Here is a 112,261-nt window from a genome sequence, read left to right on the forward strand (position 1 = left end):
TTCATTTTAGTCACTATCTAGAACAAACAGTACATTGTACATCTTTACTGAGTAACAATTCCTCTTATCTTTATAACTGTAGTGTTCGAACAGAAATCATCATATCCTTTATATACAGTGGCCAACTTAATCATAGACTGCATAAAATTTCAGAGCCACCTGACATGTACATGTATATACATTTCTACATGCATGTTCTATTGCAGATCCTGTATATTTCTAGCAAGGACATCAAATACAACTTTGTATAAAATACATGCTATGTGTTTAATTATTTCATGAAATTATTTGATTTTTTCGCTTGTTTGGTCAAGATTTTAAAAGAATATTTCATTCAGACTTAAACCAGTCAAATAAAAGACAAAAATCATCTTGTATAAATTATTAAAATGCATTTAGCTTTGAGCTATATTGAAAAACATTCAAGACTTCAAAAGAATATTTAGATTGAACCAGTCAAATAAAAGACAAAATCATCTTGTATAAATTATTAAAATGCATTTAGCTTTGAGCTATATTGAAAAACATTCAAGACTTCAAAAGAATATTTAGATTGAACCAGTCAAATAAAAGACAAAATCATCTTGTATAAATTATTAAACTGTATTTAGCTTTGAGTTATATTGAATACTATTGCAGGTTTACCATGTTGTGCACAGTTTGGTTACGATCAGTGCTGGTATAGAGCTGTGTATTTAGCCTATATTGAATACTATTGCAGGTTTACCATGTTGTGCACAGTTTGGTTACGATCAGTGCTGGTATAGAGCTGTGATAGTCAGTGTTTATCAGGAAACACAACAGATACTTGTACTATTTGTTGATTATGGGAACTCAGAGGTCACAACCTATAACAAGTAAGCTCTCATGTATTTCTCAGTTCAGAGTTATCAATCTGCTTAGCTCAATTCAGCACTATAGGTAGAGAGTTAGGTTAGAGAAACTCAGATTTGCTTATTTCCTTTGTGTGATGCATATTTTTATGCCCCCAAAGGGAGGATTAATATAATCACACCGTCTGTGTGTCCGGACTGTAACTTTGTCATACATTGAGGGATTTTGAAATAACTTGGCACAAATGTCTACCACATCAAGAAGATGTGTCTTGTCCTAGAAGCGTGTCCCTACCTCAAAGGTTAAGGTCACACTATCATTTTGAAAGTTTCACATTATCGCAATTAGAGTAAATAGGTACACGCAATTTTGTGTCCAGACTGTAACTTTGTCATGCATCAAATGATTATAAAATAACTAAGCATAATTGTCTACCACATCAAGACGATGTGTCGCGTCCGAGAATAACGTCTCTACCTCAAAGGTCAAGGTTACACTGGCATTTTGAAGTTTCACATTATCTTAATTAGAATTAATAGGTACACACAATTGTGTCCGGGCTGTAACTTTGTCATGCATGGAAGGATTTTAAAATAACTAGGCATAAATGTCTACAACATCAAGACATTGTGTTGCGTCCAATAATCACATCCCTACCTCAAAGGTCAAGGTCACAATACCATTTTGAAGTCTACTTTATCACAATTATAGTTTCTAGGTACACACATTGATGTTCGGGCTGTAACTTTGTCATGCATTGAAGGATTTTACAAAAACTAGGCATAAATGTCTACCACATCAAGACAACATGTCGCAACAAAGACCCATATCCCTACCTTCAAAGTCAAGGTCACATTTATAGTTTGAAGGTACTTATTATCTGGAGAAGAGTTTGAAGATACACATTCATGTCCGGACTGTAACTTTGTCATGCATTTAGGGATTTTGAAATAATTTGGCACAAATGTCTTATCTCATAACAACATTTTGTCGCGTCCAGGAACCACGTCCCTTCTTCAAAGGTGAAGGTCACACTTATATTATGAAGATTCATGCTATCACAATTAAAGATTACTGGTACAATAATACAAGGAACAATATTCAGCAATTAGTTACTTTCATTCTCTTTTCTTTACATAATACCTGCATGCTTAAGAAACCTTTTTGGGGGCATTCGTCACTAGGGTGACAGCTCTTGTTTATTGCAAAAATGTGGTTCATTACAAAATATTTACATTTGTATATTGATTTGTTTTTTAAAATCCGTTTTAAGTGATACATGTGAAGAAGTTGGCAGTTGCTTTGTGGTAAAAACCCGAAAAGATATTCAGAATCTAGTATCACTACTTGGGTAACTTTTTCCTGAGAGAAAAACTAGCTTAATTAATGGTGCACAAAAATGAAAAGCATTTCAATTTGTGGATTGGAAACATATATTAATGTAGTATTTTCAAATCAGGTATTGTACATTGTAAATTCTTGTGATTTTTCTTTAATTTTCAGATTACGTGCTATACCACCAAGCTACCTTACTCTTCCTTGCCAGTCTTTAAGATGTGTTGTATCAAGATTAATGCCCCCAGCAAACACCGTCTCTTGGACCAAAAATGCCCTAGTGGAAATGATGTCTGCAGTAGCGAATAAATTAATCTTGGCTAAGGTTGTGGTATGTATGGTTTTGAACCTGCTAAATCAATAATGAAATCCCAGACTGTCTCAAACTTTTTATACTTTGATAATGAAATCCCCTAAACTTTGAATAGACTGTTTCAAACTTTTTATACTTTGATAATGAAATCCTCTAAACTTTGAATAGACTGTTTCAAACTTTTTATACTTTGATAATGAAATTCCCTAAACTTTGAATAGACTGTGTCAAACTTTTTATACTTTGATAATGAAATCCCCTAAACTTTGAATTGACTGTTTCAAACTTTTTATACTTTGATAATGAAATCCCCTAAACTTTGAATTGACTGTGTCAAACTTTTTATACTTTGATAATGAAATCCCCTAAACTTTGAATAGACTGTGTCAAACTTTTTATACTTTGATAATGAAATCCCCTAAACTTTGAATTGACTGTGTCAAACTTTTTATACTTTGATAATGAAATTCCCTAAACTTTGAATGGACTGTGTCAAACTTTTTATACTTTGATAATGAAATCCCCTAAACTTTGAATTGACTGTGTCAAACTTTTTATACTTTGATAATGAAATCCCCTATACTTTGAATTGACTGTGTCAAACTTTTTATACTTTGATAATGAAATCCCCTAAACTTTGAATTGACTGTGTCAAACTTTTTATACTTTGATAATGAAATCCCCTAAACTTTGAATTGACTGTGTCAAACTTTTTATACTTTGATAATGAAATCCCCTAAACTTTGAAATGACTGTGTCAAACTTTTTATACTTTGATAATGAAATCCCCTAAACTTTGAATTGACTGTGTCAAACTTTTTATACTTTGATAATGAAATCCCCTAAACTTTGAATTGACTGTGTCAAACTTTTTATACTTTGATAATGAAATCCCCTAAACTTTGAATAGACTGTGTCAAACTTTTTATACTTTGATAATGAAATCCCCTAAACTTTGAATTGACTGTGTCAAACTTTTTATACTTTGATAATGAAATCCCCTAAACTTTGAATTGACTGTGTCAAACTTTTTATACTTTGATAATGAAATCCCCTAAACTTTGAATTGACTGTGTCAAACTTTTTATACTTTGATAATGAAATCCCCTAAACTTTGAATTGACTGTGTCAAACTTTTTATACTTTGATAATGAAATCCCCTAAACTTTGAATAGACTGTGTCAAACTTTTTATACTTTGATAATGAAATCCCCTAAACTTTGAATTGACTGTTTCAAACTTTTTATACTTTGATAATGAAATCCCCTAAACTTTGAATTGACTGTTTCAAACTTTTTATACTTTGATAATGAAATCCCCTAAACTTTGAATTGACTGTTTCAAACTTTTTATACTTTGATAATGAAATCCCCTAAACTTTGAATTGACTGTGTCAAACTTTTTATACTTTGATAATGAAATCCCCTAAACTTTGAATAGACTGTGTCAAACTTTTTATACTTTGATAATGAAATTCCCTAAACTTTGAATAGACTGTTTCAAACTTTTTATACTTTGATAATGAAATCCCCTAAACTTTGAATTGACTGTGTCAAACTTTTTATACTTTGATAATGAAATTCCCTAAACTTTGAATTGACTGTGTCAAACTTTTTATACTTTGATAATGAAATCCCCTAAACTTTGAATTGACTGTTTCAAACTTTTTATACTTTGATAATGAAATCCCCTAAACTTTGAATTGACTGTGTCAAACTTTTTATACTTTGATAATGAAATCCCCTAAACTTTGAATAGACTGTGTCAAACTTTTTATACTTTGATAATGAAATCCCCTAAACTTTGAATAGACTGTTTCAAACTTTTTATACTTTGATAATGAAATCCCCTAAACTTTGAATTGACTGTGTCAAACTTTTTATACTTTGATAATGAAATCCCCTAAACTTTGAATTGACTGTGTCAAACTTTTTATACTTTGATAATGAAATCCCCTAAACTTTGAATAGACTGTGTCAAACTTTTTATACTTTGATAATGAAATCCCCTAAACTTTGAATTGACTGTGTCAAACTTTTTATACTTTGATAATGAAATTCCTTAAACTTTGAATAGACTGTTTCAAACTTTTTGTACTTTGATAATGAAATCCCCTAAACTTTGAATAGACTGTGTCAAACTTAAGGGTTTGGCAAATCTATAAACAAATTCAACAAGCATCGGTCAGTCCAAACAATTTTTAAAACAACATCTACTAAATGTCTGGGTGAATGCCATCAAAACTGTACAGTTCTTTGTGAGACCTCTTTCAAAAAACCTTCATTCCCTGCAGAAATGGTTGCCAAGAGTACCACAAAAGAAAGACTTAAATCTTTTTTAAGATTTTGATATACTTGTTGTTGTTTTTTTCCACAGAAAAGATCATTGAAAATCCTTTTTCAAGCTTGTTTTGTTTAAATAACATTGAATGTTAAAAAAACAAACAAACAAAACCAAAAAACATAAACCTATATGTATGATTTTAATAGAGATTTTAGATTGTGAATTCCTTCGTTTAACAGTAAACTTTATTATTATTTAAAAAAAAACGTATTATTTTTAGAAAATTGATCCAGTGACAGTTGAGTTATATGAGGGCAGTGAAGATGAGGGTTTTGTATACCAGTCTGTGATTGATGGAGGATATATACAATTAGATACTTCATCAGGGTCAGTAAAAGATTGATTTATCAGATATAGCCAATGATTGGATTAAAGTGTATAATGCTATATATATATGATGCAAAAATTATTGTTAATTATAAAAAGTATACTTCCAAAATGCTTGTATGAAATAAATATGGTAATTTATTTCCTTAAAAGTGAATGGCGCATGCAAAAATTATTGCTAAACGGATAAAACCGTACTAAAAATAGCAAATAATATTTTGTTCCGTAACTTTTTTATTCTGTTTACATACATTTCATGTGTCTTATGTGAGTAAGCTATCCAACTAGCTGATGGAAGATCTGTGACTGTAGCCATGTGCCACCCAATAAACCTGGAAGGTCTCCATATGACCTTGACTTAAAACCCAACAAAACAAATTGTCATATTTTATAGTAAAAGTTTGTTCTTCTAATAACATCTGAAAATTGGGATCTAGAGATAAATGAAAAGATGCTTTAAAAGTTAAAAAGGAATAGTAGATGATGGATTTTCTGTTAATCATTTACAGAATTAAAAGAGTGTTTAAAAATGATTTTTATCCTCTTGTATTTCATTATGTTATTTTGTATTGCTGTAGTGATACACCAGATACTAGTCCAACAATAAAGGAAGTATTTACAGCAACAAATGCAACAGAGGAGAAAAAAGTTCCTGATGTGGTTGTTAAAAAATCTGCTAATGTCAGCAATAAATCAGAGACAGTATGTGAACCTGCAGAACAAGATAACAGTGTAACAAAAGCTACAAGTGGTGTTGTTGACAAGGTAACAGAGGTTGCTATGGCAACTGGGAATGATAAACATGTGGTTAATGAAGCAAGTGCTAGAATTTCAGAAATTACAATAGATAGTACAACAGACGATGACCGAAGTGAAACTAGTTCTGTCTCCGCGCCATCCGTTTCTACGACAACTGCAGAAAGAGTGAGTAAGTCAAGCAAGTCATGGGCTGAAATGGCAGAGGACGGATCGTCTGTTGACATCGATGAAATCCTAGAATTTGAAGACTCTGAACATGATAAACAAAGCAGTGCTTCAGAGGTAGATCAGGTAGTCAAGGAGTGTACAGTGAAGCAAGACGGTAAAAAAACACGAAAGGACAGGAAGAAATTAAGTGTAGAAGAGAGAAAGAAACTTCGAGAATCTAGAAAAGTGGAAGTTGTTCAGCACGGTGACGAGTGTTTTGACTGAAAAAAATTAAATGATGAAGAGAAATTCTGCTGTGTTATTAAAGAGAGTTAAGTGCTACATAACACTGTTTCATCTTTGAAAATATGAAAATAAACTTCATATTTGATTGTAACAAGTGGGCTCAAACAACTCATATAATGTTTATAGGGTCTGTCAGGGCAGAAAAATGCATAAAATGTTGTACAGATTATGCTTATTTTAAGACAAGCTCTGTTATGACGATCATATTGTTACTTAATGTTACGCAATCATTGAACATTGTCACAATATCATGTGTGCTACACAAGTTAATTTGTTACATGTAATTTGTTTGTTTTCTGTACTGAAAGTACATTTTCTTTTTCTATTCTTTTTTAAGTTTTTCAGCTATTGTGTCTAAAAAAGACATTTTTTTTCTTAATTTAACAATTACTTTTCCCTTGTTCATATTGTTAATTATTTGATTTGTTGAAAATACAACACTGTTTCCTTGTATACATGTAGTTATTGATATAAATCGAAAATGTACAAATTCTATGTTATATGATTCATATTAGGTAGAAGGAAGTACAATGCTATTTCCCAGTTAAACTATAGTTAAAATTTGGTTTATAAAGCACTATTTCCTTGTTTACATGTTGTTCCTTATTGGGTTACACTATTTACCTGTTTAGCTATTAATCAAAAGTACAACACTATTTGTTTACCTTTTGATAAAAATTGGGTTTGTAGAAAAAACCAATGATACTTTTTTGTTTACCTATTGATAAAAATAGAATTTGTTAAATACAACCCTGTTTCATTGATTGTTAGCTAATACATATTTGGTTCTTTATTTAGCTATTTTAACACTTAAAACTTAGGTTTGTTGAAAATCTGCTGCTATTTCCATATCTGATCAGGTTTATAGAAAATACAACACTATTTCCCTGTAAAGCTATTTACAAATTGGGTTTATATATAGAAAATACAACACTATTTCCCTGTAAAGCTATTTACAAATTGGGTTTATATATAGAAAATACAACACTATTTACCTGTAAAGCTATTTACAAATTGGGTTTATATATAGAAAATACAACACTATTTACCTGTAAAGCTATTTACAAATTGGGTTTATATATAGAAAATACAACACTATTTACCTGTAAAGCTATTTACAAATTGGGTTTATATATAGAAAATACAACACTATTTCCCTGTAAAGCTATTTACAAATTGGGTTTATATATAGAAAATACAACACTATTTCCCTGTAAAGCTACATTGTATTTACAAATTGGGTTTATATATAGAAAATACGACACTGTTTCCCTGTTCAATCAGGTTTATAGAAAATACCACACCATTTCTCTGTTAAGCTATTGATACAAACTGGGTTTAAAGCAAATACAATGCTATTTCTATTGACAAAATTTTGGTTTGTTATTAAATACAACACTGTCTCCCTGTTTAACTATTGATACAGTCATATTTGTAGAAAATACAATGCTATGTCTTGCTGAACAATTGTTACAAATTAGGTTTGTACTAAATATAATGCTTATTTCATTCCCTAGCTATTGTTACAAATAGGGTTTCACTACTTCTCTGTTTAGTTATTGACAGTATTGATACAAATTTTGTAGAAAATACAAAGGTTGTAATAATTTCTTTATAAAATGCTCAATAATCAAGGGAACTTTTATTTAATAGCATATTCCTTATCTTCAACATTTTTTATGTTTGATCTGTTAAAATCCAGACATATACATGTATATGCACAAACTTATGTTATACAGTTTAATCAAATATGCATGTTACCCAACTTCATTTCAAAAATAATGTCGTTCAAACTTCTAATTCTTACTCTCTACTTAGTCAGCATCAAGATGCACCAATTTTCTGTGTCATCTGATCCATTTTTCACCAATCAATGAATAGGGATACCATACCCTAAGTTTAAATTGTTCAGTTCAGAAACAGAGTCAACTTAATATACCCTCAAAGCCACTTTAAGATAAAACGAGAAAACTCAAAATTCAATGTGGGTGTATAGTGGTTGATAAAAAAAAACTGTCACTTGTAACCCTAGCTGTTTTCAATTGGCCCTGTATCCAAATATTTGTCATCTTTAAAGTTTCTGTTAGTGTTTTAAAAGAAAATTTAACTAAATTTCGCAACCAACTGATGTTATTTGGACAGAAAGATAATGAAATAGTGTCATTTCTGTTTAAATGATGCTGAAGTAACATCATAACGTCACTTTACAAGCTAACTTATCTGGGTGCAAACAATGGATTTCAGTTTCATTTCAAACTATATACTTGCTGCAAATGCAGGTACTCGCCACAGTGAACTACTCAAAATTATACAAACTTTCAGAATAATCCTCATAAAATGCTATTTCTTTGTTCATCTAAAGTTACAAATTTAATAGGTTTTTAGGTTTCCTGTTTAATTATTAATTTGGTTTGTAGAACATTCAGTGCTATTTATTTGATTAGCTATTGTTACAAATAATAATTATTGGGTTATACCACTTTCCTGTTTAATTACTGATACAAATTAGGTTTTGTAGAAAAAACAATGCTTAGATTTCTTGTATTAGCTATTCCAACAATTTTAGTTTGTAGAAAATTAAATGCTATTTTTTTTCTTAGCTATTGTTACAAATAGGTTTTACATGACTTCCTTGTTTATTTATTGATACAAAGTTGGTTTGCTCAAACAAAGTGCTCTTATATAATTATTAACATAAATTAAACAACTTACATTTGTATTTCATTGTGCACCTCACAAGTGTATGCAGATCTAATATACCTTCATTTGAGGAAGTAATCTAGTCATTTTTGTTTGAGAAGATGACAAATTCAATTGATACATTATAAGATTGTACAAGAAAAATTCTACAACATCTATGTGTTGTTTGTTGGATCTTACTTATAGCAATTGAAAAAAGTTTTTGATCAGTTACCTGTTTTTATTTTGATGAGGAAATAGTTTATTAGTGAAGAATGTCATTATGAAAATCTTATTATTTATTTCTTTTTACAAATGTTTGGTAAACATTAGAAATGACTTTATTTACACTGGGACATAATATATACTGGAAAAGAAGTCTAATGTTGGCGCCCAAGTGACAACCAATGATTGAAAAGCATAGTGTTTATATCGTATTTTAATGACCGTTACTGTAGAAATTACATAGATGAATTTCCATAACATCATGTTAAGACCATTTAAATACAAAGAATTGTTAATATCTTACGCCCTTTTTGTTTATATTTATTATATATACACCAGTCAACAATTAATAGACAAAAATACCATTTAACAACATGACAAAAGGGCGGTGCATGCAGCTAAATGGAAAAAAAGATACCACAGGACGTATCTCCAGTTCTTTGTCACATAATATTATGTCCCTGGTTCATCTTTAATTAAAGTCTTTACATTTATTTTTGAGATTTTTTTATACTCCCAAGTTTGAATAAACTGCTCTTCAAAAAAACTTGCGTAATTATATAAATTGTTCAAGATTTTGTTAATAATGTTGTTTTGTTGTTGTTGTTTTACATTATTTTTTTTTTTAAATTTTGTGTTAAATATGTTTTTTTATCTTTCTGTATTGAAAAGTCATCATTTTCTTTCTTAATTTTCTCTCAATTTTGTACCGGAAATTTTTTTTTAAATAATATAAAATTATATTTTAAATCTGAACAACCTTTGCAACTTTAACTTTGTTTTGTGAAAAAAATTAACTTTTGTATATTCATTTTCTCTCATTGGAACATTTTGATAAAAAAAACACTGACAATTGTTTGTTACATTTAGTTGAAAATGTTTGTTGAATAAACTGTTTTCTGAAAAACTTTGTTGGTTTTTTTTTTGGTATTTTTTTGGCCAGTATAATAAAATTTACAACATTGTAGTTCATTCAGTTTTTAGTGCAAGTATAAGACGTAAAGTGACATTATCCAAATTTACCTTTGACACAGTATCTGGTTTTGTGTGCAACTTTATGACAATATGTTGCCTTAAACACCTGAGGTATAAACTTGAAATATTGCACATGCCTATGGAATTATAATAATTAAATGGAATCTGGAACATTTGCCCATTTTCTTAAAATGCATAATCGGACATTTGCCCCAAGGTAGAAAGGACAGATTCTCCAAGTTTTGAAACTTGCTAAATGTATGACATATGCAGTCCTAAGCTTATGTTTTAATATGATTGCATTATTATTGAAATAAATACATTATAATTTGAAAGTAAACAAGAGTGCATTTGATATACTTTAACCATTAAAGGTACTCCCTTGGATCTAGACTGATGACTGACCAAGACCCTATAACTGTAGCATTGGTTTTCACTGAAAATTTCTTTATTGTGGACTTAGGAAAAAAAACCTACATTGCCCTTGTGATAAGAAAACTCTCCATCCAACAGCTTCAAGTAATATTTTGTGCCAATATTTTTGAATTTACTGTTATACAAAATAATAAATTGAAATGGACTAATTATAGCAAAATTCTTAAAACCTGTATGTGTTTCAGTCTGAAATTAAATCATTTGATATTGTAAATTAGAATCTTATCCAGTAGGCCAATGCTTTGCTCAACTTTCCCCCTGTCATATCCTAATATTGCTACCTTTGATATTGTAAATTAGCATCTTATCCAGCAGGCCAATGCTTTTCTTAACTTTCTTCCCGTCATATCTCCGTGGTGACATTGTCATGATCAGTCAGCAAATAGCTAACAGAATTGTTACGGTGTTACCCCTGAACTAATACTTGTATGCCACCAGGGAAATCAGTATGTCACTATGATAACATCTGTGTCACTAGTAGATTTGAAACAAAACAGAACATGACTAGTTTTTGCTATACAAGTTTATTTTCAAATGATACATGCACTGTACAACAATGCATACAAAAAGAACATAATTCCATTCAATAACCATGGCAACAGATAGGATGGAAGAAATGTCATGTAATAAGGTTTCCACATTTTGTTTCTAGATTGTCCATGTTGGCCTCAACATATAGAAACTTTAACTATAATGATGTAATGAAAACACAGAATTAGCTACTTTGTTGAGGGATCACATAAGTTGGTGTTAAAGCAGCATGCCTCCAGATTCATGTTAATTTTGATGAAAATGTTGGAAATGTATTTAATAGTAAAATATTGTGAGGTGAACAAATGAAGTAATTAATATGTGCAAAGGGCACTTATAATCCAAGAAAATTACCAAAAAGTGGTCAACATACGCAAAAACAGCCCTTACTGTGTTAGTAACGCAGTGGAAATATGGTTATAAATTACTGCAAAATCAGTCTTGAACCGCACATAACATGTAAAAATAACCTTGTATCTTGAATGTTTTTACCTTTCTTAACATTTTAGTACATTTTTTTCAAAACTGACTTTCAAATATTTTGGCTCATCTGGAGGCATGCAGCTTTAATTTGTTCTATATCTAATGTCAAAAGAAAGGGGGGTCACTGTGTTGAGATTTTCTACCATACAAAGAAATAATGATAAAATACATATTATAATAAACTTTCAACATTTCTTTTGAACTAAAATAATGAAGATGAAAACAAAGGGAAAGAGTGGAATTAAACATTTTATGGTAGCGTCTGTCTACGAAAGCTTTTTTTAAATTTAAAACACATAGAAGGTGACTAAATCAATTTTTGTGTTTTTTTTTATGTATTTCTGGATGAATATTTTTAATATTTTATGAATTATATGAAAAGTAAAATCTGTCATAATTAGTAATGGATTATATAAATGGTGAGATAATGGTCAGTAAATCAGCAATTATTAATAGGAAAGAGTTCTCATAGCAAGAATTGGAACAACATGGATCATGATTTATATTTTAATGAAATAATCTATGGATTATTAGAAATAAATCTACATACAAAAAAAAATTGGATAAATATTCATTTCTTTGAAAGAATACTGGTTTCTTAAGCTCTATTTTATTCCATTTTATAAAATTTTTAATTTGCCTTACACAAACTCAACTTTTATTTTTTATTATATATTCTTTAAGCCAAGCTTTCCAAAATCCATCAAAACTGGCACACAAAAAAGACCCTGCTTATTTACAAAATATCGTTTATCAAATCATTTAAAAAAAGAAGAAATGCTGGTAATTATTTGTGTATATCACCAGGCAAAGAAAAACCTAAGTACAAATATAATTATACAAAAGGACTAAATTCTACAGTTCTAATAAGTTGCGCCTATATTTTGAACCTATACCAGTTAAAAATCAGGCTAGCCTGAATGTCCATGCCATCTGACACAAATATAAATTGATAATTACTGAATTTTAGGATTTTTTATATGAAATACCTGTAAACTACAAATAGGCTGTTCCAAAGTCCAAGCTTGAAAAGTCCATTTTATAAATTAAGAGTTATGGGGTTTATTTCTATAATCAGTAAACCAAGACCCAACAAATGTGTAGAATACGGGAAAGTACATCATACTGTTTCAGCACTATAAACTTTAATATAATTTCTATGTTGTAGGAATGTTAACGGAACACACTTGGGGGTGAAGGAAAATAGAGGACTAGGAATGTCATGGTTGTGATGTGCAAGATCTTTATACTCTAAAAACGTAACTTTATATTTTAAACAAGATCTTTATACTCTATATTTATTTATCCTAAAACGCAATCTTTATGCTCAAAACTTTTATAAAAATGCCATTGATTCATTATTAGACCCTTGAAAAAAATAATCCCAAATTGTAAATTTTTTACCAAAGATCACAAACAAAGAGTATACAAACTAATAAAATATTAATAAAAATATGTTTCACTCACTGATAGCTCTAAAATTAAGTGCCTTTAAAATTATGAAGCTTCTAATGAAACTTCCACCATGTCACTAAAAGATTAATTCTTGAGGATACATTTTTTGTAATATTAAATGTACTAGTATGGTGATAAATACTTGAATCATGTAATCCTGTCTTATTTTACAAATGTATACAGTCAATGTTTTTCATCCAGGTTTATATTCCAGGAAAATGGTCATTATATACATATATATTTATAAATGAATTTCTCTCCATTCAAACTAGTGGACATTTTAACTTTTATAAAATCCTACTCTACAACAGCACACTTTTTAACAACCATCTCTGGTAAAACAATCAATATATCTATGTTCAATATTCAACGAAATTTAAAAATTTGTAAACCATTAAACATGTGATTATAACAGCAACCTAGCACTTCTATAATGACAGGGGTATATGTATCTACAAACATACATATCTTTTATACACAAATTACAATTTAGTAAAAATAAAAAACAAGAGCACCTCATGCGGTGTTAATTCTCCTCTGTTAAGGGCAACAAGTATCATCAACCAATTTTAACAAAAATTTGAAGTTAAAAAGGGGCACAACTCCAAAAATATAGCTTTCAGAATTATGCCCCTTGTCTCAGAACTGCACCTTGTCATGATAAGCAAATCTCATGTTGATAACTAGTTCTTGAATAATGGGCTTCATTAAAATTTTTGCATGACAACGAAAACAACAATGCAGTAATCATAATACATGTAGCTCGATTTTTTCTTGGAAACAGACGAGCTAAAAAACATTAAAATTATAATAAAAAATGAACTAATAATGAATATACATAGCTTTCAATATAAATTCTTAATATAAGTAAGCTTTTCAAAGATTGTATGCATTTAAAATTGTTTAACAGGGATTGTCTTTAACATCTGTACCATTAGTTATAGAAGTGTCAACCAGATATCTGTTTATCCTGGCCGGACTGCTAGATTCCTATGTTTCAACATAAACATCCCATAAAGTAACAATACAATGTTCTAGATATAACACATCAAGTAAATCCAACATATTTAGCAGCATAAAAATCATGAATAGTCATTGCATTTCTGTGAAAAGCTTACTTCTCTGAGACAGAATTTGTATCCTGGAATTCCAAGTCTTAAGGATGACCAATTATTTACAAAAGAGCAAAAATATTCTGAGCATAGATGTATGAACACAAACTGTGGTTACTGCCGGTTACCATGGTGAAATTTACTGTGACATATCATAAAATTTACAACTCATGTAAAGTTACCTTATTATTAAGAGAACAATATGGGTCACTGATACCAGCCAATGTTCCCTTTTCCTCCCACAAAGGATTATGTATTTCACCATACTTTATATGATTTCAAACCATTAGATAATATGTCACAATAAATCACACTTCATCAACCTAGACTAAGCTAGCATGTACAATATCGTACCCTGAAAGAGTACCAATATTTTCTGGATACACTTGATTTCGCACAGCCATGTTGAAATAATCCACATGGGTTTTAGCTTCTTGTCTGTCTACAAGGTTCGCACAGTCTACACTTGTGTTTGCCCAGAATTTTTTCGGCTCTGTGTCCGGAGACAATTGTTCAACCGTAGTCTCAGAGATATTTGACATAGAGTAGTTTGATTTGGATGATGATGATGAGTAAAGTTTTCCTCGCTGGAAACTACTATATACAGGCTCTGTCTGTACAGAGTCAAATGACATAACTGAGTTTGTTGAATCCAGTCGACGCTTTTTGCCATTTGTCCTTGGTCCTCCATTTTGCATAACAAGAGCGTAAGCGGAATTTACATTTTGCGGATAAACAGAATCGGAGCACGAGACACTTGATGTACTAATCGTACCTCTAGAGCTACTCCGACAAGAATTTGGAATATTTTCAACAGTTTTCATAATAACTGAGTCGGCACTATTTTTTTGGTGAGAGAATATTTTCTTCACCTCTGAGTCATTTTCTTGGTCACTAATGGAACTACTTTTCTGGTTGACATATTTAATGTAGTCTTGACCTTGAGCATGGAAATTTTCTTTCACTGTCGTCTGCACATAATTTGGAACTTTTTTCGTAATATCAATAGATTCAGCTCCTTTCTCTCTTATTCTATTACCCTCTGAGTTATACATGTAATTAACAGTTCTCTCTTCAGGTAAAAATTCAATATAAGAAGGTACATAATTGGACTTCGGTTCCAGATAGTTAGCTGAATCCGTCTGCACCTGTTCAGTTGCATCTTTTGGTTCTGGAGAATCAAATGAAGTTGCTCGACGGATATTTCCATATGACTTGTGAGTTCCATATCCAGTCTGAAATATATCAATTTTCAGTTACAGGATAAAAAGGTAATGAATAGCAGAAAAACCAAAGCACAGGGTAATCTTGTTTCCGCTGATTTTGTAGAACAGAACATCATGTGATAAACTTGGAAGTCATCCTTGATAATAAGGATGGTAAGATTGATATAAAAATATGAGAATCCAATACATGTATCTATATATGTCAATATAATAAAACAGGAATGATAAACAGACCTGCCTGCAGATCATGCCTTTCATTAGAGCAAATTTAAAATAAGATGCTTTACAAATATGATTACTTTCATCACATAGCAGTAACTAAATACTAACAAATGTGTTAGTTAAAAGTTGTTGTTTTCGTTTTTCATCCGAAATTCTTCACACAAACTGAGTAATGAAGTGGAAATAGACTTAACTTATTAAGTAACTTATATAAGCTATGGATAAGTTAAAACTTTACTTATTAAGTTACTTATATAAGCTATGGATAAGTTACAACTTTACTTATTAAGTTACTTATATAGGCTATGGATCAGGTACATACATGATTTATATGAGAATATTCAGGTCCATCTGATGAGGTCGACGTCAGCCTCCTTGTCCTCCGGCTCAGGTACTTGTACCCAGCCACTGAAAATATATATACACATAGAGGATAATTATTGAATAAAATTGAGCCACGCCATGACAAAACCAACATTGCCCATCTGCGCAGTCTGATCAGGATCCATGCTGTTCACTATCAGTTTCTTTACTTGTAATGGGGTTTGTAAGCGAACAGCATGGATCCTGATCAGACTGCGTGGATGTGCAGGCTGGTCTGGATCCATGCTGGTGGCAAACGCATTATCTTGGTTTTGTCATGGCTTGGCTCAAATGTAGGTTTAATACTAAATTTATTGAATGAGTTTAATAAAATTATATTATGCGAGCCTATAAAAACAACAAGATAAATTGTATGATTCAAACTTGGAATTAATCTGTATCTGATATCAAATCTTTAAAATACAAACTTTTTTCTACCAAATCACAATGATGAGTATTTATATTGTTTGAATCTGGCAATGTAATTTCAATACAAGATTATTTCAATTCATATTGAAAGGCAATGTTCAAACGATTCATAACAATTAAAGCATGCTTATTAATTAATACACTTCAAAACATACAGATTGTCAAAACTTTAATAAATATGGATATCTTTATTTGTCTTTTAAGTGCCCTGTAGTTCCTAGAAAAATCCTGAATTTTTAATGTCTTTTTTTTTAATGCTGTGACAAATATTTAAAAAAATTAACATAAATTTAACAAATAAATTACAAATTTGATCCATTCAAATAATGATTACATACTTTAAATTTCAAAATTAACCCTGGGAAAAAGAAATGTTTACAGTAAGATTATTGCATTGAATTTTCAGTACACAATAGGTTTGAATTTTTTGTTTGTAGTAACTTATACACCATGTATTACATCAATAAAATCAATAAGTTTGTAGCACAAATAATTTAAAGTAAACACCATTTCATCTAAACTATGGAATAAATTACGACATTCTAGAAAAATAAACATATCAAAAACTGGGTAACAAACATGGATAATAACAAAATTAAAAAACTGCCAAAAAACATCAATGGAACTGTAGCAAAACAGATCAGGTGAACATGAAAAACTGGGTAATAAAACATTAATCAGAACAAAATCTAAAACACGAAAAACTGTAACATCTTCAAAAACAACAACAACAACAGTGCTCTCTACCTTTCACCCTCGGGCTTGGGTGTAGTGGGATGTACATCCCGTCCCCCTCGCCAATTCGGCCAACGAGGGTCACTTGCTGGTACAACATTTATACCACCTTAGATGTTTGCAATTTATAAAAAAAATGATGTAATGTATGCATTTATTTGTTATTAATCATTTAACTAATGGATCAAAAATATTTCCTCAAACATTTTTTTATGTTAAAAAACCTTACATGAGAGTCATATACCTGTAGTTTTTGAAGAGTTGTCTTAACTGACCAATGAAAATGCTAGATTTTGACTAGTTTAAAAATATAAATGAGATCTGCATCACTGTCTCAGTTAACAAGAAAAAAAATTGTACCCAAAAACTTGCTTTACTATACAGTAGTCTTAACCCTCAACATGTTAGAACCAGAAGTTATAACCCTGTGTCAGGGGTATAGAGCAAGGTCAGCCTGCACTTCTATGATGGTAGCTCAACTTTTTGTATTTTGATATTGAAATCCCTGAGACTCTGAAATGCTCTGACTTCACCACAGAGCAAATCCATTACACACATTCAGCATGTCAAGAGTTAATGTCAAAGCAGGCATAAGTGGAAAAACTAAGAGAAGAACAGATTTAAGTTATCAGTGTTGTGAAAATTACAGTAAATCCTGCATACTGGGATTAGTCTCAAGAGTACTGAACAAAGTTGGCAAATGACCCTTCAAAAACATGTTATTTTACCTAATATGAGCTTAATAAATTTGGGTCTTACTTAAAGTTTTTTTTCCCTTGATTTTGTATATTTGTATCAATGTGGTCTTAAGACTTGGGTTAGTCGGTATCATAAAATGATTCTTGTAAAACTATTCTTACCTGCAGCAAGGCTTCTGTTACTTGAGCATATTGGTACCAGGTACTCGGAAATACTTAAACAAGTTTCATGGAACTTTTCAAGCTTTTGAAGCAGGAAGGCAAAAGAAGGGCGGTCCTCTGGTTCAAAACTCCAGCACTTACACATCAACTGGTAACTGTAATAATATGTTTAAACATTTTGAAAATGTATAAAAGAATAATCAAAGAAAAATGACTTAGCTGGACAACTTGTATAGTGTAGATCTGCCAAAACTTCTACATGTGCAATCTGGCAAGACTCTATTTTGTAAGCTACTTAATGTAAGCATTTCCGCCATTGAAAACTCTTAAAGGCACATTATGCCTCAGAGACAAACAAGTTTTTTGTTCTTTAGATTGGGCAGACATAAGTTGTTTTATGATTAAATAATGGTCTTGGAGCATGGTACAGGCTTATCACCTAAACAAAGTGCTAAATATAAAATTATTTGTCATAAAATTAACAAAATGTAAACAAAGTAGTATTTTGACTTCAATTTAAACGAGTAAATCAATACAACTTTACTAATTGAAAGATGGTTCAGGCCATTGAGTTACTTTTTGAAAACTTTTAACACTAAAATAAAAGCATTTTTTTGACACAATGGACCTTTAAACCAACAATATTCTGTTCTAAATTGAAAGCAGAATAAGATCGTTATACAAATTATTGAGGTTAAAGGTTAAAAGTAAAACTAATTATAAAGCCGAGCTGAAATCTGTTACTGCACATGTTGTACTGAATTTATAAAAAACAAAACTGATATATTCTCAGTTAATGAAAAGGACACACTTTATTATAATAATTTGTCTAGATCATGTGACCATCACCTTTGCATGAATATATGTTATCAGAGGTAGCTTCCATTTATTTTAGTTTTTGAGGTACACAACCATTTCAAAAGTAGAAGAGGCAAAATTTTAGTATATATACTGGTATATTTTATAAGAAATTAAAACATACAAATCTTCAGGGCAGCTCTCAGGTCTATCAAGACGACCGGCACTACGTACAAAATGTAAGACGTCAATATTGGTACGAGCCGGGTAGGGCTGTTGTCCGAAGGTCACAACTTCCCACATCAATACTCCAAATGCCCTGTTCACAAAAAAAACATAAATACAGCAAATGTCTGATACAGGGAACCATTCTTCAGAAACAATTTATATAATCAATATTGATCAAATAATGAAATTGCCAGAAAATCTCACCAAAATTACATATATCTTTAAGAGTTCTGAATATGAAGTAAAGGCTTTTCATACTAATTTTTGCCATTTTATTTGCTTTTATCTGAAAAACTTCATTGGGAAAATATATGGAGAAATATTACATGTATCAAACAAAAGTGTATAAAATGAAAAATATCACAATATAAACATTGCTTATAACCCTCTGGAGCACAAGTATGTTAACTAATGCTGTATGAATACCCTGAAGCATAAGAAATACTAAATTTCAATTGTTGATATTCATTGAACAGTAAGTAAAAATCGTCAGCTTTATATATATATGCGGTGGGTGGGGTAATGCGGTAATTTCGCAATGAGCGTTCTAATGAGAGCCTCGTTAGAGCGCGGTGTTGAGACATTGGACCCCAACATGAGCGTTATAATGAGGCTGAAGTGTATTTCACTACTGAAATGATATCAGTAATAGGACTACACAAATCAGGACCTTTGAAATTACACATTTCATTACAAAACAAGAATTTATACAAAAAAACCTAACTTATTCATATATGAAAATCTTGTCTTACCAGATATCTGACTGTGTAGTAAACACGCCGTCCACAAGAGACTCCGGCGACATCCAGCGCACCGGAAGTAGACCTTCACCTTCTTTACGGTAATAGTCATTCTTGTATATATCCCGTGCCAGACCAAAATCTCCAATCTTTACTACCATTGTGTTTGGATCACACGAAGATACAAGACAATTTCTGGCTGCAAGGTCCCTGAATTGATGAAATATTCCTTACTTTATATAAATACAATATTGATACAAAGTCTGTACCACCTTTTATTTTTATTGAAAATCACATTTTCAAATCAAACTTTTTTAATTACAGAGCTGCCAAGCATAAGATATGCAAGGAAATAACAGCAAGAAAAGCATTGACTGAGTTTACATCTATAAAAAAAGAATATTTGCAATTCAAAGGGACTCCACTGATGCTTTTTTGACATGACAGGACTGGAAATAATTTTTCCATGATTTGTATACCATTTGAAGTTGGTCTAAACCAATACCTAGTGTGCAGATTTTTACATTATTCCATCGTCCTGTTCTTTTCAGAATTATCTTTTTTGTGTGTGTGTGCAATATGACATAAAATTAAGAATTACACAAATATCGATTTTCAATTCAGTTCTGAATATATTTCTTTTTTATCTTGAGCAGATATTTCTATTGTAAATGCTCCACTTGATCTATGTAAACAAATCAAAAGCTATGTTTTTAAGCTTTTTGAATGTCAGTGAAGCTCCTTTAAGTTGAAGTTTCAGGAGGTTTCTTTACTTGTGATCAAGGATTTTGAGAAGGTGTTAGCGTATATAACTAACCTATGAACAAAATGCATGTCTTCCAGATATTTACATCCACTTGCTACATGAACACATATTTTAACAAGATCTGTCATAGACAATTCTGCCCTACTCTGATTCTGTATCTGAAAAAAAAAATAAAAAATAAACTTTGCGAGAAATCAAATTTTGTTTAAGCTCTTGATGTCTTAATTTTTTAGCCTTTATCCTCCAAACCTTGCTTAGAGACTGTGATGTTGAAGTCAAGATACTTGAAATATTTAGTCTGTTCAGACACTATGGATGAGCAGAATAATTTGCTTCCGTTATTTTATAATTTTTTTATAGGATCTTTTTGTAAAATATAACTAACTTATACAACACTAGGTCAAGAAATTTGTTTATTAAGATTGATAAAGTCTAGTTCTTGTGTTATATCAGTTCATATTTGCTTTGTTTCAGATCTCTTATTCATGCCACACTTTTGATAATTATGATAAAGTAAAACAAAAATTCTTGGCGTACTTACTGAGGTAAGCCTACAAGCTCGCATAAAGGAGAGAAGATCGCCACCTTCCATTAATTCTAGAATGATGAATTGTGGGTCATTGTCAAGACAAACTCCTAGTAAACTAAGAATATGTTCATGATGAAAGTTACTCATCAATAAAGCCTCTTTCAGGAACTCCTCTTTCTCCTGGTCCGATGCACTCTTACGTAGTGTCTACAATACAATGATACAGGTAAATCAAAACAGAAATTATAAAACACAGGGATCTGCTTTATGTAAAACTTCATAGCAATGATAATATGAACATTTTGTATATAGCAATAATCATATTAACATTTTAGACTCAAAAAGTATTTTCAATTTTGTAAAAAAAATTCTGATTTATGTACTGACAGACTGACACAGTAACTGTGGAAATCTTAAGTCTCATAAAATATAAAAGTCCAAAGACTTTTGACATTAATTATATGCACTTTATTTACCATCACAAAAATATTACTTTTTTATTCAGTTCTTACAACCTAACAACAAAAGGAACAAATTTCAATAAATTGTAAATATCATACCTTCACAGCACATCTGGTATCCCCTGAACTTTCATTTATGATATTTTTAGCAATGCCTTCAAACACTTCACCGAATGCTCCACTACCGAGGAACTTACACAGTACCAGCTGGTCTCGGCGGAAGTGAGGCAAAGCCGCAATCTCATCATCAGTGGGAATGAGGCTGAAAAACAAAATTACATTTTCCAAATTTTTAGCCTAAAAAAATACAATTCAAACAAAGTACTCTTCAATTATATATAAATGATCTGAAATTTTGTATGGTAAAGACCTACATTAAATGGTTTAGAAATCTAAAAAAAAACCCAAAAAAACTTTCAATCCAATCATGCAAAAAATCCTCTGTGGAGTCCCTTTAATGACTTACCTATGTCCCACCATTTTACAGTCATACAAGCTTTCATATCCTTACTGTGTGACCACACTTTAATTCTGTTTTATTCCAGTTAATCCTTTTTTAACTTATAATGCACAGTACCTAAATCATCACAGGGAAAGTTTGTTAAATAAATTAGGCTAAGATTTAACAAAAACTTGATGGCTGTTGGCTTTCTCAAAATACTACTATGGTCTTTTTAAAATTTCTTAGCCTTAAAGGGAGACACAGCCAAAATTTTCATGTCCTCGTTTTGAATTTTCATTCATTATTCTGTAAATGTTCTCGAAATGAATACACTAGGCAGTCACAGGAACAAAACTTTTCTCCTTATAAAGAATAAAATTTGACCCGAGTGGGTCAGGTTCGAGCGTTAAGATTTCACAATAGTTGTCACTGTGAACTCTGGAAACATTAAAGAACATGTCAAATGAATGACTTAGACTTGTTTCAATCATACAATATCCATAATATCTGTAACTGTAACTTCCATGGTTTGTTCAAGTCACATGACTTGTTTTAAAACTGCTCGAGATTCTGTTGCCATATAAATTTTGTTCAACATATATGGATGTATTGACGCTTCCAATCCAAAATATTTAGAATTTATACAGACTTTAAAAATGTCATTTTAGCGTGATTTGAGTACTTACAATCATTTTAATATTTTTGTCATTAATTTGGCTGAGTATCCCTTTAAATGGGGACATTATGAGTTATGAATGTTGGATCAGCAAAAAAAAATGTTAGTGTAATCACAAAACATACTAATCTACTCACTTCATGGCATAAAGAGTATTATTTTGTTGTATATGAGTCATTGGTAACTCCCTCAATGTGGCAAGTTCAAGGTCAGGTCCACGTGCAACCGCTACAAATTCTTGATTCTTCTTTTTCTTCTTTTCTTCACGTCTTTTACGACACATAGCTGAAACACATTCAGTATCTTTAATTACACTTAATTCATTCAATACAAGTAATACATGTTCCATCAGTATGGAGTCTGGCCTGATTGTTTATACAGTACAACCTCGATCATTCAAATTGCTGGGTACTGAAAATTAACTTCGAATAATCAATGGGTTTGAATAATCGAACATGTATAATATACAAAGAATGGCTTTTCTTAGCACTAGTTTTATAATCTTTAGAGCATTATAATCTCCAAAATATTGGAAGCTCCAAATATAAAATAGAACATAACTATTAGAGGTAAATCATTACTAAAATGTCTTCTTGAGATAATTATTTTAAAATGAGCCTAAGACATGTATATTTAAACAATTTATATACTTTATTGAATTGTTAATTAACAGAAAGCAAAATTTTTCACTCTCCTTTAGTAAGTTTTCTTAATTTTCTATATTAATTGATTTTTTGTTTGTTTGATTTTTAGTCAATGTTAAAGTCATATGGCAACTTCCCAGGCAGTTTAACTGGTAAAAAAAAGACCTTAGGTGCCTTTCTGTGCACTTTTTCAGGCAGACATCAAACATATGCAACTGAGTAGAACTACCAACCTTTCTTTTATAAGCTAGCTGGTATATAAAATGGTATTTGATCGCAACAAATATTTTCTAAAGAAAAAAAGACTGTCGAATAAATATCACATCAATCTGATTTTTTTGTGATCTTAACTTACAATAGCATATAGCAACTGTTGCCATGGCAATAACAACAACAACAAAGGCAACCACTACTGCTACTACAATAATTGTCCTGTCCTCTGACTCCGCCTCCAAAACTGTTCAATAAAAAATGTGCATTCTCAATGTAAATTCTTAATTCATGTAAATTCATGTAAAAACATGTAAAACCTGAATCGATTATGCAAAATGACACAAGCATTAACATTGAAATTTAAGAAGTTGAAGTTGAATACCTTTTGACATATTTTTGTGCATAACATGTTTGCTCAAAATAAAACGTTACTCAACAATTTAAATAAAACAAAGATGAAATCAACTCAATATATTTATTTTGTCATTTTCTTGTTGAAGTTTAACCACATATCCCTGCCGCTTTTGCAACTCCTAAAAAATGATATTACACATTCATATATATATATTTACTTCACATCATGTGCATTATACCAACATAGTGTAAAGACACGCTAATTGTAAGCATTACACTCTAGGCACGCCAATAAAAAAAAAAATTCTTTTTCACTTTAAAGAGTCTTTTTTTTTTTTGGTATGTGATAAATAGAATATTATATTTGTGAAGGTTCATAACTGCCAGTAGCTCACATAATATACAAATGAAATTTTAATCAATTTGTTCAATAAATTCAGTATTAAACTTACACTCATTTAATCGTCCATTTATTTTACATTGCCACAAACTTACTTGGATAAGAGAACATGGTACTATTAAGACTGTATGGGCCCCAACCATTCTTGTTCTTTGCTTTCACACGGAACATGTATGTGTAGCCACGTTGTAGCACATTGTCATCAATAACCCATCGTAGTTCACTTGTGTTGCATGCAACACTCCAGTTGTCTTTGTCAATATACCTAAATCATTTTTAATACAAGTTTATCCCATCACAATGTATAACACAAGTTACCTTTCTCTCTTCTACTACATAATGTGTCGACACAAGTTTACCTTTCACTCTACTACTAAATAATGTGGTAACACAAGTTTACCTTTCTCTCTATTACTACATAATGTGGTAACACAAGTTTACCTTTCTCTCTACTGCTACATAATGTGGTAACACAAGTTTACTATTACTCTGCTACTACATAAAGTGGTAACACAAGTTTACCTTTCTCTCTACTACTACATAATGTGGTAACACAAGTTTACCTTTCACTCTACTACTACATAATGTGGTAACACAAGTTTACCTTTCTCTCTACTACTACAAAATGTGGTAACACAAGTTTATCTTTCTCTCTACTGCTACATAATGTGGTAACACAAGTTTACTATTACTCTGCTACTACATAAAGTGGTAACACAAGTTTACCTTTCTCTCTACTACTACATAATGTGGTAACACAAGTTTACCTTTCACTCTACTACTACAAAATGTGGTAACACAAGTTTATCTTTCTCTCTACTGCTACATAATGTGGTAACACAAGTTTACTATTACTCTGCTACTACATAAAGTGGTAACACAAGTTTACCTTTCTCTCTACTACATGTTCTACATAATGTGGTAACACAAGTTTATCTTTCTCTCTACTACTACATAATGTGGCTACACAAGTTTACCTTTCACTCTACTACTACATAATGTGGTAACACAAGTTTACCTTTCTCTCTACTACTAAATAATGTGGTAACACAAGTTTACTTTTCTCTCTACTACTACATAAAGTGGTAACACAAGTTTACCTTTCTCTCTACTACTACATAATGTCGTGGTAACACAAGTTCATCTTTAAATGATGTTTTACACAAATGTCTATACAACTAGACTATTCAAGTTGACGTCTGATCAATCACTTTATATAATATTGTTCTCTGTAAAACATACTATAAAGGTAAATAATTCTTACTTGTATTGAAGAAGATAGTGCATGATTGTCTCCCCATTATCTTCTGGATGAGGCCAGCTCACTTCAAATTCTCCTTTAAATTCCTGGACCTCAGGAGAAGCTGGGGAGTCTGGGATACCAGCTGAAATATCAGATAATATTGTCATGATAAATGTATAAAGGTTAAATTCATTTGACAGTTTTTTATGATTTTATGTATATAATAACATTGATTGATTGATTTTGATTTTCTTTGGACCGGGCGGTCAAGGATAACCTACGAAAGTGCAAGCACTTATTTCCAGTAGGGTCCTTACCTCAGCAGACTCTAGAGACAGCTATGAGATACAAGGGAATCCGGGAACCAGTCCCTAGCTCTTATTGAATAGATTCCTTGGTTCTTTTACATGCCCAGTGTATAGCACTGATACATGCGAGGATTACCTGGATTTCTTACCAGTACACCTCTAGTTAGGTGGGAAACACTGAAAGTGTTTCTGAAAAATCCCAAGGGTGTTACCCAGGATCGAACCCGGAACCTCAGGCCTGACAGTCAGTGGTCTAACCAACTGAGCTATTGCGCCACCTTCTCCAGAAACTGTACATTAACAAAACAATTACAGTGTTAATCATATGAGAAAAGTATAGTCAGTAGATAAATCCTATAACTAAACAATGTCAGTTGTTTATTGACCTCGGCGACCTGGATTTGATTTCTGGACAGTGCAGGTCACTTTCGTCATTCACACTATACCTCTGCTCTGGCATGCACAAAATTTATCAGTTCCTTGCTAAAGTGAAAGCACTGGTTAACTCCTTGACATCTTGCCAAGAACAATGCTATGTTCTGGTGAATTAAATTATCTTACTGCTGTGATCTGTAGTGAAAACTTAACCAACATCACCACAATGACACAGCTTTATTTATTGACCTTAAAACATTATTTTCTGATACATTTCACTTACTTAAAGTCCTGAACACATATTTAAGATCAGAATCTTCTTTTGGCCAATGGTAAACTTCGTAAACTGAGTAAGACTTATATATGATGCTGAGCCGGAATGAGTATTCTGTGTCCGGTTTGAGATCGGCGAAAGTCTCGTTATACATGGTGTTGTTAAAAGTTCGTATTGGAAGGTCAATCATCTCAAACTTCAAAAGTTTCTTGTCTTTTACCTAGAACAATCCAGAATATAGCTTGATTACAAAAAATAATTGTATGACACAAAAATAGACGCCAATGCGTTTTTTTGTACTTGGCCACCTTCTCCAGAAAATGTACATCTACATGAAAAACAAAAGATATGTCTGCAGAAGAGAATATAAAAATTACAAATAATGATGCATGTTCATAAATTGTACATAACCTCTTCAAAAATACTTATTTTAAGAAACTTTTTAAGAAAATTTAATACAGCTGATAAAAAAATTAATATTCAAATATAAATCAAACTTTCTAAAAAAAAGACATAACCTTACCTCTGCATAGTAAATAGAAACAACCCGAGTACTATCGTCACTAGGTGACGTCCAGGCCAACTGTATAGAAGTATTGGTGACCTCTAAACACTCAAGGTCATTAGGTGCTTGATAGGTTGAGCAAATGACTGGTACACTTTCTGTTATAAAGTTACCTTCTGTCTGGTTACTTATTACCTGCAATAAAAATTTACAGCATTTAATTCCTTTAAACACCTTAAAAAAACAAACTACTCACCTTCACCTCACATAATTTGTGTAATAGAACTTTCCCAGCAGCAACTTTCCATTTAACAACAAGAACTCCTAATGAATTAGTAAACGTAAGGTAAATACTGTAATTAACCAAAGCCATTTTTGACTTCTTTCTGCAGTTTTCATAATACATGTACATATTTCTTATTCATTTTTTTGTCATACAAGGGTATGTTTTCCACTTTGATGTCATTACTAGATGAAATAATAATATAGCAGCTTACATACATGCTCAATAGGGTCTGTAATTCATTTAAGAGATTTAAATACATTTCTTTAGTCACTAACAGTAGAGCCTGGTCAGACAGCAGAGGTGTGTAGGCTGACCTGGCTCTATCCTGGTGGTAAGGCTAATCACTTCTGGTTCCAGCAGTGTGAGGGGCTAAAAATTAATCCATCATATAAATTCAGTGGACAAGAGTTAAAAATAAATCACACAAACAAATAAATTAAAATCACTTTAAATTGATTAAGTATCTACCTGTATAGAATAAGTTTGCTCAGCTGAAAGCTTCTCTAAATCCACCTCAAACAGCCTATTATTGAATGGATTGATTGAGTCAAATGTAATAGCATCTGTCATTGTTGTGTGAAGTATACCATCTTCTAATTGTGTTGACCATTTCACAAAGTAAACAATTTTATCTACGGGACCATTAGGTTGTTCTGGAGGTGGCCACCAAACTTTTATACGATCTGGACTCTGTGCCTGTGCTGTTATGTTCTCAACTGGACTTGGTACTTAACAGAGAAAAATATGTAGCATTTTAAACATGTGTCACTTAAAACTATTAAAGATAAAAATTGCATAAAAATCAATGCAAAACTAGCATCCAGCAATTACATAAAAAAGAAGAATTAAGAGCTGAATCCTCACCTAGATCATTTCAAAATTTGTAAGTCTGATATCAGATGAAGCAACAAATCAAGTAATGCCTTTACATTGAACAATGCGTTTGTATTAAATAAAGTTTGACAACCAAATTTTTCTGGAATCTAAATTTTTTATATATCCTCAGACATAAACAGGTATTAGAGCATTGGTCTAGTGGTCACACAAAAAGACCATTATCAATATATTACTGTGACTAGTTAGACTGGCATCAGTTAAATAGAATGCATATGCAACATATTTTCAGTGAAGCAGCAATATTAAATTAGGCATTGTCATCACTCTGTCACCTACATGTCCTCACTTTCTCATCTACATGTACTCACTCTGTCACCTAAATGTCCTCACTCTCTCATCTACATGTCCTCACTATGTCACCTACATGTCCTCACTCTCTCATCTACATGTCCTCACTATGTCACCTACATGTCCTCACTTTCTCATCTATATGTACTCACTCTGTCACCTAAATGTCGTCACTCTGTCACCTACATGTCCTCACTCTCTCATCTACATGTCCTCACTATGTCACCTACATGTCCTCACTTTCTCATCTATATGTACTCACTCTGTCACCTACATGTCCTCACTCTGTCACCTACATGTCCTCACTCTCTCATCTACATGTCCTCACTCTGTCACCTAAATGTCCTCACTATGTCACCTACATGTCCTCACTCTCTCATCTACATGTCCTCACTATGTCACCTACATGTCCTCACTATGTCAGCTCCATGAACTCACTATGTCCCCTTCATTTACTCACTATGTCACCCACATGTCCTCACTACATTACCTACATGTCCTCACTCTATCACCTTCATGTCCTCACTATGTCACCTACATGTCCTCACTCTATCACTTTCATGTCCTAACTATGTCACCTACATGAACTCGCTCTGGCACCTACCTATACACATATTTCACCTACCATGTACTCACTCTGGCACCTACATGTGCTCACTCTGTCACCTACATGTCCTCACTCTGTCACCTACATGTCCTCACTCTCTCATCTACATGTCCTCACTATGTCACCTACATGTCCTCACTTTCTCATCTATATGTACTCACTCTGTCACCTAAATGTCCTCACTCTGTCACCTACATGTCCTCACTCTGTCACCTACATGTCCTCACTCTCTCATCTACATGTCCTCACTATGTCACCTACATGTCCTCACTTTCTCATCTATATGTACTCACTCTGTCACCTTCATGTCCTCACTATGTCACCTACATGTCCTCACTTTCTCATCTACATGTCCTCACTCTGTCACCTTCATGTCCTCACTATGTCACCTACATGTCCTCACTCTGTCACCTACATGTCCTCACTATGTCACCTACATGTCCTCACTTTCTCATCTATATGTACTCACTCTGTCACCTAAATGTCCTCACTCTGTCACCTAAATGTCCTCACTCTGTCACCTACATATCCTCACTTTCTCATCTACATGTACTCATTCTGTCACCTAAATGTCCTCACTCTGTCACCTACATATCCTCACTATGTCACCCACATGAACTCACTCTATCACCTACATGAACTGGCTCTGGCACCTACATGTTCTCACTATGTCACAAACATGTCCTCACTATGTCACCTACATGAACTTACACTGTCACCTAAATGTCCTCACTCTATCACCAACATGTCCTCACTCTGTCACCTACACACCTCATTATGTCACCTACATGTTTTTATCTTTAATATTGCTGACACAGATGCTTCAGTCTAACAAATAAATAATATCCATGAATCTGATAACAATTATTTATTTCAATTTTATCCATCATTGGTTATCTTTCTTTTATATATTCTCAACTATATAGGGGGATATGAAGAAGAATAATACCTCCAGGTTTGGTTCTGACTTCTGTTGCATTCCCTAATGAATTGATAGTATATTTTGAGTAATAATTACTAACTGCTCCCTGAATGATGTAGTACGTATATGGTTCTAGCTGATCTAATGACAGCTCCCTTGAGTATCCAGACTGAAAACATTTTATGAAATTCAATTAAAAGTTAGCAAAATAACTACCACAGTATTCTTAACAAAATTAAACAATATAGTCATCAACAGTAGAATCTGTAAGTTATTAAACCTTCTTATGTATGGGTCAACATTTTTATTCATCAGGCATTGATGACAAATTCTGCTTATAAAAAAGCACAGGTTTGTATACATGGTGTTTGCATCATCACCAACTGTTTTTTACCTTATCTGGCATCAACAAAGCTTAAAATGCCCCAAATTTAAACTATTCATATCACTGTGTGTAACTGTTAATACCTTTGACTGGCAGACACTTTTATCTTCTTGGCAATCATCGTTTGGTTTCATATCATCAAGTTGCCTGTAGTACACTGTGTATCTGACAGCTGGGTGACTGATGTTAGTACATTTGACCGGCCAGGTTGTTTCACTCAGATTGACCTTGATACTTGTATTTGTATACATCACAATACCCACTTCCCCTTTGTATGGGTTAGTATCCAAACACTCAGATCCTGGGAAAAATATGACATCAAACTAATTAATATACCTACTTCTATAAATAGTATAACAAAAATTGGTTAAGATTTCAACTTACTATGAAGCTATGAGACCATGTATGAGTTTGCTGCCTTAAGCCTAAAAGCCAACCAAATGAACACAAAGACTTGCAACAAAAGGTCCTATATGACTGGTCTTTGTATCAATTAAAGTAAAGCAACACTGTATCTGAGCTTTAATAAGCCTCTCTATAAACAGGATTTGTGATAAGTGTATCTTACAAAATTTAAAGTCTCAGTTGAGGTTAACAATAAATAATGTTTGAGGAACGGCGAATGGATGGATAGTCTCAATTCAGCAGTATTACAGGTCTGTTCTATCTAGTAGATTAAATTCATGCCTACCTGGTAAGGGATGCAGATGAGCACCGTATGCCTGGATATCTGTCACATGTGGTAGTGCCGTCTGCTGTAGGTTCCCAGTAGCTTTATCCATGACATACAATATTTGACTTGATGTGTGATACCAATAAATATACACATGGTCTACAGTCATTATATCAGCTGGTAATCCTAACAAACAAATATAAATATTCTTTGTTTATACAGAATTTATTTATAGTTTGATTGTGTAGGAAGATTTAAGCTTTTAGACACACTCTCCAATATGTTCCTGAAACCAACCTGTACTAAGCATGATTGTACAGTTTCTTGTTCAAGGAATCAATGGCTTACCCCTAACAGGGTCTGAACCCACGCGGAGAGCAATCTTTAGATTACTAATCTGGTGTGTTAACCACTCGGCCATGCCGCCAATCCCATAAATAAATATACTTGTAACAACTATTTGAAATTTCATACTTAAATAAATCAGCAAAGATTAGGCCAAAGTTTTTTCAATTTGCAAAATCTGACTATATTTAAATCATACTGCAGAACAGGTTAAGGCAAATGACAACCTTTGAAAAAAACATGTCAATACTAAACATCTATTAAATAGCTAAACTGAACAAAACCTATCATAATTATGTAACCAGTATAGAATGAGTCAAGCCTACACGTCAGTACAGTCTAACCAAACATTTACCAGTTCTGTTAAAGGTACATTGTACTTTGAAACTGAAACTTTTTATTTAACAAAAGTCAATTTCAAAGGTTTGTTGATGACATGTAGCAAGGTTAACATTTAAAGAAAAAAGTTGTGAACTGTAATAAACATTTGAATACCTTACCTTTTCTATCAGAAGGTGTAGTAGTGAGAAACGTCCTACAGGTACAAGCTTCCATATCTGATGCCATTAGACTCATACTTGTTATATCCACGTATAAAATCTCAGTATGACCGTCTGCTGAGAGATCCACAGTTACAGCAGACGCCAGCCTCTGCTTGGCTGGACAGTTGCAAGCATTATCAACATTACGTTTGTGACGCGGATGGTTAAAAAATTCATGCAAGTTGCTTGGATCATTTGTTGTTGTCCTTATAATTTTCCATGAACTTTCCCCTGCATTATATTCTGTCCATAGTAATGAGCTAGAAGTTTAAAAATAACAAGAGATTTAGTCATTTTAATTAATGTGGTTAAACAAACTTATGTGATTATCCAGTATATAAGCAGATAAAATGTGTGTGACCCTTAGCCACAACAATGCCAGTCCATTTCAAAAATTTATCAGTGCTAAGGATTTGAACAGTAAGAAGCATGTGATATGCATTCAATCATGAACAGAAATTAAAAAATTTAAAACATGTAGCCAAACTTATAGAGCATCAAAGCATGAGGCTATCTGATTTGTTAGAGGGGAGTGTAGCCTCCTTGTATAAATCAGATTGCCAAGTGTTTTGATGTTCTTTCTCTTTTGTATCATAGGCGAAAATAAGAACCTGTTCCCTGTCGTCATAATATGAAACCCCAGAATAGATGTACCAATGTAAGAGCATCTAAACATGATTTTTCTATCATTATCCTTTTCCTTGATGTCAAAATAAGTAAACCCCAGAAAAATGTAGCCAATCAACAAGCATGCTCTATGTTTATATGTTTATCCCCGACAGACAGTGCGGGTTACTAATAAATGCACTCCATTTAGCGCACTGTTCGGTTTAATTCAAACACATTTTCAATGAGTTTGATCTCTAAAATATGATACAAGTGTTAAAATTACTAGGAACTTTAATATCTCAGACAGGCACGTTTCTAACCTGGTGTAAGGATCCACTGCAATATCTCCTACTTTAGACTTTCTCTCAATAAGTCTGTACTGTTTTCCTTCATCAAGGTTGTAACTAATGACAGCAGCAGACGACATGTTACTGTCGACAGCATACACAGTCCGGCTCACCCAATCCAGACACATCTTATGATCACCACCATCTAGATGCAACAGCTAGGGCAAAAATAGAAATAAACTTTTCTTAAAAATATATACAATAAAGTTTTTATAAACATATCCAATATAATGAAAGTAATAAACGAAACACCCCACCTGTATGTAGTTTTCTATAATTAATATTTCTATAATATAATAATTTCTATAATTATCTCGTAAATATTTATCACCTTGACATTGCATTTTGGCCTCGTCATAAATTTGTAATCTTTCATTCTGACATCAAGAATTCTTGATATTCAAATGCTGGAATTAACCTGTTTGTTTGCTAGAGACAAATGACTCTACTCATGCAGTCAGTATTTATTTTAAAATCATCCCTAAAAATGATAATGGTTTCATCCAGATTGAAGCATGGAGAAGTCCATTTAAGATATTTAGTGGGATAGCGTTCAAACACCTACAGTTAAAAGTTAGATCAGACAGCACAGATAAGCACATCAATGTTGGCTCTATACTGGATATCATTTATTATTGTTACTAGCACTCAACCTAGAGATCATAGGTTTGAGTCTTACTATAGTGGCAACCATGTTTCCTTATAAGATACCAGTTCTGGTTAGTTCCAGAAAGCTCCAGAACACTGACTTAACAGTGGTTCAGTAAAGCTGAAAGCCTTCTTCACAGCTGAACTTAAGTAAATAATTTTTAGACTAAAACTTTAATCCTCCTGAATTAATACCTTTTTGCCGGTAACTGGCGGAAATTGTTCCAGATATTTATCTCTGGTTATCCAATAATATTTGTCATCTTGGGACAGGTAACTAAGGGCAACAACAGACTTTCTGGCCATGATAACAGATGTATTCTGTACATTATCCGCCTCTGCCATGCGTACATCATCTTTAGTAGCAATCAAAACTTTTGGTACAGGATTCACAGCTGCAATACATTAAATAAAAGTTTATGACAAAATTCACTAATGTTTGTACAACCATGCATACACGGTTATGAGACTCTAAGCAATTTTCTATACATGAAACAAAAATATATTTTTCAAAAACAACAACATTTTAAACAGGAAATAGAGAAAAGGTGTTGAAAATCATACTTAAATGTAATAGGTATTATGTGTTGTATTAAATCTCTGGACTTTCTAAGTCTTATGAGTTCTATAAATATTTATATTTTACAATTTTTACATGAATAGGTAATTTATTCTACCCCACAAAACTTTGTAGAAAATAAATTATGTGCAATAGAAAGATTGTATAAAACTTTACCGTCTGCTGTGGCACTGACAGTTTGAGATTTAGGTCCACATCCTGCCGGAGTACAGCATTCAACCTAATCAACGAAAAACAAAATGTATAATCTAACTCTCTATTACTGACGCATCTCTGATTACAACATTCACTTGTTATAAATATTTTCAAATGTGCTATCATTTTTTTACACTCAATGCAGACACAGGGAAAAAATCAAGTATATTGATAATACAGATTTCCAAGCCATAAAAAATGAACCAATCAAACGGTATTAACAGAATAGCCATCAATTCTGAAAAATTTGTTCCAATTCATACTATTAGAACTGGATTAAACCAAAGCCATGTCTTTGGAACTCAACAACTTTTACTGTTTGATACTATTTTCTTTTTAATATACAATTAAAGACACCTTAAATGAATGTGATAAAAACTACACTTAAAGAGATGTTGATAAAAAGCTTGGTATAAACTGTATCAATGAACAGTGACTGTCAAACTTCTATCAATTTTATCTGTCAAACTGTTGTACACAGAACAATTCTTTATTAAACTTACTTGAAAGAAGTATGTAACATTTCCCTTCAGATCGTCAAGAATAAAATGCCTCGCAGATTGTGGTAAAGGAGTCGTACTTTTCATTGACGGTTTATCACTCTGCCAGTACCAGACAATCTGTTTACTTAACACGCCATTTAACTGCGCAGGTTCTGACCATCGAAAATCAGCAGCTAAGGTGAGTTTCGACAGAGCTGCATTCTTCCTTTGTGTTACATATACCTTAGGTGATATTGGCTCACTTGGTGCTACAAAAATAAAGTTTAACATTTTGAGTAGGAATATACATACCAACTACAATATGAATAATAAATATCTGACGAGACAGTTTCTAGCAGCTGAAAAACTTAATCTTCCTAGTTTCTCAATGTATATTGTTCTAACTATACTAATGTAAATGTAAAATGTTTTAAATATATCATCTTAATCAAATGATAATATCAAATGTTTGGAATACGTTTTGTTCCATACAAAGATTTATATTTGGCAAAAAAATTATATTAAATTTTCAAAAATTGCTTCAATTCTTAATTCTCAACTACAATAAAAAAAATAAAAAAATTTTGACATTGATTTGATAATTACTAAATTTTTCCTCTAAATTGAATTAAATGCAACAATTCGCAATCAAAGTCCAAATAATTACTTTATCTAATGTCATTTAACAAAATACCTGGTTAAAAAAAAAATGTCATAAATAAATATTTTTAGCCAGTATTTTTTTTTTTTATTCAAAATGGGAAAACTTACCAGCCATAGGTGATTTAACAGTTGTGACAGTTTGTGGACCTGAGCCCCAGTATGTGTGAGCTTGTACTGATATAGATATTGGTGTGTAGGGAGCTAGACCTTGAACTGTGAACCATGGGTGAGATACAACCTGAAATTATAATATACTGTAAATTTACTTAATTTCGTGGGCAGGAAATTTTGTGGTTTTGTCACAATGAATATTTTCATGGGTTTTTAAATTCATGGATTGTTTCTTTCTCCAAAAGGTAAAATGTAAATAATGAGATGCAAAATAATCTTACAGCAGGCAAAATAAAATTATTTGTTGAATCTTAAAATGCGTGGATTGACCTATCCACGAAAACCACAAAAATAAGTTCCCCACAAATAATAATGATTTTGCAGTAAACAATCAATTGTGTGTATCTTATAAAAGTTTCATACCAATTACATCTAATTTACACTGGTACAGTACATGTGGTTTAACCCTTAGCCCGCTGGTGCGGACTGACCCTACACATGCAACCAGTGCAGACCATCATCAGCTGGCACTTCCATGCATTCTGATCATGGTCTGCACTGTTTGCTATTCAGTACGTTTTTATCTCGATATTTTCCCTCAATATTGATGAATGGTTTTGTCTAGGTTGAAAGATCCATTGAGATATTAAGTGTAGTAAAGATTTAAGACTGTCATAAATCAAAATCGTTTCTGATGAAGACGTATGAAAAGGGTATAAAGTTATATCTGATGAAATATTTTTATAGAATTTAAAAACAGGAAAATTATTATATTTCCATAATCTTATGGTTGGTTCTTGAAAGATTTGTAATAAAGAATAGTTCTTTTTTTAACACACATGAATATTGTATATAACGGCATAAAACATTCCAGAACAAAATATTTTCCTGCAGTTTTAAGCAGGGTTTTATCCATTTAGCAATGATTTTGTGCATGCTTCATTCGCTTATAAGGAAAACTACCAACATATTTCTTTCATATAAACATATTGGAGTTATTCTTTATGAAAACTAAAACAAAATTTTTGAACACTGCTGATAGCATAGATATAGCTTCATACTAGTTCAAGTTGAAACTAGTAGAATCTGTTTCCTTTTATTTTTTACATTAATAATATCTCTAACGTGAAAAATATATTTTCAAAGATAAAAATAACAGATCAGTAGTCTCCAGTTTAGTGACTGACGAGTTTTAACAGATAAATTATCAATAGGTAGGAAATAATTAAGTGAATTGTACTTACTTGATCATTGAATATATATATTTTACACATACCTGTGTCGCTTTTGCGACTCAAAAAAATGATATTGCATGGCCGTGCATATATTTTGATGTAATGTCATTTGCGTTATACAAACAAGGTGTAAAGACATGCTAAATCTGAGCCTTATACTGTAGGCCCGTCAACAAAAAATGACCCTTTTTCACTTTAAACGGTCTCTATTTTTGATATGTGATAAACAGAATATTAAATTTGTGTAAGTTCATTACTGAATTTATTGAACTCCTTGATTAAAGTAATATTATGCTTGCCAGAGGCTTGCATAATATAATTCTATTGATCTCGTTCAATAAATTTAGTGTAAGTTCACAATAAATTTAGTATTGAACTTACACTCATTCAATATTGTCTATATGATTATCAGAAATAATTACAAAAGATTAACTTGTGTACTTAAAGTTCACAATAAAATATCTACTGTACCTCTTTTATATCTGGTATGCCTTTAGCTTTCACTGAAAGTTTGTAAGTCACATGACCATGGTTGACCTCATTAGATGGTTGCCAGGTAACGTTGAACTTCGATGCTAGACCAATACAAGTAATAGAATCTGCTCTTATAGCAGACGGTATTACAATTATGGAAGACGAGTCAAGGCTTTCTAAAACACAAACAAACAAAAATGCGAATATATGAAAAATGTTTTGTTTTCACCTAAACACAACTGATATTTTTGTACATACAATCATCCCTAATAAAATATATATTTTCATCATATTTTGAGTACACTCTCAAGAAACTCAATGAGCTTGCTGTCACCGGTCGTCTACTTGTCACATATTTTTTTAATAAGTTTACTTTGACTAGATCTACCGTAGTTTGCCATGTAATGTACAGGTTTTTTTAAGATATTAAAAGAATTTTTCATTTTTTTCTTTTTGGGATTCGGTTATTATGTCACACCAACACTGTAAAGGTCATATGGAGACATTCCAGTTTTACTGGTGGGGGAAGATTTCAGATGCCTCTTTGGCATTATTTCAGGCATGAACAGGCATCTGACTAGAACCACTGATGTTCTGTAAGCTAGATGGATAACTTCCTTACATGAAAGAATCCAAAGTCCTTGGTGGTATTCAAACTCAAAGCTGTTAGGGGAAAGTATTTTTAAGTCAACAACCATAACCACTTGGCCACAGATGCCAAAACTATCAATTTCTTTGATATATAAATAAAAAACTGCAAAATAGGGCAGAAATGAGAAATTGTGATCAACAAACATATTAGACTACACATACCTGGGTATCTATGCAAAGACTTGTGTTTTAGAGTGAACACTGATACAGGGGCATTAATAGCTGAGATACTGGCTGTGAAGTTACCCTGGGAGTCACCTACTCTCAATGACAACTGCTCATCCACCCACATCAAATGATGAGAGTAATATTGTATGGCAGAAAACCTGAATTTTAAGATGTCAAATTTTTTGCAAATTGTGTTTATAAATTAAAAATCATTTATTATATAATATGACGTAATTTACAGTTGAAAGAAAAATGCAAAATTTCACAGTCACATCAAAAGCTTTCAACATAAGCAACTTAACAATAAGTTTTATATACTAGTATTCTGTTTCATTGTCGGTAAAAACTATATGAACATTTATATTATGTTTTGTTTCATTGTCTGTAAAATCTATGAGAACATTTATATTATCTCAAAATGTCAACCTCATTATTCCAATTTAAAACGCACAACAATTTATGAGAAAATATTTATCCTGCATTCACTAGAGATAAACTCTCACATTACTACATCTTCTCTCACACCCTTTTTACTCACCTTTCAATGTCCTGTAATTTCCCAACAATTGATACAGATTTGATGAGATCATCATAGTTACCATGGTTACTGTAAAGGTCAGCCATGTAAAGAGACTGGTCCTCAAACCCTTTCACATACCACATAAGCTTCTGGTGATCATGATCAATAGTTAGACTGATCACCTGTCTTCCTGAGAATGGTTGAAGTGAGAAGTATTCCAAATGATCATTGCCATTTAAAAATGTGGTTTCCACACTGACCTCAGTGACCCAGTAAAGACGACCTTTGACACTGTCCAAGGTCATATCTCTTGCTAATGCCTGGTAAACAAATTCTTCAGTATCACCATAAATGTCCGCCCTCCTGATTTGAGACTGTAAAATGATAATTAAACAAGTTACATAATGTTTTGTTCAAAGTTCACTTCCATTACATCCATAAATTAAGGGTTTAAAGTCAATTTTATTCTTACTTTAATGTTTTCTTTTATCAGATGATTACATCTTACTATTTTCAGGATATCAAAATAGATTTTATTATCTATAGTTGTGTGCATTCATGAGAAGGAGTGACTCTATCTATAAATGTTAGGTTTAATCAGCTGATTTACATTGTTTTTGTAATGAACATGCATTTATTTCACCAGGAAAGTATTTAGTTTATCTAACACAAAACTTAGTTTAAGACATTCTCTTAATAAGCTTTATAGAAAGGAAGATCAACTTATTTGAACCAATTTTAAGTCTGTTTCCTGGGAAACTAACTAGTACTGGACATATAATACGAGAAAATATAGCTAAGATTCCAGTAAGACTCAAACTCATTATTCATTAACAAGGCAGACACCTTAACCACTAAGCCCTCACTATCCTATCATAGTACTTACATCTCCATTCCTTAGTACAGACCAGTATAACCTTTGACCTAGCCAATCAAAGGCCACACATGTAGCATCTTGTATAAAGTCCAGTTGCTTCTGTTCATCCTCGTCACCAAGGTAAACAAACATATCCTTGTCATTGGTCGTCCAAAACAACTTGTCCTCATGCCATGCTAAATCTATAGAAGATAAATTATTCAATTACTATAAACAGCTGTCAGTAATACAGTGTGCTTTAATAACTATTCTCGGTGCTCGACGGTAAGAAAAGTGGCGTAAGTCTGTAGAAAGGTAACTTAGAGTTATATGTCCTGTGCCCATTATGTTAGATAATCACAGAGATCAAGTGTATAAAGTTTCAACCCATTCCTCTCTGTTGTTTTGAAAGTATTAATTTGAATGCAAAAACTTTACCAAAGTGTGACACTGACGCAGATGTCGTGAATGAGTACAATAGCTCTTTCTATTCTTCATACCGAGTGTTTGATGTGAAAGGGTGGTAACTCATATGAAATCAAGAAGGAGTTAAGACCCTTTCACACCAAGCTGTTGAAATAATCAAGCTAACAATTCAATCACTACAACTGATTTTTTTTTTCATTATTAAGCAAAACGTAAAATATGTAGCATGTTACAATCAAAATTTAATAAATTAATTAATATGATTACAAATTTATTATTAAATACATGTACTAGAGATATAGGGATTAAGACCTTGCAAACTTGCAGAATCTAATTATGAAGACTATACAGTATCACATCAGTTTTTCAGATGAAAGTTTCTAAGAGCCTTCTGGCAGTTGATGACAATATTTACAGGTCTAAGACACCAGTATACTGCCAGGCCAACCTTAATCTCGATATGCAACCTCGTCAAATTCTAAATTGTAGCCTTTTCAATCTTAGAATTTAATATGAAAATCACTTTTATTCACAAATACTGTAACACTTTTACTATGCAAAATTAACGTTTTGGAAAATCGAATCTGCCATAGCAAAAGTAGGACTCAAACCGTATTACTTAATAACACATCTGAGTACTAAAAATCATTAGAAATCTATCAACTGTTTCAGGAGTAATTATACAGAAACTATTGAATCAGATCCAACTCAAACCTCGCACCTATATACATGTGACCCCAAACCCAAACATTGTTGACATATTGTCATGGAGGAATATAATTGAGCCGCATCATGACAAAACCAACGTCTGCGCAGTCTGATCAGGATCCATGCTGTTCGCTATCAGTTTCTCTACTTGTAATAGGGTTTGTATGCTAACATCATGGATCCTGATCAGACTGCGTGGATGCGCAGGCTGGTCTGGATTCATGCTGGTCGCAAACCCATTACGTTGGTTTTGTCGTGACGCGGCTCAATTATTAATTTTACTAATCATTGTTACCTCACAGGAACTTGAAATTCTATCAAATAACCAATATTAATTATAATATCCAAATATACCCCCTATATACTTTTTATAGTATATAGGGGGTATATTTTGCATATTATCGTTAATAGTGATAGAATTTCAAGTGCCTGTGGTTACCTGTCACACCAGGGTATATCGGTGATGTTTGAAACAGTACATTGATCACCTCACCATCTAGTCCCACTTCTTTTATCTCCCATGTCTTAAAGTGGTGTTGATGCTGTACAGCAACCACAAGACTTGCTGTGTCAAACTCTAAAATCATGAAATAATCAAATGTACGAAATATAGAGAAAAATGGAAATCCTAAAGAATGCCCAGAACTTTTGTGACTTATGTTACAAACTTTTTATGTTAAATAATTTTTTTTTTTAATTTTTACATGATAAAAAACTATTTCACATTACCATTAGAAATTCATGGATATAATAACTCCCTGAGTGCGAGCTGCTATATAGCAGGCCTTAAATGCCATGCAGTCTGACTTGAATCTTTAATGATCAATTTTAGTGTTTTGATATTGGAATCCCTTAACGAAAACAATACAGATAAAAATGAAAAAGCAAGACAATTCCCAAACCACAAATCTAGCAGATTAAATAGAACACTATCCAGCCTATTTAGTGAACTAGGTTATAACTTGATTGTTATACAAAACTAATGATGAAAACTGAATAAATCTTGACTTGTATGATAACACTTGTATCAGATAACACTTGTATGATAACACATGTATGTTAACAATTGTATGGTAACACTTGTATGATAACACTTTTAAGGTAACACTTGCATGATAACACTTGTATGATAAAACTTTTATGGTAATACTTGTATGATAACACATGTATGATAACACATGTATGATTACACTTGTATGATATTCGCATCATTAACAAGACAATATATAATGTTATATACCAGCTTTTAGAGTTCTGCCATGGAATACAGTTGACCAAGGGCCAGCCCCTGAGCTAGATTTGGCCCGAACCTTGACCTGGAATATTGTATCAGGTTCAAGATTTGAAACAACAAATTTCTTTTTCTGTGAGGTTTCTTGTATCTCATTTTTGGAACCGTCATCTTGAAGGATACTGACATCATAAAGCCACTGACTGTATGCACCTTCCCCTATAAAATAACAATAACACATTTCCCATGCTCGATACCATAATTTTCAAATATGCTATTGACACATTATCAACAGTTATGTTGTGTTTATAAGCAATCCATCGAAATAAAAAATCGGCTTAAGCTGGTGTTCTGGGGTGTGAGAGATATTGCCCATTAACTATCTCTAAAGAACAGACTTAATAAAACCGAGTCTGCAGTTGTCAATGGCAACTATTTGCTTTGATTTCATTGCTCTCAAGGGATCTCCCTTTTTCTACCGTTCTTTTATTCTTTTCTGAATAATCATAAATATAGTCACCAGATACTAGTACTTACTTTATTATATATTTTGATCGTGAAATTTGTAAAAGTATAATAAGGGTTGTTCCTAATTCAAAGCAGACACACTATGCAAACAAAGTCAGCAGAAAAAGTCATTATAATGCACTATATAGTATAGACAGTTGAAAGAGTTATATTACCTTGGAAGATGAGTTTTTCAGGGGCTGTCCACTCAACAATAGCTTTGTAAGCTGTAAACAAAACCTGCACATCTCCTGGTGCGTTCAGGGGAACTAGAATATATAAATGTTAAAAATATTTGTTTAAAGTTAACTAATAAAATGAGATAAACATTTTCATTTTATTATGATTTTTACTTTATTTTATTTATTTTTCTGTTAAATTTTACATTAATTTAAATGTATAAATGTTTTATGTAATAATTAGATTGTTAAATAACATATCTGCTAATACACATCAGCCTTATTAGATATTTATTACGGTAGAATGGGAAAAAATATGTACTTTGTTATGACATAGGCAAATCTAAAGCAACAATTACTAAACATATGGAGCTCTGTGGCATAGAAAACTTTTTTTATTTGGGATGAATTATAAGACCTATAAAATTTATATAAATATTGTTCCTATATTTGAAGGAGATCAGGAAATATCTTCCAAAATGTTTTCATTACATAACAGACAACTAACACAGATGTAAAAGAAAATAAATCATACCTGGCACCGGTTGTGAGTTAGGGTAGTACAGATTAAATCCCGTGAAATGTTTCTCCCAGAATGCCAGAGAATGATGGTAATAAGTCCGGTTTCCTAAATCAAACGCTTCGCTGAATACTTTACTGCCATTGGTCCAGAAAAACTTCTCGTCATAGTATACGATACTTTCAGTTTTCAGGAAGTGTGGACGAGCGACGGAACCTTGCCTCATATCAGTGACACCAGTACCATCCAGGTACGCTGACATGACAGTATTGTGAGTGTTGTTTGGGTAAAAGAGGAGGAGATTTTCGTAATCTATGAAGAATGTCTGAAGCTCAACCGGAATGACAAGTGTCGGGTCAGGTTCACTTCTTTGTGAGAAGTCAATTAACGGAACAGAGTATAATCCGGCTTTGTTTGATAGTGTGTAGTAAAGATACCTGAAAATGTAATATAAAGGTCTTTCAATGATATGATGATCATTATAAAAAAAAATAAACTATTGACACTTGTACTTCTGGAAGCAAAAGTGATTAGTATTTCCCATCAGTATAGAGCAAGACCGGCCTATGCACCTGTGCAGACCCACCAAGCTCTATATTGTTGGCTGACTAAATGTTCATCTTTATATCACCAAAATTAATAATAGTTCTGAAAAAATGAAGCTGGAAAATTCAGAAGATTAAGAATTAAAGCATTTTAAATTTCTGCATCAAAATCAGACAGGAATTAAAAGTTCTGTACTTTTAGAAAAATAGAAATACTTGAATGTTTTTTTCCCTATATTAAACACCAAGGAAGTTTAAACAGCTATAAATTTTTCAGCCAATAATGAAAATGCAATCAACATGATTTTAATCTTAATTTAATCAACACGAAGTTGTCAATTTCATAGTTTTAAAGAAGAAGATTACTTTAAATAGCATGACCTGAACCTCTTTATTAACATGAATTCTCAGAATCTGTTCAAAAAATAATAATAATAGAACATAATTGAGTTTTTTCAAATGCTTGTTTTTCAAATTAAATGATTCAAGTTTTTAACTGATTTATTTTAGTTTAGACTGAATTCATTTTAGCTCTATTGCGAAAGAAGCTAGAATATTACAGTTTCTGTTCAGTACTGAACAATTAGGGTAATTTTTTTTTGCTCAAGAAAACAATTTGCCTCTGACCAGGTTTAAACCCAGGAGGCTACTGATCCTTAGATTACTAGTCCCTCATATTAAACACTACTAGTGACTAGGACATGTCGCCACTTAAATGAGATTTCCTTTGTTTTAAAATGATGGTTTTAATATCAAGATATATCAGAATCAGAATAATGAGGAAGAAATTAACAAAATTGACAATGTTAACATACTTACCCATTGATAGGATCAACTTTAAGCTCATGAGGTGGGTTGGGTACCAGGTCTAATGCTACAATACACTGGTTCCAGTCATCAATTATTATGGTACACTGGTAAATCTATATAAGAAATAAAGCCTTGTGTGATTCCTTATGTCATTAAAATGGAAAAAGAAATATTGACATTGCAAGTTTAACATATAAAACAGCTCAATTATCATCTCAAGTTATGTTAAAGTAATGTTAAGACCACCTTGTCATGAAGGATGTTTTATATTGTATCAATTTGATTTTAATGAATAATTTTGTTTAATTCTAAATGATGACTTCATGTATTTATACATGTACATGTACATTATACTGCATTGTAATACAACAAAGGTTTTCTAGCAATTTTGGCTGTAAATGTACATGTATCTGACATGAAGTGTATGTGTATCATTCTAAAATTAAGGTATACATATGCAATAAGGTATACATATGCAATAAAGAAAGGCATTTTTGTTTATTTTTTAGCTTTGTTATTTTTCAAGTTTGTTAGCTAACAAAATGACTCATTTCAAAGTTGGATTGTAAAATTGATGAATTATGTTACCCTAATTTTTTTATATGCCCTTAATTAACTCCCCTTAAATGGCAATAAGGTCCCGGACATCCGGGACTGTCCCAGAAATCAGGTGACTGTGACGAAGGAGTCCTGGAGGTGATTTATGTCTCAGTAAAAAATAAATCTAAAAAAAAATCACCTATGCAGCAAGAAATATTATACATGTATTTTATGCAGTTTCATTTTAAAGTTAATACATGTACATGTATTAACTATGCTGATAACAGAACGATTGTCTGCAGATACTACATGATTGTATAGCAGTAGTCAGGGAATGGTGACACTAATCCTTTGTTAGGTAAATCTATGTGGTCCCTTCAAACATGTTTTACAACTGAAGGTAACTTTATTTGTTCTCAAGTTATATATCATATATTGTCTTACCCGGTGACCATCTATTACATAGGCTTTATTATGTAGCCAATCTACGTCGATTGCCGTGGGTTGACCTAACATTGGATACATGTCCTCCTTTAACGTTTCTCCATCGATGTTGACTAGAGTTACCTGCCCACTGTCGTCTGACACCAGCACCAGTTCCCGTTTAACATGTACGCCAACACCTTTAATATATACCACAATTCATTATTTAATGATAAAAACGAAGAAGTGAAATAATTTGTTTGTTTTTTCTCAATTATTTCGAACGTTCAACTAAACCCAATTGTAAACTACTAAAAACTAAAATTTTACATTACATTCGCAATAAACCCTTGATTTGATGGCATCAATGTTATCAGAACGCAAAAACGATTCGTAAAATTAATTACTCATATAATATCTTAAACTTAGATATCTTAACAGTTTAAAGCAAAAACAAGTTAAATTGCTTCGATCACTTTGCCAAAAATCTGTTAGATAATTTTGTCTTTCTGCTTTAGATTTCACATTTAAACATCTGAATTTTTTTCATTCTCTTATTGTGCAATCATACATGACATTTTAATGGCAGAATTTTAGAAATTACAAAAATTGTAAATGATTACTAAATTGGATAAAGCTGAAATTACTAATATAATGTTTATTATTTATTTTAACCACTTTTCAGCAAGTTGATTAAGAACATGCAAGTCTAATTGATAATAGAAATTCACTGTCTGCAAAAGTGTACTTAGTGAAACTATCTGTTCAGAGGCACATAAAAATTCTAAATTTCAGTTGAAACAAAATAGTGCACTTTACTTGGAAGTTCTGCTAAACTGTGGTGGCTAAATAAGTTAATCAAGCAATTCTTACATCAAAGTCTGACGGAAAAAAAAACAACAGAATAAAAACAACACCATGCAAAGTACCAGTTCACAACATCTAAAAACTGATGATGTTTTTATATATGAGGAATGTAGAGTAAGTAATGAAAATGTATGTTTCTGGGAGGAAAGGAACCCAACCTTACTGAAATGATGCCAAAGGATCATTTAAGAAAGAACCTAACCAACCTGAAATGGTGCCAAAGGTTCACTTAACAATAAATTAACTAGAATGCAATGGGAACAGAGTTTGCACTGTATTTCAAACTGCAATAGCAGAGTACATAGTAGCAAACATAACATATCGTGAGTAAATTTTGTTGGAAAGATACCAACTTGGTAAGAAAAAAACTCAGAAACCATCCAGTGTCATCAGGTAATAACAATTATTGTCATTATTTTAGCACCAGATGCTTCCTCTATAACCAATAAAAAATTATCATAAAGTAATGAACACTGGAACTGGAAAGCAGTTTCAGGTATTATCTATTCAAATACTATTACTATCAAATTGGTGTCTTGAAATAGTACCGGTATATACATGTATATACTTGTGTGTCTTAAAATAATAGCCAATATTTCTGCAAAAATAAAGTGTACCAATATTGGTACACAGCATTTGTTATATACTCTATTGATAAAGATTTTGATTTTTAGTAGAATATTGTTCCTAACATAAGGACTGGAACATGAATACTAAAGTTGAAAATACCTAAATTTAAAAATAAAACTAAAACAAAATTTGATTGGTTGATAAGATGGGCATGATATTCTGATGATGAAGGGGGAAACTTGGGTGAACATTTTCGTTACCTTGTACAAGCTCAACGCTTGAATTACTTTGATATAATATTGTAGTCCCGTCTGAGGAAAGCAGAAGAAAGAAAATAAAAACAGAATCAAGATTATTCACGAAGAGAAACGTCTGAAATTCTTTCATTTCTTACAGTTTATTATAAAGTCTTAACTATAACTATTCTACAATATAATATTGCTAAGTAACATAAATTGTAATGAACCAAAATAACAATCAACTTTTTCAATACATAGATGCAATTCTTCTTGGTACCGTATATGAGTTTTTTTTTCTACTACATGTAAAACTGTCATTTACTGAAGCCCAAAATAAATGTTGAAGAAACATTACGGCTTTCAATTTAGTTAACGCTTTTACGCTTATTATGAACAGCATTCAATAAAATTAAAATTGTTAATTGTCATTTTGGATCCACAACATGAGGTACTTCCTTTAAAGCATGTTGCTGTAATAGTTAATGAACATGTATTTTTAGTGTGTAACTTTGTTACATGGAATAACTCTGTCAAATAACTTCAAGGAAAATCTTGTTCTAAGAGAAATCAATACATTATACATCCAATTTCAAGTTACGAAAAATCAGTAAATTTCTCAAATTTCATACCTATTTTCATCCAACTTATTCAAAAGCAACACTCCAATTCTGAATCTTCAAGATAACATTAATTGGTTTAAACTTATTCAGTTTTTATATACATGTTAATGCCTTAATACAACTTCATGTATTTTAGTAATAAATGTCAAGAAGACATAAAATTTTAATGTAATATATAAACTGCTAGGTGATTATCTAAAACTGCTGTTAAAAAGTCAAATGTTTAAATACTAAAAATGATAAAATAAACATGCACTGGTTAACATAGCTTAGTTCTTTGAGGGCAAGAGGTAAGAATAAGACAGAGCTATGTAAGACCTTGGTATATGACACAGCCAGGCAAACCTACATATCCTGATTGTAAAATTATATAAAAACTTTTGGCTTTCAACTTAAGTATTCTGATATTAAAATACTTTTAGCTGTGCAAGTTCAGAAAGTCGACACTGTCTCTGTCTATGTTGATTTATACAAAATTTATATTAATTCAATTGTATACGAAGCTATAAGCTTATAGGCACACTGGAATTACTGTCTAGGTTGAATGTCTATGTCACCAGTAGAGATTCAAAATGACCTGTTAAACTGTGCAATAGGGCCAGCTGCAGTTTGTGTGAATTTAGCATTAAGTTAATCTAAACAAAGGAAATTTCAAAATTAGAATCAGGAGCAGGCCATTCATAAAGGTTAAATTAAAACCTGTCAGCACTAAAATTGAATTCTGTCTAAATCTGAAAGACAAATAAATGTAATTAACAAGTATAAGAACCATTCTGTGTAAAAAATGTGCTGGCAATATGGAGAATGTCAGGATAACTTTCCTGAAATATGACAACTCACAATTTCTTATAATAACAAAAACCATTCTATAAGGCTATAAGAGTATGTAAGATTTGTTTCTCCATCTTTTCTGTAATAAAATCTGTAAATATATGAGAAAGATATGAAGTTACTCAGGGACCAGTATTTATACCTGAAATAATATAAGGATAGGAGAGGTAATTATGCCGTCTGCCTATCCCATTGAATGTTTATTTGGAACAACTATCTGACAACAATGTTTAGTGTGACCTAAAACAAACAGAAAATGATGTAAAAAAAATAATTAAGTCTACTAAAATGTCTGTAAATATTTCACTAATTTTGAAACATTTTAGAAGGAAGGCCTAAGGTATTTAATTCATAAATAATGAATTCTGCTTAAAGCCGGTGCTACAGGGCAAGGGTGAAAGCTTGGCTTTAATCACAAATGCTCCATCAGACCAATCCTGTAACACTTTTAATTTTGCTATAACAGGCAAACTTTAAGATTATCTCTTTTGCATAATTATGTTTTGTGATGAACCTTGTGTGTGTTATTTTCAGATAATTTTCAACATTCTGTTCTAACAGAAATTTCAGTTTCAATAACGGAATTATATTACTTAATTATAGGTGACAACAATTGAAATACTTAATCATTAATGCATCCAGTATAAAATATTTTCATATGGCTGTTTTATTATGATTTTTATTATGTATTATGTAATATTTCTTGCATATCATACAGGATTATCTACTGTATACAACGGTGCAAGAAAATCCTGTCTTAAATCCTGTAAGACAAGTAACGTGTTTTAAATGACATCATTCCCACACGACTGATGACTTATGAATGAACTGCGTTCTTTGGAATAAGTCATTTTGCGGTTAAAAATGAATTGTCAATTCATACGCTATCATAAGAAAAAAGTGTTAAATGAAAATATTAGTTTGTATTATGTCTTTTCAAGAAATCATCAATTTGTAATATGCAAGAACCTGCTGTTGTCTAGGAATATCTAGCTCTCGGGTAACTGTTAAGCGGAAACTCGGCAGAGCCTTTTTACCGCCGAAAAACAGATACCGTTGAGCTAGATATTCCATTCTGTACTGGCAGCTGGTGTAAGGTTCGTATAGTGTACTGTGTACAGTATGGGCCGGTGGACTGTTTAATTATTGCAGTAAACTTTTGAGTTTTAATTTGAATTCATCAAGTGCCACCTGTCATAACATCCGAGCAATCTAACCCTATGTTGCTCCCATAGTTACAGACCTTAAAATTTGTTAAATTTATGTTAAACAAAGTTGGCATGGGACAGATCCATTTTAAATATTCAACAAAATTATAATGGTTACAAGATTAATATTCACATTCTCATAATACTGCTTGAAGTCATAATCTAGTTATTTACTTCTAATTTGCAGAAGACATAAAAGTCATGTCAACAGTTTATTTTATTAATAGGTAAACATTAGCTACGTTTTTCCCTAAGTCTCAGTTATCTAACAGACGTAGGATTTTTTTTGTCACAGTTAAATTCTGGCAGGGTTTACGTATGGCATACTACACTAATGATTATTTTACGAGGCCTTGCCGAGAGATAAGTCTGCAGCTGTACAATGCATGTGCCACTGTTTTACTTGGCTCATACTCTCTGCCATGCATTCTTTTTATTTTTCATACTGCTTTTCTCCAATTACAACAAAGACTGTTTTCACAAATTTGACTAGAACTAGGAATATCTAAGAGTTAACTGCAACAGTGTTTTAACCTGTTTTGTAAGTTTATGGAGTGACGACTGTTTTGTAATAGTTTAGTATTTTACCCCAGAGTCTGATCTGTTACTGTAAAACTGCACGCTCATAGTCTGCAGACACTGCTGGTTTTTGACCGGCATTCAAATAACTGTTTCTAATCCTTGTAGTTAAAAGAGACCAGCTTACATGGTAACTATGTATCTAAGCATCTAAGACATTGTCATTTTTTTTTAAAAGTGATGTCTTTCAAAATGAAGTAATTGAGAAGATATTGGTTTAAACATATTTATTTAAACTCAATTGCGAAACAAGTTCTTGCAACTTATATTAATCACTTTCAAGTCCGCTTCCTGGAACCAACCAGTACTGGTGTCAATTGAAGAAACATGGTCATGACCCGATTAAGGCTCGAACCCATGATTCCATTGGTTTAGAGGCAGACACCATAACCAGTAGGCCACCGCTCCCCTTAAGATATTAAATATACCTTTACCAATATCATCATAATACATTGTCTTCTTTCTTTTCTTTTCTTTTTCTTTTTGTTTGACAGGTTTTAAGTCACTGTAACACAAACACTATTTAGGTTTTAAGATGGCTTATCACCTTTATACTGATTGAGGAAGACCTCAGTTGCCACTCCGTAAATCATATAATTATTATATCATCAATTTATTCAACTTTTGAACCTGTATAAAATAAATTAATAACTGCTGTGTCAAGCAGATTCTACATTATATCACATTGAAATACTAAAAATCTATTTATTATACATTTATAAGATGCCGAACTTGATGACTTCGTTTAAAAATTATCGCATTTTAGACTATTGAATATTAAAAGATGAACAATCTTCTATCAATATGAACTAACTGTTCAAGTTATGATGAACTAGATAATGTAAATGACAACCAAAAAAAAAAAAGAATACATGGCAGACAAGATAATTTTGACAGATAGAATAATAAATCTCTGTACAATAATAGATGGACTGATTTACTTCAAAACTGTCAACTGAAATCATTCTTGGAGCAGACAATTGCTAATGGGGATAAATGGAGATCACTTTTGACAGAAATATATCAAAAGGCAATCAATTACAATATATACTAACTTCTGTTAACTTAATAATATTTGTGTCCATTCTTTTTTGCTCACTTTGAAATTTATCATTTTAACTCTATACAAAACATAAAAAATAATTTTCAATTTTCCAACCAATGTCTAAGTCATAGCCTGTAGGCAACTATTAAAGAATATTAACTCAGTTTTCTCATTTTTTTCTTTAACCAATAAAAACTACATATCAATATAACAGAACTCTTGAAAAAAATACTGCCTAAAAACATTACATGTATCTTGAACTTACAACCTCCAAGTAATCTTCATTGTCTACAGTTTAACTGTCCTTTAGCATACTTAAGATTTTCTTTTTAAAATTGCTCTTTTCCATAACATATGCCCTTAAACGATTTGACTTGCATTTATTTTGCCAAAACTTCTGTCCATTAAATAACCCTCTATAAATTCTCTATAAATTCTCCTGTCTAAAATACTGGCATCATTTAAAACATATATTGGTTTCTCTGAGAATTCCTTAGTGATACATAAAATGTATAGGGCAATTTTTACAGAGGAAAACAGATATGACTGTCTTCACTCTAAATCTGAACCATTTACCGATAAGAATCACTGCACCTTACAAGGAACTAAATATTGTTTGCGTAAGACACATGAAACAATCTCACCATGATCAGAAAAATCAAAGCATCAAACTGGTCCTACATTTCCACTACCCTCATAAATGGGCCTGTCCTGCTCTTACTTTGGAATTGTCCATGACCGTAAGGTTTTAGAGAATTCAATCTTAATACAGTAAAAACTCCCTGAACCGGAAATGCTGACTGGACCATCATTTTCTTTTTAGTTAAGAGAGGATTCTGGATCTAATTTATTTAATTGTTGTGTATAAAGTCTTGCGGAAGGTAGTCTAGTACTGGTGTAACTCTCCAGGAACGATGCGCCTATATGACTGAAATACTGTTGGGAAAAGGTGTAAAATCAAACAAACAAACAAACAAAACAAACAATAAAGTCTTGGAATATGATTGTTGTTCCTAGATGCCCATGAAGTTGAAACATTATGACGTTAGAAGGAGATTTATTAATAAACCACCTTCCAAAAACTGCAATGTCAACAACAAACCGTTTTATCAACAAGATACCCTAAATGTTCAAGGGGTTGTCAACAAAATAAAATTTCTAGAGAAGCATTTTCCAAATGACAAAACAAATTTTGATGGGTTGAACAAAATAAAATTTCCTAGAGAAGCAAGCATTTCCAAAAGACAAAACAAATTTAACAAAAAGAAAACAAAAAGTTTTACTAAATCTTCCTGACACAGGCTACAATGGAAAGCAGATGTAATATATACAAACTCTAACACAACCTGGCATTAGATATCAATCAAAATGTCCAAAGCAATCCAAATATCTGCATATCAAGTAAATATATGGATTTTTAAGGAAGAACTAAAGCTATTGTTTTATATAAGATTATATAGCAGGGGTGGGGATTCTATTCACTGATAAGATTATAAATGCTATTTAATCAGCAGATTCTGTCAGTATCGAGATAACCTGGTCTCAAATGATCTGACCTATTATGTTTTATTACACAGTAATATTTTTTTTATCACAAGCTTTGAATTTTTTTCAAGCTTGAAGACAGAATTATACAACTGGTAAGTATTAGTTTATTCCAGTGTTGAATTTATTCAACATTTTCAAAAACATTGCATTTAACAGTGATATTTTGCGAGATATTTTGGTACCAATGGCAAGGGAATGACACAGAATTGTGCTTCCAAGAGATGTGTATTTAGTGCTATAGTTTAGAATGGGGACATAGTACAGTACCTGACTTTCCAATTAGCTAGCTGGAGAGCTTCCTCACACATAAGAATTGAAAGGCACTGGCAGGAGTCAAACCTACAGGGGTAAGGGGCAAGTAATTTGAAGTCAATGACCTAAACCACTCTGCAATAGAGAACCCTCTACATCACTTTAATACCGCCTCCGTGGTCGAGGGGTTAGAGTTGATGACTTCTAATCCAGTTACCTCTCTGGCATGGGTTCGATCCCCGGGAGATGCTTTGGTAGTTTAGCACGGAGGAAGGTAGTCTTGTATTGGTGCAACTCTCCAGGAACGATGGTTAGGAAACTACCCGCCTATATGACTAAAGCACTGTCGGGAAAAGGCGTAAAATGAAACAAACAAACAAACAAAAACATCACTTTTAGTTCAGTAGGAAATTTTATGTAAATACAGTTTTTAATATTTTCAAAATGTAGAAACAGAGAAGTAAAATGGTATTAACAAGGAAATACATTATCATGTATTCAAGGCTAGAAAGATCCTGCTGTATGCACTTCCGAAAATCTATTAATACTTATTTCAATCGCCAAGAAATAAAAATTATATGTTTTTTCCAAGTAATCAAATATCAGTTTTGTTAACCGATATTCGGACATTACATTAAGTACTCGGTTAACAGGTTACTTGTTCCCATCCCAAAATAAAATAAAAAAAGTTATGTAAAAGTCTTAACTGGAGCGACATAGAAGCCGTTTTCTGCCCAACGCAGATCACAAAGGTCATGTGGTATAGGCACCGTGCTATAGATGGTTATAAAAGGTTGTTGGTTTAAATTAGGACTGGCTTGTTCTTGAAATAATGCACTGCGGTGTTCGTCCTATGAAGAGACCTTAAATATATAGGGTCAGTCCCTGGCTTAAAACCAAATCAGAAAAAAAATATAGTGTTGGGTTCAGTTTAACAAACAGTAATCAACAATAAGAAAGCAGAAAGTTCATTCACTACAAAGTCAGCTGGGTGCTGATGACTATACACTTCACACATATAAATCTATTTGTATATTTGTATACAGTAACAGAAAATGTTTGACGTCAACAGGTTGACTTTTTCCTGGCAAAAGGCATTTAATTAACAATGGTGGAGGGGGGGGGGGGGGAAAAGACTTCTTATTTTTTAGAGAACTGATCATGCTTAAGGTTAGGTCCGTAATAAATATAACAAAAGAATAATAATTAGTACAGAATGATTGTTATTTTCTCAGTTAACACTGATAATTCTGAAACAGCCAATACTAACACAATCTTTCTCCGACTTTTGATGAGAAACGACATCTCTGTCCTAGATAGATTTTTTTCATTATGCTATTTATTTCCATAGCTAAGGTATATGGCAGTATGACGAGAAGGTATCAGCGTGATTACGTAGATGTAATTAAGGTGTATACCTATAAACAAAAGAACATGTTTGTTACAATGTCTATACTATTACCTAGAACATGTAATACATTTTCTACAGGTATCCAGAATAGACATCTTTCCACCAATAAATAACTGTAACACGTTCCGCATTATTGCCAGGAATAAATAACAACAAGTTTTGACCTCAGTTTTGGCAAAGATTTCAAACTTTGTACTGTTTAGTAGACAGTCATAGACGTTTTAAGAAAATAGAAAACAATGTCAGTCATACGCAAACTAGAAGTATATTGAGCAAAACACTTTGTGTGGTCACAGGTATTGTTTTGAAATGGTTTTAATACACAGGCTTGAATTTAGAACTTGCTTAAGAATAAAATAACTAGAACTATCACTAAATGTGATTAATACCCCCACAAGACTGCTTCGGAAATGAGGATGTTACTAGTAACAGAATACCTTGTAAAAGAATTGAAATATAGAGTTATGGTTGTTGGCAATTAAAGATAGTTGTGGTTCTTGTATGTTGCATTTCCTTTCAATGTGGTTGGCCATTGATGAAGTTTAATTGAATTACTCTGTAATAAGTCCAGAAAGACAAAGAAAAGGAACAAAGGGCAAAAACTCTATAAAAACTGAAGATAGAGTTATAGTTCTTGTGCACTGCACTTCCTCCTATTGTGCTTGACCATTGTATGAAGTTGTTTTGAATTCCAACCAGTGCGTTTTAAGTTATGCTCAGGACAAGGAAAAGTATCGAAGGGCAGTAACTCTGTATTTTGTCAAAATGGAGTTATGGCTCTTGTGCACTGTACTTCCTTTTAATGTCCTTGACGACTGTATGAAGTTGTACTGAATTCCAAACAGTAAATTTCAAGTTATGCTCTGGACAAGGAAAAGTAACAAAGGGCAATAACTCTGTAATAAGTCAAGATGGAGTTATGGTTCTTGTGCACTGCACTTCCTCTCAATGTGCTTGACCATTGTATGAAGTTATATTGAATTCCAACCATTAGTCTTCAAGTTATGCTCCGGACAAAAAAGCAATGGAAAAGTAACAAAGGGCAATAACTCTGTAATTAGTCAAGATGGAGTTATGGTTCTTGTGCACTGCACTTCCCCTTATTGTGCTTGACCATTGTATGAAGTTGTTTTGAATTCCAATCAGTAGTTTTCAAGTCATGCTCTGGACAAGGAAAATTAACAAAGGGCAGTAACTCTGTAATTAGTCAAGATGGAGTTATGGTTCTTGTGCACTGCACTTCCTCTCGATGTGCTTGACCATTGTATGAAGTTATATTGAATTCCAACCATTAGTCTTCAAGTTATGCTCCGGACAAAAAAGCAACGGAAAAGTAACAAAGGGCAATAACTCTGTAATTAGTCAAGATGGAGTTATGGTTCTTGTGCACTGCACTTCCCCTTATTGTGTTTGACAATTGTATGAAGTTGTTTTGAATTCCAACCAGTAGTTTTCAAGTTATGCCCCGGACAAGGAAAAGTAACAAAGGGCAATAACTCTGTAATTAATCAAGATGGAGTTATGGTTCTTGTGCACTGCACTTCCTCTCAATGTGCTTGACCATTGTATATAGTTATATTGAATTCCAACTATTAGTCTTCAAGTTATGGTCCGGACAAAAAAAAGCAATGGAAAAGTAACAAAGGGCAATAACTCTGTAATTACTTTAAATAGAGTTATGGTTCTTGTGCACTGCACTTCCCCTTATTGTGTTTGACAATTGTGTGAAATTGTTTTGAATTCCAACCAGTAGTTTTCAAGTTATGCCCCGGACAAGGAAAAGAAACAAAGGGCAATAACTCTGTAATTAGTCAAGATAGAGTTATGTTTCTTGTGCACTGCACTTCCTCTCAATGTGCTTGACCATTGTATGTAGTTATATTGAATTCCAACCATTAGTCTTCAAGTTATGCTCCGGACAAGGTAAATGCAACAGACAAAAAAAAAAGCAATGGAAAAGCAACAAAGGGCAATAACTCTATAATTACTTTAGATAGAGTTATGGTTCTTGTGCACTGCACTTCCCCTTATTGTGTTTGACAATTGTGTGAAGATGTTTTGAATTCCAACCAGTAGTTTTCAAGTTATGCCCCGGACAAGGAAAAGTAACAAAGGGCAATAACTCTGTAATTAATCAAGATAGAGTTATGGTTCTTGTGCACTGCACTTCCTCTCAATGTGCTTGACCATTGTGTGTAGTTATATTGAATTCCAAGCATTAGTCTTAAAGTTATGCTCCGGACAAGGAAAATGCAACGGACGTCTGGACCGACCGACCGACCGACCGACCGCCCGACCGACCAACCGACCGACCGACCGACCACCGGGTGACTCCTATATACCCCCCCAAACTTCGTTTTTGGGGGTATAATAAATCTTATGTGATTTTCTTCAAATATATCATAATTGTCATTTTAAATAAAGAAATAACTTAAGACATTTAATTGTAATTAACAAACAAACACAAATTTTGTACTTTCATGACAATATGATCACCTTTTAGTGCAGTAATAGGTCAACTCCTTATATAATTTAATAGGTCAGTTACCCTGTTACTGCACTAGGGTGATGATTATTATATTCCAAGATGAAAATCACCATGACAAAATCAGCTATTAGGGTTTTCATAATAATGAGAAGCACATTAAGTTAGATATAAAGGGGGTTTCTCTAACTGATTAAGCAACTAAACTGTTTCCTAATTACTTTCAATAATTTCAAACTGTTCTAGTCATTACTTCATCATGTTATTTAATGACGTTTTGGGTAGGAGCATCTTTTTGGATAATAGATCAAAAACAAACAAATTTTCTCTAGAACATTCATAGACTTCTTCAAATATCACTGAAATTACAAAAAAATAAAATCTTTCTGTATAATATTTAGCTAATTGCAGTAGCTCATTAAACATTGGTAATTTCATCATTGTTGCAAATCCATGTAATTGTGTTTCAAAATTTTAGAAAAAATATCATATGAATTAGAACTACGACTGAAACTGTGAACCTTAAATAAATATAACTATTTTATTTCAATTCAGGCTTCAACAAAAAACCAAATTAATGTATCAATAAATTGTCACAGAGGGAATTACATTTTGAAGGAAAGTCTTGAAGATAATGGAAGGGTTTTTTTTCTGTACTTTCTTAGTAACAAATTTTCTAGGATTGGTACTCACAATGAATATGATAATCTGATCAAAAGATATGAAACGATATTTGGTTCAGATATTTTATATAATCTCCAATGAACTCCAAACCCTAGGGCCAGCAAAATCTGATTTTGACTAACTTGTCTGTTTTTATCTGAAGCATTTCTCAACTTATGATATTTATATAGTAAATTCTTGAAAACTTTCACTTGTCCATACAGACTAATTGGGTCAACCTGGGCAACAAGGTAATTAATTTTGCCAGCCCTGAACCCCTGCCATTCCTACCTTAAAGAAAATGAAAACTTAGTTACCAAGATGATAACAGTTAATTATAAATCTCATTCAGCTAAAATTAACACAGAATCAGTAAACATTCTTTTTATTTTGACTTGAATTACATGATTGTTGATGTTATTATAAGATTTTGTTATTCTCTAACAGAAAAACTTTTATTACAAACAAATTCATCATACAAATCGTGTGGTGGCTGACCTTTGCTATGGTAAATTCAATGTGGTTTATGAGGCAATGATCCAGAAGGTAAACATAACCAACATCACCACCACGTTGGTAAAAGCTACATAAAATTTTAAGTAGACTGCCTAAATATATTAAATTCTAGTTGATGGAATGACCTGCCAGTATACATGTCCATGTTCAATCAAAATCATGATAAAACCTGTAGGATTATAGCCAACAAATTTAACTCTTTTTTTAATTATTGAAAATAAAATCTTTTCTAATTAATGCTTGTAACTATATCCGGGGTTTTGTGCATAACAGCTGTAACTTACGTAATGAAGGAATTACGTCCCTTTTGCACCGATCAATCAATATTAATAATCATTTAAAAGTGCAAAGTCCCAAAGGAAAAACTATAAAAGAAAATGAAATATACAAAAAGTTTTATGTCAAATGGGACCAGCAACTTTTATATTCCCACAAAACTCTGTGAGAAATGTTATGAATCCAGACCTTTCAAAAATCTATTTTCCAGGACATTATTGTGATCCATCAAAAATGACAGTAATAATCAAAAATTTTCAGTTGGGCCACAAGTTTGATGCCTCAAGACAATTGAGAGGTTTAAAGTTTGTATGATTTTCTCAACTAACACTGTGTATAACTGGTAATCTTTACTAGCTGATACGCCATGACAAGAAAACAGTATTTGTATGAAGATGTCACACTACTGACAACATCAGTATGGAGTTGTCACAGTTAAAAATGCAAGCTGTTTAAAATCATATCTTAGAGGTCCATTATTAACATTTGTAAGATATGCTCTTATTGGCTAAGCTTTTAAATGCAATTTGAAAAATCCAGTTTACTGAGATGGTCCTCTTTGTGGGTACTTGAACTTCAGTCAGACTGCCTCAAAATGAGGCACAACCAGATTTTCTTTTCTTTTTCATGGTGGTAATGTTGGGTTTTGGTTAATAACACCAGACTAATGAAAATATTCGGCAAGATTTAAATATTCACATCATCCTCTGCTATTAAATAGAAACAATTATGGTTTGTTTTTCATGCAAAAATACTATATTTAGCTATACAATGTGTTACTCATCAAAATAAATATATAGGTGTGCATATTATTAACTTAAGCACATAAATAACTGTTAAGAAGGTAATTTAAGCTGAAGTAATTTAATGCAATATAGCTTAACACTGGCCCTGTTACTATCTCAATAAGTCATAAAGGTTAAACACAGTAAGACATCAATACCTTTTGTCAAATGATTCATGTTAAAAACAGATAAATAGCAATGCAAATTGCATAATGCTGGCACAGTGCTGGTTGTTAATCAGTGTGACTGGTTAGACACAGTGAAACTGTGCATTAAAGACTGCTAAGGTTAAAAGCACAAATGTTACATACCGGTATGTGAATTTCTCATTTTAAACCACATGATAAAGATATTAAAATGTAAAACTTTTAAAAGAAGCCTTTAAATACTGTTATATAAGTTCTGATATATATTAAAAAACAACAACTTTTCAACCTGAAATTTCAAAAATCATTCCTTAGTAATAAAGCTCTATGGATACAAGATCATTAAATCTGAAACCTTTTCTCCACAAATCTAAATGTAATGAATCTTCACCTGCATTGAACTTACAACTGTCCAATATTTTTTAAGGGTTTTCAACACTGAACCTCAAACAGCATATTATATAATGGCATAGGGTCTAGGCAGACTGCATGGATAGGAATACTCAAATCTAGGCCTAAATCTTGACTGGTAATATAGGCAAATCATAGTGTCAGTGTGAATAAATAATTTTAATAAAATGATCAATTGCAAGGTATTGCTAAATATTTACTTTTGCTAATCCTTAAGTTGATTAAATTCAATTACATGGGAAGGTTCTGTGTTAAGATGCCTGCTTTGGATTTAAGGTCTACTAGGATAACAAACATGTTACCTTAAATGACACGGGCATGTCTAATGTCCAATAAACTAGGTCAACACAAGAGTTCTTAAATTAAGTTCTAGCTAAAATAAATACGTTCAAACTAAAACTTACTAAAAACCTGAATGAATGGACTGGTCCTCCTGCAGCCTTATAATGTGGACTCATCTATGTAATTATATATCTAATATTTCAATTTAAAATTGCTATCAGTAATGTCCCGACCATCTTAATTGCCTACTTATATCCTGTTAATTTGACAACATAGAAAACAATATTGCCAGCATCTACAACCTGTAAGAGCAATATAAACATGACAAATTAAATTTTATCTTAACTATAAATATTTAGTTAACAATAAAACCTATGGAACAATGTACTACCAATTGTTCAATGTGACCTTTCTTAATAAAAGTTAAATACAAGAGCTGTTCTTCAGACAGCACGCTCAACTATTCTGAGTCAGTGATTGACTGTAAGAAATGGAAAGTATCTCTGTAAAAAGTAACTCAGAATTTTGGGATCTGTGCCCATCATGTTAGATACTCACAGAGAACAAGTGTGTAAAGTTTCAACCCTTTTCCTTCAGTTAGTACTTTTGAAGCTACCAACTTACGTGCAAAAACACAACGACAGAAACGCTGACATCAGCGCAGAAACAGATTTGGGATGAGTACAATAGCTCTCCCAATTCCTTGAATAATAGATCTAAAAATTATCTTTTTTTTTGGATACAAGATGCTCATTAGTTCTTACTGTAAGATAAACTTTTAAGATAAATTTTGTGTATTAAAAGCCCGATAACAGAATGGTCATGTTAATCAAATCACATAATTATAATCATAATTATTCACAGGTTTTAGTGTGCATATCCAGGCAGCAGCCAGTACCTCTGCCTAAATCTATCTCTGCCTTAAAAGTCCCAGGAATTGCTACTGATAACAGAATGGTCATATTGAACTTGATAATCAAATAACATAATTATCATCATAATTATCCCTAGGTTTCAGTATGCATGCCCAGTCAACAGCTACTATCTCCGCCTCCATCTATCTAGCATTGCTTCTGAACTCATTGGAAATTAACCCGAAAAAAATTAAATATAAAACTTATATAAGGAGAAAAATACTGTATTTTAGTACATTTGAGCCACTTCACAACAAAAACAACATAGTGCGTTTGCAACCAGCATGGATCCAGACCAGCCTGCGCATCCACGCAGTCTGATCAGGATCCATGCTGTTCGCTTAACAACTCTATTTCAAGTAGATAAACTGATAGCGAACAGCATGGATCCTGATCAGACTGCGCGGATGTGCACTCTGGTCTGGATCTATGCTGGTCGCAAACGCACTATGGTGATTTTGTTGTGAGGCAGCTCATTTGAATTTTCATGAGATGCCGAGGTGGACAATAGAGTGGGCACACACTATGAAATGGTCTAGCTAACATATCAGCTCAATTATCTAATGTCATATTCATAAAATAAGGTTATATAATTATGGTGATCATTTACGATGACAATATATACATATACATGTGTATAACTATCGTACATATAGGCACACACCTTGAAATGGTCTAGCTACAATTTCAGCTCAATTATCTAAAGTCATATTCATAAAATATGGTTATCAAATATTGTGATTATTTTCAATGGCAATATATATATATATTCGGCTTTCGGCCGAAAGCTACGGCAAGATTAAATTAGCTTTTTGATTATATACGGCAAGTTAGAGATTTCATTTATACATATATTTCTATCATACATACCCATTGTTAGGATTGACTTGGGTCGTTTGAGGACAGTTTTAGCATCTTGTGCAAGAACTTCCAGATTCTGCTTGACAACACAGTTTTCAGCTCCCAGGATTAGATATGGCGTCTGCTTCTCTTTCACTGAAAAGATAATGAGAAAACATTTTATATTTTCTTTCAAAGTTAATTAAATAACTCAGAAAACAGCAAAGTTCTTTTGCTATTGTTTAAAAATAGGAAATATTAATACAGGAAAAGTACCAATACAAAATATAGTACTCAAAGAAATTAAATATGCCATTGATAAAAAGTATATTTATTGCTAGGGCACATTTGCTTATTTTATAATTATCTAAGTGGGAGGACTTCGATCTTAACCTCTGGTCTTTAAACTTCTGGTCCTTAAAGACTGGTTAAAATTACACACAAGATTTTAAAACACTGGCACAAATATGTTTATTCAGTTGCCTCAGATTTCTTTAATTTTAAACCAGAAACAACCATTGACTGCCAATAAAACAATCTATAATTTTAAACAAGAGAAAACCATTGCCTGCCAATAAAATCGCTAATTTTAAACCAGAGACAACCATTATGGCTGCCAATACAACAGTCTATAATTTTAAACCAGAGACAACCATTGGTTGCCAATATAACGGTCTATAATTTTAAACCAGAGACAACCATTATGACGGCCAATAAAACAGTCTATAGTTTTAAACCAGAGACAACCATTAACTGCCAATTAAACACTCTAAAATTTTAAACCAGAAACAACCATTGGCTGCCAATAAAACAGTCTTTAACTTTAAACCAGAAACAACCATTGGCTGCCAATAAAACAGTCTTATTTTAAGGAAATAGATAATTGCACATCAGGACCCTCCTTTCCTTGCATGGAGGGGAAATAAAAACAAAAATCTAGTAGAATCTTTTAATTCTTACACCATAAAAAAGTTACATATAAAGGCTAACTCTGACATTGTTGTTTTTCTAAACCCATCACTTTGTTCACATAATTCTATTCATCAATGCAACCATTTCTTTAGTTATTTTAAGATCCATAACTTTCAACTTAGCTACAGTTGTTTATTGTCATGTTTACAATGGTAAATGTTAAGATTACAGCAACAACAAAAAAAAATGAAGTGCAATTTCTGCAACTTTCTGCTTGTAACCTTTGTTTTTAAGGCTATCCTTTATTTTGTCAAAAAACAAAAAAACAAAAACAGAAAAAAAAGAACAATCAAAACTTATTCTTTTTATTTCTCCTCAATTTAAGCCCTTACAGTTTGTATAGAATAAAATGATCTATATTTCCTAATAATAACAGATGTCACCTTGACACATCACGACACACCTACCCCTCCCTGTCCTTTTTAAAAGCCTACAAAACAACAATAACAACATTTGGAAAGAGCAGGTTTTGCCAGAAAAACAAACAATTCCATACACCAACATGTGTTTTTCCCACCCTTAATGTTCACAGTATGATCTTAATTGATGTTTTCTTATGTAATTAAGATCACGGAGGCAACAAACAAAGCAATGTCTAAACCAAAAGTCAAAAGACGTGGCATAAATGCCACATGACGCCTGTGTCTGACACTGGTGCCACTCTGCGTTCTCCAGATACTAAAATAAGTCTGTTTGTTCCAATGTATCAACTACAGATAAAAATACCAACAATGCCTTCCTTATTTTCTATACTACATGTATACATCAATAACATCAATGGGTACAAGAGGTGTTCTTTTTTTTTTAAAGCATTTATTGTTTAAAATTATTGCTTTCCTTAAAAGAATGAAATCTTTCTCTTTAACGATGTGTAAACTTATCTTTTTTGCATCATTTAAAATAATTTTGAATTAAAATATATTATATAAATAAACATGAAAACTTAATTTCTAACAATTTACAATATTTTTTTTTTAAAGTTGTTACATTGATAAGATTTATCATGATTATTATTTACTGTCTTTCTAGCTTAGTTTTAAATTCAGATAATGATTTTTTTTTGGATATGTTATGACATTTTTTTCTCTCCTTCTATAAAAAAGTATTAGGTATAAATTACCATTCTCACAGTTACTGGATACTATGCAAAAGTAATTGTTTTCACATATTTCATTTAGACTTAGAGCAAAAGGCAGAGAAAAATCTAAATATTGCAAGACATAGTAATTTGTTGACCACACAAATTCAATCAAAAACCTATCTAAAAAAAAAACCTATCTCAATTTTGAACTGATAAATGGCACCAAGGGACCTGAGACTGAGCTGTTTTCTGGGACAGTTACATGTACTTTATGTGATAATTTTACAGAAATGGTGAGAGAAAAAAGTACCACAGGCACATCAAACCAGATGTTTTTGCACTTTACGTAAATGGTGGAAAATTTGCAATTAAATTAAATACAGATAAATATTCATTCAGCTGAATCCTCTAAACTCCTGGGTGACCTGTCTGTCTAATTTATAATGATAAAAAGTAGAAATGTCACAAAAATCTTATCAAAAGGAAATGAGTTTTCAATGGATTTTTTTTTTAGTGAATTAGATAAAAATCAAATTTGAACAAATAAAAAATACTTTTAGCACATGAACTAAAGGAAAAAGAAAAGACACTTAATAGAAAAGAAGATTACCTTAAAGATATATTCATCATATAACTTCTTTCCATGACAAAAAGTTTTAGTAAAACGGTTTTTTATTGACTAAAATGATTTCTTTTAAATTAGATTTAAAAGCCTAAATAGGATTAATTAATCATATAACCTTGTTAAATCTGCTTGCATCATGTCATACAAGTAGATTTTAGCCCTTACAAACTGAGCTAAATAAAATCCAGAGCTCACAAAATAGCTTTATAAGAAGACCTGTGAGCTTACAAAAACTAGATCTCTCAAAATACCCCTACTGCACAGCTTGTTGGCTTATAAACATTACAGCTACCACAAACAACAAAACCCGAGACAAAATCTGTGATTGGAACACTTGATTCTGTGGGAAAAACTGAGTCAAGTGAGTCACAAAGCAGAGCTCCCCTGTGAAGAAATGGAGTAACTTTACAAAGACAGCAATATGCTTTCTTTACTCTAATATAACTTCTGCAGAATGTACTTGATGAACCTTTTAGATAGGCGTCAAGCAGCAGACAAGATTAAAGAAAAGAAAATCTTTTCAAACATTACAGAAAATTGGAAGAGATACATATCCAGTAAATAATTAAATATACAATAATTAAACATCTTCTCCCCAAGTATAAAACTGATTTTGACTAACTCTGATGCATTTCTTAACTTATCTGAATGATATTTATATAGGTAATTCTTGAAAATTTCAACTTGTCTGTACAGACTGTGAAAACTGATGAAAATGTCATGTGAGAGAACTGATCAAATTTTAACAACTAAGGACTGATGTAGTTGTCAGGTATTCCTATTAAGTCAGCAGACTTTAATACTCCAGATACTGAGCTAATAGGCTTGTCTCTTGATATGTTTATTCAAAGAAATCTTTCAGTAACACAGCAAAATTCTTAAAAGGCCCCTATGCCTTTTCATGCAATTACTTGAACAGCAGGTCATAAATAATTTTCCATCATTTTCATAAATAGTTGTTTTTCTGTCATGCGAAAATCCAGAAAACGACCAGAAAGTTATTGAACTGGTGTTTACATCTGAACTATTTTCCAACCGAAGGTGTTAATGTAACGCCCTGTCAACTACAGGCATGATTAGGTCTAAACTGTGCTGACTTAATAACTGTAGAGGCACTGTTATATTTTCATTCACATTTTTGAACAAGGTCAAGTATTTTGTTTTTCATGCATCTAAATCATTTCAAATTTAATTTCTGAAACTTTCTTCCTTTGACATAATAATTCACAGTAAATACTTGTTCTTTTAGTTCTATTAAAGCCCCTCATTTTTTTGTCTAATCATAGTGGCATCACTTTCCCTGAAATATCTAGGCCTTGATAAATATCTAAGATTAAAACTTTCAGTGAGGAGATGACAATCACTTTAAGATAGTGAAAATCTTATCATTTTGGACAAAAATTTCTAATTCAAAAACAAGAGCTGTAGGTAGGACAGCAACGCTCGACTATTCTTAGTGCTTGATAGTAAAAAAAAAGCCTTGATTAATAGGTAAAATTTCTAAGTAAAGAAAAAGGCAAAATTTTTCTTTAAATCCATATTACAGTTATAGGCCTTGGAGAGAGTCCTATTATGCTCTCAAAGAAGAGAATAAAATTTTAACATGTTTCAAAGCCATATGTCACTGAAATTTGAAAATATTTGAGGTATTAAAAAAACTTTAACGTAAATTCTAAGTCGAAAAAGGGGCATAATTCTGTCAAAATGCTTGATACAGTTACCTCCTCCTGTCTACAGGTTGGGGTCATGATGGTGAACAAGTGTGCAAAGTTTCAAAGCCACAATTATGTGAATGGACTTTGAAAATATTTGAGGTATTAAAAAAACTTTAACGTAAATTCTAAGTCGAAAAAGGGGCATAATTCTGTCAAAATGCTTGATACAGTTACCTCCTCCTGTCTACAGGTTGGGGTCATGATGGTGAACAAGTGTGCACAGTTTCAAAGCCATATGTCAATGGACTTTGAAAATATTTGAGGTATTACAAAAACTTTAACGTAAATTCTAAGTCGAAAAAGGGGCATAATTCTTTCAAAATGCTTGATAGAGTTACCTCCTCCTGTCTACAGGTTGGGGTCATGATGGTGAACAAGTGTGCACAGTTTCAAAGCCATATGTCAATGGACTTTGAAAATATTTGAGGTATTACAAAAACTTTAACATAAGTGGTTACGCCGACGCCGACGCTAGGGTGACTGCAATTGCTCTACTTTTTCTTATCGAATAGTCGAGCTAACAACAAAATGAGTCATGTCAGAGAAGATTCTAGAACTCTGGTAGCCTGCTGGCAGCAACTGGATCAATGCAAACTGGTAGGGCTGAACAACTAGAGCAAGTTATCATCATGGCCAAGTTATTATCAAGGATAAGTTATTATCAAGGGCATGTCATTATCAAGGACATGCTACTATAAAGACAATTTAGTTATTGTCATGGCAAGTTTATTATCAAGGGCAAGCTTTTATCAAGGGCAAGTTATTATTATGGGCAAGTTTTATCAAGGACAAGTTACTATTATGGGCAAGTTATTATCTAGGACAAATCATCATCAAGGACAAGTTATTATCAAGCGCAAGTTATTACCATGGGCAATATATATCATGGGCAATTTATTACCATGGCAAGGGTTAGGTATTTTCAAAGACAAGCTATTATCAAGGGCAAGTTATAATCAAGGGCAAGTTATTATCATGGTAAGTTATTATCACATGCAAGTGATCATCACAGGCAACTTATTATTACAAGCAAATTATTATCAAAGGCAAGCTATTATCATGTGCAAGTTATTATCAAGGGCAAGTTATTATCAATGACAAGTCATTATCTATTATCAATGGCAAGTTATTATCAAAAGTAAGTCATTATCAAGGGTAAGTTATTATCATGGGCAAGCTATCTTGATGGGCAAGTTATTATCAAAGGCAAATTATTATAAAGGAAAGCTTTTATCAAGGGTAAGTTATTATCATTGGCATGTTATTATCAAGGACAATTTATTATCAAGGTCAAGTTATTATCAAGGGAAAGTCATTATCAGTTATTATCATTATCAAGGGCAATTATGGAGGCAAGTCTTATTATTGGCAAGTCATTATCATCTGTGCTAGGTATTCATGTGTTGAGACACAATTAAAGCAGAGAGAAAAATCATAATTATAGGAAACATTCTGGAATTCCTTTAATTTGATTTTGGAGACTGTCCATTATCAATTTTAGGGATTATGATAGAGATTTATTTCCCTTTGTTTTGACAACCTCATTTACTATATCTTTTTAGTGAACAGACTAATATGATTAAGAAGGTAACAGTTTTATCTTACATAATAATAGGTTGCAGTTAAAATATTTAGGATAATAAAACAATAATATAATATGTCTAAATCTCATAAATCTATGTGAATTCACAATGAGATGATGTTGGCAACTACTTGTGGAAAAACAGGCTAGTATACTGGTACTCAATCCAGACAAACTTTGTTAGCACAGCAATTGTATGTATATGTCTAAAATGACAAACAAAAGTGAAAAATAAATATATTCTTTTTCTTAAAAATTGAACAAAAACAAATTCTTCTACACCATTTTTTAATCATTTTTATGAAAACGCACTTATGCTATGATATTTAACCAATTACTGCATGAACATTTTGGTTGGTTACATGTTACAAACCTTAAGATCGACCTGAGGCCATTTAATGCCTCTCACATGTCCAAGATTTTCTGGTGTTTCTTTTTTTAATAGGGGGTGGAACCAAAAAAGTGATCACTTATTTAACAACATTTCTCAAACGATAACAAGAGTTTTGGGTCTAAATACAGCATTTTTTCACCATTTGAGGCCTCATAAATGGAGCGGTGAAAAGACGACTATATGAAGTAATGGGTTAATTAACAATTTCAAACAAATTTCTGTGTCAAGTCTTTATATTTGTACTGTTCAAAACATCTTGTAAGTGTTTCTTGCATTCTTGACATCTGTCAAAATGATTATGAATACTACAGAAAAGGAATTCAATTATGTAAATCTCTGAGTGTCTTCAGTTTATCAGTCAGACATACAAAATGAAGAAATCATTTCTAATGCAATATTGATAATCAAATAGTCAATTAGTTAGGCAGTGAAATCTGAAGAGAAGCTAGTTTTTTCACATGCTTGTCTGATTATAAGTCTTCAAATAAGTTGTAAGAAATCATCGATGTTACACTTGTATTAACATTGGCAATATCTTTAAAACTGCTAATATGATATTCTGTCAAAACTTATCATAAAGAAAAAGGAAAACTATATTATAGCTATACAAATTGAAGTAATGCTTTAAAAAATTAGTTCACAGCTTTAGAAAGTTTGAGAACGCGCAACAAATAAATAGAAGATTTACGCAAGAAGCGAACACTTATCAACATAGTGAACCAATTATAGAAAACTCAAATCAAATTTGTAACACCTGTTAATCTATACACCAACACTAATTACCACTTCTATTACAACTTTAAACAAAATGAGTCAAATTACGTAACACTTGATAATTGCCAAAACAGTGCTAATTATTATTTCTGTTAGCACCTTGGCACAAAAAAAGGTAGGAGTCAATTCATCATCACTTATTTATTTCATGGTTGTTTTTGCCAGTTTCGAAAGATACTGACATTGTTTCATGTCACATGGCAATCTTCCAGCTCTTCAATGCTGGAGGTAAATTTGAGTCACCATGCATTGTAGGCTTAAACAATTAAATAACATTTATTTGTTATTTGTGTTGGGTTTTGTGCCATAAGTAAGTTTTAAAACAGCAGACAGCAAGCTTACACAAGACTTTGTATTTTTTGATTGTGTACCTGAACTTACAATTTTTCCACCAGAAAATATCAACTTCTCCAAAGCTGCATTTAGGATAAATCCATTTTGTCAAAGAAAAACATGGAATGTGCTTGCCTCACCATTAACGCTAAGCCTCCTGGCGGCAAATGATTTTTCCCATGCAACCAGTGCTGACCAAGATCAGATGTCATAGATCATGGCCTACTCTGTTCCCTATTCTAAGTCAATACATATTTTGCAATTTTCTCTAAAAAAAATGATGAAATTGGTTTTGTCTAGATTGTAAAGATGGACCAGCCCTTATAACACATTTAGCTAGCATAAGGTCCAAACTTCTTAATATGATGCATGCTGTTTTAAACTAGAGGATGCTTTTGTAAAAAAGCGCATGTCTCCCCCACTGCTGAGAATAACTGTGAATGGAAACAGGAATGGAAATGGAGATAAAAGAACAGAGTATATAAAACCAGACAACTGATATATCACTGATATATCAATAATAGTTAACTGTCCTCACTGATAAGAACTCTAGTTATCATCCGGAAATGAGAAAATGACCAATGGTCACTGTGACCTTAACCTTTGACCTACTGACCCCATAAACAAGAGGGATCATTCTGCTCAATAAGACCAATCATCCTATGAAGTTTGAGGGTTGTAGGTCTAAAGGAACTCTAGTTATCATCCGGAAAGGAGAAATTAACCAACGGTCGCTGTGACCTTGACCTTTGACCTACTGACCATTAAAACAATAGGGATCATTTGATTAATAAGACCAATCATCCTATGAAGTTTGAGGGTTGTAGGTCAAAAGGAACTCTAGTTATCATCCGGAAATGAGAAATTGACCAACGGTCACTGTGACCTTGACCTTTGACCTACTGACCCCAAAAACAATAGGGATCATCTGCTCTATAAGACCAATCATCCTATGAAGTTTGAGGGCTGTAGGTCAAAAGGAACTCTAGTTATCATCCGGAAACGAGAAATTGAACCAACGGTCACTGTGACCTTGACCTTTGAACTACTGACCCCCCAAAAACAATAGGGATCATCTGCTCAATAAGACCAATCATCCTATGAAGTTTGAGGTCTGTAGGTCTAAAGAACTCTAGTTATCATCCGGAAACGAGAAATTGACCAACGGTCAGTGTGACCTTGACCTTTGACCTACTGACCCCAAAAACAATAGGGATCATCAGCTCTATAAGACCAATCATCCTATGAAGTTTGAGGGCTGTAGGTCAAAAGGAACTCTAGTTATCATCCGGAAACGAGAAAATTGACCAACGGTCACTGTGACCTTGACCTTTGAACTACTGACCCAAAAAAACAATAGGGATCATCTGCTCAATAAGAACCATTCATCCTATGAAGTTTGAGAGCTGTAGGTCAAAAGGAACTCTAGTTATCATCCGGAAACGAAGAATGGACGGACGGACTGACGGACGGACAGGGCAAAAACAATATGTCTCCCCCCGAGGTGGGGGAGACATAATTAACATGAGGTTTTAGAAGGGACATTAGAAAATGCTACCCAATTAATACTGGGCATGATAAATTTTTATCTAGAATTCAATTATTTATAATAAAAGCTGAATATCAGTTATCTAAGAGCAAAGAAAAACATTTAAGGGCTTCAATCCAGACTAGACTAGCTACTACACATTTAATGAAGGACATAATCAGCAGTTTCTTGCTGACTGCCCTTGACCTGAACAAGACTACAGTTTTGTCTGAAAGCTTGAATCACCTCTGTGACCCTTTTTTATAATTCTACATAAATTCTACCTATCATTTAACACATGGCATTTTATACAATTCATGCTCAAATTTTCTGTATAATATCAAAGTGAAGATAATTTTTTTTCTCCAACTTTTGTCTTGATTTCAAGTACCAATTACACAGCAATAAAAACAACAACAATTGTAAGTGAAACTGTACGGAAAATCCATGCAAGCATATGATTCATACCCACCAGAGAGACTTACGTGAGCTTGCAAAACACATTTTCAGTGTAGGTATTATGTTCTTGTATTATACCTACGACAGGCTAAACTGTTTCACATAATTACCAACAGAAAAAAACAACAACACTCGCAGCCGTTTGTCAGCTTGCTATAGAACTTGTTGCCAAAATAGTTACAGAGAGCTTTTCACTGGATGCGTTAGCATTATTTGATCTACGTAATACTATAGTATTGTAAAAATCAAATCTTACGCTGTTCTAAACAGGTTGCCACTATGCTTCACCATATGTTAAATTAGTGAAAAAAAATGATACCAAGGAATAATAATCTTCGGGGAAAATATTGTCGTAAAAATATTACTGGCTCTACTAAGGAAACATTCTACGTGTTTGTATCAATCCGATGTTATTATTACGCCAAGCTTTTGATGCATCTACATACTTGATATGAAAGACTCGTCAGAAGTGTTTTATGTGAGAAAAATTGCAAATGAGCGAAAAAAATCCAGGAGACATCTGACAATATACATAATAACCTAAGTGGCATAGTTAATTTTATTATATAATGTAGAAATATGCAGCCCAAATGTGAAAATATGACAGTTTTTTACAATGCATACGCCAAGAAAATAGTTCTACATTCAACAAATTCTTCATAACATTGTTACTACAGTAAATATTCTGCTTCCTTACATATAATGGAGCACAAAAGTATATCAGAAACACATATATTTTATTTGTATTTATAATCTTTTGGGATTCCATTCTAGAACAGTATGTTGATAACAAATAAACAATCAACTAACAGCTTTTATCACAAATCAGTGAACATATTACCAAATTCTTCAAACCTCAGTCTTGTGTTTTTACATTATAAATAAATATGCAATCTTACAAAATAATTGAATTCCATCGATGAAGTTTTAATTCATTTACAAGTTTTTACTATACACATATAGTTAAAAACAATGACACCACTGGGGCCAGGCCAGTTTTGACCCCAGGGCTTTTATTTGAACAAACTTTGTAGACACTTACTAGAAGATGTTTCATGCTTAATATCTAAACTCTAGCTATTTGGGTTTTTTCAAAGAAGATTTTAAGTTTTTGCTATACACATATAAAGAAAATCAATGACCCCCTGGGCGGGGCCAATTTTGACCCCAGGTCTTTTATTTGAACAAACTTTGTAGACACTCACTAAAAGATGTTTCATGCTTAATATCTTAACTCTAGCTATTTGGGTTTTTCAAAGAAGATTTTTTAAGTTTTTGCTATACACATATAAGGAAAATCAATGACCCCCGGTGTGGTGCCAATTTTGACCCCAGGGCTTTTATTTGAACAAACTTGGTAGACACCAATTAGAACATGTTTGATGCTAAATATCTTAGCCATAACTCTTTGAGTTCTTTAAAAGAAGATTTTTTAAGTTTTTACTATATGCATATAGGGAAAATCAATGACCCCCCCGGGCGGGGCCAATCTTGACCCCAGGGCTTTTATTTGAACAAACTTGGTAGACACTTATTAGAACATGTTTCATGCTAAATATCTTAGCTCTAAATCTTTGGTTCTTTAAAAGAAGATTTTTTAAGTTTTTTACTATATGCAAAAAAGGGAAAATCAATGACCCCCTGGGGCGGGGCCAATTTTGACCCCAGGGCTTTTATTTGAACAAACTTGGTAGACACCTATTAGAACATGTTTCATGCTCAATATCTTAGCCATAGCTCTTTGAGTTCTTTAAAAGAAATTTTTTTAAGTTTTTACTATATGCATTTAGGGAAAATCAATGACCCCCCGGGGCGGGGCCAATTTTGACCCCAGGGCTTTTATTTGAACAAACTTGGTAGACACTCACTAGAAGATGTTTCATGCCAAATATCTAAGCTCTAGCTCTTATGGTTTTTTAAAAGAAGATATTTAAAGTTTTTTCTTTCGGTTGCTATGGCAACCAGAGTTCTGCATGGAATTAAATTCTTTGAACAATTTTTAAAGGTGACCACCAAAGGAACATTCCTGTGAAGTTTGGATGAAATTGGCTTAGTGGTTTATGAGGAGATGTAATTTAAAGTAAAAGTTTACGGACGGACGGACGCCGGACGGACGCCGGATGAAAAGCGATCACAAAAGCTCACCCTGTCACTTTGTGACAGGTGAGCTAAAAATCAGTGAATTTTGAACAAGACCTAAACTGACCTTGATTTTGATATGATTCAATGTCCCAATGTACTCATCTGTGATACAGTAGTTAAAAACTACAACTTATGTATGATCACCTCAAAATCAATTTAATTAATTTACTTAGGTTTGCACTAAACTCTAGTACCCCTCATAACAAATTCTGATCAAAAGTAGAGCTTTGTTTGTTTGTTTGTTTGTTTCATTTTACGCCTTTTTCCAACAGTATTTCAGTCATATAGGCGGGTAGTTTCCTAACCATCGTTCCTGGAGAGTTACACCAGTACTAGACTACCTTCCTCCGCGCTAAACTACCAAAGCATCTCCCGGGGATCGAACCCACGCCAGAGAGGTAACTGGAGTTGAAGTCAAAAATTGTCTAGTTCAATATCATGTAAGGACCACCACCACTTTCTACAAGCATCTCAGATGTCAGTTTAAATGATGTTTTGATTTTTCTTTCATTACCAGGATGTCATTTGTAAATCATTTTCAAAGGAAATTAAATGCCAATGTTTTGACCCCTGAAACTGACCCTTTTCCAGCTATTTAAAGTGACCCTTTTTCTGACCCAGAGACAAGCATTAGACATCAAGCTGTGAACATGTTCTAGCCAATTTCCATCATGTTAATTTGCTGTGAAAAAATAGCATGTACATTGTAGAAGGATTGGTGAGATAGACTGGCTTCAAAAGTAAAATTTACTGTCAGTTTAATTGCTCTTATTCTTAGAGAACCAGTCAGAAAATATTTTGGCAAGTGTCATAGTCATTAGACTGAACATTGCCAAAATGTTTTAATTTAATCTTTTTTATGGCAAATCTTAGACACAAAATTGGAGAGATCAAGTCTTTAAAAATTATAATATAGAGACAGTTTTCTATTCAGTGTCGGATCAAGGTCACTGAATTTCAGTCATTTAATTGGCCAAACAAAAAGAATTCACAAATAAAAAGATTATAAACTTTTTTGTGAGACATGCTCAATTATTCAAATCATTTACCATATAGATAGTTCTTAAGTTTTAATTTAAATAAAATTGCCAGTTTGTGGAAAGATATACTTTACCTTTGTTCTCAACAAGGGTTCAAACTCAGCACCCTTGATCATTAAGGCCTTAGTTTATACAGATCTTATTTCTCTTAATTTTTCTTTTTTTACAGTCCTGACACTTTCTAGTGCTCCTGTTGGGAGGTTTAGTATCTTTACAAGCAATAAAATGAAGTACTTTTTTACAAGTTTTATCAATTTCTATCTAATCATTATGGTAGGATGATTTTATAGACCTTATCTTCACACAGGCCCTGATATTTTCTCCATGTTTTCATGTAATATTCTATTCATGTGACAGAAACAATCTATTCAGTTTGACATTATGCGCCTCCTAGACTGATATTACGGATAATATCCCCGTTCATCTTCCAACTTCCTGTGCATCCTCAAATCTAAATTGGGCCAAATTGGCACAAATTGGTGTAAAACTACAGTAAACTAGGATTGACAATTGAGGAAAATAGCCTCTCATAATGACACTATACCAAGAAGGTCAAAAAAGCATTGTTATCACCCCTTTATGTCTATAAATTAAACCTTTTTTTTTTAAACATGGCCGATTATACATGTACAATATTTGTTCAATGATAGAATATTGCGAGATTATTGTCTTTAGAGTTAGTGTGAATCTGATGTCTATACCCTGGCTTACCCTGCCACATTTTGATAGTGAACTCAACCTTCTTTCATTTTAGAACAGCTCATTGGAATTTGGGGGTATCCCAGTACTAACAAGCACCGATAGTGCAGGGTTTGCACATAATGATCAGAATGATGCACTAGTAAGCATACTATATTCTTTTAATTAGTTGGTAGGATTAGCTGTGATGTATAAATAATTCTGTGATCAGACTATTGCTCTAAATAAAAGATATAGTTATTCTGTAATTCTCTAATTAAACAGTCTTAAGTGAATATCTTTTCAATAAATAGGGCATGTCCTTGAATAAATTAATCTCTTTAAGACAAAGACAAAAAGTTGGGAGTGTCTTTTACAATTGTTTCATCTTTTTTTCCCATATTTCATCTATCAAAGATCTAAAATTTATCTGTATATAGTACCATTGTAAATCACGCAAAGACATGACTTCAATTGATATGTATTACCACAGAACCAAAACATATGTTGTTATTTATCAAATTCCCCGAAGTTTCATAATTCTTAAACACATCTCCTGCATAAAAGTCACATATTTCATTGAAAACATATTACATTTGATAAAAACTGACATCCACTGATACATATCTATCATAGAAAATAATAATAGACAACAATTTATCCTTTGAGGGCTGTATGATCATTTACTAGACTTTCTAAAGAGAGCTCTCCCGAATAAAATAATTGATAGAAGAGAGATATTGAGTAAAGTATCTGATTATATTATTTTGTTTGATAGAACAGGAACATCTCAAAACCTTTGATACAAGAAGCATTAATCAAACGGATCAATTAATTTCTGATAAAACGTAAATTAGGGATGTAACTGGTATAACAGACAGTGGAGTAAAGAAAAACAGTAAAGATTCTCTGTGTATCAATGATAACTTCTGTCAATTTTGATACTTAATAGTTTTTTGGTATGCTCTACTGTAATTTTTTCATTATTTTAGACAAATTTAATTGACTCGTAACAGAATATTGAACATTTACTGTGGAACACTTCTTCTTTGATAATTAATTTAAACCCCCCCCCCCACCAAAAAAAAAAATAAATGCCTTTAGTAAAGTCTGTGCTCTAATTTTAAAAAAGTTTGTTTCTCTTGAAGGCATTGTATACCAAATTAATTATAAATTGACTTTCGAAATGGCGCCATAGGCATAATTTCTTTCACAAATTGTGTTCCAATTAATTTTAATTATAAAATGATTACACCTCATTTATATTTTTATAACACACAGACAATTGGATTGTGCCTGCCGATAAATTATATTTTAACAAAAATTGATATGATGATCTAATTTCTATGATGCTAGTTACAGGCAAGTGTCCTATTAAACAAGGCCAGCCACAGGATCAACAACCTGGTATGTTTAATTACATCAGTCTGACATAACTATCAGCCTGACCTAACTATTTTGATATTGAAATCTCCATTAGCCCCTTACATTGCTGAAACCTTAAAAACTACAAAACCTATGCCAAGGTCTGTCTGCAAATCTGAATTCTGACCAGACTCTATTCTGTTGACCGATCAATGTCCAAATTTCAGTGGTGACATCTAAAACTTAATGACTGCAATAAAATAAAGTTTGATAAATCAATTCAGGAAATTTGAAAAGTAAAGGGTTTACTTAATGATTGTGAATTAAAAATGCAAACCATAACAAAAATAAGACAGGGAAAAATGTCACAAAATAATAGCCAAGATAACGCCAGCTCATGGATGACTGTGACTAAATTTGCTTGCCACATGTCAATTGTGCTCCCTTAGGACCCTAAGTAGAATCAGCTTATGCCGAATTCAAAAACACAGAAAAAGAAAGTGGTATAATGAAGAATTTAGTAATATCCACAAGTTTATTTAAATCCTAAATCTCTATCCAATGTTGCCATGGTTCTTGATGCATGTGAGAGTTCTATTTATTACTGTATAGAACTGTCTCCACTTAATAGTCTGCTGGAATTTATTCTAATGCATAAATGATGTACTGTAAGTGATATATAACAAGAGGGCCATGATGGCCCTGAAGTCGCTCACCTGTATATAGGCCCCCGAAGCGGGGCCAGTTTAAACCCCAGGGCTTTTATTTGAACTAACTTGGTAGACACCCATTAGAAGATATTTCATGCTTAACATCCAAGGTCTAGCTGGTCAATTTTTTTTCTTTACACATATAGTTAAAAACAATGACACACCTGGGGCAGGGCCAGTTTTGACCCAAGGGCTTTTATTTGAACAATCTTTGTAGACAATTACTAGAAAATGTTTCATGCTTAATATCTAAACTCTAGCTATTAGGGTTTTTTCAAAGGAGACTTTTAATTTTTTGCTATACACATATAAGGAAAATCAATGTCAGCCCGGGCGGGGCCAATTTTGACCCTAGGGCTTTTATTTGAACAAACTTTGTAGACACTCACTAGAAGATGCTTCGTGCTTAATATTTAAACTCTAGCTATTTGAGTTTTTTCAAAGAAGATTTTTTAAAGTTTTTGTATAACACATATAAGGAAAAGGAATGACCCCCGGGGCGGGGCCTATTTTGACCCCAGGGCTTTTATTTGAACAAACTTGGTAGACATCCATTAGAACATGTTTCATGCCAAATATCTAAGCTCTAGCTCTTTGGGTTTTTTAGAAGAAGATTTTTTAAGTTTTTACTATATGCATATAGGGAAAATCAATGACCCCCTGGGGCGGGGCCAATTTTGACCCCAGGGCTTTTATTTGAACAAACTTGGTAGACACCCATAAGAAGATGTTTCATGCTAAATATCTTAGCTCTAGCTCTTTGGATTCTTTAAAAGAAAATTTTTTAAGTTTTTACTATATGCATATAGGGAAAATCAATGACCCCCTGGGGCGGGGCCAATTTTGACCCCAGGGCTTTTATTTGAACAAACTTGGTAGACATCCATTAGAACATGTTTCATGCCAAATATCTAAGCTCTAGCTCTTTGGGTTTTTTAGAAGAAGATTTTTTAAGTTTTTACTATATGCATATAGGGAAAATCAATGACCCCCTGGGGCGGGGCCAATTTTGACCCCAGGGCTTTTCTTTGAACAAACTTGGTAGACACTTACTAGAAGATGTTTCATGCCAAATATCTAAGCTCTAGCTCTTTGGGTTTTTTAGAAGAAGATGTTTAAAGTTTTTTCTTTTGGTTGCCATGGCAACCAGAGTTCTGCATGGAATTAAATTCTTTGAACAATTTTTAAAGGTGACCACCAAAGGAACATTCCTGTGAAGTTTGGATGAAATTGGCTTAGTGGTTTATGAGGAGATGTCATTTAAAGCAAAAGTTTACGGACGGATGGACGACGGACGGACGGATGCCGGACGAAAAGCGATCACAAAAGCTCACCCTGTCACTTTGTGACAGGTGAGCTAAAAATGGAACTGTTCTGTCTTTATATTCTTATAATCCATTCAGCTGGTATGTTGTTTTTTACGATAATAAACCACAGTTACATTTCAGAATGAGTGATACATTCTCCAACAAATTGAAATTTACAATAAAAGACTTATATCAAGAAAAGACAACTTTCAATATTTTAAAGATACAACTCCACAACAACAACAACAACAACAAAAAAAAAGCAAAACAAAAAACTTTTTCATACAATAAAAGATACAAGTTAAAGAAGAAAATTTTAAATAGAGCAGAGAATTTTCTTAAACTTTTCATGATTAAAATGTTTCATGATGAAAAGAATTTAGGGATTGTCATCCTGCTTTTTGAGTTATCTGCCCCTGAAATTGACTTTCTTACTCTTTCAACAGAATATTGTGGAATTTCAGACATGCTCCTCTAAATCTTTTATACTGGTACATTACAATATGTTTCTAGAATTTAATAGCATGACCATCACAAAAAGTAAATAAAGAAATCAGTTGAAGCTAGAAAACCAAGATGACACCAAAAACAACAAAAAATTATAAATAACCATTTCAAGTCAATTGACTATATTGTTCTCCAGCATAAATTTCAAGTATATGACATAATTAGATTATAATGATTTGTACTCATCAAAATTGTTTTAAAAACTATCTTATAATTCATTAAAAAATCAAATTATGTCATAAAAAATATAACCTACAGTAACATATGTCCATATTTCAGAGAAATGATTAAAAGATATTGATGTTTCAATTAATATTTGATTTAATGTCGCAGATAACATGGCAAAATTCAAATCTTAGAACCCGACTGTTTCACCAGAGAAAATTTCTATAATAACAAGATATGTTTGTAAAACATGTATGCCCCCTATCAGCAGCCAATTAGTCATGTGATAAGGTTATTATGCATGACTTCTGACCCAGTGATCAAACAATTAATAAGGGTTATAAAGTATCTACTGGTCATGACCTTGACCCCTTGACCCAAAACTCAATAGGGGTCATCTGCTGGTCACGACCAATCATCATACAAAGTTTGAAGTTCCTAGGCCTAGGCGTTTTTAGTAAATTGATCAGAAACCGTTTTTACCTACAAGGTCAATGTGACCTTGACCTTTGACCCCTTGACCCCAAAATCAATAGGGGTCATCTGCTGGTCATGACCAATCACCATGCCTAGGTTGAAGTTCCTAGGTCTAAGGGTTCTCTTATTATTGATCGGAAACCGTTTTAACATACAAGGTCATTGTGACCTTGACCTTTGACCCCTTAATCCCAAAATCAATAGGAGTAATCTGCTGGTCATGACAAATCACCATACCAAGTTTGAAGTTCCTAGGCCTAAGTGTTCTTGAGTTATTGATCAGAAACCGTTTTTACTTACAAGGTCAATGTGACCTTGACCTTTGACCCCTTCACCTAAAACTCAATAGGGGTCATCTGCTGGTCATGACCAATCATCACACAAAGGTTGAAGTTCCTAGGCCTAAGCGTTTTTAGTTAATTGATCGGAAACCGTTTTTACCTACAAGGTCAATGTGACCTTGACCTTTGACCCCTTGACCCCAAAATCAATAGGTCATCTGCTGGTCATGACCAATCACCATACCAAGTTTGAAGTTCCTAGGCATAAGGGTTCTTAAGTTATTGATCGGAAAGCATTTTTACCTAACAAGGTCAATGTGACCTTGCCCTTTAACCCCTTAACCCCAAAATCAATAGGGTTCATCTGCTGGTCATGACCAATCACCATACCAAGTTTGAAGTTCCTAGGCCTAAGGTTCTTTAGTTATTGATCGGAAACCGTTTTTACCTAAGAGGTCAATGTGACCTTGACCTTTGACCCTTGACCCCCAAAATCAATAGGGGTCATCTACTGATCATGACCAATCACCATCTCAAGTTTGAAGTCCCTAGGCCTAAGGGTTCTTTCATTATTGATCGGAAACCGTTTTTACCTACAAGGTCAATGTGACCTTGACCTTTGACCCCTTAACCCCAAAATCAATAGGGGTCATCTGATTGGTCATAACCAATCACCATACCAAGTTTGAAGTTCCTAGGCCTTAAGGTTCTTTAGTTATTGATTGGAAACCGTTTTTACCTACAAGGTCAATGTGACCTTGACCTTTGACCCCTTGACCCCAAAATCAATAGGGGTCATCTACTGATCATGACCAATCACCATACCAAGTTTGAAGTTCCTAGGCCTTAAAGTTCTTTAGTTATTGATCGGAAACCGTTTTTGCTTAAAAGGTCAATGTGACCTTGACCTTTGACCCCTTGACCCCAAAATCAATAGGGGTCATCTACTGATCATGACCAATCACCATACCAAGTTTGAAGTTCCTACGCCTTAAGGTTCTTTAGGTATTGATAGGAAACCGTTTTTGCTTTCAAGGTCAATGTGACCTTGACCTTTGACCCTTGACCCCAAAATCAATAGGGGTCATCTACTGATCATGACCAATCACCATACCAAGTTTGAAGTTCCTAGGCCTTAAGGTTCTTTAGTTATTGATCGGAAACCGTTTTTGCTTACAAGGTCAATGTGACCTTGACCTTTGACCCCTTGACCCCAAAATCAATAGGGGTAATTAACTGATCATGACCAATCACCATACCAAGTTTGAAGTTCCTAGGCCTTAAGGTTCTTTAGTTATTGATCGGAAACCGTTTTTGCTTTCAAGGTCAATGTGACCTTGACCTTTGACCCCTTGACCCCAAAATCAATAGGGGTCATCTACTGGTCATGACCAATCACCATACCAAGTTTGAAGTTCCTAGGCCTTAAGGTTCTTTAGTTATTGATCGGAAACCGTTTTTGCTTTCAAGGTCAATGTGACCTTGACCTTTGACCCCTTGACCCCAAAATCAATAGGGGTCATCTACTGGTCATGACCAATCACCATACCAAGTTTGAAGTTCCTAGGCCTAAGGGTTCTTTAGTTATCACTCGGAAACCATTTGGTCTACGGACCGACGGACCGACAAGTGCAAAGCAATATACCCCCTTTTCTTCGAAATGGGGGCATAAATATGTACTGTAAATGTGTATTTGCATTATATGTAATCATCAAAATATATCCATTAATTTCTTATTGAAAAATTTGGCTTAGACTTTATTAGAAATAGATTTACAATACCCTCCCTTTATTTACATGAAATATAAATTTGGTAATATCTTTACAAACAAGATATGTTTGTAAAACATGTATGCCCCCTAACAGCAGCCAATTAGTCATGTGAAAAGGTTATTATGCATGACTTCTGACCCAGTGATCAAACAAATAATAAGGGTTATCAAGTATCTACTGGTCATGACCTTAACCTTTGACCCCTTGACCCAAAACTCAATAGGGGTCATCTGCTGGTCACGACCAATCATCATACAAAGTTTGAAGTTCCTAGGCCTAAGCGTTTTTAGTTAATTGATCGGAAATCGTTTTAACATAAAAGGTCAATGTGACCTTGACCTTTGACCCCTTGACCCCAAAATCAATAGGTCATCTGCTGGTCATGACCAATCACCATACCATGTTTGAAGTTCCTAGGCCAAAGGGTTCTTAAGTTATTGAATTGAAAGCATTTTTACCTACAAGGTCAATGTGACCTTGCCCTTTGACCCCTTGACCCCAATATCAATAGGGTCATCTACTGGTCATGACCAATCACCATACCAAGTTTGAAGTTCCTAGGCCTAAGGGTTCTTTAGTTATTGATCGGAAACCGTTTTTACCTAAGAGGTAAATGTGACCTTGACCTTTGACCCTTTGACCCCAAAATCAATAGGGGTCATCTACTGATCATGACCAATCACCATATCAAGTTTGAAGTCCCTAGGCCTAAGGGTTCTTTCGTTATTGATCGGAAACCGTTTTTACCTACAAAGTCAATGTGACCTTGACCTTTGACCCCTTAACCCCAAAATCAATAGGGGTCATCTGCTGGTCATGACTAATCACCATACCAAGTTTGAAGTTCTTAGGCCTAAGGGTTCTTTTGTTATTGATCGGAAATCGTTTTTACCTACAAGGTCAATGTGACCTTGACCTTTGACCCCTTGACCCCAAAATCAATAGGGGTCATCTGCTGGTCATGACCAATCACCACACCAAGTTTGAAGTTCTTAGGCCTAAGGGTTCTTTTGTTAATGATCAGAAACCGTTTTTACCCAAGAGGTCAATGTGACCTTGACCTTTGACCCCTTGACCCCAAAATCAATAGGGGTCATCTACTGATCATGACCAATCACCATATCAAGTTTGAAGTTCCTAGGCCTTAAAGTTCTTAAGTTATTGATCAGAAACCGTTTTTGCTTACAAGGTCAATGTGACCTTGACCTTTGACCCCTTGACCCCAAATTCAATAGGGGTCATCTACTGATCATGACCAATCACCATACCAAGTTTGAAGTTCCTAGGCCTTAAAGTTCTTTAGTTATTGATTGGAAACCGTTCTTGCTTACAAGGTCAATGTGACCTTGACCTTTGACCCCTTGACCCCAAAATCAATAGTGATCATCTACTGATCATGACCAATCACCATACCAAGTTTGAAGTTCCTAGGCCTTAAGGTTCTTTAGTTATTGATCGGAAACCGTTTTTGCTTACAAGGTCAATGTGACCTTGACCTTTGACCCTTTGACCCCAAAATCAATAGGGGTCATCTGCTGGTCATGACCAATCACCATACCAAGTTTGAAGTTCCTAGGCCTTAAGGTTCTTTAGTTATTGATCGGAAACCGTTTTTGCTTACAAGGTCAATGTGACCTTGACCTTTGACCCCTTGACCCCAAAAGCAATAGGGGTCATCTACTGGTCATGACCAATCAACATACCAAGTTTGAAGTTCCTAGGCCTAAGGGTTCTTTAGTTATCACTCGGAAACCATTTGGTCTACGGACCGACGGACCGACGGACCAACGGACCGACGGACCGACAAGTGCAAAGCAATATACCCCCTTTTCTTCGAAATGGGGGCATAATAATGTGATTGATGATTTTTGAGATGAAAAAAAAATGTTAATAATTAGATTAACTAAGACATGAGATTAATGGCAAGAAAAATCAAAAGCACTCAGATTTAATTTACCCGTATTTGTGAAAATCAAAGCTTTCAGAGTCAATTTCTACATGTAACTGCATCTAGAATCTCTTCTCTAAAAATTTGGCAGCTCTTATATCACTAACGGTTTCTTTAAGCTAAGTTTGAATTCCAAATAACTGGGATATCCTGGACATCCACCAATTTCCATTTTGCAATTATTTTATTACCTAAACATTTTAACAACAGCTTGAAACAAGAACGTGTTTGTTAAACACAAATGCCCCCCCGGCTCAGATTCTTGTCAGTAGCAATACTTCATAAATGTTTACCCATTCACTCAGTTATGGAAAGAAAAATCACCAAAAAATTGTAAACACAAGTTTTATAGCTTGACAAAGTCATGGCATTTTGTAATTGTGAAAAATATAAGTTGCCAAGTCATTGCTCTGACTTGTGAAGTTGAAAAATATTCAACTTCATGCAAGTTATCTTCCTACCAAATACGAAATACATCTGTCATCAAATAAAGACTGTATGGGCAAAAGTGTAAAAATCAATTTTGAGCACTGGTGACCTTGACCAAACTGACCCCTAACTCTATCCAAAAGAAGAATACCTTGTAAGTTATCTTCCTACCAAATATGAAATACATCTGTCAATAAATAAAGGCTGTATGGGCAAAAGTGTAAAAATCTATTTTTAGCACTTGTGACCTTGACCCAACTGACCCCTTACTCCATCCAAAGGAAGAATACCATGCAAGTTATCTTCCTACCAAATATGAAATACAACTGTCAATAAATAAAAGCTGTATGGGCAAAAGTGTAAAAATCTATTTTTAGCACAAGTGACCTTGACCCACTGATCCCTACCCCAATCAAAAGGATGAATACCATGCAAGTTATCTTCCTACCAAATATAAAATATATCTGTCACTTAATAAAGGCTGTATGAGCAAATGTGTAAAAATCTATTTTTAGCACTGGTGTATGAGCAAAAAGGTTTATATTTATTTTTTAAACCAGTGACCTTGACCCTAGAGACCGCTTACTCTAAAAAAAATTAGAGGACCATCAAAGGTATCCACCTACTAAATATGAAAGATATCAGTAAAGAAATTAAGCAATTAGGAGAAATTTAAGATAAATCCAACTTGCCGAAATAGGTTAACCAGACAAGGCCCTATTTTCAAAGTGAAAAAAGGGAAATAACTGGGAAATATGGATGACACAGTTATATAACTTGGCAATATCATGTACTTTGTATTGATAAGTAAGTGTGGAAATTATAAAGCCATTAGTATAGATAGAACTTAAGATATTTCCAACTTGCCGTTTTAGGTTAACCATTATTCATTTTCTAAGTGCTGAAAAGGGCAATAACTTGGTAAATATGAAAGCCAGAGTTATGAAACTTGCCCAGATCGTGTTCTTTGTATTGATTAGTAAGTGTGTAAACTTAGAAGCCATTGGTACAGGTAGAACTTAAGAAAAATCCAACTTGCCGTTCTAGGTACGGACGGACGGACAGACAGACGGACGGTTCAATCACTATATGCCCGGGGGCATAAAAACACCCTACTTTTATTATGACCAATACTTGAATTGACGGTAGCCAACTGTTTGCTATGATTATTACCAATTTTTGTTATAATAATTGCTATTTTCCTCAGATTATAAGGCAATTCCGTGAAAATTGCTAAAGACTGCTTAAATTTCTTGTTACACTAACTGACTATAACTATCATGATTATAGCCAATGTTAAGTTTATACTGAATTTATTTAAGTTCAATTGTGAAGGACGCTATAAGCTTATAGGCACACTTTAGTTATTGCACTTATTGCCAATGTTTGCTATGATCATAGCACAATTGCTTGCAATGACAATTGCCATTATAGCTTGCTATAGTTATTACCATTTTTTGTTATGATTGGCGGCAATTCTTGCATTGATTTGTGCGAATTCTTGCTATGATTTTTGCCAATTTTTGAATGTTTTCTTTTTTACAAATCTTCAAGTTTTTTTTGCCAGTGAAAAAATCTATATGTTTTTGCAAATTCTTTCTATGATCACAGCCATGTTAATTCTTTATATTGCCTATTGCCTAACATCTACTGTTCTAGATAGATGGACTGGTTGATTTTTTATTTAAGGCATTTAACATCTTATATTACATTGTATATGTTCCATTCTCCATATAAGAAATACTGTAAAATGCCCTAAGCCAAACTTTAAATTCAAACAAGACAAAATTTGTTCAACAAAATTCTGTTAATTACCCTAACAGTGTTACAACATTTTTGTTAAGATATTTATGCCTCATTTCAGATGAAATGCATGCTTTAATTGAAAGCACAGGGAAATAACATGACAAATCAAATGTAAAAGTGTAACCAATTGGTTAATTAGGCTTATACAGGATATTTTATATATATTCTACAGCTTTTATTTGCCTCACTTGGGAGAAAGTAACCAGTTTAATTGATTAAAAAGCCTTTCATGTACAGTAAATTACAAAACTCTGACAAGCCATCATGTTATATACATGATGTTCCTCCACACAGCAAGATCTTGATTTAAATATAATTAAGATAGAATAGTTTATCACTTCCACATCCATTTTTTTATGAACCAACTGGCAGAGAGTGCACTTTCTGGAATTTAACCGTTGCTTCACTGAATTTGTTCAAATAAAAATCTTTCAAATCACAGCATTTTATCATGTTAGGCCATTCTTGTCATGCATTTTATAATTTCTATTTTTTATAAAGCATTCAAAACTTTTTTTCCCCATTTTTTTTTTTACATATATAAAAATATCATTGCGGCTTTCAATGCCTTAACTGTAATCACACAAGAAATTTTTTCAACATGTTTAGTTTCACAAAATTTCTCACATAATATAAATACAGGCTACAGAAAAATAATTAATTTCTTGTCTATATAATAATTGTGTTCAACACAGAAAAGACAGCAAGAATTAGGCATTGTCAGTATCTAATATTGACTTCTCTTTCTTCCCCTATATTTTATAGCACCTACACAATGTTATTAAGCTTTATCTAATCAGCATTATAATTAGCAACTCAGAAAGCATATTTTGAATTATTTCATCAGAATTAATTACAAGATATTCATTTTTTTAGTGCCAGAAAACCATTTTATTTCTGTATTAGAAGGAAAACAAAACAAAACTATTCAATAACAGTGAGCACTCCCTTTGCACTTTTGCATTTCTTTGTGGTTTATATAAAAAAAAATCTAATCTACTTTCATAATTCTCATTAGAAAACAATCACTTTCATTATTTAAACTGAATTACATTTACTTCAAAAGTGTCTTGTATTTTGCAAAAGCAAAAAAAAAAAGAAGACAGAAATCGAAAACAAATTGTTCTTTGTTGTTGATCATGTTAGATTTCAGCGATTTATATATGTAATGGTTTTTATTTTAAGGTTCCAATGTAAGACATTAACAAATAATTTCAGACTAATACCAAACTGGTAACTTCCTCAATGTGTCAATTTACTGTGCAATATTATTTCCTTATTGAATTTACAGCTACTGAATACTAACTCATCTATTATGACCAGTTCATTATGTAGTAATTTGTCTGAAATTAAAGAGTAACACATCAAGAGAGTAAACAATAATAGAGGACAGATCAACAGTTTAGAACTGCAAGCCAATCCCCATTTCTGTAATGTTATAATATATAAATATAAGTTAAACAGTATGAAGGTGATATGCAACAAAATTTTACAGCAAGAACCAGTGTAAAGGTTTGATGTGACAATAAACCATTTATAGCAAGAACCAGTATGAATGTGTGATGTGACAAACCATTTACAGCAAGAACAGTATGAAGGTGTGATGTGACAAACCATTCTCTACAAAAACTATTTATGCACAAGAAATTTTATGGGAAGAAAGTCTCAAGATAAATTTGCTACCCTATTCCCTAGACACAGAAATTACTTGAATTTTAATAAGCAAAACAATGAATACTAGTATTGCTGGCATCACCAAAAATGAGGACACTTATTCATTTTGTTTTGAGATAGATAATATGCTTAAGATAGTTTGAAATTATTAAGAGTAATAATAAGATAGTTTGAAATTGGAGTAGGTGATTAAAATTTTATATCCATTTTACATGCAAACTTCATTATGTTACAATATATTTCTTAGAATTTACTGCCATCATTTCATTGACATAGGATCATATAATTAAAATCTTCTTCTTTAGAACACACCTACTGTAATTATAATTTTACAAAAAACAAACATGAAATCATTAATATTTCTGAGAAAATACTTGTAAAACAAGTGCAGACAAAAGCACAAATATTTCATCAGCAAAGTACAAAATTGTATTGAGAATTTAACATTATAAATTACTTTTTTTAATTACTTTTTCTCTCTTGCTTCACTTTAATTGACTAGATTCAAAATGTACATGTAATTACAAAAATTCAATTACGACTTCAAACATTACATAACCAACATGCTGATATATCATAAGTGATGTGGAAATTTGTAAAGAGAACCCCTGTTCTGCTCTAAAGACATTCCCCTAAACCCCTTGTCATGTATATTCAGACATCATATCAGCCAGGGATAAACATCTTAGAGTAAAACAGCTCCTGGGAGAAAATAAAATTTATCATCTGTTCCTAATTACTGGCAGACTTTGAAAAACAACACTTGTTATGCTGCAAAACTACTTGACAGTCAAAGTGGAAAATTTGTCCAGCTTTCGTGAAATACTTCAAAACAAGTGGCCTAAAATTTACTGAAATTTGTACAATTTTAAGGGTTTCTGCCATAAAAATATTAAAATCACTTGCCGTAAAATATTTCTAGATGCAAGTGTGTACTTGCCTGATGAGTAATCTTTCAAGAGACTTCTTATTAAAGAACTTGTTCAAAAGTTGTTCAAAAGTGGTTAGTGAATAATATAAATATTACAGGTGTGAAGGAAAGGTACTATAATCAAACAATTTAAAAATTAATTTCTGACACTGCTGGCGCCAGCAGATTCTACCCATGTAACCAGTACAGACTAAAATAGCCCGGTTTAACCCTTAGCCTGCCGGTGCCAACTGTTTGTTTGTTTGATTGATTGGGTTATATGTCACATTGACACAGTATAGGTCATATGGCGACGTTCCAGCTTTACTGGTAGAGGAAGACCTCAGGTGCCGACTGAATCTACTCATGAAACCAGTGCTGACCAAGATCAGCCATCATTTCCATGCTATCTGTTCACTTTTCAGTCACAACATACAAATGTGCCACGTCACGACAAAACCAGCATAATGGGTTTGCGACCAGCATGGATCCAGACCAGCCTGCACATCCGCGCAGTCTGATCAGGATCCATGCTGTTCACTTACCAACTCTATTACAAGTAGAGAAACTGATAGCGAACAGCATGGATCCTGATCAGACTGGGCGGATGAGCAGGCTGGTCTGGATCCATGCTGGTCGCAAACCCATTATGTTGGTTTTGTCATGACACGGCTCAAATATTTTGAAAGTTTTCCTAAACAGGATAAATGGTTAAGTCCAGATTTTAAGGTGGACAAGTCCATTGAAGATATTTGACATGGTGACTATTAACCCATTACTTCATATACACGCCTTTTAACGCCTTTTTCACCCCCCCCCCCTTTTTTGTTGTCTCAAATGGTGAAAAAATGCATTATTTAGGCCCTTAACACTTGTTTTTGTTTGAGAAATGTTGTTAAAAAAAGTGACCACTTTTTCGGCGCGTCCCCCAACCAAAAGATACATCAGGCGGTTGCCAGAAGGGGGATGTGCCCCCTTCTGTTTGGGGGGTTTGAAGGGGGGCGGAGTCCCCCTCATCGCCAAGAAAATTTTGGACTTGTGAGAGGCTATAAATGACCCCAGATTGATCATACGGTAACGTGTAACCAACGCTGAAAAGCATTTGACTCTATCTCAATCCATTGAGAAGTTGCAGCACTTTGAAATCAATTATAATGGAAAAAATCAACGCAAAATAGTGATTTTTGGCAATTTTGAGATGTCCCCTCGTTGCCATGGTAACAGAAAATTTAAGCCTGAGCATGTTGTTGCAAGGGCAATGGTCCAGTCAACATTTGTGCCAAGTTTGATTAGTGTTGAAGCAGTTTTTATAGTATTATAGCAATTTGAACTTGTAACGGGAGACTTTTCAATGAAAACAGCCATTTTTCACAAAATGCTCATGAATAAATGGGTTAATGAAAAAAATAAAAATATCTACAAAACAACAATTTTTCTTCAAATTTATATTACAGGCCATGTTTAAACATGGAAAAACGCGATTTAGAGTAATTTCAAGTATTTTCATCATTTTCTGTTAACCCATTACTTCATATACACGCCTTTTAACGCCTTTTTCACCCCCCCTTTTTTGTTGTCTCAAATGGTGAAAAAATGCATTATTTAGGCCCTTAACACTTGTTTTTGTTTGAGAAATGTTGTTAAAAAAAGTGACCACTTTTTCGGCGCGGCCCCCCAACCAAAAGATACATCAGGCGGTTGCCAGAAGGGGGATGTGCCCCCTTCTGTTTGGGGGGTTTGAAGGGGGGCGGAGTCCCCCTCATCGCCAAGAAAATTTTGGACTTGTGAGAGGCTATAAATGACCCCAGATTGATCATACGGTAACGTGTAACCAACGCTGAAAAGCATTTGACTCTATCTCAATCCATTGAGAAGTTGCAGCACTTTGAAATCAATTATAACGGAAAAAATCAACGCAAAATAGTGATTTTTAGCAATTTTGAGATGTCCCCTCGTTGCCATGGTAACAGAAAATTTAAGCCTGAGCATGTTGTTGCAAGGGCAATGGTCCAGTCAACATTTGTGCCAAGTTTGATTAGTGTTGAAGCAGTTTTTATAGTATTATAGCAATTTGAACTTGTAACGGGAGACTTTTCAATGAAAACAGCCATTTTTCACAAAATGCTCATGAAGTAATGGGTTAATGAAAAAAATAAAAATATCTACAAAACAACAATTTTTCTTCAAATTTATATTACAGGCCATGTTTAAACATGGAAAAACGCGATTTAGAGTAATTTCAAGTATTTTCATCATTTTCTGTTAACCCATTACTTCATATACACGCCTTTTAACGCCTTTTTCACCCCCCCCTTTTTTGTTGTCTCAAATGGTGAAAAAATGCATTATTTAGGCCCTTAACACTTGTTTTTGTTTGAGAAATGTTGTTAAAAAAAGTGACCACTTTTTCGGCGCGGCCCCCCAACCAAAAGATACATCAGGGGGTTGCCAGAAGGGGGATGTGCCCCCTTCTGTTTGGGGGGTTTGAAGGGGGGCGGAGTCCCCCTCATCGCCAAGAAAATTTTGGACTTGTGAGAGGCTATAAATGACCCAAGATTGATCATACGGTAACGTGTAACCAACGCTGAAAAGCATTTGACTCTATCTCAATCCATTGAGAAGATGCAGCACTTTGAAATCAATTATAATGGAAAAAATCAACGCAAAATAGTGATTTTTGGCAATTTTGAGATGTCCCCACGTTGCCATGGTGACAGAAAATTTAAGCCTGAGCATGTTGTTGCAAGGGCAATGGTCCAGTCAACATTTGTGCCAAGTTTGATTAGTGTTGAAGGAGTTTTTATAGTATTATAGCAATTTGAACTTGTAACGGGAGACTTTTCAATGAAAACAGCCATTTTTCACAAAATGCTCATGAAGTAATGGGTTAATGAAAAAAATAAAAAAATCTACAAAACAACAATTTTTCTTCAAATTTATATGACAGGCCATGTTTAAACATGGAAAAACGCGATTTAGAGTAATTTCAAGTATTTTCATCATTTTCTGTTAACCCATTACTTCATATACACGCCTTTTAACGCCTTTTTCACCCCCCCTTTTTTGTTGTCTCAAATGGTGAAAAAATGCATTATTTAGGCCCTTAACACTTGTTTTTGTTTGAGAAATGTTGTTAAAAAAAGTGACCACTTTTTCGGCGCGGCCCCCCAACCAAAAGATACATCAGGGGGTTGCCAGAAGGGGGATGTGCCCCCTTCTGTTTGGGGGGTTTGAAGGGGGGCGGAGTCCCCCTCATCGCCAAGAAAATTTTGGACTTGTGAGAGGCTATAAATGACCCCAGATTGATCATACGGTAACGTGTAACCAACGCTGAAAAGCATTTGACTCTATCTCAATCCATTGAGAAGTTGCAGCACTTTGAAATCAATTATAATGGAAAAAATCAACGCAAAATAGTGATTTTTGGCAATTTTGAGATGTCCCCTCGTTGCCATGGTAACAGAAAATTTAAGCCTGAGCATGTTGTTGCAAGGGCAATGGTCCAGTCAACATTTGTGCCAAGTTTGATTAGTGTTGAAGCAGTTTTTATAGTATTATAGCAATTTGAACTTGTAACGGGAGACTTTTCAATGAAAACAGCCATTTTTCACAAAATGCTCATGAAGTAATGGGTTAAGGGAGTATTTAATGGAAAGGAAATCAGCTTGGTAACAGGTGATGACATGTTGTTTGTTTTTTTTAGGCTATATAACTAATAGTAACACATGTGGAAAGTATATATGCTTTACATCATTTTAGACTTTTAAATCATATAAACAAATTTCTAAATGTGTAACTGAGCAGTCTAGTTTGTTACAAACTCAGTGTTTAAATTCTATTAAATGCTCTCTCACCATAAGGGTGCAAAATTACATTCTGTATTCAATACCGGGATGAAATAATGTAACTCTTCTTTTATCATGACAAGATGACATGCATACAAAGGGGTTCAAAATGTTGGTCAATATATCTGTAATAATATCCATTGTTCATATACTGTAAGATTTTACATTTTTGGTACATTTCATGAAATTTCAAAAATTTACAGAAGGAATTCCTTTATTCAACTTTAACCTCCTGAATTTCTTTAATGGACTTGTCCATCTTTCATTATTGGAACCATCAATTTCAGTTCTGTAGAGTAAGATTAAAAATTTTGGGAGTGTTTTAGAAATGATATAAAAAAAAATAAACCTTTCATGTTGTAAGAAATAAAGATTGCTGAAAAAAGTGTGTACTTTCACTCATTTTTCATCTTTCTTTTTTTTTTAAATATTTTGAACTAAACAGACTGAGTATAAGTCATTTCATATAACATAGCTATCAGTTGTTCTAAAGTTTTCTTTTTTCATAATCTGCTACTCATTAACAGACTCATAAGTTGAAAAGAATAATATAAGTAACTTAATTATTAAAGTTGATCTGTGAGTTTACAGAAAGGAAAATGACAAAAATCTCAGAACACCAGCATATATGATAGAAATTGTCCAATATTAATAAATTCTTCAGTTTTTCATCAAATCTTTCAACTTCAGTTTATTGCCAGATTTTACAAGTTAAGTTTATCACCCAGTTAAGTTTATCACCAGATTTTACAAGTTAAGTTTATCACCAGATTTTACATGTTAAGTTTATCACCAGATTTTACAAGTTAAGATTATCACTGGATCTTCTAATACAGATGATTAGCACTAAATCAATGAAAGATCAACAACGGCAGCTTTTAATGTACTGAAAACAATTCTTTAAACATCTCCTTATTCCCCAAAACAACAAAATTAAATGTTTTGTGAACCGATAAATCATTATCTTATTTAAGAACTGAACAAAACGGCACTAATGGGTAATTTAGTAATCAAGAAAATTACAGTCTGTCTTTAACAGAAAAGAAGACAAAATGGCAACAGGGAATTATGATATCCTATAATAAAATTAATGCATACTGGGGTTTTTTTTGTGCAAATTTTTTGGGTTTTTTCCTTTTGGAAGACAAAACAGATATCACAATACGGTCTATGACCATATTTGGTAAAACTGATAAATTGAGTATAATTTAATTTCTTCTTTAATTTTTCAATATGCCATATAACTATGCTCTGGGCATTGTAGCTTCTGAGGATAAGATGTGCAAAGATTTAATTTCAAAAGACTAATTTTAGCTAATGTGACCTAATTATGTATCAGACGGGAACAATTTATTTAACTTTTGTAAATGGCAACTGGAGGACCAATTCTATGAACTTTGTTCAATATCTACCATGAAGTAAAAGAGGTGGGGATAATGAAGCACAGCAGACCACCAACAAAAAACATCATACTGTCTCAAAAATACAGGTCTTTTTTAGCACTTTGTGCTTGGATGAGCTAAATAAACCTAACCACATGAACCTATCTTTATCAGTACCAGACTCTTCTTTTCAATGGCTTATATTAAGATTAGGACTGTAATTTCTCATTGATAATAGATGTATAAAATTTTACCAAATTGTCTTCAGCCACATAAAGAGAGTCCCAATTAACAGTGTCTAGCTTTCTACAGAAGGATATGCACTTGCTGCATAATGAGGATAAAATGAGCCGCGTCACAACAAAACCAACATAGTGCGTTTGAGACCAGCATGGATCCAGACCAGCCTGCGCATCCGCGCAGTCTGATCAGGATCCATGCTGTTTGCTTACCAACTCTATTACAAGTAGAGAAACTGATAGCGAACAGCATGGATCTTGATCAGACTGCGCGGATGCGCAAGCTGGTCTGGATCCATGCTGGTTGCAAACGCACTAATATGTTGGTTTTGTCATGACGCGGCTCAAATATTAAATCCTGGTTGATGTAAAATGCTAGAAAAATTTTTATTTGTAATTTAATTTATTTACGACTGATGTTTCTAGGAGACATTTGTTTTCTTCTATTTTTAGTACTGAAGAATTGGTAACAATTCCTGGATACCTATATTAATAAAGCATCCTAAACAGGAACATTTCCTCTTGAAACAATTTCAGCCAATAATATCTGTGCACTTAAAGGAAGCCCCAGCTTACCACACATTCACAAGATAGCAGCTTTACTTCATTAAATACTGAACTATCTTTTCATGATCTTCTTCATAATCTTAGAATTGTTACTGAAGCCTATCAAAAACCATTTTTCATTACGTTAATTCTCAATTCTTTCTTAAAGACATCAGTATAATTATATCAATCTCTTCAAATGTTTTATGCATGAAGTTTGCCCAAATCTTTCTATAATACTATTCAGAATATGCAATTACCCTATGGTATTGCCAATAAGATATTATCAATGTCAAAACATTCTTGGTGGCATGTTTTCTCAGTATCCAAATGTTGGATCAAAGAGAAATATGTATCCATACTACTGGTAAAAGTTATATAATTTTAAAAGGATCTCATACAAATTCAACCCTTATATTGAACATGTATAAATATAAAACAAAGTTTTTAAGTTATCTCACAAGTAATTTACTTTGTATGAGTGTGCACAACCGTAAATGCATAAAATGTTCAATGTTCCAAATTTTATCCCGATATCTTCAAACCCCAAATGTATTTAAAGCTTCTTGACTATGTCTCATTTTGAAAGGGTAAAAAAAATCAAGAAAAATAGTGAGTTTACTCCAAGTTTCAAATACTGGTGAAGTCTGCCCATTTAGCTTAATAGGGACAGCAACTGATTTATAATCAAATTGTCCCAGGTTCAATCTTTGGCAGCGAGGCAAAATTTCTCCATTACAATTTATTGCAGACATCGAGTATAATGGTCAATACTGATTTTACTTCCAGTTTCAAATACTGTTGAAGTCTGCCTGTTTAGGTACAGCAACTGATTTATAATCAAAATCAAAGTGTCGCTGGTTCAATCCTCTGGTAAGGCAAAATTTCTCCATTACAATTTATTGCAGACATTGAGTATAATGATCATTTCATCATCACAGTGCAGTTATAGGATAAGTCCTTTGAAATTTAATTGGACTTAATCAGTTATTGCACTAACGTGATCATTTGTCATTCATTAGTGATTCAGAAATTATGTGAAATAAGTAGTCGGTCACATACTGGTTAGTTATCCAGAGAAGCTGATGTGATATGACCAAAAATGTGATGAAACTGGCATCAAAACCAAACTAACAAATACTAGTAGCAAACTGATGTTTAGTAAAGTAAAGTAATGATATTTGTTATGATAACGAAAGCCTTCAACTTACAAGAACTGGACATTGGTGTTTTTACTGTCATAACTGCGGCTGGACCTTCACCTTCTCCATTCATAGCAGAAACTCTAACCTCGTACCGAGAATTTGTAGACAGATGACCAAATATCCAAGATGTTTTTTCCGGGGTAACGTCTGAACTTATAACATGATCTTCACTATCCAATGGATAAAGAGACAGACGATAGTTTATCAGGGGGCCATTTGAATACACTGGCGGCACCCAAGATACCGATACTGTTGACGATGACGGGGCATGGAGGGATGTAATTCTTGGAGAACCAGATGGCACTGTAAATATTGATAAGAACAGTTTATGAAATACGACCAGTCTACTTGATTAATTCAATAGGGGAAATATCATTTATTATCCAAAGGTTCCTGGTTTGAACCTCCGGCAAGAGCAATATTCTCCGTGACATTTGTTCTCCAAATATAAGTCTTTTGGTGGTGCATAAAAAGCGAGCAAAAAAACAAATTAAAATAAAACCAACATGAATATTCTCATATTTTTGTCTTTCCTTAATTGGCAACATAGATGAACAACCTCTCTCAATAGAGACTGAATGTCAACTATAGTTTGGTAATTATGTTTTCTATATATCATTATAAAACTCTCAAATATCAAATATCGCATGCAGACACTTGTTTAGCTTCAATATCATTGAATTTTACAAGAGACACCAATACAATTCAGCCTGATTGGCAAGTTTGTTAACAAAATGAATCCGACTTTTGATATTTCTACACTTGCAACATTTAAATTTTCAGTGCTAACACAGCAACTTTAAATATATTTAATCAATTTATTTGAAACTCGTCCAAGATAACTTCCTCACTTTTGAAGAGTATTGTTTACTTACCTCCATAGGGGAGAGTAGTTACAGGAACTGAATAGTTGGTCTCAACAGCATGTGTAGTTGTTATTTGGAATATAAACTTGAACTGAAATAAAATAAAATACAAATTGTGTAAATTTTAATCTAAAATCAAAATTAATTTGTTTTAACATTTCTAAAAAAATTCATTGATAGTTATGTTCCTGAGCGATCTTGGCCTGTACTAAATTAATGAAAAACAGGTAGCATTTATCTGATGAAATAGCATAATCATGACATATATTGGGCATAGTAACTTGACTTGTAACATATAAATGCTGACAAGTAACATTTACTTATAGTAACTTGACTTGTAACATATAAATGCTGACAAGTAACATTTACTTATAGTAACTTGACTTGTAACATATAAATGCTGACATGTAACATTTACTTATAGTAACTTGACTTGTAACATATAAATGCTGACAAGTAACATTTACTTATAGTAACTTGACTTGTAACATATAAATGCTGACAAGTAACATTTACTTATAGTAACTTGACTTGTAACATATAAATGCTGACAAGTAACATTTACTTATAGTAACTTGACTTGTAACATATAAATGCTGACAAGTAACATTTACTTATAGTAACTTGACTTGTAACATATAAATGCTGACAAGTAACATTTACTTATAGTAACTTGACTTGTAACATATAAATGCTGACAAGTAACATTTACTTACTGTAATTACTCACCTATAACGTGGTTTGCTTATAAGACGCGGCTTCAAATCAGCATTACTTTCAAACTTGACTTGTAACATATAAATGCTGACATGTAACATTTACTTATAGTAACTTGACTTGTAACATATAAATGCTGACATGTAACATTTACTTACTGTAATGACTCATCTATAAGGTGGTTTGCTTATAAGACGCGGGTCAAAATTTTGCCTTCAAATCAGCAGTACTTTCAATCTCTTATGAGATTAGGCATAATTATTGGAGGGAAAAATAGTATTATGTACCTGATATGTAACAAATGGATGTAAACTGGTAACATTGACTCTCCCTGAGGGCATTAACTCCATATCCGAGTGACTCTGCCATTCTGTTTCAGTTTCTAACACTCTTTTTTGTAAAATAAATGTGATATTCCTTAAAAGCTCTTCATCAGCCCAAAACAGCTGTGCCAAAGTCGGGTCTGTGTTTTGCTTAAGCACACTTTCTCCTGCCCAGTCTAATAATACTGAATTGTGGGTAATTCCATCCCTCACTATTTCCGGTCCAGGTAATTCAAGTCCAGAATCTGATAATGTTAAAGAACATTGTTTTACGTCAATAGGAACTTAGTCAATATTTAACAGTTGTTATGTTTTTATGAAATATGACATACTTCTTCATTTTTATTAGTTTTTTTAAGTTCTACTATGAATACCTTCTCTGCAATCTGCAATGCAAGCAAATAAGCTAAAAATGTGTAATTTTGAGATGAACTGGTATACATTTGTGATGTGGTGGTAAGGCTGAACACCAGGTGCAATAACTACTGAAACATTAACTTGCTCCAGATTATTTAAAAAGCCCTTTGTCATCATATTAAATCAATAAATACATAATGTAGACTTACATGTTACAAATTGTTTATGATATTCTTCAAGACCAAAATTACAGCCCTTTACACAGCTTTGTTTCTGAAACATAAATCAAACACCTTTGATACTGCAACATGTACATGCAGATCTCTTTCAATAAACAAATCCATTTTTCAAGAACAAGATCAACCATAGGTAATAATGTAAAGTAAACAATATTTGGCATTCTTACAAACATACACCATACCATTGTAAGTGTACCCACATGTACCAGTTTTCTAATTTCTACATCCACTTTCTAATTAACAAATATAATTACAGAAATTCTGTAACAAAAAGAGTAATGATTAATTAGATAAATTATGCTTATAATAATTTTCTCAAGATTGTAGCATGGTTAACCCTTAAGGAGACAAAGGTAGAAGAGAGAGTTTCTTGAGAGATACTGTCATTAAGTTTGCTTAATGTGCCGAGGGCAAAGGTACAATACAGTCAACAAAAGTATAAAGTCTAAGTACTGTAGTAGTAGAATGGTTAGAACATGTTTCTGTTAGAGCTCATCCTCCTTACATCCCACCTCCTACCACACAGTTTAGATATAAAAAAAATATATTCAGATCATTCTATAAACACAATGTTGTTGTTTTTCTCTCAATTGTTAGACACCATACAAACTTTAAAGGCCCATTATATGTACCCTAGAAATGCTTTTATTTTTATTTCTCTAAAGATTTTTATTTTTGGTTCAAAAAAATTACTCATTGGCCAATTACTTGAACCTTCTTTTTATTCTGTTGCTTTTTTGGCAAATTAGTACAGTGATAGTGATAAAGTATTTTGTATGGAAGTCAAAATACTACTTTGTTTACATTTTGTTACCTTTACGACAAATTATTTAACATTTAGTGCTACTTTTTTCAGGATACAAGCATATAATGTCTATGAAAGACATAATCTATGAACCCCATCTTAAAACTTGAGAAAGAAGTCCACTACTTAGTAACTCCTATTCCCAGGTTAAATGGGTTTTTTTCAGGAAGTGACTACCAACTTCTCCTCTAACTTATATGTATTGTAGTAAGTGATAAAATTTAATGTTCAAGAGCATAAAACTTTGTCCATTCAATAAATATACAGCCCTGCAAGAAGCAAATGACAAATGGAAACTTTTTTACATAATATAACAGACATCTTCATCATTAATGTGTAGGGACACTTTTCATTTTAATCTTTACTTGACATAATGAAACTTTTAACAACAGTCAACAAACCAGCACATCTTGGCCAAATTTAAATAACAATAAAAATAATAATAAATCAGAAATTATATAAGCAATATTTCCCACAGGAATTAAGTTTTCTAAATCCTATAGTATTGCTAGAATTAATTACAAAACAATTTTTCAAAAATAAAAATCTCTGTACAGTCTTATTAATCCTTAATTTTACAAAATGTCCTCCCTAATTGCAGAATCATGTCATTTAGTTGAACTCACAAAAAAGCAAAGTCAGGAATATTAAGATGAAATAACCTGGGAAAAGTTTTAATTGAACACTTGAAAGATTTAGCAGAAAAACTTTAAGGAATAAGCCACTATTTGTTGTTATTAACTGATTAATCTTCACTCTCAATAAATTCAAGTCATACAGTTGCCCTGCTTAGCAAAGAATTATTCATTACCCATTATTCATAAAAGCATTTTTAAAAATCAAAGTTTTAGCTCTCAATCCAGGGATTTTCTTTGGCTCATTTTATAGCCGTTATTGGGTCATATTCCCAATTGAAAATAGTACATTGTATATTATTTACCCAATCCACAGGAAAAATTTCCTATTGAAAGTTACAAAATAAAAATATTGAATAAAAATTTCTAAAATCTTTGAAAATAAGGGCTTCTTCACTGTAATAGTGCTTAAATGTTTGAAGATGCCATCCTAGACAGTGATTGTTTGCATTCATTTAATCAATGCTAAATATCAGTCATGCTTTTAACAAAACATCGCTAAAATTCCAATTTACATGGGCATGGGTCATTTTCCCAAAATCCTGAAAAAAAATCCCTGCAGTCTGCTAGTATTTATTCAGTGCAGACCTAGATAAGATAGCACGTCCATACTGTCTGATCATGGTCTGCACTGTTCCCTATTCAGTCAGTACTTATTTTAAAATTCTCCTTAAAAATGATAAACAATCTTGTCCAGATTGAAAAATATCAGATACATATAATAGTTATGATGGCTGCCCTTGCTCCAGTGACATAGGCAGGTTTTTATAATGATAGTAAACGTATTTCATGACTACTCCAGACATTAAATGCCAACAGTGTTATAACTTTAAACACTATCTATATTTAACATCATTTATAAATTTATTAAATCAAATTATATAAAATTATAAGGAGAATAATATTATTATATAGAACTGAAATACTTCATATCAACATTCTGTGAATGTCCCTTACCTGTGTCTGTACTGTACTACCAGAGTCTATATGTTCTGTATTAGTCTGTAAGTAACATAGCAAGAAGAAAATGTTACAGATCAATGTATACATAGGACAACATGTCATATAATAACACACAATAGTATTATTATTGACACCAGCAGGTGTGCATGTACACTTAGTATGAATATAAATCAGGTCACCATGTCATGTACATCTATGCATTCTGACCAAACAATACACTATAAGCTGATTCATTTTGGTACTTTAGTTTATACAAACTTTTTGTTGGAAGCTTTAAGTTTATGAAAACATTCTCGAATCAGTTCCTTGAACCAACCATAATTAAGCAATGAATGTCATTTCTTGCTCAAGGAAACAATGGCTTGCCGCTGGCAGGGTTTGAACCTACGCAGTCAGCAATCCTTAGAAATTACTAGTCTGACGTATTAATAACTCAGCCACGCCACTACCATTTATTATGGTACTCTGATGTTGAAATCATATACAGCGACAATACACTGTTGTTGTTGTTATTTTATTGTAAGATTAAAGTTTTTAAACCATTTTTTTAGTACTTTCTGTTGTTGTTTTTAATTTTTTTCTTCCTTCATGTTGTAAAATCCTCTCCTGGGTGAAAGAAATAATTTCAAGGCTTTTTAATCTATGTTTTATTTATTATGTTTTTTGTCACAGCCTTATCCAGTTACCAAACATTGCACTTTTATAATCTTAAAATGTTTCCTATTAATTACTGCCTCATTTCTAGAAAAAGCCACTTAATAAAGAAATTGAATAATCTTTTGCAGACTTTTATCAATTTGTAAGGGGATAAGTAAGTGTAAATGTCTAAACCAATTCCTATAAATTCTACAACAATGCTCCGCCATTGTGTCTAACAATCTCATTCATTTATTGCCTTTGTCTTTTGTGTTCGACTATTACACTCATTTAGATAATAGAGAAGGAGAAAACGGAAGTGACATATTTAATGTTATCTCGCAAAAATTGCTTTATCATCCATATGTTTTGTCTACCAGATACTTCACAAATTCCCAGTAATGCAATGATATACCGCTGTATTCTATTGTACTGAACATACACATAATACTTGCTTGCATGCATGCAACATAAAAGTGCAATCTTTCTTTATCTGTCTTAAAACATTTCTCCCTTGATATACCATTAGTCTCCTTTAACTGTTAGAACCAGAAGTGATTAGCCTTTACCACAAAGTTGTGCAGTCTTACTAGGCTCTATACTAATGGCTGACCAACTTCAAATTTTCATCTTCATAATTGAGCCACGTCACAACAAAACCAACATTTGCGACCAGCATGGATCCAGACCAGCCTGCGTATCCGCGCAGTCTGATCAGGATCTATGCTGTTCGCTATCAGTTTCTCTACTTGTAATAGAGTTGGTAAGCGAACAGCATGGATCCTGATCAGACTGAGCGGATGTGCAGGCTGGTCTGGATCCATGCTGGTCGCAAACACACTATCTTGGTTTTTATGTGACGCAGCTCATATCCCTTAAACTGATGGACAGTTCCAAAAACAGAAGCCGGACGAGTCAATTTGATAAATTTAGCAGGTTAAGTGTCAAACTAATTACTCATTAGAGTACACATCTGAACTTGGATATTTGATATACCAATTAATTAGTACATGTAGTTTAAGGGATTTCAAAATATAAAATATCTGATAACTAAACAGTCTCACGTTAAGTAGGACTAGTCACTATAATATTATAATCATTAAATAATCCTCAAGTTGAAGGTCAAGACTTCTGGTTAACTTGCAGTAATTTTGCTAGATTATGGTTTAGAAAAAAGAGCAACCTGTTTAGATGCATTAAAAAAGTTTTAACAATCATCGAGACAGAGCCACAAAGTCTTAGATTAAACTTGACAATAGACTTATTTCAATTGTTTACAAACAGAAAAAAAAATCTTTCATCTTAGTCCATTATTGCATTGAATACAAATACGATAGCTCTGATGAAGATAATAATGATGCCACAGACATGTATTAACATTGTTATCCGGACTTTGACATTTCATTACCCCTTAAGGGAAATAACTATTGGAATATACTCTTACTAATACTGCATTCTCTTACTCAAGTAAACAGTTGTGGTTTTTGGCTTTCTGATCATAAATTCCAATAACTTCTCTCAGATTTTCAATCTAATTTTGTTTGACCAACCTGACAGGGGATAGGCCCTCTGACTGACAGGAACATTTTATTAATTAACTTGTGTCACTACCAGCCAATAGGTTAGAATTTATCAGGCAAAAGTCAGTCACAAATATTTAATATGCCAGTCAGAAACATAACCCATCCAATAACATGTCATCAGTGGAAGCTCTTTATTTTTTTCAAAATAACACAAAACAATGATTTAGATAGAACTGCATTTTGCATTAATAAATAAAACAGATTAAAAGGAGATACAGGAAAGAGTAATTTTAGAGGTATTATGATTACTATGTTAATCACAAAATCTACAAAAAAAAGTTACACTTTTTTCTAATTAATGCTCACCTCTGTATATAAATCTGTACAAACTGTTGAGCATGGAGTATCTGAAATCGCTTCACCATAGTTAGAACAGCCAACATAGCACTGAAATATTGAAAAAAACATCATTTAAAATAAAAAGCTAATGAAGTATTGTAAAAAGTCTTTTTTAAGTATTTCAGCACCAGTTATTTTCAGCTATATCTTAAAGCAGCACGCCTCCAGATTCATGCTAATTTTCATGAAAATTTTGAAAATGTATTTGAATGTATAAAAATATTGTGAAATAACCAAAAAGAAGCCATTTACACATTTTCAATGGCATTTACAATCCATGTAAATGACCAAAATGTGGTCAAAATATGCATAAATAGCCCTTACTGCGTTAGTAAGGCAGTAGAAATATAGTTGTAAATACTAAAAAATCAGTCATTAACCACACATAACATGTAAAATAATACTTGAATCTTAAACCATTTTATGTTTCCTAAAATCATAGAACATATTTCTCAAGTTTAATTTTATTTAAATATTTTGACCCATCTGGAGGCATGCAGCTTTAACAGAAGGCTTAACCAGATTTTGTTTTTGCATATTGCTGTATAAAAAATGTAGATATACTGCCTCATTTGTATCCCCACCCATTCTGCCTCTACCCTAATCCCAGTATAGACTTAATGACTTTGTGACATGTATCTTCAACCCAGCTGGAAGACAATTTTGTGGTAAACTCCACTAGACATATAAACATATTTCACAGTCTTTTGTCTTTAGTGCAAGCATCAAACCACAGACAAACCATTGACAAAGAAGTATTAACAGCAGAAATGGAAAGTTCAACCAGCAATCTCCTGGATTAGACCCCTAGGTATATTTCAGAAGCAAAACTTGTATATAATACACTACAGAAAACGGAATGAACCTTACATATCAGGCCCGTCGTCACGATTTTGTGATTGGTGCGGCCAACTTTGTTGGTTTGAGCCAGAAACTAGGGGGGTACGGGGGCATGCTCCCCCGGAAATTTTTTTATTCTATGATGCTCTCAGGGGCGTTTTCCCGTATATTTGGCACAGTTTACAGCCTGCCGCTAGTACATGTTATGGTAATATATGTCAACGATTTTTTACATTTTTAAGTGCGCCGTAAGTTTTAAGTGTGCAATTTAAGGTTCTCATAACGGACGGACAGGTGTACAATGAATACAGTGTATGTAATTGATATTTGGCAAATGAAAAATAAACAATAACAGATGTTATAATTCTTTAGATAATTATAAATAAACAAATACAAGAAATATTACAGTACGTGGATTATTGTTTAACATAAATCACACAATGGTATAGGCTTAAATATCAATCGATGACATGATGGAAGAATAGTACATTACGAGTCACTAATAACCACTTTCTGTTTAGCAGTAACTTGTATTTTGTTCACAATAATCTTACACAACACAGAGTTTCATTTTATGTAAATTTTCCAAAAACACATCGCCATCGTTCTCTGGTGGTAATGAACTCATCGGCAATAACACGTTAGTTAAGTGAATCTGTCCTGTACTTATGAATATGTAACACCATTAGATTGTTCAAACGTACTTGAGACATTGTCGATCTCAGGTATGTCTTTCTTCTTCTGAGCGCCAAGAATGTCCTTTCACTTGTAGCATTAGTAGCAGGCATTTCTAACAAAATCTTAAACAACACAACGACCTCAGAGAACAGTGCTCGTTTTAGCACTGACTGTTCTGACACAAATTTCAAAACGTCAGGTAAGGTACCAGTACTATTTTCTGATTAGTCAAAATGTGAACGTAGCAGGTAAGGCCTTAGCTGCACCTCTAAGTTGTCTCGCTTAAAGTCGTTACCATAGGAATTTCAAACAAAACCAAGTTCTCTAGTGTACTCGGTCTTCAAAGGTTGTGCGACCTTAGTACGTAAATCCTCCACGTTCTGAAATACGGGATACCCCGGTTGGTCACACTGGCCATGTCAAGATCGATTGCAGGCCAGAACACGGTTGCCGTATACAATCAATAAAATGTTATCAAGTTCTCGGAGAATTCAGGCAGACTAGTTTAAGATTTTCATAATGCATATTGCAATGTCATGCACTGTTTTTTTAGTTATATCATAATATATATAACATTGATGAAAAAATGTACTCGCAAATGTTCGTTTAGGAAACGAAAATGATATTGGTTGATTTGGTTCTGATGGTATTGTGTCACACATAATGATAGTTTGATATCTTAAGCTTTTCATATAAATATACTTGTATGTGAACTGAAGTAAATTTTTGAGAATTGTGATGTTATATTTTAAATAAACATATAATATATATATACTGTGAACTGTCCGAAGCCACGTCGATGTCAATTAATGCCAATTAAGATAACTTAACACTTGACTTTGTTGGACTCCTACATATACCTGGTCAATTAACAGTGTCCAGTTGTTTCTTCACGTCAAGTTTGTATATTACCGCGCATTGCATAAGGGGCCAGTCAAGTGTCAAATTGCTTATCAGCGATATGCGTGTTTTTTTTTGTTTTGTTTTTTTACTCATTTTTGGCCAAAATATTGGTCCGGCCAGGGCCGGACCGGCCGGACCATCGACGACGGCCTTGCATATACTCCTGGTTTAGACCCCGGGGTCTATTCCAGGATATAGCCTTCAAATAATTGATGCATTACTAAATACAAGTATTCATTTTTAAAAACATGAATCGTGGTTAGCCTGAGAAAACTTTTAAATCTGAGACTGAAATTGTAATTATTTCCTATTTTTTAGGACCTTCATAATAAATATAGGTATTTTTACATTTTGTTCTTTTTCATGTCAACAGCTGGTCAAAGTCGCAGCTTTCTCAGTTTCTGCCGTTTTTTGTCGATGACTCGTCCTTACCAAAGGGACCCGGCACAATGTTTGGATAGTTTAAAAAAAGTAATTCTAGAAAAAAATATATAGTTTATATATAATATATAGACATTACATATAAACTTTATATTTTTTTCTAGAATTACTTTTTTACAATATCCCAATACTGTGCCGGGTCCCTATGGTCCTTACTGTTGTTTAACATACAGTAAGTCGGACTAAGCCCCCTCTTGATATTCAATAATGCTAATCATATTAAAAAATCTTCCGGGAAATGGGGAATTCATGATATTTTTTAACATTTTTACCTTTCAACACTGCAAACCAAAATTACAAATGGCGTATCTAAATTAAAGGGACGTAATCCATTCAAACATACAAGATAATTTAAGACTAACCTGTTCTGTTTGGCAGCCATTATCACAGTAGAGCGTATCTTTTTCTTTTACCTGAAAATTAAATTATGATCTGTGGAAATATTTGTTGAAAAGTCTAAAATAGGAAATTGCCAACAAACAAACAAACAAGCAAGACAAAATAAAACAAAAATAAAACCTGCGACCAAATATCCCAGATTGTCGATCTACTGTTGTATTCACAAATTATGTATTAAAGCTTTTATGATTTTTTATATTAATTTTGTATGTGTGTGGTTTTTTGTTTTATTCTTATTTTTTAATATTTTATTTGTTTAATTTTTATTTATTTATTTATTTATTTATTTATTTATTTATTTATTTATTTATTTATTTAATTATTTATTTATTTTTTAAGTTAAAAGTCTGGATATATACAACCTAATCATATAAGTTTCATTTTGTTTCTCAATGAATTGGTTAGGAGACATAAAACCTTTTTATTGTTAATGTTTATAATGGCATTAGGACTACAAACCTAACTTTAAAACTGTTGCGGTTTGCTGAAGTTTATGCTATTTTGCAAAATACCATCGACTGTTACATACTTGTAAACGTTCTCTACCAATTAGTCATAAATGATGACAATGGGAAAAAGGATGATAAATTTAAATTTGAGACATTTACACTTAAATTATCACACACCCGTGCCGCTTTTGCAACTCCGTAGAAACAGTATTGCACGAACGTGATATATTTTTAGGAGACGTCATTTACGTTATAATTTTCACATAACGTAAAGACGCGCAAAATGTTACCGTTACACTCTATGCGAGTCAATAAAAAATGTTCTTTTTCACTGTTTGAGTATGTGATAAATAGAATATTTTATTCGTGTAGATTCAATACTAAATTTATTGAACGAGTTGAATAAAGTTATGTTATGCGAGCCTCTGTTTGTTTGGACATTTTTACTTTTATTGTCATTCCTACAGCCAACGTAAGGCGCATTCATTTAATTTCAATACATTTAATAATATGGACATAAATTATGATTATTTTGGAACTCTTTCAATTAGATTTAATTTTAAACATTCTCTATCATCACCCGATCATCATCAGTATCATCCTCGTTGTCATCATTATCGTTGTTCTTGACGTATACTCTATCATTGTCGTTGACGTCATCATCATCGTCACCGTCGTCGACGTCATCATCATCGTCATCCGCCTATTCTCATTTAGCTACTTAGAGGTTTCAACTGTACTTCCTAACTTGTGAACTATTTATAACGTTACATTCCAGCATAACATAAAGATTAGGTTTTTGTAATTCATCATTGCGAATACTAGAGCTATGTTCTTTAATATGCTCTTGAAATGTCATGTGCTCTAAATGTATCATGTCTTTAAAAACATGATGAAGCCTTCCTCATTGCTAAACATCATTGTCTTTTTGCTCATTATCCCTGTCCCAATTTTCTATGTTTTCGTTACAAAGATGACCAAATAACATGAAATAGTGTCAAAACAGTTGCCTTCAAAGAGCGTTTGAGGTGTATGTTTTTCTGTTTAGTTCTCTTCTCAACATGTTTCGCTATATAATCGTAACAAAATGGGTTAATATTATTTATTATTTCCGTTCGTACAAATAATTAACGCCATTGTCTATTTCGGCCGAGAATAATAACTACCCTTTATCCGTTATTATAAAGTTAATATTTAGTCAAGAAAACGTGATGCACGCAACCTAGCGAAATAATTGTCATGTTGGCCAATAATTTGACCTCATAATGTCCCGCCATAATAGCATCTCAAGTCTCTCTTTTACCCCGAGGAAGTACCAAATTGCAATATACTTTAATCATTTTGTAAAACAAAACCTTTTTCCCAAATGAGAATATAATGCCCAAAGGGAGCTTCCAAGAACAACATACATATAATTACTCCACGTTATTCGCAGTATAAAAAAGGAACTACAACTTTTGTTTGTTTTAGTTGTATATTTATTTATTTATTTTTGTACTTCCCTATTTACGACATACTGAAACAGAGAGTTCCACAATCTTTTCATGTTATGGCATGTTAAAACTGAGAGCTTTGAAAATTTCACAACCAAAGATGTGGAAAACATCTTTTTATCTGCACATTGTATAATCCAGTGTTGACATTCAATGTCGAGTAAATTGCATGCCAAGTATTGAAATTTACGAATGTCTGGCATAAAACAGGAGTAAATACTACACAGAAACGCTAAATTACAGCTTATCTGGCACCCATATCCCATGTCCTTCAGCGCACGGTACCCCTTCACTGAAGCTCGGAAAGGGTCGAAAATGTTTTACTATTATCTCTTAAACTGATCATGCTATACTTTCTTATACATTGTACTATTTATGCTATGGCATGCAAACTATGGTCTTCAATGAAGTCAGTCACAGACACAAAAAAATCAGTCAGTTTTAAATTTCGCATTTATTAATAGCTAATACAATTTTTTAAAGTAAGAATAATATAATTCCTTTATTTAACATACGGCCAGTGTATCAGCCACTGTAACATAACCTGTTGAATGAGCTCTTGATGCCAAGTAGCCATGTAATTAAGCGAGTTACCGGCAGCTAGATTATTGACACCATACAGATTAAGATTAACCAAGCATACAGGTAATTTCTTTTTCTTTTCTTTTTTTACGACAAAATCAATGTAAAGAAGAAAAGACATGTACATTTATCTTAAATGAGCCGCGTCACGACAAAACCAACGTAATGCGTTTGCGACCAGCATGGATCCAGACCAGCCTGCGCCTCCGCGCAGTCTGATCAAGATCCATGCTGTTCGCTTACAAACCCTATTACAAGTAGAGAAACTAGTAGCGAACAGCATGGATCCTGATCAAACTGCGCGGATGCGCAGGCTGGTCTGGATCCATGCTGGTCGCAAACCCATTATGTTGGTTTGGTCGTGATACGGCTCAAATTAGATTTACGTTGGCGTCATTGACGTCGTTTCCTTGTTATAGTCTATACTAAATATATTGTGAAACTGGTATGACAAATGTACACAATAAAGTTTCTCATTTGAAGACAACTATTCCCATGTATTGTTTACACGCACTGAATTTGAGATTCGTACATGAAGCTGTGATGGTTTTTAGTAGTTTTCACTTCAGATCATAGCAGTAAGCCATCTTGAATTTACATGAGCTCAGTTTAGCCACCGCATCGTTCCAAGGCCGGCTGTCAAGTAGTTTACCAGTACTAGTTCAGTTGCTTTCACATTCGCAAGGAACTGTGGCATCTTATGAGGTTTTAAAGAAATAAAAACAATATAAATAATTGATACACTTAATATCAAGTTTAAAGACAATTTCCATTTAACTGTTAAATTAACATATGAACAGAACAGTGTTCTTTCCAGTAAAAGACGGCCACTAACAAATTGAGAAGTAAGCATGCTAATTTAGATAGGTTTCAAGATTCTAGACATTTTTAAGGATTTTTCTATTCACAAAAAAAAGAAGAAGAAAAGAAATACATAGCAAATAATAGTAATTAATGGTATGCCACAAGTATTCAAAATAGAAGTAGAAGATACAAATACGATGAAAATTTTAAATAATATCTCATCTCAGCTCAACATAGAAAATTGCGTATCGTAGTCTCCTATCTAGGGAATTACTGCTTTTGAATGAAGTAGAGCATGAAAGGAAATGTTCCAGTGGAGGGAGCCACTATTGACATGCAATAGTCTCGGGCAATGCACGTGCAATGTATCATAATACAAATCCTGGAGAATAGTTCTATGTTATACAAAGCTTATGGAAAAAAACCCAAGTCAACCGAAATCTATTTTCCCAAAGCAAATGTGTAATTAGGTTTCTTGAAATCGTGATGACTTGAGTTGTTTTTATTGATAAACAATTAAGGACAGAAAAAAATAATTATTCTATCTAAGAATGCTAGCATGTATACGAGAAGTATTATAATGTAATAACTATAACTAGCTTTTACTCTCGTCTGCTAAAAGAAATAAAAACACCACAAAACTCTGGTTGACGTGATTTACTGGAGAAAGTATTTATGAGGAGCTACAGTTATTCTGTGGTAATTTAATAAAGTATAAACTTAATACCATCTTCGTAATTATTATCCTAATGTGGTAAAAACAGACCATGTTTCAACCCGAAGAGAACCTATTAACTGTTTCATAGAATTATTTCGGATGGTAATAAACACGGCCTGGCAACTGATGAGGTGAAAAATGAGAGAAAAAAAATATATCAGGCAATGTGAATTACAGTGACTTTGTGTTGTCGTATATTATTTGAACTATATGAGTATATATACTAAAATGGCAATATGTGAAAGACCGCCACCAATAAATGTCATCCTGTGTTACCTGACGCATTGTCAGTGTTGAGTATTCAGTTTTGAAGTCCCTTCAATTACAAAAGGAATCAATGGTAAATAAAATATACATCATGTACAAATTTAGCAAGGTCAAGATTCTGTCGGTTTCTTTTCCTATTAATTAATTTTCTATTTAATTAATAACTCAATATATAATTCCCTAGAATGTCTGTTTTTTTTTTTCAATTAACTAATTTTCTATTTAACTAATAAATCAACTTATATTTCCCTAGAATTTTTAAATGATCAGGGTAGGCTTTCTTGGTTCAATCAAATACCAAAAAGAATCACAATATGAAAATTGTCTTTATAAGTTATACGTGAGCATATTATGACGTTATGTACAACGACACCCTAAGAAAAATCGTATTCATTTCTTTTACTCGGTTTTGTCTTTTGATATATTATGTTTTCTAACATCGGAATGTATGCTTTGCAACAAATACATTCTACCTTTACCCCTGTTCAGGAACTATGGTAAAACAAGTGTCATGCAACGTTATATATATACACATCTAGAAGAATTTCGCCCGCTATGATACTCTAATACTCTATCACCCATGTGTTTTACATTACTAGAAATCTTTTCTCTGGTATAAAGTCTGCACGAGAAATCGGCTAAATTCTCCCGTGTTGGTTTCATTTTTCACGCACACCCCAATTTCCTTACTTGAATAGCTGACACGGTTACAAATGATTTACAATTAGTACACACGATCTTTTTTACATTTAAAAAAATTCCATTTTATTTAATTAATTGTTAGAAAATATGTATGAAAATGGAAACGAAAATTACAAAAGATATTATTAGATACGTATGAAAGTACGGATGTATTAAAGTTAAAACCAGTTTTATTTAAGATGCTTTTTTTCTCTCTTTCTTTTTCTTTGATATTCCCTAAATATGTGTTTTCTAGTACCGCCATATTAAATAGTTTATAGATACAGAAAAATAAGAACCATAACATTGAGCCTTATATATTTAAATAAAATGTTTGTACATAACAGTATCGGATACTTGTTAAAATATTGTCCATCTAATCTGTTTAAATAATGTATTAAAACATAGCTGAAATATCTGTGGCAAAACCAATCTATTTGATTTACATATATTTGAACAGGCGTAAATATAGGATTAAATTAAAAAAAAATCATGAAGCATAATATCCACACTAAAAAATCTAAGTTTTTTTAACGGGTTTCGCGTGATGTAAAGATGAAATTCTTGTATGTTGTATTTGATACTGTGAGCGTGATTATATTAATTCCGTTGTTTTTTTGTGTGTATAAACTCCCCGATGGGATAAGCAACCTCCCGCACGAAACCACCGTGCTATTTCTGATTGTCATCAACAACAACAACAATGCGACACTCGAATACTGGGTACACGTACCTTTCTTA

General features: G+C 32.8%; 2 protein-coding genes across 4 annotated transcripts; one reads left to right on the forward strand and one right to left on the reverse strand.

Moving 5' to 3' along the window:
- Window positions 1–721: 721 nt before the first annotated feature.
- LOC132747174 (tudor domain-containing protein 1-like) lies at window positions 722–6,354 on the forward strand (the record flags this gene model as incomplete). The annotated part of the gene is given in 4 exon segments (XM_060736500.1): window positions 722–857; window positions 2,338–2,500; window positions 5,046–5,152; window positions 5,731–6,354. Coding segments are annotated over 4 exon segments (1,019 nt in total), but the record flags the coding sequence as incomplete, so codon positions are not given.
- Window positions 6,355–13,432: 7,078 nt separating this feature from the next.
- LOC132747175 (proto-oncogene tyrosine-protein kinase ROS-like) lies at window positions 13,433–106,540 on the reverse strand (the record flags this gene model as incomplete). 3 transcript variants are annotated; one of them, XM_060736503.1, is given in 44 exon segments in its annotated part: window positions 15,357–15,494; window positions 16,030–16,115; window positions 17,247–17,343; window positions 18,095–18,249; window positions 19,077–19,211; window positions 19,873–20,070; window positions 20,678–20,784; window positions 21,168–21,362; window positions 21,716–21,878; window positions 22,872–23,019; window positions 23,734–23,835; window positions 24,441–24,610; window positions 25,610–25,730; window positions 26,555–26,765; window positions 27,069–27,245; window positions 27,805–28,064; window positions 30,078–30,219; window positions 30,519–30,736; window positions 31,127–31,294; window positions 31,954–32,255; window positions 32,925–33,109; window positions 33,795–33,994; window positions 34,336–34,399; window positions 34,878–35,125; window positions 35,628–35,757; window positions 37,337–37,515; window positions 38,153–38,316; window positions 38,697–39,052; window positions 39,565–39,737; window positions 41,108–41,245; window positions 41,909–42,118; window positions 42,583–42,675; window positions 43,121–43,542; window positions 44,470–44,573; window positions 45,445–45,623; window positions 47,121–47,171; window positions 61,942–62,067; window positions 95,809–96,105; window positions 96,678–96,759; window positions 97,673–97,953; window positions 98,275–98,338; window positions 100,702–100,746; window positions 103,233–103,313; window positions 106,490–106,540. In XM_060736503.1, coding segments are annotated over 43 exon segments (7,059 nt in total), but the record flags the coding sequence as incomplete, so codon positions are not given.
- Window positions 106,541–112,261: the final 5,721 nt, after the last annotated feature.

This window comes from Ruditapes philippinarum, unplaced genomic scaffold (assembly GCF_026571515.1).
Source record: "Ruditapes philippinarum isolate M1 unplaced genomic scaffold, ASM2657151v2 ctg1828_1_1_1_1, whole genome shotgun sequence".
NCBI lineage: Eukaryota > Metazoa > Mollusca > Bivalvia > Venerida > Veneridae > Ruditapes > Ruditapes philippinarum.